Raw genomic sequence first — 144179 nt, forward strand, 5'->3', positions numbered from 1 at the left:
CCAGTCTGAATAAAATCAGGATTCACACCTTTAGTTCTAGCACTCAGATGTTTCCCCTCATTTATAGGTTCTAGATTTTATATCAATACATAAAACCGTGTGTGTGTGTGTGTGTCTGTGTGTGTGTGTAAAACATCTGTCTAAGGAAATACAGGAACTAAAGGGAGAGGGAAGGGAAATATGGGAAGGTGACAGGGTACAGGGAGGTAATATACTCAATGTACCTTATATACTTGCATTAAAATATCCTTATGAAACTCAGTATCATATAAAATGAACATAGATCAATTAAAATACAGTTTAAAAGCCATATATATTCTAAAATATGCAATCCACTTAAGAGTCATGGACATTTTCATTATGTAGTTTTTATTTTAGATGAACATTATTGTAAAAAAAAAAGTTCACCTGGAATAAAATCCATTTTTTTTTTTTAAAAAAACACAGCATCAGTATCAGTACAGTTAATGAACTGGCTTCAACAGACCAACCACATGACAGGTCCATATTATCCACAGGAGCTTGCCACAGTAAGCCACTGGAGCAAAATAAAATATGTGTAAGCACACAAGTAGAAGTCTATGAAAACACTCCCTAGTTCCCATAGGGGCATGATTTGAATCAGACAGTTCATGGCATTTTGCATTAAGGGAGCAGCAGCAGCAGCTGCACACAGTCAAGACAAACCCATCTGTAAGGCCATTGGAATGAACAATCATAAGTTCACTTTTAAAAAAAGGTACAAAGATGAAATATGAAGTTTTGTTAGTTCCTGGCATATGGCACACATTTCAAGATACAAAGTTAAAATCTGGAAAATCCTTAAAACAAATGCTTGCTGGTTTTCATATCTGTACTCAGTTGTTTAGTTTCTTTTTAATAAACATGACATTCATAAATTTTATGAATCTATCCTGACCTCCTTCTGATTCAAGGGACTTCAGACAGCCCTCTCTGCCACTGGGTGTGATGAGAAAGAAAAAGGAAGGTCTTTTTGTTTTACTTTATTTTTTAAGTCAAAAAAATTGAACTGAAGAAATTTTGAGATCAGTAAACCAACACAATGAAATGTGGTTTTAAAATTCTAGGCTTAGAATCTCATCTTTAAAGATTAAGATATATTTATAAAAGCATCTAAGTCATATGCCTGAAAAGAAAGTCTGCTTAGTTTGTTATTTTACTGCTCACAGGAAGACACTTCATAAACCCTAATAGAGATTCTCAGCATTTGGAGCCTGTAAAATGCAGTAGTAATTTCTTACTCATAAACCTCGGAACAATCCATGTATATTGCACAACTAAGTTCATTAATGGGCAGGGCAGTAACATTTTTTTTTTTTTTGTATGTTACTGGATAGTGACATGCATGCTTTATTTGAAACTAAGGTATCACATTTCTCCTTTCCAAGGATGCCTTCAGTTCAAAACAAGACAAAACAAAAACATGCTGTCTAAATTTTGTTGAATGCTTAGAGGCTGGCTCACTGTTTTTCTACCAGGTATTAGAATATTATTAGTTAGCTAAATGAGGTATAATTAAAAAAAAAATAGTCCTTCAGAGTAAAGAGTTAGTTCTCAGGAAATTTATAACAAAGACTGCATAAGCTGTCCACATGAACAATAATTCAGGAAATTTATAACAAAGACTGCATAAGATGTCCACATGAACATAAGAAGCCCTGCGGCACCTACTGACCGATGCGCTGGGAGATCGCTTCATTAGCATCTGAAGAAAAAGGCTAGAACAGGTTCCCAGTGAAACATTTGACAATCAACTGATTCACATGCTACTTAGTTACAGCACACTCCACTGTCTGGTACCCTCAGACTCTATTTGAAAATTCTGAGCTCAACTGTTGTCAAAAAATTAGTTCAATAATAATAAAGTGCAGCCACTGAATCACTAATACTGCTGCAAAAATCTCTATGTACCCTATCTGTAAGACCACAACAATGTTCACACACACACATTAAAAAAAATCTAGATTTCTTCAGTTTCAGCAGGGAACAGACAATTATCTGTCACTAAAGTCATCTACAAATAGAAAAAAATAATGCATCATATGTACACTATTAAGCAAAGTAGACTATTTGTTGGGTTTTTACCATGCAGAAAGTGAATTTCCTATGGTCTGAGCTCAAATTATATACAATTTAGCAAAGCTAAATGTAAGAAAATAGCAAGAACAATTTATTTCTATATAACAGAGAATATACTCCCAGTTTGCTGCTACTTCAAAGAGCACTTTTAGACTCACCTAACATTTACAGGCTCATTCAAAGAGAAGTTCATGGAGACTAGTTATTAACCACAAAAGACACAAGAAGAGTGAAGAAATCAAAAGCATTAAGAAAAAAAAGCTGACCACAGAACATGTCAGTTTTGGTTTGCAGACAGCCCCTGAGATAGAAACCAAAGTGTTAAGACACCGAACAGTCAGAGGTAAATACTAAGAGAATTACATTCGTATATGGTGTCACAGCTCCTGCTTTTTGGAAAGTACTTTGTTACCATTGTAACTGCTTGAACTTTTTTTCCCCTAGAAAAGTAGTGATAAGATATTTCTAAGAAAATACCGTTTCTTTTCAAAAATGTATTTAATTTGAAGATGTCAGACTTACAATCAATTCTCACTGAAAGAACTACTTACACCTGGACAGTAATGTGTGACTTTAAGTCGACAGGTAAGGGGGGAAAAAGAAGAAAAGGCTTTAGTTTGTCAACAGTAAAGTCAGAGAATCCACCAAAAATAACTCTGGTACACTTGCAGCCACTGGAATGCTTGAGTTTTCCAACAGACAGGGAGGCCTGACCGGTCCAAGCACTGAGGCAGAACTCTCTGCGTAACCAGCTATCCGTGTCCATTTCCACTTCCGGTTCTCTGCGGACAGCACAAGACCGGGGAGTGATCGCTACCAGTTCATTTCCCCGTCACCTGTTTTGGTGCCCTCGGTGTTAGGACACTGAAGACTAGAACAACAGCAGTGACATTATGATCTGGATTTGGCACATAAGTTAACACTGAATACCTCCTACCCCCTCTAGTGTGGTGGTTTATCCACAAAAGAAACATCAGAACCAGCATTTGGTGAGAAAGGCAGCAAAGCTTTGGGCCGCCTCTGGCCTGGACAGCCACCCCACTTCTCCAAGTACAAACCTAAACGAAAAGGGCTGGGTCCGACACATTCAGCAACGGCTGAAAAGCCCAAACCTGGATCCTATGTGCTCTAATGAAAAGACAAGATTTCTGGAGGATGTGCTAGGTCTAATTGCTTTTTTATATTTTTTAAACCCCAAATAGAACCAAAAGTCACTATTTTCAACATTACTAACAGCTATCTTACACCAACATGTTTAATTTCTCTCCATATAGGTATGTTTTCTACAAACTGAAATCTAAATCTAACCTTTGTTAACTTTCTCACTGGCAGGGATTATGGTTAAGAAGTGGGTAATACAAACTAATGGGTAAAATTGAGAAAGAATATATTACATATTCTGGTGTGACAAGACCATAGACGGATGTGAAAATAAAGCCCTAATGACCATTTCTCTCCCTCTGTGAAATCTCAGCTCATGAAGTTCACTGGCAGACACAGCAGTGCTTGCAGATATTAGTGGTTTAGATAAGGAAATAATGACAAGAAGTCAGGCAGGGGGAGGGGCAGCAAATACGACCCTCAGAAGCAGAGGAGTGCTTTCTTCTTGCTGTTTCCAGGGAGGAGGCAGTGGCAGCCAACCTAAAAAGGGATACAGCTACTCAGGGATGAGCCAAGCTGATAACCACCTGAAAAGATGAAGATGATGTGGTCTCTTTTACAAGTTTATCAGTAGAACACTGCAAGTCAAAGCCCTCTGATAAATGCATATGACCATATGACCCAGGCCAACCATCCTTGAATTTTAGTACATCAACCTCTGTTTAATGTTCTGCTGTCTTTAAACATCCCCAGATATGTAAGTCTAGAACTTCCTGCCACTAAAGTGCTCAGTTAGGAGTCTGAGATTATGCTGGACCAGAGAAAGGCTGACACTCGTGTGGAAAGAAAGAAAGCAGCTTCCGGGACAGGCAGTAAAACAAGGAAGAACCAGTTAGGTCCCGCATGTGTCTCCACGGCATGCTTCCATGTCTGAAGAAAGGAGCCTGCTCTTTTGCTAGGCCACGAGGCTGGGATCCACTTGGCGTTCTGTGTTGAGAGGTCTAGAGTTCCGTGGTGCTCTCCGCAGCAGCCGGGTGAGGTGACTCTGAGGCTGGGTAACCTGTGCTTTCAGAGAGGCAGGGAAGGGCCCTCTAGGTATGCTGCAGTCTCTCAGAAGTGAAGAGTTCATCAAAGCAACGAACAGCGGAAGAAACTGGTCTTCTTGGACCGGTTTTCGGTTATTTTCACTGGCCCGCCTGCTCCTGATGAATTGCTGTCATTCTGAAAAACAGGATATGAAATTGATTGCTAAGGAAACCAAGATTTCATGGCTTGACCCCAATTACCTACAGAGTAAAAGCACACCATGTGGGGAATACGCTCTGGTACACTCTCTCACCTGTGCTCACTGCCAAGTTCTATCAGAAGGAATTAGTTAGGTCTCAGCACTGTCTTCTTTGCCAGTGGTGGATTAAAGAGACAAAGTAGTCTTAGGCTGGCTTGACTAGCATTTTGTTTTAACCAGGTGTTAGGTAGGACACACCTATATCTAGTTTAAGGCAATATCAGCCAAGGCCTGTAGTGTCAAGGATAATGATGGGAACAGGGCTAAGGCAGTAGACAATCAAGTTAGAGGTAAGAAGAGTTGGTAACAGAAGGCAGATAGTTTCATGAGGATCCACATTAAACATTCGGGTGTCCTAAAGATTCATCACTGATGGTTCAAATGGAAGCCAACTTGAGCAACTCCAAGATCATCATTAGATAGATATAAATACATATTATATGAAAATTGAACTAGATAATTTTATGAAAAAAGCAATTTCTGCCATTATTATTTTCACTATTCTGATACAAAGTCAATTAACTACCACTTAAGAGCCAGAGGAAAGAGCTGAGACAGCTGTGATGCAGAAACAACCCTGAAGCAATAGAAATTATAAGCCTGGTGCAATCATCTGAAAGCATCAGGAACAAATAAGTTTAATGTGAGCACATTATAATGCTGTCCAGCCTGTTGAGTGCCAAACTAAAAGGTATCATAAAAATAAAAACTATAAGTGATACAAACCATTTTTCTGTTGAGTTTTGTCATTATATCCCGTGCAAGTGTAAAAAATGCCTAAAGATAAAATAAACAAAGTTATTGTTAAATGTTATATTTCAAAACAGAAATACAGAATTTTTATTATTTATTTGTGAATATAACACTTCAGAGTTTCTAACTGAAAAGAGTAGTATAATTAAAATCCTAGCATGTACATGTTAATGGCTTTTTCAGTTACATCATATTGTCCAATGTTGTCACATTGTCATTCATTCATCAAATATTTTATGTATGTAATATCTGCCACAAGTTCCTAACATGGCATACACAGTTCCTCAATACACTAAAAACTGGAGAGTTAGGCTTTGTTTAAACCACCCTATTCCCGAAAGGAAAGGTTTCAACCTCTGGCCCAGATGATGCTTGTCTTAGGGTTACTATTGCTGTGATGAAACACCATGACCAAAGCAACTCGGGGAGGAGAGGGTTATTCAGATCATTAAGCTTCCACATCACAGTTCATCATCAAAGGAAGTCAGGACAGGAATTTAAGCACAGCAGGAACCTGGAGGCAGGAGCTGATACATAGGCCATGGAAGGTGCTGCTTACTGGCTTGCTCCTCATGGCTTGCTCAGCCTGCTTTCTTATAGAACCCAGAACCACCAACCCAGGGATGGCACCACCCACAATAGGCTCAGCCCTCCTCCACCAATCACTAAGAATTAAGAAAATGCCCTACAGGTTTGCCTACATCTTCTGGAGACATTTTCTTAACTGAGGTCCCTTCCTCTCAGATGACTTTAACTTGACATAAAACTATCCAGTATACACTAATATCTGTGCAAGAAGTGATTTACGTACAATTATGGATTAAACTATAGTTCTAAAAGTCCATCTTCACAAAAATCAATACTTTTCTTTCTGACCTCTTTCTTCTGAGGGCATACCTAAGTACACAAAATCTTCCATGCCTTAAAACTTCAAAACTACCAGTTCCTGGAACTCAGTTAAACCACACACACACACACACACACACACACACACACACACACACACACACACACACGAAATAAATTTAAAAGGAAGCTGAGATAACCCACTTTGCTCACTGGCTCTTTAAAAAAAAAAGCCAGGAGGTGGTGGCACACACCTTTAATCCCAGCACTTGGGAGGCAGAGCCTGGCAGATCCCTGTGAGTTCGAGGTCAGCCTGGTCTACAAAGTGAGATCCAGGACAGGCACCAAAACTACACAGAAAAACCTTGTCTCAAAAAACAACAACAAAAAAACAAAACAAAACAAAATACAAACAACAACAACAAATCTGTCATCACTTTTACTCTGTTTCCACAGAGGTATGAAATCCATTCTGTGGCCAAGATTAAGGGGTGCCCCTCAGGAGCTGGCATATGAGCCACTACCCCACCCACCTCACTCCCTGTTGGTAGAAGGAATCTCTCATGGAAGAAGAGAGCTTGCTTTCCTTTTTTTGTTTCCTTTTTATCTATGCTTATGAAAATAAATCAGTGGCAATTTCCTGTTTTTCAACACTGAAAAATGAGTGCTGATTATTTTGAAGAAAGAAGTTCTGACAAGTATTCATTGACTACTAAGGCCATGTAAGTCTTGATATTTTAGCCACTGTGTAAGGAAGGAGTGAAGAAGCCAAGCTACTGAAGCTTAGTTGGAACTGTCAGGATCATTAAGCACAGGTACTAACTCTATTCACAGCAGGTAAAGAAACAGACTGAAATCTTTTTAGATTATGGATTAGCCTATAGAAAAACGTCTGCCGTAAATCAGTGAAGGAGAAGATGAATAGGATTCTCACTTACACAACTTAAGTAAAACATAGCTCTCTGAAGGGATAAAGATAGGGTTCTTCTGTATCCCAGAATCTAATCAATATTTATATGTATAATTCAGCTATTATTTGGCTTAAAAGGGCTTATTGGGAAATGTTATCATTTTTACTATTTTCTAAAGAGAAAATGTTTTCTAGTTTCAAATAACGCTGAACTTTTGAATTATAACCTGTTTTTATGTTTTTAAAAAAAAAGAGTTGCTCTGGTCATAGTGTCTCTTCACAACAATAAAACCCTAAGAACCACCCCCCCAAAAAAAAATTTAATAAAATGAAATAAAATGTTTTGTTAACTTAAGATTTTTCATGACAGTGAGATACATCTGCTCCTGGCAGTACCAATTTACATCAGAGAAGATGATGAGCAAAGAAGAAACTCCTTATGGAGCTTGCTTTCATTGTGGCAAGATTAGCCACTGGGCAAAGAAACGTTTCTTGCCTTTGACTGCTGACAATGTGCTGTGCAGACTGGACATTCAGGATACACTGGAAAAAGACTGTTAAACTTTGCCAAAACAAGAAAAGACAGTCCTTCAAATCTCCTGCTTCACTGAAATGTTTGCTAGATATTCTGGACCTGTAGGCTGAAGATGGATGCCCCAATGTGGCAGAAGAACTTTGGGTGACTATCCAGGCAGCCTAATGTCTCTGTTGTTAGATAGTAATGCATCCTTCTGGGTCTTTGATGGAGTTGAAGACTAGATAGTTATAACTGCAGTTTTCCTTAGTTATGATAGAAAGTAAATTATTTGTAAAGCTTTGGAGTCACTAAGATAGATGGATGGTGGAATGCTTTCTCAATTTGCTAAATGTAAATGGACTGAATATTGTAAATTAATTCTTAATTGATAACTGTTTTGTTGTGTATAGTTTTACTATGTTAAAGTTAAAACCTTTCTTTTTATTTAGACAAAAAGGGGAAAAATGTTGTAGAATATTATTTTAAGGTGTTTAGGTTGCATTTGTTTAACTCTGTGAAGCTGTTTTACTGTGCCTGTCTAAAACACCTGACAGTCTAATAAAGAACTGAACGGCCAAAAAAAAGAAACAGATCATCTAGAGTTTTCTAGAGCAGGTTTTCTTCACAAAGGGTACAAATACTGGTTATATGTGTTAATTTTTTTAAATTGATCATAAAATTATCATTTCCATCTGCTCTTTGAAGACCTTAGATGACCTTTTTAAAAAAAATTTTATTACATTTTATTTGCTTATTGTGTTTGTGTGTAGGGGTATGGCAGTCGGAGGATATGGATCCCAGAGCTCAAACTCGGGTTCCCTGGCAAGCTCCTTCACCCTTACCAGCCCCCAGATAATCTTGTTGTAACAGCTAACTTAATGGAAATGTATTAAGACTAATCTATGAAAAACACTTTCTTCTATCTACTAAATGCCATAGCATTATGTGTCATGCTTAATCTACTTCAAATGCATACACAAGGGAGCCCGTTCAAGAGACAGCACTTTAACTCAAGTGACTCAGCTTGTCTGCTGCAGGCTAGCAGAGGTTGATGACAAATGAGCAGCGGACACTGAGTCTGTGATTGCTAACATCCCAAACAAACGGCTGCAATGAACTTAGAATGAACTTGTATCTCCCCTCTTCCGAGAATCTTAATTGAGCAATCTTAACATAACCATGTGGAGGCTGCATGCTAGAAATCCAGGGAGCAGAGTCTATGTAAAAGTCCAAGACGTAAAAGCTTTTACCAGGTTGAGCTGCTACCCAGTGAGTCACCGTACAGTTCTTACCTCTTCTACATTTGTACTGGATTTTGCACTCGTCTCCAAAAATTTAATCCCATAGTCAATTGCTAACTGAAAGACAAACAGGAAATCAAATTTAGTAAAAGTGGCTGAGACATACAAAGCCCTTAGCAGATTGTACATTTTTCAAAGCCCCCAAGAATCTATGCCAGAACTCCTATGGTTTTCTATTTTGTTTTGTTTTCTTGTACTGTGCTTTAAATTTTATAATTTAACTTAGTCTAAAAATGACACAGCTCCTACTTAAAATGTCATGTTAGAAATTTGTTCTGCTGTACTTGGGGGTCTCTAATAAACACACAAGAAAAACTACTAGATGGAGCCTCAGCTTAGCACCTGCCTGGGATTCATTTACTCCTTTATCTTGTCTCCAGGAGCACAATTCTCCAGGTGTAACTAGCCTGACTTTCCTTTCGGAATGAACTATTCTATTCCACAACAGAATGGCAAACTTGAACTCTTTTCACATTTCCATCTATTTTCAGGGTCCTAACCCATGTAACACTACTCAAATTAAGTGAAGGTTTCCAAGGGCAAGTTGGTACTCAGACTGAAAAACCAAGTGTGTTTGCACCTATCACTGGAGAAAGTCTCTAAGAACTGAGCAAATACCGTAAGTAAATGTGCACAAAAAGTAACCGTTTGCTCTACAGATGCAAGACAGACAGGCACCTGTAAATGTCACCTCCGTAGCTGGTCAGTTACAAGGAGCTTACTGCTCATGAGCTGAAGCTAACTTGTACCAAATGCTTAAGGAAAACAGTGAACTGGAAAGTGATTATGGTTGAAATTTCACTTACCCTAGTATATTTTTTCAGAAACTGAGTTATTGTAACTTCAAAGCTGAGGTTTTCACACAAATCTAAAAGAGCCTGAACAAGAGCTGATGGATCTTAAGAAAGGCCAGTCTGTATCTCCCAGCATTCTCTAGGGCTGAGTCATGACCGAATGGTATAAACGGGGTTGGATTTGAATACTAATTCCTACTATCCAAGTACAGACTACATCTCATTGTTGTTTGATAGCAAGTTCTTAAAGGACCAAAACAGACATCTTAACAATGTAAATCAATACCAAGAGAACGAAGGCTGGCTGGGAGCAGATCCCCCCTGTTCCTCTGGGCTGGGAGCAGATCCCCCCTGTTCCTCTGGGTCAAGCTTACCTTCTCCCCTCTTTCCTTAGACACCTGTCTTCTGTCATTCATATCACACTTGTTCCCCAGGATCATCCTCTCGACATCGGAAGAGGCGTGCTGCAGGGGAAAGAGTGCATTGTAAACACGGCCTGCGACAGACACAGAGCTTCGGTGGGAAAACCCCAACCTGTCAGAAACATGGCGGCTTGTTCAGCAACAAAAACATCTTCCATGCATCACAAGCCCAAGTCAGAGAACCGTTTAAAGGGAGAAGGGAGAATTACTTCAGCTTAGAGCCCTCACAGGGCCTATGCAAACATTTCCCCCAAAAGGCTCACAGACTCATTCTCATAACTCATATACAACAGCTAAACCTTCAACTATTCCAGTCTGAAACAGAAAAAAAATTAAGTACTGAGTGACTGGAGAAAGTAACCTGGGTTCTGAACTATTTAAAAACATCAACTATGTGGGTTCATTTTAATGTGCTAAATTATTTCCTAGTCAGTTTCTTTCTGAAATGCCACAGAGATTTCAAAGAAAACTTAGTACCAACTATCCTGGAACTAACCCAAATTTCAAATATCTACAGAGGAAAAAATGTTAGAAAGGCAAAAAAAAAGTTACAGAAATATACAAGAGCATCTTAGCTGTGGCTCTGTCTTCAAGTCTCTATGGACACTGGCAGGTCACTCCTTCCTCTCCTGTTTCCTTAGGTAGACAACGGGGACCCAGATTAGGTTGTGTCTAAGCTCTGACCTGAGTTTAAACAGGAAAATGCTCCTCTGTCTACTATCTATACACAGCTGTTGTCCTGGCACCACTGGGGATCTAGCTTTTTTCCAGTGGGCAGGGTGGGCCTGTCCTGCCCATTCTGCTGCTCAGCAGCAGCCACCTCCAGGAGAAAGCAATAGCCTACCACATGTTCCTAGTAGGCTTCTGTCCAGCATTGGCACTCTCCTTCCATACATACCTCTTCAATGTTTCTTATCCAATTTTTAATATTGTCAAAGGACTTTTCATTGGTAATGTCATAGACCAGCATAATTCCCTATGGGAGGAAACAAAAAGCTTTATGTTATACTTCACACTTAGAGCTCACAATGCAGGACATGCCTACCTGCCTCTCTCTTGTCTCTGTTGGTCTTGAAAGAGGGATTCATAATAAATTTGAAAAATACAGAGGCAGGCAAAAGCTAATGAATTATGCTACTGTCTCACAGTCTAAATGAACTGTTAACATTGTCACTGTTAACTTTAATGAATTAGAGATTGTGGGAAATGTGAGCTGCTCTTTCTACCTGACCTCAGGTGATAATGATCGGCACCAACTGGAGCTTCAGGCTAAGTAAGACAGGGCCAGTGAATGCTCAGAGGAAGAGGGACGCTTCCAGGGCAGGCTTGCTTATTACAAACGGAGATGACTGTTCTTCTCACTCCTCTACTGAGACCAAGACCATACTGTTCTAAATTTGTTCTTTCAATACAGACTTACCTGTACTGAATACAGGCTTTCAGCATAGGCTCACAATGTTACCATTTGTCTTAACACTAATAACTCATATGAAAACATAATGCATTTATTACATGGGTTAGCTAAAGCACTGTCATCATATTTTTCAAGATTCCCCTGCTAGGTAAAATCTAAAAGATTTACCTTCCAAATCATTCAAATAACACCTCTATCCTAAGTGCCCAGACCATTCTTCAGTATTGTGAATACTGTGTGAGCTGGTCACATATGCCCTTACATTCAGTACTGTGAGTACTATGTAAGCTGGTCACCTGTGCCCTGTAGCTGGAGTTTTCTCTAGTCCTGCCCAGCCCACTGCCACTCAGACCCAAATAAACACACAGACGCTTATATTAATTAAAATTGTTTGGCCTAATGGCTCAGGCTTCTTGCTAGCTAGATCTTACATCTTAAATTAACCCATTTCTATAAATCTATACCTTGCCACGTGGCTTGTGGCTTACCGGTATCTTTACATCTTGCTTCCTCTGTGTCTGGCTGGTGACTCCTGACTCAGCTTTCCTGTTCCCAGCATTCTCCTCTCTCTTTGTCCTGCCTATGCTTCCTGCCTGGCTACTGGCCAATCAGCACTTTATTTATTAACCAATCAGAGCAACACATTCACAGCAAACCGAGTGATATCCACAGTGGTGCCCTTACAGAAAAGAGACTGGAATAGATTAAGCATGGAAGCAGGGAGACAGTAAAAGACCAGATAATAATACAGCTCCAGAAAAGGCTAACTGAGGAGAATCTAATAAGTTAATACATGAGAAGAGGAGGTCAGGCTCTGAAAATATGGAGTCAAGGGATATCCAGGACCATTCTTCAGTACTGTGAGTACTAGGTACCATATGCACCTAAATATCAATCCATTCAACAATATGAAATGGGCTGGTAGTTCAGTGGTAGAGTGCTTGCCTTGCATGGGTAAGCACTCCAGGCTTGATGTCCAGCACTTAAGAGAGTAGATAGAGAGACAGAGATACTGATTCTGTGGCTGACCCTGACATGTTTGAAATCCTAACACTCAGAAGGCAGAGAAAAACTTCAGACCTGCCTAGGCTACATAGTAAAACTTTATCTACAATATTCTCACACACACACACACACACACACACACACACACACACACACACACACACTAAAAAACCCTTCCAATTCTCCAGAATAATAAGTACCTACTATGTGCCAATACTCTACTTACACTAGGTACTCTGAGCAGTGGACAGGATAACCAAGGTCCCTTCTTCTCATGAATGGCTAACGAAGGAAACAGACCAATGCACAATGAACTAGAATTCTGACACTTGCTACAAAGAATCATGGGAAGCTTTGAACTAAAACAACAGGAACGTAATCTTATCTGGAGAAGTGGCTCAAGTGGCGAGGACAGTTTCTCTGAGAAAATGAGTAAAGTCAAGGCATGAAGCCTGAGTAGAGTTAAGTTGTTAACTTGACAAAAGGGCTAGGACTGATGAAGAAGCAAGCCCAAGGTACCTGCCACATAGCCAAAAAAAAAAAAAAAAAAGCAATAGCATTCTGTCATTGAAGGTCAAAGAAAGCTTAATAAGATGCACAGATCTATTGGGAGGAGGGACAGGATGTGTCCAAGAAGACAGACAAGGCAAGATGTCCTTTAGGGAACACTGTGTAAACACCAGCTGTTAGGTATCTCCTATAGTCACCATACATTCTTGTAAGCAAAATAGATTGTGAGTCCCTTCCAAGTCTTCTGCTCTCCCTGTACTATCACATGGTGAAGGGCAATAAAACCCCAGCAGCTGTGGAAACACCTGGTTCTTTCCCTCATAGCCAGTCCCTAGGTCCTGGAGATCCTATGATTCAGTATCTTCAGAGCCTGACTGCCTCCACTCATGTACTGATTCTTAGATTCTCCTCAGTCAGTCTTTCCTGGAACTTCAACCCAGTCTTCAGCTGTCTCCTGCTCTCACTCTGACCTCTTCTAGTCTTTTCTGAAAGGACACCCATGATCATCAACTCAATGCTCAGACATTTGCAGCACCCTCCAACTGTTCTCAGAATTAAGTTCCACAGCATGGCAGGCAAAGTCCTGCACAGGCTGGCTTCCAACTCTGTCAGTAAATATAAATGTAAGCAGAGACAAATCACATTAGACAAAAAAAGACAGAAAACAAAAAATATTAAGAGTTTTCTCTCATGGAGGTAGGATTTGGGATGATTTCTTGGAATTCTTAAAGCTTTTTATACCACTTAGGTAGATCCACTTTTAACAGCAAGAGAAGAAGTATTGTATGTGTTTGTTTGTTTGTTTGTTTGAGACAGAGTCTCACTATGTATTCCTGGCTGACCTGGAACTTGCTATATAAACCAGGCTAGCCTTGAACTCATAGAGATCTGCCTGCCTCTACCTCTTGAGTGCTGGGAGAAAAGGCATGCAATTATTTAAATGATAAGCAATATTCTCCTCTACCCCACCCCTCCTTGCAAATGCACATTTCACTTCAGCTATACACTTTGTAAACGAGTTTTTAAAAAAAGTGAAAAAGTGCACTTTTAAAATGAAAAATTACTGAAGTTTTATGCTACATATAGTTCACCACAGTAAGAAAAAACAAACAACAATAATTACTGATGCAGAATATTTAGCTATCTACAGTTAAAATTAACCAAGTAACTACTATAGTGCTATTATCCTTTGGGCTAAATGATGAAGCAATATCATTCATGTGCTCTGTCTACCTCAAATGCCCCTTCCTTTAGTGAGCACAGAAATTCAACAGCGTGGTGTGAGGGGTAGAGGCTTTCAAGCTAGATGCTTCTAGCTTAGGTGCCATCGTGTATTTAACAGGGAGACCCTGGGGGACAGTATTTTAGCTTTCTCAGTTGCCAACGTGAGATTCTTCTGAGGATCTCCTAGGATATTATTTGTAAACTACTTAACCCAGAATTCAGGACATAACTTGGCCTCAACAAACAGCAGATATTTATTACTAACTTACTTCTTTAATTTCAACAGCAGAAGTCATTACACTATTTCCTATGGTTGTATGGTAACTGATATTAATATTGACCTGCTAGAACTATAAATTAATAAGTATGCCAGGTAAACTTTATAGATCTAATATAGTCTACAATGAGCATTGTTGCCTAAGAATTCAGAAGTTGCTGGTCTATGAGAAGTAACAATGATGTAATGATATGGCCCTTCTTCCCCTTACAGCCTAATTGTCCAATCAAGGTTTACTGTAAAGCCTGTAAAGTTGCCGACATGTTTAAAACAAAACTAAGAAATCTACATAGTGGCAGACTCCAGAAGAATGTTGCGTGCCTGATCCAACCAACCAACGCTTGCCATGACTACCAACAGCCCTATAGCTCACAGGAACAAGAAGCCTGAGAGACCCAAGACTTCAACAGAAGAGCATTTTCTGGAGAGTCTTCCACTGATTCACATTGTCAGCAAGTATTTACTGAGCATCTACTGTGTCAGGAACCAGCACTGTACACAGCAAAACAAAAGAGAAAAGTAAAGCAAGATACCTACCTTCACAATGAAAAGCCAGAATTAATCAGAATAGCAATGGTCTGTGATTATGTGATTATGTGAAGTAAGGAAGAAAGATGAGGCAGTAGAAACATGAGAAATCCAGACACACCTTGAGTCTAAAATAACTAACACATCCCACTGGCCTCTTTCTTCACATCATGTACTAGAGCCAAATATCCAAGTGAGACATTCACTCCACAAGGTAGTGTTCCTGCCTACTCTCAAGGGAAAGGGAACATAGAAATGGTGGGACCACCTAGCCCCAGAATGTGAAACACTGGCCAACACAAACACCAGTGTGTCTAAGATGCTTCTAATCAAGTTACCTGTGACCTATACCAAACCTTCCCTGTTAAAATGTTCTCTTTTATCTTCTCCAGAGAAACAAATACCAGCAAATGTAGCCCACACACAGGAAGTCCCTTCCCTCTGATTCCAATGTAAGCAAAATAAAAAAGCAGCAATAACTCTCTTTATGATAATAAAACTCCTTACAATCTTAAAGTATCTGTTCTGGCTAGGGTTTTTTTTTATTTTTTATTTTTTGTCAATTTGACATATGCTAGAGTCATGTGAGATGAGGGAATCTCCATTGAGAAAATGCCTCCATAAGATCAGTCTATAGGGAAAGCATGAGGAGCATTTTCTTATTGATGACTGATGTGAGAAGGTTCAGCCCACTGAGGAGTACTGAGCTATGTAAGAAAGCAAATTGAGCATGCCATGAGGAACAAGCCAGGAACCAGCACTTCTTCATGGCCTTAGCATCAGTTCCTGCCTTTAGGTTCCTGCCTGGAGTTCCTGCCCCAGCTTTCCTGGATGATAGGACTATAAGTTATAAGATGAAATAAACCCTTTCTTCCCAGTTGACTTTGGTCACAGTGTTTTATCCTAACAATAGAAACCCTAACTAAGACAGTAGCACAGAACCAAGTGTGGAGAACACATTAAATGGCTAGTGGGATGCTACAGCGTGAAAAGGACCCTCAAACTTGTGGTAGAGATGAGTTACTAATACTCAAATAATGGTGGACAAGGGGAAGTAGAGGAAGAAGGGATGACAGTACTGTAGTGGAAGGACCTGTGGATCCAGGGCATATCCTCCTGGATGCAAAGGAGAGCCCTGTAGCTCTGTTACCTTCTGTCATTCCCAGGAGAATAGGAGTCTCAGTGGCTGTACCTACAACCTATCATGTGGGCTCCATGGGCTTAAAGGTTTAACTTTCAAAGACTGTCTGGGCATATCATCAAAATTCAAGGCTCAAACTTGGGCTTGGCTTACGCCTTCTTAATGTATTTGGTTTCTGGTGCTAGAGAGTTAACATCAGGCATGTTAAACTCATGTTCTACCACTGAGCCTCAGCCCCTAACTCGGCCTAAAGCAAGTGATGAAGCTCTACCCTGGGCCTGACATCCCAGGCACAGCCCACACACCTCTGATTCCAAGTAGCTTATCCACCATTGAATTTCCGGCACCACACAGGACCAGCTCAGAGACAAGAGACACTCTAAATGCATTAAATAGAGAGGCATGTGAGGGCAGAAAACAACCAGATGATGGAACTATGACAATAAGGACATGCCCGGGAGTAGCCAAGAAGGTCCTGGCAGCCAAGGTCCTCTAGAGCTATGAATCATTCAGCCACTTCCTAGCCAGGCAAGAAGCCATAAGCAAGGTCAGGTTGCAGGGGTTGAGAGAGACACAGGGTGATATGGCCATAGGGCTGAGGGACAAAAGAGTACAAGAAAGGAACACTTAGTCACAGGGGTTGTGTTTGCTAAGACTGCCATCAAGTACTAACAAAAAGAAAAAAGGTAACAAAAATGTATAACTACTTCCACAGAATGTAGAGGAGTTCTAGAATATCTAACTAATGGCTTGATTACTTATTATAAAGACTAACCACAAAATAAAGCTATTAAAAATCAAATACAATTTTTTAAAACCCTTAAAATCTTGTTTTCGAATTTAAAAATTTGTTTTCCTTCACTTTGCTGTGTAGGGAGGCGAGGAAACTCTTAGTGAATTTGTGAGGAGAACAGAGTCTGGACTGATAAGGACTCATGGGGATGAGCAAAGGTTACCCTGGGTCAGGCTCAGGAACCGGCAAAGCCTTCCTCTGCTCTATGTGTACATGCTGACAGTGTACAGGAAGCCTTCCTCTGCTCTATGTGTACATGCTGACAGTGTACAGGAAGCCTTCCTCTGCTCTATGTGTACATGCTGACAGTGTACAGGAAGCCTTCCTCTGCTCTATGTGTACATGCTGACAGTGTACAGGAAGCCTTCCTCTGCTCTATGTGTACGTGCTGACAGTGTACAGGAAGCCTTCCTCTGCTCTATGTGTACATGCTGACAGTGTACAGGAAACCTTCCTCTGCTCTATGTGTACATGCTGACAGCGTACAGGAAGCCTTCCTCTGCTCTATGTGTACATGCTGACAGCGTACAGGAAGCCTTCCTCTGCTCTATGTGTACGTGCTGACAGCGTACAGGAAGCCTTCCTCTGCTCTCTGTGTATGTGCTGACAGTGTACAGGAAGCATCCATGGAGACTGCAGTTCCTCCTTCAGATGTCTAATGCCTGAACTGCACCCCACTGAGACCTCCTATGGAGACAGACTGGCTCCTCTTCCTCTTCTGTACGTAATCAATGCTCTGAGATGTTGTGTGTACGTGCTGCTCCATCAGAGTGAGCGCAGGCCACCCGATCCCAGCTCACCTGTGTTTGTGTCTATGTGTCTGTTCTTTCCTCATTCCCTCGTTTGCTCCAGTCAGGACCAAGCTGGTCTTGCTGAATGAGGTGGTTCTAGACTCTAGCTTCGTAACTATACATAGGCATGAATACCCCTATTTATTTATTTTTTTTCCATCACAGGCAATTTATTTTGTTCTATTCATTCACAGTTAATACAGAAAATACTTGGAAACATTTCCATGTAATATTTGACACAGAAATCATCAAATAGAAGTATACAATGTTGACAGGAGGCAGTACATTTATTTTCACCTGAAGGGTTAGAAACCCCAAAACTCACTCACCATGGCTCCTCTATAGTATGCTGTTGTAATTGTTCGAAATCTTTCCTGGCCCGCTGTGTCCCTAAAATTGGAAACAAAGAAAGGAAAGAGTGACTTTAAGTTACCAGCAACACAGGCGAGGGCCCCAAGTTATAGATTCTGATCTGCTCTCGGTGCAGTGGAGGCAGCACACTGTGCCTTGAGAGGGGGACGCAGTGGTGTCCACGGGCACTGCTAGAACCCACAGTAACTTGGATGAAAAACCAGGACTTGCTGGTAAAAGCAGCAACAGGAAAATAAACAAACAGGTCCCACTGGAACTGGCATGAGGGAGGCGACAGAATAGTTCTGGATTCTTGGCTCCCAGAGGCAGCGACGGCCCTTTCTCTGAGCACTACATGACTAAGGCACCGTGCTTTCTTGACTGCATGTGTGATTTTGTACAAAGCAAACTACTGAACTGGACTTACTACTGTGTACATTCTGCTCAGCAGAGCAGAACAAAACACGTCTCCTCCAGAACACCTTCAGAGCACAGCCTGCAGTTAATTCCACAGGAACCTGGAGTCCAACATCATTCTCCAAGTTCCCAAAGACTAAACATTAACATCTCAAAATTACATAATCTTTCACCTATTCTTTCTTTTGAGTTGATCACATACCACTAAAATATATATTACAGGATGGGAATGTAGCCTACCAAGGTCTCAAGTTCCATCTCTAGCAGCAAACCAGGGCTGTGTGAGCAGGAGCACAGACCACACCACACACCACACCACACTACACACACACACACACACAAAAACAAACAAACAAACAAACAAACAAACAAACAAAAAAACTACGCTCTCACTCTCCAAGAAATGTGGACATTTCTAATTAAATTTATAACCTAAATCCTACAAAAGAAGCCAAATTTTCTTAATATTTAAGGGAAAATCACTGTTTTTAAATTTGCCATTTATAGTCAGAATTAATTCACTTCCTGTAGTACTAAAATAAACTACATTATACAATTTAATTGCAAAGAAAAGAGAGGTATTTGTAGAAATATATTGAAAATCTAATACATACTAAACCCTACCAAGGAATGAAGGTTCAAAAGAAATAGTCAATTAAAGCAGTAAATACCTTAATATTTATATCTACTTTACAAAATACTTCCACAGTGTTCACGTGATGCCCACCGCAACCCAGCATGAGGTGGGGTGATGTTATCATCTTAATTCTGCAAGATACAATAGGCTCAGGAGAGTTATGGTCCCGTGTCTGCCACTAAACAGCTCACAGCCTTGAATGAGACTCAAGTATTGCAAGTCTCAGTGGCTGAGCACCGGATGGGATGCACACCAAACATGTATCTTGGTATTCTCTTCCCCACCAGCACTAGGAAAGTGAGGAACTTATTCTGTGCTTGGCAAACAAGGAGAACACAGAAGCCAAGTGCCTTTGAGTGGATTAATCACATTTCCTTGACACAAATACACTACTAATTTGGAACTAGCATGCATGCTCACATGCGCACACACGCGCACACACACACACTAAGAAAAAAATTTTAAGGGTGAATGTGTTTCTTCGAGTTCTGTGATAGAACAAGGGGTGTATGTGTATGGAAGTAATAGGTGACAAACTTAACTGCTTACGAGTGGCATCGGCAGTACAGAGCCGACTGTGGGATTATGCCCTCAAACTATGGTATCTGATGCTGTCTCTAGGTGGACAGTGCCAGAATTAAAGTTAAAGAACACTCATGTGGTATCCTTCGGAGAACTGCTTGGGCAGGGGGTATAGAGGGGAACCCCATATACATTTGGTATCAAAAGTGTTTAAAATTTTTAATTTGTTTTTTTAAATTCACAGTGGCCTGAAGCAAGACAAGGCATTACTTATATTCTTCCTTATTTCTCAGTTAACTAGGCTCTATTTAATAAATTATAAAATATCAGGGCTATAGAGGACCTCTACTCATATCAAACCAACTTATTTACAGGTGAGAAGAAGCAGGGCCTGAGAAGGCCCAATGGTTTGGAGAAGTTTCCCCCAACAATGACATCTTAAAGGCTTGGGGTGGTGATACTAGGAGGTGGTGACATCTTTGGGGAACGGGGCTTAGGGAGAAGTCCTTAGATCACCACGAGCACTTTCCAGTGGACTGGAGGGCCCTGGACCTTCCTAGCCCACAAAGCAAGCAGTCTGCTCTGCCATGCATTCCCTGGCACTGCTATTCGACCTCATCAGAGACCCAAACCAATGTTCCCACAGTGGTTCCGCCTAACCTAGGACTAACTGGACCAGAGAACCAGTGGCTCAAGGGTTGTTTTTTTTTTTTTGTTTTGTTTTTTTGTTTTTTTGAGACTGGGTTTCTATGTGTAGTCCTGGCTGTCCTGAAACTCACTCTGTAGATCAGACTGGCCTCGAACTCAAGATCTCTGCCTGCCTCTGCCTCTTGAGTGTTGGGATTAAAGGTGTGTGCCACCACTGCCCTCCAAGTATTCTTAGGGATGGACAAAAAGCAAGAACTTTCCCTGAAGTCCTCAATTTAGAATACTGGGACTAGAAGTCCATGGTCTGGGACACTCGGCCATTTTGCTGCATCCTGAGTCACAGCTGCAACTGTACTGGAGAAGTAGTTTCTGCTTTTGAGAATTTGTTTCTTCTGTTATAGAGCTTTGGAAGATGGGCTCTGGACCTCTTCTGGATCAGTTTCTGCTTCTCACCTCCCCCCTCTGCCACAGGAGGATGTGCAGTGCTTATTTCCCTTGCTGTTTACAAAGGGCAGGTCTGAGGGATGGCACGATGTCTTTAACACCCCGATTCTCATTTCAACCCCACTTTCCATTTCCAATTCAAATAGAAACTCCATGTGCCTTCATTTTTTTACTTACCATATCTGAAGTTTAATTTTCTTTCCATCGAGTTCTATCGTTCTGATTTTAAAATCAATTCCTGCCAGAAAACAAAGAAGGATATGCTAAGTTCCTCAAATTCAATCCAAGTCTTATTAGGGAGGGAACAAAGATTTCTATTGAAAAAAAAAAAAAAAAAAAGCTCTCCAACGCACTGGAAAATGTGAGCGCACAGAGGGTGTGAATGGCATGTTTCCTCTGAATACAGGCTGGAGAAAGGAATGCTAATCACTCTGCAAAGCATTCCCACACATGTGAAATGCAGGATTACAGGCCTCATTATCTGGGCACAAATGGACCACATCCTGCAAAGTTATATAATTCAGAAGAACTGAGAACATAACATATTTTCTCCTTCCTGAAATACATATACACAGTGCTTTCAGTCTTCATGCCCAGACCTTTCCCTGTAGAAGGCCATGGAGCCTCTTTAAAACAATTGTCTTCCCCTCTCTTCATTTTAGTCAGAACCTGCAAGCTTAAGGAAAAAAAAAAACACGAGACTCCGCCCAGCTGCCTGCAAGGGAGGGAAGGCTTATTCTATTTATACAATTAGCAGGGACTTCATATGCTTCTTAATAAATGTCCCGATGGTTACTGTCTGCAACTGAATAGCAGCATGGTTTTTAGCCCTGGCCACACTTCAGAATTCCAGAGAGAAAACACAAGGACAACAAAGAACTCGCTTGACTAGGCCTGCCTCCTCCAACATCTGACATGCATTTAACCAGTCATAAGCTGTTCTCCAAACTACCAGTGTAATGTGAACCCGAGGCCAAAGCACACCAGGCCTAAAGGGTGACACAGGAAAGTCCTTTGGGACTCTGTCACTTCAGAAGTTCAACATCTCCTCCCCTATCCGCACCCCATGACAGCTCGAAACTTCACAACTTACTGAGGACTTATTCTACAAAGGAGCACAAAACCCTTGCCTTATCAGCATGCTTTAATATTTGTCAGGAATAAAGCTGCTTTTTTAAAAAATAGGGCCTCATTAGCTCAGGCTGGCCTCAAATCACTATGTAGCTGAGGATGACCCTGGATTGATCTTCCTGCATCTCTACTTTCCAGGTGGTGGAATTGCCCATATGCACACCACTCCACCCCATACCACCAGCTTAGGAAGTGCTGGGTAATCTAGGGCTTTCTACAGGCTGGGTAAGCACTCTCCCAACTGAGCTACAGCTCCAACCCCAGGAATAAGGGCTCTGTGGGGATCAGAGACTAATACAGCTGGACAGCAATCTGCTAATCCTCCTCATCTGGCCACTCAGCTGTATTTAGTTTTTCCCATTCTTTCACCTTTTAACACACTGAACTCAGTCTCCCACACTCTCCAAGAACACATATAAACTGTGTGTCCTATAAATAGTCTTCAACAGTAACCGCAGCATTTGGAGCGTGGAGGGGTATCCTGCAGCCATGTATAATACCTCTTCATAGGGAGGTGGAAAGCACCCAAAAAGCCTGCTTCCCAGCTCCAGCTTTCAGTAATGCATATGCATAAACCAACTGGATCTCACCCTCTCCTCCGGGTGGTACTTTTCCATGGCAGCCTTTGGAGCTTTCCACGTGTGGAAACAGACAAAAATGCCACCCAGGCTGATCTATCAAACTGGCCTCTTTATCGTTCTCTTCTCTCACTAAGGCCCTGGACTGTGAGCAAATACAATCTGATCCCAGTGTTCCCAGGTTACACGGCTCACATTTCTTCTACAGCGGTTGGCAGTGCAGGGGCAGCTGGTAATGTAAGCAAAACTCAGCACCGAAGCATGACTATCAGTGTCTGCCCTCCCTTGTTTCAGATGCAGACACTAGTTCTTATTGTGACCTGAGTTTTCAAAATACCTCCAAATCCGGTGTAACAACGACCCTGTAGAGATCCTCTTTTGAACAGGCAAGGTAGCTAATGGGTAAGAGAACTTGTCACACAGTGGATCTCACGGTGGAAGGAGAGAACTAATTCCTTCAAGTTGTCCTTTGACTTCCATCCATGGGAGTGGCAGGTTGTGTGGCCACCCTCCACAGCAGACACACACACACACACAACTCAAGTGCAAACAAATGACAACACAAACTTGCTTCTACCCTGTATCTCTTTTTGGCCTCCACATCAAGAACAAGCCTAACACCCAGTAGGCATTCAATAAACGTCTCTTGAAATTAACATTCAAAAATTTTAATTATTTCTAATTATGAGCATAGATTTGTGTGGGTATATGTGTGTGTAGAGGCCAAGGGTGTTGAATCCCCTGGAGCTGGAGTTACAGATGGTTTGAGTCACCTAATATGGATACAGGGACTTGAACCTGGTGTCGCACGCCTTTAATCCCAGCATTTGGGAAGGAGAGGCAGATGGAGCTCTGTGAGTTTGAGGCCAGCCTGGTCTACAGAGTGAGTTCCAAGAGAGCTAGGGCCATGTAGAGCCTGTCTCAAAAACAAAACAAACAAACAAAAACCCCAACAGCCTGGGTCCTCTGGAAGAGTATGTGCACTAAACTGATGAGCCACCTCTCCAACCCAGAAATTAACATTAAAAGACTCAAGCCTTTCCAGATCAGAGAAATAAAGCCAGAGAAGGGACAAAGGGGACTAGAGGGTAAGAAGTGGGGCTTCAGATCTGCAAGTTCTGAAGAGTGCCTCACAGTCAGGAAGACAGTACCCACCACGGAGCTGTACACTTCAAAACAAGAAGGCAGTGGATTTGTGCAGCGTGTTTTACCACATGAACCCAAACCAAAGTTGGCTTGAGAAAGCCTCCATTCTCAAGTGCTCTAATAGATGGAAAAACACAGCCTAACTCGGCACTAAGCTAAGTCGGTGGTTTGCTTTATAAGGAATAATGGTCTCAGGTAATCCCATCAGCCAAGCTTTCGTCAAACCAGGTTCAAAATAAGGCAAATGCCAAGTTCTAGTCAACGAGCTGTCTCTGCACCCACTTCCTTTTCTGCAGCTGTTACCCAGCCATGTGGCAGGCAGTCCTAGAGTATCACTGGACCTGCCCTGTTCTAGGGGCCAACTGATTTATGAATCCTTCTGGGCTCATGAAATGTAATTTGTTTAAACTTGCTTTTCTTTCTTTTCTCATTGTCATCATATGGGTGAGAAAGAACTCTAGTGTGCACCACAGCAGAGTGTGGAGGTCAGAGAACGACTTCCTTGTGAACGGTGGTATTTGGCATTGGTTCAGCTGCAGAGTACGAGGATTAGCCAATCAGGACCTTTCACTAGCCGTGGAGGGTATTAATATTACTGCTAGGAACTGAACTGGGAAGCGAAAGACCTAGACAGGAGGCCTAACGACTCTGGACTGCTGTATCCTCAACTACCAAAAAACCAAACCAAACAAAGCTGGGGAGCAGGATGCTGGGGAGCTGGCCCACAGCTGGAGAGCTTGTACTGCTCTTGCAGGACTCTCGTTCAGTCCCCAGCACTCACGCTGGGTGGTTCAAAGCTGTCTGAAACTCCAGCTCTAGGGAATCTGACACCTGCTTCAAGACTGTGGACACCTGTACTCATGTGTGTACACACACACACACACACACACACACACACACACACACACACACACACATCATTTTTGAAAAATAAAAATATGGTTTGGTTTTGGTTTTTTTGGGAGGGCTGGGAGGGAGGGAGGGAGGGCAGGTGACTCTGCTCAGTGGGTCAACTGCTTGTCTTGGGAGCATGAGGACTGACTTCCAGCCAGGCTGGGTGGCTTGGACTTGTGTCCCTAGTGCTGGGGGTGGAGACAGCCAGGCAGGTCCCTAGGCTCACTGCAGCCAGCCTAGCCTTACTTGATGAGTCCAGGCCAGTGAGACATCCTGTCTCCAAAAACTCTATGGATGACATCTGATGAACAACATCCACACTTGACCTCTGGTCTCCACATTCAAGTGCACACACATGTGTATGCCCCCCAAACACACACACACACACACACACACACATGAATGCATGTACTCATAATAGTTACAATATGAGAAATCTCTCTCCCTTAAGAATAAAGATATTTAGCCGGGCGGTGGTGGCGCACGCCTTTAACCCCAGCACTCGGGAGGCAGAGCCAGGCGGATCTCTGTGAGTTCGAGGCCAGCCTGGTCTCCAAAGCAAGTTCCAGGAAAGGCGCAAAGCTACACAGAGAAACCCTGTCTCGAAAAACAAAAAAAAAAAAAAACAACAAAAAAAAAACAAACAAACAAAAAAAATAAAGATATTTATAATTAATTTGACAATAATATCAATAGAAAAGTAGTGGATCAACATTCTCTTTAACATTTAAAGAAAAGATACATTTCTGAGACTACTCCAGGGGTTAAAAGAATAATACCCAATAAAATTGGATCAGTTAGGATATTTTCAATGGAAGGTAAAAGACTTCAAGTCAAGCTAGTTTAATGTAATCTGTTAACTCACACAGTAAGCCCAGAGGTGGCTGAGGTTCAGGGAAGGCTAGGTCTAGAGGTTCCAGCTCATTTCTCTGCACCTCCCTCCACTCAGTCCTTCTGAGGATCAGGTTTATCCTCGGACTGTTGTCAGCTCCTGACAACAAAGCGAGAAGAAAACAGACCACTTCCTGTCCTCTCTTCCAACACACGCGCCTTCACGACTCATTTTCCTCTTCTTCTCCTTACATCTTCTCTCACTCTTCGCTTTTTTTGAGCATGTGTATTCGTGTGTGTGTGTGTGTGTGTGTGTGTGTGTGTGTGTGTGCATGCACGCGTGTGCGCGTGAGCGCGCGCTCTCATATGTGAAAAGATCAGATCCCCTGGCACAGTCCATGTATCTATTTCCTGGAGGTAGGGTGTGTCCCAGGGGGTTCTGAAAACAACTTGTGGGAATCTAGTCTCTCTGTCCACCGAGTGAGTCCCGAGGCTGAACTCAGGGTGAGAGGCTTTGCAGTGTTCGACCCATCTCACCCCTCACCATCTTCTCCCCTGCCTCCTTCTCTCTCTCTCTCTCTCTCTCTCTCTCTCTCTCTCTCTCTCTCTCTCTCTCTCTCATCAGAAGCTCAAAACACAGGGTGGGTTTGTTTGTTTGTTTGTTTGTTTTAAACATACGATTGAACTCGGGTCCTTCAGGTCCTTTGTGTTATGCTTGGAAACTTCCCAACTAAGCTCCCTGTCCAGCCCCTCATGCCTCACTTCTCAAGGGCTTGTCATAGGGATGTCATGTTCTGGTGGGCTAAGGCCAAATTTCTGCAGTAATCACTGCCCTGGGACTTACCAAGACCGAACTAATCTAAATTCATCCCAAGATTCAGATCAAGGCCCATCCTTGAGTTTACTGACACTGAGTACTTCCCCAGTACACAGGGCTACTAAAGACAGCTCAGAGCAGAAAGCCTGCTTGGCATGAGTCATGTCTTCTTATAATATTCAAATGTATCTCATTAATGAAATGTCATGTTTGTGTCTAGTGAAATGGGCAACCCATAGCCTGTGTCACCACCCCGTCAAGACCATGCCTCCGTTACTGTCAGCTGCTGCAGGTCCTGAGGGTAACCTCACCTGGTGTTCAGTCACCGACCAGAAATCAAAAAGGCAAGATGGTGAGCAATCCTCCAAGAATCCGACACATCCTCTGCTAACTGTGATGGTCACAGCGAGGACCGTCCTGCAGCTCTCCTGGCTTGTTCCAATTCCCCAGTGACTAGAAGCTAAAAGGGGAGGAGCTGGCACAAAACCAGTGCCAACAGTCACAGTGCAGGCCTCTGGGGGTGCTTGAACATACAGCCAGGCAAAATGCCCTTACACACAGATAAAATAAAAATCTTGTAAATAATAAAATTGAAGAGAACAATACATCTCTAAAAACAGCTTCCTGAAGCACTATATTTAGGGTCGAAAGCCTCTTCCCGTTTCAATAGACTTTTAAAGAGCATCAGATTTTGGCAGCAAAAAAATACAATAATTTGTGTTCAAAATGACAGCTCTGTGTCACCCTGACTCATGAGCACTCCATGACCCACCCACAGGCTACGTGAATGTGCCTCACTCAGCTGGCATCCACCTCAGGAGACCAGATTCCAGAGTTGAGTCTACGGTGCACAAATACACCCAACAGGATTTTTTTTTTTTTTGATGGTTTTAAAAGACTTAGCTTCCCCATTGATATTTATCTATTCAAATAACACAGGAAACATTGTAAGAAAATATTCTCAAGGGATTCAAGGTCATTTTCATTTTGACAATTTTTTTCTGAATTGATTCTTTATGCTAAATGGCTGCTTACAACTGATCATGTTATTCACTATACGGAGGCAGAAGAGGGTTGAGAGGACCACAGAATCACAGGCCTGGAAAGAATCTTGGAAATTAACAGCACAGGTTTGCTTTTCTGGCTAAGAAAATGAACCCAGACAGATGCAGGAATTTAATCAGTCATAAAGACCAATACAAATGGTGGATTAAAAATTAAATTTTGTGTGCTCGCTTCTGCAGCACATACACTAAAATTGGAACGACACAAAGAAGATTAGCATGGCCGCTGAGCAAGAATGACATCCAAATTCGTGAAGCAGTCCATATTTTTAATCCATTTGGCACTTCATCTTGAAGTACTGCCTTCTAAAGGAATTATTAGAGATGCCAGGTAATGCAACAACAATGAGATTTATTTTTTAAAAAACATTTCTGGTGCGTGCGTGCGTGCGTGCGTGTTTTGTTTGTGTGTGTGTGTGTGTGTGTGTGTGTGTGTGTGTGTGTGTGTGTGTGTGTGTGTGATGTGACTGTGTGCTTTCAGGCCATGACAGACATGTGGAGACTGGAAGACACTTTGTGGGCTCTACTTGTGTCCATCTTTATATGGCGATCAAGGTCAGGCTGCCAGCCTTGCACACCACAGACACTTCCCCCGAGCCGTCTCACTGATGCTCACGTAAGATTAGCTGACACACTACACCAATAAACCACTGTTTTCTCCTCAGACTGCAGACATACTGTCATCTGACAGTGGAGGAAAACAAGAGAGTATGTTAGGAAAGCATTCTGTGTGGGTGGGGGAACTGGATTAGATAAAGGAGTCCTGATTCTCCATTCAATGAGAGAAGGAAGGAGACCCCACTCCTTCCCTCATGGGGTAAGACAACAGGCCTCTGCTAGCATCCCTAAGAAGAAAGCATTTTCTGGGGATACCCACAGGACACAGAGCTTCAAGGCACTAGGGAGGTTGACGTGGAGTGCACGCTCATTCACAGTACTGCTTATAATACAATTCTCAGAAACCAGGGAGGCAGCTGAAGCCAGCTGGAAAGATGAGTTTCACCAGAACTGGGGAGGAAACATGGAGCCCAGCCCAGCCCACAGTAGACAGACTTCACAGGGAAAGGAATCTGGGTGAACAAGAGTGGGCCACCTTTCAACCGGCAAGTTAGAAATCATTTAACACTGAGAAGGAAGAGACTATTCCAAACTATGTTACACTGAAGTCAGACTAGCTGACAGATGAGCATAAACTAACCACCTCCCCTAGAACAGAGAGGCTGCTCTGGATTAATGGCTGGAGAAAGGATGCCTGCCACTGGCTAAGTGTGGGAAGGACTGCTTTCAGGCTGGCCTTGGGAACTCTCCTGAGGAGTAGCAGGCCAGCCCTCCTGACCTTCGGCATGAGCTATGACTTGATGCATTCTGTGCTGTGGGTGCTACAGTTCAGAACTACACTCAGTCCTCTCCAGTCTGGAGACTCCTGGAACACTTGGGGGGTAGAGGGGAGGGAGACCTGCTGCCTGAAGCGTTAAAATGGGGTGTGCAGAAAGGTGAGAGGTCTTCAACCCGACTTTCCCTACCTGTTCCTACTGAAGTTTAGGGTTTTGTTTTGGTTTAGGATCTGAGCTTTTGGCTGCAGGCTCTAGAACCATGGTGGGAAAGTACATTATCTGGATCACTCAGCCTTTCCATAAATGATAGCAAAGCACAAATTCAAGGCTAGGTTTACTAAAAGCACTGAACATTTTTCTACATGGATTGTCCATTCCCTTTGATGTATTTAAAAGGCAGAAATTTAACATCATGTTTTTCAAATTAAAAAGGGAAAGATTTACTTTGGTTTAAAAGCACACTTGAAAACAGCTGGAACCCCAGGCTGTCTGCATACGGGTTATGTGGTTTGTCTATTTACATTTCTGAGCTATTTCAGAAATGAGGGGAGGCTTCCCAAATATTGAAATCTACTTTAGAGACATCTACATCGACTCTCTTAATTTAAAATGTTGGTTATTTTTTATTTTTATTTTACATAAATGGGTACCCTCAGAGGCAGGTCAGATCCCCTGAAATTGTAGGTACAGATGGCTGTGAGCCATCATGAGTGCTGGGAATCACACCCAGGTCCTCCGGAATAGCAGCAAGTGCTCTTTACTGATGAACCGTCTCTCCAACCCCCTTGTTTTCGGTTTATGAGTCAAGAGTCTTGCTATTTGGCCTAGGCTGGCCTCAAACTCAGAATCTTCCAACCCAGCCTCCCAAGTGGTGGGGTTACAAAGATTTTTATTATTAGCAATTTAGACAAAGTACAGGCAGTTCATGCCAGCCACATTTGGCCTGTGCTTATGTGTACTTCCAGACATGGAGAATAATGGAATTTTAGAACTGGCTTCTAGGTGATTATTTAAAATCTAATTAGTGAGCTAGGAAAAAGTGAGCCACAGACTGAAGCTTTAAGATACTTTTTACAAGGAAAAGGGGAAAACCTGGAGAAAACGTATAAAAGTATATAAATGTATAAAAGAATTACAATTAAGAATGCTACTTAGATTTTAAACATTCTGTGAGTTTTCAATCTATTGTCACCATATAGTCAGAGCTACTTACTTTTGTATCCTTATATTAAAATTTACTCTTTGTCTTCCAGCTTGAAAAATTTAAAGTCTAATATTTAAGAGGCAAACATTTAGATAAGACTTTAGATGACCACTGAAAACCATGCATCTTTACATTGGCTCAGTTAAATCCATCCAAAGAGTAGATTTTTAAAGGTGAACTAACAAGTAGTCAGAAAACACAACTTATCATTTACAAAGACACCTGACATCATAAAAAATGCAGTAGAACTTTTCATATTTCTTCAGTTCTTCTACTCTATGAATAGGAAGTGGCAAACTAAGTCTCATTTGTGGTAGAAACTAACCATGACACAAATCACCACTTCCTGCTTGAAAAAGCTGCACAGTTTTGCACTGTTTTAGAATGTTCTACTTATAACTAAATTAAATTAATTCAACGTGGCCTTCTTCATATGACAGTTGTACCCATTTGATCTGATCAGACTAACAAATGACAAATCAGGAGTTAGTTCTACAAACTGGGGAAGAACCCTCAGGTTTTCTTTAGGCCACAAATGAATATGACAGAATAAAAAAACGATGGTTAAGCACAGATGAATTTGTTTGGCCGTGCTGGGGAGAGAATCCCAAGCTTCGGAAATACTAAGCGAGTTCTGGCCCACTGAACCAAGTCCTGAACCCGCACATGTACTTTTATTTAAGAACTTACGTGTATGTGCTTGTGTCTTAATTTCTGTGACAGCCCTGACTGTCCCGGGTGTTTTGGAGGACTATGGAAGACTAGAAAAGCAATTGAACGCTGTGAGTGTGGTTAAGACACCACCCCAGTTGGAGCTTTCTGACAGCAGAGCTGAGAGCCACGTAGGACCCTGGCTCAAGGTTTTCCCAGGAGAACAGTGGTAGCAACAGGCCAGAGACAAATCTTGTGATAGATACTCTGGCTGCTTTCTGCCCCTGTCCTAAGAACCTGCCTGAGGCTAAAGTGAAGCGTTCTGTACTAACTTTGTTGGCAGAGGTGATTTCAAGACAGCCTAATACTGACTCCATCATGTGGTTATGAGTGGTCACTTATGCAGGTCTCCAACAAAAAAGAACAAGACAGGGCAAAAAGAAATAAAAATGTACACTTTGAGGAGAAAAAGGACATTAGGAAATGTCATGTTGGAGCCAAGTCTTATGCTTAAAGGCACAAGAAGTTTAAAGAAAGTTCTGATGTTAAATGAAATAGAGAGAGTGGTGCATTCAAGGCAAGACCCCACTCCTAGTACCAACTTCCTTCTTAGTTTTCTATTGCTATAAAGAACACCATGACCAAGGCAACTGAAGAGAAGAGTTAATTTGGGGCTCACAGTTTAGAATGTGTGTCATCATCATGGAGGCGAGCACGGCAGGAGGCAGGCATGACCCTAGAGCAGTAGCTCAGAGCTTAATCCTGATCCCCAAGCACAAGGCAGAGGAGAGCTAACTGGAAATGGCATGGGTTTTTGAAACCTTGTACCTGCACACACACATGCACCTCACACACATGCATACGCTCACAAGTACTTATACACACACAGGACATGTGTCTCAAGTGTTAGTCTAGAAGTGACAGTGAGTCTGACATTTATCAAGAGGGGAGTTCAAGATTCTCTGTGAGCAGATGTTTTGTCTTCAATCAAACCTCTGTTCACAAAGAGATTTGTGAACTACTCTTTCTAGCTCCGAGATTTCCATTTTCTTCCCATCATTAATTCATGATCACTTCAAGAACCAAACTGCTGGAAAACGAAAGCAGCTGTATCTCCTCTGTTCCAACCACGGTTGCCAAGAAAGCCATCTCTGCAGCAGGAAAAGCCCTGTAGTATGAGTCACCAGGCTCTCTAAGCCTGGAACTGCCTTGTCTGCACTTCAACAATCCAGTCAGGCCTTTCCACTTAGAGGGAAGGGAAAACTGCAGTCACTGAAGAAAAATGATCTCCAAACAAACAGCAAATCCCTCACTTTACACATTACTGCAATGGGGGAAAAACAGATGCCAATCACTGGAGTTAATTCTGGGAAAAATGACAACTGCATTCCAATGATGCTGGGAAAAAACATGCATCAAGACATGGGGTGGATCTCTTGGATCTGCACAAGTACTGAACATTATCATACTATCCATTCATTTACAAGTAAGAAGCTGAAAAGAAAGACTAGAGGCCAGGGGTGGTGGTGCACGCCTTTAATCCCAGTGCTCAGGAGGCAGAGGTGGATCTCTGTGAGTTCAAGGCCAGTCTGGTCTACACAGCAAGTTCCAGGACAGCCAGAACTACATAGTCAGACCCGGTCTTGAAAAAACAAGAGGGGGGGGAGGGAGGGAGGGAGGAAGGGAGGGAGGGAGGGAGGGAGAGAGAGAGAGAGAGAGAGAGAGAGAGAGAGAGAGAGAGAGAGAGAGACTGACTGACTAGAAATAACAGAATTAAATCACAATATGACAGTGCAAAAACTGAAAACAAAGGATAGCCTGGTTCCCTCCCAGACTTAGTTCTTTAAACAGGAACTATAAAGAAAGAATGTTATTCATGACATAGGGCTGAAATAACCTTAGAAATAATTTGATCATTTTCTAGGAAAATTCCGAGTCATTTTATTTAGAAGAATTTTAGGCTATATAGTGTAAAATGAAAAACTTAGAAATTCACCTCACCCAGTTAATACCAATCAACAAATCTGGAGTGGGGAGCAGGGGAGGAAGGCCTGTACCAAATAGAGGCAGGAGAGGAATCTAAAGGCACACTCCTCCTGCAAGCCCATGTGGCTTCCTCCCAGCTACCTTCTCTGCAGAAACACGCAGTACCTAGAGGCTATGAAATCAACCCAAGAGAAAACCCAGCGCTCTGAATCTAGTGGGCAAAGCCTTTTCTTCATCAAACCAATGCCAAAGCTGCAGAAGTATAATAAAATCAAGCAGCCCTGTCAATCACTGCATCTCGGACAACAGGTGGAAAATTAGAACAAGCCACGGATAACAAGTAATGTTAAAACAAAAAGGTGGGGTATATGACAGTAAATAAGACAAAATCACCAGAAATAACACTATGTTTCTAATAAAAATGGAAAACTACTAATTACATCATTCTGATTTGTAAGCACATTCCCCTGTGATACAATCATTTAAAGCTCAGAGCATTGAGTGAATGTCATGTTTGGAATCTGAACTGTCCCTCCCAAGTTCATGTTCTGAACACTCAGTCTTGGGCCTGTGGGTGGAAGGCTCAAGGCTGTGGCTCCTTTAGAAGGTGGGACCCAGCTAGTGGAAGCAGTTCACTAGGAAGGTCAAACTCACTTGGAATCCATGGTTGGCCACAACATGAGACATAGGAGGCTCAGGAAAGCAGCCACAACAGACTGAAATCCTCTGAAACTATGAGCCCAAGTCAATCTTTTAAGCTATCAAGGATCTGCTCACAACCACGCAAAAGTAATCAATACACTTTATAACCTCCACATCCCCAATGATGCCTGTCTATGTATGGAGTCAGTTCCCACCTTAAGATGGTTAACAGTTTTTACGACTTTATAGGTGCTAAAGGAGTCTATAAAATTTCTTCCCTGGTTTAGACTATAAAGCAAAAAAAAAAAAAGAAGAAGAAGAAGAAAGGAGGAGAAGGAAGAGGAGGAGAAGAAGGAGAAGGAGGAGAAGGAAGAGGAGGAGAAGGAAAAGGAGAAGGAGGAGGAGGAGGAAGAGGAGAAGGAGGAGGAGGAGGAGGAGGAGGAGGAGGAGGAGGAGGAGGAGGAGGAGGAGGAGGAGAAGAAGAAGAAGAAGAAGAAGAAGAAGAAGAAGAAGAAGAAGAAGAAGAAGAAGAAGAAGAAGGAAGGAAGGAAAAAAGTTTTTAATCAAGCAATTGGCTTGATAAATCTAAGATCTTTCATCTATGTTCCAGACCCAGAGATCCAATCTGGTCTGGCCAGTGATGGAAATGAACACACATGTTTTCTTTAGTCTCTTTTGTTCACCCAGCTAACTGCCTCCTTAAGCTTTAAGAACACAAAGAATGAGGAACAACTATATTTAAGGTATAAAATGTGGGAGGTGTCACCACATGCTATAGCAGATTTCGAGTTTAATCCGTATTTTCTTATTCCTCTGCTGCAAGATTCCAGTATTCAAACGAGAGAGAGCGGGAAAGGAGGAGAAACCCTGCAATACGCTCATGAGAGACGTTTTACAAACTCGGTCTGACACCATGATGTTCAGAGAATCGTTCAGTACCACACTTCATAAATGTTCCTAAGGGACCAAAGATATATTTCAAATTATTTTTCTGCTTTTAAAAAATAAAACCGAATTTCAAGTAGGAGATTGAGATCAAGGCCCTTCTACCCCTCCGGTAGCTAAGAAGGGGCCACCCACACTGCTGCCCAGGCATCAGTGCTTACTGTGATAGTATTCACAACAGCTAACTAACCTACATATCTATCTGTCAATGGGGCAAAGGGCAGAGGAAGTGTGGAACACTGACACAATGCAATTTTTCTTGCAGAAAGAAGGAAGTTACGCTGTTGGCAGGAAGATGGGGGCAGCTGGCAATAATCACAGTAGGTCAATGAAGGCAGTCTCAGAAAGATAGTCAGCCTACACGCTTTTGTGGCTCCTAGACTTTAGAGATCATAAAATCATATGTGTATATATGACATGAAAGCAGAAGTAAAGCTATTGAGTGGGCAGTGGGGGCTGATAGGAGAGAGGGGAAGACATGAGGACAAGAGAGGAAGCTCAACATACATTTTGTACGAAAACTTTAATATATATATGTGTGTGTGTGTGTGTATATATATATATATATATATATATATATATATAATAAAATTATTTAAATGCACAGGTATTTCCACTGACTCATCCCCAGTCTTGGGTAGGAAAATTATTCAACTTATGCTCATTCTTTCAAAACTGACAGTTCTTTCTAGATCTTGGAGATGTATGTTAACCCAGTGTCCATCGGCACCCGCTTTCCTCAGGCCCACATTTCAATTTACAAAATATATGCTTTTTAGACATGTGTCATCCCCAGGCAATTAGCTGCCCCAACTGACAGGCATGTGAAATACAAAAGACTCATTTGGAGATCTCTAACCTGAGATTTGGGCACAGAAAGAAAAGGCCTTAATTCTTACAATAGCTGGAGGTGAACAACTTTCTTGAAAATGGCTTTGTGTGTCTGTCCCACCCTACCCATACTCCTCCTTGTCACAGCAACCACTGAGGACTTTGTGCTTTATTCACCATGGAGCAAGGCTTTGAAGCTGTTAAAAGTGATCTTTGGCAAGGAGGTGGTGGCACATGACTTTAATCCCAGCACTCAGGAGGCAGAGCCAGGCAGATCTCTGTGAGTTCGAGGCCAGTCTGGTCTACAGATCGAGATCCAGGACCAGCACCAAAACCACACAGAGAAACCCTGTCTTGAAAAAACAAGAAAAAAAAAAACAGTGATCTTTGAACATCATCAAAATTACATAGAAACTTCTCTAAGTATTTGTTATAACATTACAAAAGTAGCAAAATTTAAAATGTATTATGTAGAAAATGTATGTTTTCTACAGCCATGTAGAAAACAGGAGCTATGCAAAGTAACGTGCACTGCAGTCGAGTAGTTGACATTAGGACAGTGTGTCTACATGGGAGGATTTTCAAAATCAGGAAGTTGAAATGGGTGCTTACTCTTACATTATTCTTGCATTAAGTAATCTTGAGGAAAATATACTGTAACTAAAACAGCACTCAGTATGGCTATTCTTCAAATTCTGGACAAGAGCAGCTCTAGGTGGTTGCCCCTGCAAAGATTTCAACATCAAATATGTTGTTTATATGGGGGAATCAAGAGGCATACCAAACAACTAGCTCACTCGCTCTGTGTGGTGAGAAGATTGCAATATGAGGAGTCGTTAGTTCTTTATTTGTTAGTACTTTTGTTGTTATCTAGATTCCTTGGGGAAGTGAGTTGGCCAGAAGCATAGCTAATAAAAGAGAACTGGGAAAGAAATAGAATGAATCATGCCAGTTTCGCTGTCAGCAGTTACTCTAACACTGAGAAGTAACAAGGTAGTAGCTATTTCCCGGGAAGTATGCCAGCTGGGGGAGCGACAATCTCTACCTACCAAATTGCCCAAATTTGTCCCCTGCTCCCTAATCCTGTACTTCCAGTTATCTGCTGCCACCTACAAGAGTGTGTGTGTGTGTGGACACAAAAGAAAAAGATAAACACCAACTCCGTTTACGTTCTGTGTTTTGTGACATCTGTGCAAACAGGCATCCTCTGTAGATGTCATTTGTCCATTGTGTCCCTATCTCCAGTTAGCTCAGATAATTCCAAGTTTGCCATACTATAATTTATCCAATTAATCTAATCAGCTATGAAACAGAAGAGGGCAACAGTGCAATATTTGATAAAGTGACTTCACTGGATTTTAAAAGCTGTTCAGTTGAGGATCATAGTTAACTTCCACACAAAGGGCAAAAGTAACTTTGGAGAATACTCTGCCTTATTTTGAGATGGGGACAAGGAGTTGAGGTTGGACGGTCTTAAACTCAAATTCATGATCCTCATACCTCAGTCTCCTGAGTGTTGGAATTACAGTCATTTGCAACCACGCCTGACTTACTTTGTATATTTTTAGCTCATCTTTCTATTCATAAGATCCCACATAAGAATGGGATGTTAAACCTAAAAACAAAACAAAACCAAAAATAGGCACATATATTATTTTAAAATAAATTCGCAGGTACAGAGGATGGAGAGTTCTAAGTTTTTACATGTCTGGGAAGAAACCCAGAATGACTTCATATATACAACAGTTAAGGCTTTTGTTTGTTTGTTTGTTTGTTTGTTTCAAAGCAAAAAAAGAAAACATCATTTGAAAATGTTTCCACTGTAATCTAAAAGTTGATTTCCAATGTTAAGCTCATTTTCCTAGTTTGTGACAGATCCAAACTGTTTTGGCGGTATTGTAACCCAAAGTTACTAACACAGAAAACAAAAAACGGAACTATGCACTCATGACCATTTCACAGACACACTGTCATTTCAAGATGTCCTCAGGCAAGCCTGGGGCAGAATCTCCATCTCTAGTGGCCACAGTTTCTTTCCGTGCTCCCGGTTTGGCCCAGTGCAGTCACTAGGTCGGGCACTGCACACGACAGTGATGCAAAGAGTTGAGAAACACAGCTCAATGACTGCGGTTTTAGCCCCAAACGGTCTGCAAGGACAATGAGAACATGAAGGAAAACGCTGCCAGCCACGGGGAAATGGGAGCGATCACTACCATAGGACAGAGTGCCTTGTAGGAATTTCTGATGTGACAGAAGGGGGGGGGCACGACAGCACGACACAGGACTACATTCTGAAAAGCTGATATTTAATCTACTTTGGATAAGTAGTATACATTTCCTGGCCTCCAGGCTAAAGGCTGAAATGGGTGTTCGGAAGCTGAGTAGTGGCAGGCTTGGCCCTTTTCAGAGTTTGCAGCCTTGGTGGGAAGGAGTCGCAGTCCAGTTTCAGCACACAGAACAGGAAATGCACCGAGGCTGCTTCATAGGATGGTTTTGCTGATGCAAATATAAAAGCCACACTTTTGTGACTAATGAAAAGACAAATGTCAGTATTTCATTTTACACAGCTGAGGCACCTCCAGAGCCCGATGCTGAGCCAGGCCCACTCAAAGAAGAGTGGTGGGTTCTGAGGACCTCCAGGGAGAGCACCAGAATGTCAGCATGTGCAGAGCCTGCTCCACACTCGAGCCTCTTCAGAAGCAGGAACTAACACAGATGAACCCAAGACATCTAACTGCCTGCTTTAATGTTGTTTCTACCAGTTAGTGCATGATTATTTCCCCAGAGGCGTCACCTGCCTATCGCAAATGGAAAATATAACAAGAGAAAGCTTTTCTTCTTCTTTATAAGCAAATTTGACTTAAAATTTAAGACAACATAGTATTCATTATACTATCCCCTTCATGTCACATCTCAGCAACTCAGCAAATCAACTACATTCTGGGTGAAGTTGAAATTCTCACTAAATCCTAAGGGTTTTGATGACTAGCTGAAATTGAAAATTATCAGACATAATTATATACAATGATAATATTAGCCAAGCATGATGGGACATGTTTGTAATCCCTAGCATCCAGAAGGCTGAAGCCAGAGAACAGTGAGTTCAAGGCCAGCCTGGTCTACAGAGCAAGATCCAGGACAGGCACCAAAACTATAGAGAAACCCTATCTCAGGAAAAAAAAATTCAAAAGAAGAAAAAGAAAGATGTAGTATTAAAAACAAAACAATAACAAAACCTATTGGTTTGATTTACAGTAGGATGGCCTATAGAGAATACTGAACTCCTGACTCCAAACTCCCTCATCTGATAAGCACAGTGACATAAAAGATGTTTCTACATTTATTGTATGCTCTCAAGGGCCATCCTTTCCCCCTGTTTCAGCAATAAAGAACCTGAGGCTCCAAGAGGTTAAGTAGCCTGACTAAGATGCCATAGTAGTATAGCCTTTACCCATGATGGATACATTCCAAGTCCAGTAGATGCCTGAAAACTCTGACAGTACCAAACCCTATCTACAGCCGGTCCCTGACCATCAATAGTGTTAGAGAAATGTGTACCCAGTAGAAGTGGTATTTTGAATTTTGATCTTTTCCTGTCTTGTATTCAGAATGATGCCCACCCCCCTTTTGATTCCTGGCAGCAGCAGCACTGGGTAACAAGATGCAGCTCCCTGTCAGTTAGGCTGCTGTGAAAATGAACAGCTAACACTCCCAGTACACTATGTTGCTGATGGTTTTAGATAGAGTCACGCAATAAACTATAGAAGACAGTCAGCTCTTACTATGATGTAGGTGTTCAGCTGGAACCTTCAGCTCACTCCTGCTAGATCCAGAAAGCCCCATTCCTGTCTCTCCAAGTCCCGCCCTCTCAGAGAGTCTCCAACAAAGAAAAGGCAGCAAAAAGCCCAGTGCCACATTCCTGGCGGCTACAGCAGCTCCTCCTCCCCTGAAGCTGCCAGTAGCCCAAGACCCCACCTAAAGCGGTCAGCCTTTGACCACACTTGGGCACAAACCCATCTTGTGAAGGACATGCTATCACCCCTCACCTACAGGTGTGTGTATAAGCTCCCTGCTTTAGTTCGGCCACCTGACTTCTCGGGCCTCGATCTCTGGGGCTGGAGGACTCACCCAGGAGTTGCTTTGCTCAAATATACTTGTTCTTTTACTTTTTCAATTTGGCTTCATCTGGCTTACAATGTTGGGGGGGGGAATCTATTATCGAGATACAGAAAACCTATAAACAGACATGCGTGTCATCTGACTATGCCCACATTTTAAACAGGCTAGGCCATGTGACTCTTGAGAACCTTGTACTTACTCTTGGGCATACACTGTCCTTTTCCTAAGCACCTCTGTCTCACCTGTCTGTTGCTTAAATCTCTACTAAAATGGTTTCTTAATAAACTTCAACTCTGCTTCATTAAACAAAACTACGGGCTGAGGTAAACCATGATGTTTGCTGGGTCAGCTGATATTAAAAACCACTTTTAACTTGTAACAAGCTTATCAGGATGGAATGCTACAAGTCCAGAAGTATCTCTTTTTTTCCAATACATAAACATGAAAAGTTTCACTTATGAATTGGGCATAGTAAAATATTAATTAATAAAAGAAAATAATTATACTGTAATAAAAGTAATTTAAGCCAGGCAATGGTGGTGCATGCCTTTAATTCCAGTACTCAGGAAGCAGAGGCAGGAGGATCTCTATGAGTTCAAGGCCAGCCTAGTCTGCAGAGCAAGTTCCAGGACAGCCAAGACTACATAAAGAAATCCTGTCTCAACTGTTTATTTCTATAATTTTTCACATACCATTTTTGAGCAATGGTTAATTGCCATGTTAAAACTGTGGGTAGGTGACATTGGGGTAAATAAAGGCACGGTAATGGGGACTGGGGACTTTAAAAAGTGGAGCTGAGGTTTCAACTCATACCTGCCAAGCTCCACACCTGAGCTCCCTTCCTTGCACAAAGGATGAGGATTCTGCCTCAAGCCACACTGCTGGAATTCCCTCTCAGACTCCATCCTGGATGTACTAATTCAAATCATAAAGAATTTGGAAAGAAACAGTTGACCCTAGCTCTAGGTCACTTCTAGGTCACAAAAGCAAAATGGGTCAACTCTTAGTTGGCCTGAATATTCTATATTACTAGAGTAGCTTAGTATGGCCAATTTAATTTTTAAAAATCTTATTTCTGCCGGGCGTGGTGGCGCACGCCTTTAATCCCAGCACTCGGGAGGCAGAGCCAGGCGGATCTCTGTGAGTTCGAGGCCAGCCTGGGCTACCAAGTGAGCTCCAGGAAAGGCGCAAAGCTACACAGAGAAACCCTGTCTCGAAAAACCAAAAAAAAAAAAAAAAAAAAAAATCTTATTTCTAGGGCTGGTGAGATGGCTCCATGGGTAAAGACACCTGATGCCAAGCCTAACAACCTGAGTTCAATTCTAGGACCTAATATTGGAAAGAGAACCAATTTCCCCAGTTGTCCTCTGATCTCTGTCTACCTGCTGTGCATGTATGTACACGTATATATGTACATACACATAGGCATACACAATTGATCGGCAGATGTATTTTGAGACATAGTTCTAGAAGAACCAAAAATGACCTGATCATCCTTTTTTTTTTTTTTTTTTTTTTTTTAGTGGTGATACTGAGGCTCTAACTGAGCTACATCCATGGCCTGACCATGGCATCCTTTGAACTAGAAAGGATTCTATCAATAAAGATCTACTTTCAGTTAAGAGTGAATCTCTCCCTTATAGCAAGATTCAAATGAAAGGTTGGGAAGTGGGCAGAGGCAATTTTCTGCTCATATGACTGAAGTACTTCATGCAAGCCTACTGGGATTATGGCATACTGTCTGCAGGGAAAAAGCCTGCTTCTGCAGTGAGGCTGGAAAGAACCAGAAACTGGGTATTAGCTGTGGTCAAATTGTTCTCGGCATTTAGAGCTATCTCTTAAATATATGTAAATATCTTCTAAAATGAGATGGATGCTTGGTATAATTTTGTATAACTGCTGTATTTTCCAATTCTGAGTTTATAATGAGAAAGTAACTACACTACAAATAACAAATGTCCACAAGAATTAAAAATAACAGCCTGCAACCTGGTTCTGTGACATCACTTTTGTGCCACCTGAATAAACTGATAGTTTACAATGCATTTCTTTGTTTTGATCATCACAGCTACCTGCAGATGGAGGAAGAGATAATGGAAATTTATTTCCACACAGAGACACTGAGGCCAAAACCACTGTGTAGAAAGTGACAGAGCTAGGATTCTAACCTGGGTCCAGGGACTCCAAACCAAGTACTGTCGCCATTCTATCACGCTGCTTCATTAGGAGACATCTGAGTGGGAGAATAAGAACAGCTGTTTTTATACTTGTTTCTGAGGCTGTGTACCTTAGGGGGAAAAAGATGGCAGGCAAAAGAAAATTTTCTTCTTTAAATTAATGTCTCTTGGTCAGGGTCTAACAAATCATTTCAAGAATTCATAATAGAAGGAATTTATTATATACTAACAAGGCATCAGCACGTAGACTTTATTTTAAAATAGGCCTGTTTATTTTAGGGTGCTAGCAATGGAACCCAGATCTTTGCAAATGCTAGACCAGTCCTCCCCACTGAGCTCCTCAGCCCACAGCAGAAAGAATTTGTGAGATGGAATTGGTTATACAAGCCATGACGTTGGTGAGAGCCAAACTGGTAGAAGGGTTAGCATTAACAGGGAGCACACAACCCCTAGGCCAGAGACAGAGGAAGAGGTGGTGTTACTGGAGCTGAAGGCCTGGGGTCTCTTAAAGGAACATGGAAGTAAGGTGGATCTGTCCAGTGGGAAGCAGGACCACAGAAACCATCTCTGCAGAAGAAGCCACCTCAGGGAAAAAGGAAGAAAAACTCTCCGGCTTCTCTTTCTTTTTACATAACCTCTCACCCAGTCTCTATGCAACTGAGCCCTGTCTGAGGCCAGCTGCCCAGGAGCCTGGAGAGCAGAGGAGGGACTGAGAGATCTAAGGAGGAACTATGGACTGCAGTCAAGTGCCCGCTATCACAATCAGATTTGCGTGGGCCTGTGGAAGCCACTGAGGTTTTGGGTTATTAAGCCCCAGCAGAAGTTAACAGAAACAGATCTCCACAATAATGAATAGGTAAAATAAATAAACAGGGAGAAAAATGAAATAGAGACTCAAAAGTAAAATAGTGGCAACAATTACCTCCCATAATTTCTTTGAGGAAAACATTTCCACTATTCCCCTGTGAGTCGAAGATGAAGAACTAGTACACAGACTGCCCCTCACCCGTGGCCTGGTGCCAAGGACAGACACAGGCGGCAACTGACTAAGAAGCGGTGGGATCCCAGCTAGAAGTGAAAGGCAGGCCAGGTCATGACTGTCGAAGCTTTACAATCTGCTGGGCAGTTCGGGACAGGCTGACCCAATGACCTGAGAGTGTCATATGCTGTCAAGTCAGGAACCAAGCCTTCTAAAAAGGAAGTCTGTCCCTGAGTCAGCACTGTGGGCAAGCAGTACTAATATAGCTCGTGGGCAGCCAATGACATGGCTGGTGACTCCAAGCTCTTTGGTTATACCACTTCTATCCAAACACAGTACAGTCCTGTTAGTAACTTACACTTCCTTCCCCCAACGTAGAAAGAAGCATGGCTGGATATGAGCAGCCTTTTTAGCTCATGTAATTACCCACCTTAAAATATAAAGCCTCAGGCTGGGCGGTGGTGGCGCAGCCTTTAATCCCAGCACTCGGGAGGCAGAGCCAGGTGGATCTCTGTGAGTTCGAGGCCAGCCTGGACTACAAAGTGAGTTTCAGGAAAAGGCGCAAAGCTACACAGAGAAACCCTGTCTCAAAAAACCAAAAAAAATAAAAAAAAAAAATAAAGCCACACCCAACGTACCCAATCCTATTTTTCACAATTCCTTAAGACATCCACCTCCGAAGTGCCTCCTTTACCCTCTTGTGTGGTATTCCCTGACTCTAAGGGGTAGGACTCCACTGTGTGAGGTAGTATTCATCCTGCCTGAATCCTGACAGTGTCTCAATCCTCAGCAACTCCGCCCTCTGGTCTGCAGGTATCCCACATGCCACTCTCTAATCTAGATCCCCACGGGATCTAGACCGGGTACGGTTAGACTGCACCCGGTCACTCTGTTGTTCTGCATGGTAAAGTTTTACCTTCCCAACTGGACTTGAGCAGCAGACCCAGCGCTGTGAGTAACCGGGTGAGATGGCTCCTGATAGCTGTTTGAATGAGCGAATGAGTGAAAGGAGAGCCTTTAAAAGCGAGAGCCTCATCTTTTACTTTCAGCTCTTCATTTGCAGTCTCAGTTCTGTTTGCCAAGTGAGTACCAGGCACTCAGTAAATACTTCCGGACACTGATTAATTACTTTGGAATACAGTCAGGCTCACACGGCTCTAAACTGATCCTACTGGGATGCATCTTAATGCTGCTCTGAACTCAAGTTAGGTATTTGGACAGCTTTAGTGTATAAACATACAAAAGTGAACAGGCCCAAAAGCCATTTGAGACATTTAAATTATTAGAAAAAGTACAAATGAGAGTACAATAATTAGCAGACATAAAATAGACGTCTTCGTTCAATGGAGAGGAGACAGCAGCGCGGTCCTGAACCAGACGAAGGGAGTGAAGAGTCCCTACCATCCCCGTTCTCACCTCTGAAATCATCGTCGTTGTTTAAATAGGCTTGGGGCTTTTGGTTTTTTAATTCCACATACAACAAAACAAATACCCACAGTGAGATAAACCCCAACTGTGCAATTATATTAGGTAGATTAATACACAAGCATTACCACCAGCAAAGTAACAAGAACTGACGATTTCCTGTTGGCTGGGAAAGTATCACTTTTCTCAGAAGCCACCTTTTCTGACAACTTGGAAAACAGTCACGGAACTGCAGGCTGCAGAAGTCTGTGTGCTGTGTGGGAATGCCTGCCACTGCTCCAGCCACCAGAAGGGCTTCCAGGGTCCGCGGAGAAAGACCAAAAAGCAGGAAGCCCAAACCAAGGGAGACAATAGGCTTATTACCCAAGAGACCTTAACAAAACCACAGCCAGTCAAGCCAGCAGCCAAAGCTCCGCCAATAGAGCCTTGACGGTGAAAGGGCCAGTTTCCTTCATAGAAAAGGGGGTCTGTCCAGTCAAATGCAGCCTCTGTAGGAAAGACTTGTTTCAAAGATGACCTGAATCTTTAGTGGCAAATCAAAGGACAGTAATGACCCACGGGGTAGAAATACTTATGCCAATCTCTCTCTCTCTCTCTCTCTCTCTCTCTCTCTCTCTCTCTCTCTCTCTCTCTCTCTCTCTCACACACACACACACACACACACACACACACACACAGAGAGAGAGAGAGAGAGAGAGAGAGAGAGAGAGAGAGAGAGAGAGAGAGAGAGAAGTTTGATAAGACTGTACCTGACTTATACTTTTTTCCCACACTGTCTTACTATGTAGCCTTGGTTGACTTCAAACTCCTTATGTAGACCAAGCTGGCTTCAGACCTGAAGCACCTTCCTATCTCTGTCTCCCGAGTGCTGGACTCAAAGCATGAGCCATCATGCCTGGCTGACCTTGTACATGACGTGGACTCTCTACATTCTATTCTTACATTCTGAACTATTTTTTCCCTTCTATTAAAAAACAAAAAGTTGTTATGGACACACTAAATTGACTTCATGACCTAATAATTATAATTCACACCAAAAAAAATTGGCTTATAGAACATTCTGGAAGTTAGCCAAAGGTCACATACTCTTTCTTTTGTTGTTTAAAATCTATTGCTGGTAAGGAAAGGCCTCTCTTGGATGGAGGGAGGGAGAGTGAAACAGTAACTTCAAGACCTTAAGTGTGGTTGAAACTGCAGTGTATTACACTAAGAGGACAATCATTTAGCGCTTTCTCTGTGTTTTGTAGGGAAAGGAGCACAAATAGGACTGGGAGATCAGACATAAGGAGAATTCCAACAGGAGAAATCCTGCTCCGGCAGGTGCCTGCCCAAGTTCTCCACCTCCACCTGAGATGCTCTCAACTGCCCGCTTTACTATCGAAGTAAGAACTATCACAAGCTGGGTGGTGGTGGCGGTGGTGGTGGCAGTGGCGGCGCACGCCTTTAATCCCAGCACTCAGGAGGCAGAGCCAGGTGGATTCTGTGAGTTCGAGGCCAGCCTGGGCTACGGAGTGAGTTCCAGGACAGGCTCCAAAGCTACACAGAAAAACCCTGTCTGGAAAAACCAAAAAAAAAAAAAAACTATCACAAAATGTGGAAGAGTTTGCCAGAACTTGGTAACTGACCTTGCTGTAAATGAACGGAATGGAAACACATTCTTTACATGAAGGAGCAATTGCCTGCAAAACCACAGGCTCCCGTTAAATCAGTTTAGAATGGTTAGAGCACATATTGTACAAAGAATAGAGTGAGTCTCAGGTTAGATGACCCTGCATAATGGAATCAAATAATATCCCTTGACTGTCTCCTGAGACTTCCCCATCTCATCAGATAAAGATGTTGACAGCCATAGCACAGGCTATCATTATTAACAATCACTAGGGCTTGCTGGGGGAAAAGTCTAAACAGTCTTATCCAGCTGTGAACACTAAGCTACAATAATAACTGTCCTGGCAAGATATGCCCATTGGTACAGTAGTGGTAAGGATGTTATGAGGTAACCAGCCTATTTCTGATTGAATTTAAGGCCTACTCCACAGGAGAGAACTTATGCCTGGTACTGTAAATCTGACCAAGAACCCATGGGTATCTATAGGTCCTAAAAGAGAAACTTCTATTATTTTGCTAATAATATAGTTTAGTATCCAACTGCCTTCTAAGTGCTTATCTTTATATATCCATATGTTTCAGTTAGAGTTTCTATTGCTGTGATGAACACCATGCCCAAAAAGTAGTTGGGGAGGAAAGAGTTTATTTGGCTTATACTCCCACATTGTAGTCCATCACTGAAAGAAGCCAAGACAGGAACTCAGAAAGGGCAGGAACCTGGAGGCAGGACCTGACACAGAGGCAATGGAGGGGAGCTGTTTACTGGTTTGCTCATCATGGCTTGTTCAACCTGCTTTCTTATAGAACCCAGGACTACCAGCCCAAGGATGGCACTACCCACAATGGGCAGGGCCCTCCCCGCACTGATCACTAATTAAGAAAATGCCCTACAGCGGGATCTTATGAGACATTTTCCCAATTGAGGCTCCCTCTTCGCCAGTGACTCTAGCTTGTGTCCACTGAAATAAAACTACACCATGCAACCTTCATCAGAGAAGCTTCTTTTTGCAGTGGACAGTGGTTAATACACAGATGCCTGATCAGTTCAGAGAGTAAGTGGCTCTGGAGTACTCAGCCCTAAACGAGACCTCTGTACCATACCCTCTTCCCCAAGGCGCAGCCAGAGGAGGCATACAGATTTTAGAGTCAGAGGTTGGGAACAACTGCTAAGAAAGTGTCCTGTGACGTGACAGGGCCATTGCACTCAAACTCACAGTAGTTATGGCTGCCTGCACAAACCAAGGCACTCAACAATTCAGCTTGGATAGGAAAGGGCCCACCCCTTAGCTGAGCAGCTCCTGGAAATTGATGGCTGCTGGGGAGAGGGAGAGACAGTTTTCCTCAGGGGTATATCCTCTGGCAGGTTGCCCATGCGCTAGTGAATCCATGTGCAAATGAGTAGCACTAATTGGACTCTGTGGTTTATAAAAAACAAATTAAATAAAAGGTCATGAAGTTGAGAAAAGAACAGGATGGGAAGGGAGGATGAGATGAGATGGAGGAGAGGAGGGGCAGAGATATGATCAAAATATACTATATTTGTATATGAAATTCTCAAAGAAAAATTGTAAATGTATAAAAATCACTAGTACTTCTTTGTAGCTCCAAGTGCCAAGCAGTCAATGTATTAAATGCTTAATCAACTTACCGCTTCTCAAAACAACCAACCAACCAACCAACCAACCAACCTGCACCAGGGATGTTATCTACATTTTAGACAGAGAAAAGGAGGATTCACACAAGTACCTTTCTTAAAATCATAAACTAAAAGTGAGAGGGCTGCCCGGCTCAACAAACTCAACTATGTCAATTTGAATTCTCATGTCTATTTTGACAGCAGTCATTACCATGTGAGCTCTCAACTGTCTATCTAGAGCAGTGGTTCTCAACCTCTGGGTCATGGCCCCTTTGGGGGTCAAAGGACCCTTTCACATGGGATCGAATATCAAATCTCCTGCATATCAGATATTTACATTATGATTCATAACAGTAGCAAAATTACAGTTATGAAGTAGCAACAAAAGTAATTTTATGGTTGGGGGTCACCACAACATGAGGAACTGTACTCAAGTGCTGAAGCATTAGGGAGGTTGGAAACCACTGATCTAGAGAAAAGAACGTTGGCATTAAGATGAATTTCAAAATGAGTTTGCTTTTGACATGAATGTTGGCTATTGATACAAAGATGCACAAATATAATAATATAACCCTCCCTCTTCTGAAGAAGAAAAAACTTGTCTATCAGATTTTACTTTACATTACTTTTCAATTAAAAAAAGCTGAAGTAAAGGAAATTACATTAGTGTAATCAATAACTTAATCATCCACTGGAGAAAACAGTTACTCACACAAGGAGCACCTTCATGATGAAAGCCTTCTCCAGCTTTTGAGGTTCACACAGATGTATCCAAAACCACTAGTCCTTTCTTCTCCCCCTTGCTTTTGAACAACCACACATGACTCTCCAAACCTGGCTAAGGATCTAAACTTGTTAGGCTCAGTGCTACCATACAACGTACTCAGATGCGGGCTCCTGGGTGATCTAAAAGCACCATACAATCCACAGGAAACTAAACGTTATCTTAAAACCCCCAAACAGCTTTAGAATAAATAGCAGGGAAGATTAGAAAGTTCCAGAGGAAACTGGATGTGGTGATGAGTACCCATAATCCCAGCACTAGCGAGTCACAAGAGGACTGGGAGTTTGGGGCTAGCCTGGGCTATGTACCAAAACTGTGGGAAGGAAGGGAAGGAGAAAAAGAGAGGGAAAGAAACAGAAAATTCTGACGGAAAACCCCTAGACCCTATTCAGCTGTTCTGAACATAAAGAACCTGTTTTGTTACAACTTTGGCATAGCAGGAAAAGAATCATCCAGAACTACCTCACTCTCATCGTGCTGAGCCCTCCCATCAGTGGCCCACTCCTACCATCTCTTCGCCAGTCTCCTGGCAGCACATCTGTGTTCCTCTACCCGACTAATTATATGTATCCTCCTTGATGAGGTGTCTGATTATTCCTTCTTTAAATGAAAGAAGCTACTGTGAGCATAGATAATAGAAAATCAGGCCCAGTGACACCAAGAGAAACACAGATGTAATCAACCCTCGTAGAACCAGTGAGAGCCCTACTTCCATGGGAAAACATGCTCCACTGAGGCAGCAGTCAGGCCAACTGCTCTGATGCCATCTTTTGGCTAAAGAAGGATGTGGATGCATAACTGAGAAGTCAAAACTTTCGGTCAGGAATCAGTATTTAGGAACCATACTGAAACATTTATATGTACATTCAAGAAGGGAAAAGCCAGAACAGATAACATACATGACAAATCACAGAGAAGAAAAACACATGGTGTTGCCTTTTGTATGGACTCTTGGGTAATACAAATCTCTAAGAGTAAGTATAATATGTTTCCTTTTTCCTCTGCATCTTCTCACCAGTTTTCAGTAAAAATGCAGGTTTATGAAAACAAGACCACTGTTAACTAGAGACAGTTTTTAATATATCCGAAACTCAAACAGTTCGGTGAGGAATTCCAAGACCACTTCTAGAACACCTTAATCAACAGAAACAAAGTACAAAAATCTATTTTAAAATAAAATTAGATTTCCCATTAAACGTATCTCACAATGAGGCTACATGTGAGCTTAACTCTGAGAGAGGAAGAGGGTGGGCATGAGCTTTAGGAGTCACCACAAGTGATGTCTTCAACAGCTAGATTCCCAGGGTCACAGCTGGTGAGCTGGGGTAAATAGGTAACTGGTCTCATAGCAACAGCAGGTATCTCTTTGTCTGGCATGGGGAAGGTCATCGGAATGATTATGTCCTCCTGGACCTAATGATAATGGGACAGGAGGCATGAGGACAGAAGAGCTCTATGTATGCTGTTCAACTCTGAAGACCTACTTAACAAACAAGAGAAATAAAAAGAAATACCATACTCATAATCCACAGAAAATACCTTTCCTTGTTTCTTTGGGATCAGAGTAGGATGACATGCAATTTTTAAGTTAGAAGGGGAAAGTAAGAAACACGAACTCTCAAAAGCAGAAACTCACATCTCAAAGTTACATAAGAGAAATAGAACACCTAAGACTGGAGGCAGAACCACCCTGGCCACGCCCTGGCCACGCCCACCACCAGAAGCAGAGACTTTGCAGGACCTGGCACTTCGAACACCCATCTTCAAGGAAGCTCTACTGCGAGATTCTTTTCCAGCTGAAATCAAGCTCTCATAACTGCATGATACTCTGCCTTCAGGAGCTGCTACAATTTACAAGTTGATCTCAAGAACAAGGCCATTTCTGTTTTGTTCTTGAGAACAGACAGGAGAAACAGAATAAAACAAAAATGTAGACAATTACTTGAGAAACAGAATTTACTCACTTTAAGTTCCAACACAATATAAATAAACAGCTGCAGAGACTTATGGATGAATTCTCCATGGCTAGAAAAAAGACTAGTTCTGTGTGCATGTGCATATGTATATCTATCTGTCTGTGTTCTCCATACTATAAGTTAAACTTACAACTTCCCTTTTATTATTTTTACAAACACACGCTAACCTGTCTATAGCTATAAACAGCCTACTAGATTTATAAAAGGCACACATTCCAGTTTATAAAGATATGGACTCGATTTGAACAAGAAATTCTTCAGGCAGCACAGTGGACTGTCTGAGCATTCAGCCCTATACAGAGAACTGTGGTGTATCGAGCACCAGCCAACTGACCTAAAGCATATTATGGCAGGACCTTCCTGAGTCATCACCCAGTGTCCCATGTGTCTGGGTAATGAAAAGGGGCCTAGGAGACATACACACTTCCAAGAACGTATTTGAAGGAAGAAGTAAGAATCATGTAGTACAATCTCAGGTACTACCTGAGAAGTACATAAATGAAAATGAATCTATGTACAGGCTAGAAATAGCCAGTTTGGAAGAAGGATAGGGCTTGGGAGGGAGCTCAGCAGACAAAGTGTGTGAGTGTGAAGACTGGAGTTGAGGACCCCGAACCCACAGAAAAGCCAGATGTACTTGGGAGTGTGCATCCCAGCGTGCCTCCACCCCAGCATGCCTCCACAAGATGGACAGGGAAGGCAGGAGTCCCCAGAAGCCCGTGGGCCAGCTAGCCTGACATACAGCATGAACAAGAGACCATGCCTCAACAACTAACCCCCATGCATGTGCCTATGTTCACATACGCAGACACTCGTGTACACATGAACATGCATATACACACATCATATAGACACACTTTCAAAAAAGGGAAACTGTCAGGACCTAGAGAACCCCTTTTCACTCCAAAGAGGAGGGAGGAAAGAAAAAAGGAGTAAAGGAAAAGATAAAAGAAAGGAGGGAATAAGGGACAGAGAAAGGTAGGGAGGGGTGGCCTAAGACACTAGCACACGCTTTAGGTTTCTGCCAAAGTCTTATACAAACCTCAGTGTTCCCTGATAATCGCATGTGCTTTTACTTATATTCTGGAACTGTGCGAGCAAGCCAGGCAAAACCACATCATGGCTCTCACTTGGACGTTATCATCCCCTCCCCAGGGAATGTATAAGCACAGGCATCGGTGGAGGATTGTACGTGGACTGCCTTCCACAACCAGGTTTAGATGTCGCAGTGTCTTTCTACTCAGACATCAATCATGAGTCAGTCCTCTGGGGCTGTTTAGTGAAAAGGGAAACATTTGGGGAAGTCCAGAAGCTACCCTCCCCCGACCATATATGGAAATTGTAGAATTCCCTTGTCCCGCCCACCATGTTTTTCTACAGTAAATCTCAGAGGTGGTGTTTCCTTTCCTTTGTCTCGTTATAAAAACCACTGAGTATCCTACAACACTCTATGAGGATTCTGTTATTTTTTTCCTTGAGTCAAAAGTGGCATTAGCTCATCACCACTATCTTTTCTGATTCTCAATCAGAATCCCCCTACTCTAGCTGAAAGATAACATTTTTCTAATACAAAAATAAAATAATTTATTTTAAATCCACTCAAAATTGGGTTGAACTAGTTGGGCCTGGTGATAAATGCCTTAATCCCAGCACTCAGGAGAGAGGCAGGTGGATCTCTGTGAGTTCGAGGCCAGCCAGGTCTACAAGGAGAGTTCCAGGACAGCCAGGGCTACACGGAGAAAAAAAAAAAAAAAAAAGCAGGGGAAGGGGGAGTCAAACTAGAAAAAAATACGAGTCACAGCTAAACATGAACTGACACAGAAAATGTACTGGCAAAGCCCTCCTTTGACGACTCAACCTTACAACCCAATCTTCAAACCTTAAACACCTAACCAAGGGCAGCCGGGGTGCCCACTGTTACTATTCGTTTTCTGCTGTGGATGGTTTAGCATGCATTGCTAGCTACACACCAAGGACACTGCTACACTAACCCATCGAAGTGACTGTCAACACACTGGGCAGGAAGGGCACTTCTGAAGGAGGCAGAATGATCAACCAGGAGCTTTTAGATGGCCAGTCGGTATTGCACTATCAAGGAAAATGTGATGCAAGGGGAAAAAAAGACCCACCAAAACTATCTATGGACTTCACGGGAGGTTCATTTTGAACTCTAGACATACACTCTTACTTTCAACATTTTTACATTTAGAAGGAGGTGTTTGGTAAATATAGTACCAAGAAGCTTTCTGAGGACAATTTCAAACAATTTCAAACTACGGCTCTCGCTCAAGTCCTGCTTCAGCATTCTTTCCTGTCCAAATGTCCAGGTCAAAGACACAGCAGGTTAAATAAGCCTGTCATTCAGAGGTCTGCTGAGTGTGCATCCTGGGGTGGGACACAGCTCTAACCTCGCTACCTCTCCCAGATACATCAAGAGAAGAATATACCCAATCTGCTGCGGCCACAGGGCATCTCTGTGATGTCTCCCTTTGTGATCTGCAGAAGACAGTCTACCATTTGTTCTCTTGTCACACGAAGAAACATTAGGTAGGCCAGAGAAGCCAAAGGAGAGCTTCCCACAAAGCACTCACTTAAGCTAACAGAAAGCAGGCTGGGCCTTCTGTTAGATTCAGGCTTTGGCAGCAAAGACACATATCTCAAACTAACCATGGAATCCTCTCCTTGCCTCTTTTTCTGCTCTTATCTTTCAATATCAAAAAGGCCGTGGTGGGACACATGTATGGTGGTGCCCGGTGGCAGAAGAGGTCGGTCACCTGTGGTCAAGTTGAGCACTGGCTCTTCAAAGCTATCAGGAGGTAGCTTTGAACTCGTACACAGGAGGGTGAGCATGCTGCTTGACAACACTGGGGATGGGAGGTAAGCTTTCATTCTCTTCAATCTCTCATCTTTTATTTGCCTGTCACTCAACACAAACCAGCCCACAGCTTAGTAAAGGAAGGCCAAACACTGGTCCACTGGTCACTGTCCACAGGTGCAGCCACCACCTGAGCCATCCACGCTTCCTGCCCACACCCGACCCTCGCAGGAGACTAGACAGAGGAGGCGGTGACATGATGATCTCCTGACTCCCTTCAGTGTCTTCCGTGACAGAAATCCTGACGTTGTTTTCCCCAAATCTAAAGTAGTCTCTCAGGGCTAGAGTCTTAGCTCAATGCTGTTTAGCATATACCTCCACCTACTCACTCCCAAAATCCACAGGCCTACAATCCCAGCATTTGGGAGGTAGAGACAGGAAAATCAGAAGTTCAAAGACAGCCTGGGCCACATGAGATCTTGTCTCAAAACACAAGGGCTGGGGATGTGGCTGAGTGGTAGAACACTTACCTATCAGGTGTGAGGCCCTGGATTTGATCCCCAGCACTGAGAAAAAACATAATCTCGGTCTCAAAAAAAAAAAAAAAAAAAAAAAAAGTCTCTGCAGAAGGCATTTGGACATCAAATGTTGCCTTGAGAATAGGCCTAACTGTATCACTGCCCACCTCATATCCAGGTTGGTTTTTACACAATTCAAATCAGTAACAAAGGATTTCCGCATGCCAAGCATGATGGTGCACACATATCACTTCAGCACTGGAGGCTGAGGCAGGAGGATCAAAAGTTCCAAGTTAGCCTATACACCATGGTAGAGCATGTTTTTTAAAAACGGAAAGGTCCAGGGATGGAGCTCAATAACAGAATGTTTGTCTAGCATGTGTAAGACCTGGGGTTCCCCAGTGGTGCAAACAAACATCTTGAGGAGGGAGGATCAAGCAGGAAGAAAAAAATGAATTCAAGAAGACAAGCAACAGGCCTGTGAATATTGCACACGTGTGCGCATGAGCGCATGCAGGGTAACAGGTCTGTGAAGAGTACATACAAAGTCTTTCTTACAAGCATAGAAACGCCCCGTCTAGATCAGGCCAAAGCTAAGAGTACTGACAGCGCTAGGAAAGGCTGGAGGCCGAGAAAGTGTAGACTTTCACTTGAGAAAGATTTCAGGGCCTCTTCTGTAAACTACACTCAAAAACAGCTTCAGCAAAAGTTTCACAGAAGTCTGCCAGATGAAATAAGTAATTTCTCAGTTAAACCACCCAAACCACAGTAACCCTGAACCTAGGACTATTCATCTTCGAAAGGTAAGTGGAGACTCACTCCTGACATGTCTCAGTAAGCAACTGTAATTCAGAATCATTAGAAAACTACTCCAAGGTAGCTAGAGATAGGCCTTTAGTGGTAGAGTGCTCACCTAGCATACATGGAACCCTGGGTTTCAATCCCAGCACTACAAACTTCCCCTTTCCACGAAGATGAGAAGTTCACTTCATCAAGTTATTTCCCCAGAGTTTCTCTGAAATCTCAGTTGAATGGTATTTTTTGAGCACCAATGACATAATCAAGTACAGTAGTTGGTAATACCAAGAACCTAAAGATAAACCAAATTTCTGTCCCAAAGACATTTCCTACAAGAATGGGGAGCTGGGGCGGAGAAAAGGAAGGCAGGTCTCCTTGTAACACAGAAAGAACATGGTGTGCACTACGTGCTACAGTGTTCAAATTCCACTGAGGAAGGAGAAAACATCCTCAGGATGGCGAGGGATGGGGAGGGTGGAGAGGGGAAGGAGACTCTGAAACTGTCATGATGAATATGACATAAAAGGAGCGTCAAGAAAGACAAGATCGCCGGGCGGTGGTGGCGCACGCCTTTAATCCCAGCACTCGGGAGGCAGAGCCAGGCGGATCGCTGTGAGTTCGAGGCCAGCCTGGGCTACCAAGTGAGCTCCAGGAAAGGCGCAAAGCTACGCAGAGAAACCCTGTCTCGAAAAACCAAACCAAAAAAAAAAAAAAAAAAAAAAAAAAAAAAAAAAAAAAAAAAAAAAAAAAAAAAAAAAAGAAAGACAAGATCTTAACTGGCAGAAATAGTGTATTCAGCATAGCCATCATTGAAAACTGCATGAAATTACGCAAACATTAAAAATAGGGAGTCCTCGCAAAGCTACGCAGAGGAAACCCTGTCTCGAAAAACCAAAAAAAAAAAAAAAAATAGGGAGTCCTTATCTAGCATGTTTGGCCTTGGATTCAATACCCAATACCATATATGTGCGTGTGTATATATACATATACACATATATACATATATATATACATATATATGTCATATGAGCTACCAACCTCAGTATGTCAACACTGCCATATTACTGCAGTATTTTAAAGTGAGATAAAAATATATTTATTTATCTTGTATAACGTATTTAGAAGTATATACACTGTACAATGACTAAATCTAGCTAAGTAACATTTGTTGCCTCATATAGTTTCTACTTTTGGGGTAAGATATGAAATTAACCTACACGTCCATGAAAAAATGAACGGATAAAGGAAATTTGATAAATATATGCCTGTGCATGTACATGTGTGTGAAAGACTTCTACCTTTGGCCCAACACAAGTGAACAGGGCATGGATGGGTGGGAACTAAACAAGGATGGGGCGGGATACTGACGGAAGGATACAAACTTTCAGTTAGACAGCAGGAGCAAGTCCAAGGGACCTTCTCTGCAACATGGTAACTACAGTTAATAATACCCTGGAGTCTGACAAATCCCCTAAGTTACAAAGTCTTCTTATCACAAAAGGTGTAACTGTGTGAGGCAACACCTACGAATTAGCTGGATTTAGTAACTGCACAACTTCAAAAGAGCATGTTGTACACAGCAAAGACATAGTTTTTCTCTCTCTCATTCTATCAGTTAAAAAATAAAAATGAGAAATTTTTCATGGAGCTACCTCCTTATGAGTATAACTTTTAAATTATTTAATTAACAAGACCCTCCTCCTCCCCCAAAAAAGTGGTTCTGGAAAGAATGAAGAAATTGAAAGCAGGTCAGCCTAGTCTACCTAGTGAGTTCAGGACAACAATGGCTATATAGAGACCCTGTCTCAAAAACAAAAACAAAAATGAGGAGGGCAGAAGAGAGAAAGAAAGGGAGAGACACAGAGACAGAGAGAGAGACAGAGAAAGCTAGCAACTTTTGCTTGGAAAAAAAATAAGTGATCTGTCTCTGTGAGTTCGAGGCCAGCTTAGTCTACAGAGCGAGATCCAGGACAGGCACCAAAACTACACAGAGAAATCCTGTCTTAAAAAAAAAGAAAGAAAGAAAAGAAAAGAAAGAATATTAAGTGTTCTGGAACTGGTCTCCTCTCTCAAATAAAACAGCAAGAATGCCATTGGAATATTTTTCTTGATTGTTTAGTTTTCAAATGACAAGCAGATAAATAATGACCATGTATTATCATCATCATTTTGTAAGTAAAGAAGCATTTTTAATTCTAAAAACTTGAAAATGGCATTCCTGTCTTAGTTACTTTTCTATTGCTGTGACAAAATATCATGACCATGGCAAATTATAAAATAAATCATTTGATTGGGCTTATGGTTTCAGAAGTGTTCATGATGGGGTATCAAAGGCATGGTGGCAGGAACAGTTGAGAGCTCACATCTTGATCAGCATGTAGAAGGCATGAGAATGGAGTGGGCTTTTAAAACCTAGCCCTCAAAGCCCACTCCTAGTGACATACCTCCTCTAACAAGGCCCCACCTCCTAATCCTTCCCAAACATTTCCACCAGTTGAGGACCAAATATTCAAACATATGAGCCCATGACAGCCAGTCTCATCCAAACCACTACAGAGCCATTAATAATCTTACACCTGCCAGGTGAAAGGGGGCTACAGTCCCACCCATCAAGGACCCTGGGATATAGGACTCCTCTTAAAAACAGGAGGTACAGCTAACACCATACTATGGGGAGTTCACAATGACAGACCAAGGATGATGTGTCTAATCAAGCAAAGTAGAAAATGTGATTTTTTAAAAATAAGGAATTGCCAGGAAGTGGTGGTACATGCCTTTAGTACCAGCACTCGGGAGACAGATCTCTGTGAGTTCGAGGCCAGCCTGGGCTACAGAGTAAGTTCCAGGAAAGGTGCCAAAGCTACACAAAGAAACCTTGTCTCGAAGGAAAAAAAAGGGGGGGTATAAATGGCCAATGAGAGCTATGTTCTAAAGTTAACAAGCTTAGTGTTGGACAGAACTAGGGACAGGCAGATGTTGCCCAAGTGAAACTGAAAGTGCTCAGGCCACTTAAAAGGACACTGTAGTGTCTAGATGAGTGCTGCTGAAGGCCTAAACCAGGGCAGGTAGCAGACTAGAGAGAGACAAAGATGATGTCCAGGTTCTGAGCCCGTTATAGAAAAGAACAAACGGCGGTGCTGTTAGATGGGTAACAGTCACTAACGGGCAGCGAGTTCCTTACATCAGAGGCTGAACAAGGAGGAACTTGGAAGAGGACAGGAATACAAGGTGGAAAGCTGGGGAATCACAAGTAATGAGGAAAAGGCGCCTCAACCACAAGGGACTTTTTAATTTGTTATATTTTATTTATTCATTTGCATGTGTATGCACACATGCACATAGGCCACAGCACATGAGAGTTGGTTCTTTCCTTCCACCATGGGTGTCCTAGAGATCAAACTCAGGTCATGAGGCTTGGCAGTAAGTGCTTTTACCTGCCGAACTATCTTGCCACCCCAATAAAGGGTTTCGGAACATTTACAACCTGCCAAGCCCTGGACCGACTGCTAGAGATCCAACAAAGAATCTGCTTCCTGCACTCATTCAGTTGGCAAGCTCGCAGGAGGGACAGGCATTAACGCAAGAATCATACACATGAGCGTGATTACAAATTGTATTAAAGTGTGTCTAATTTCCAAAAGAGAAAAATCACTTGGAAAACAGCTTTAATTACACGGCAAAATGAAACCACCAATGGCAACAGAAGGCGCAGTTAGGAGAGGGGAAGCCTGCTGGAGCTGACAATTCTGGAAGCTGATGGGATGGGCAATAAAGGGTGCCAAGCACTGATGAGATGCCTCAGGGCACAAGTACTGAGCAAGCCACTGGCTGTGACAGGCCATGATGGCCTGAGTTCTGAAGAAAATGGCACCGGACTTAATGAATGGAGTGAGGTGACAAGAAGTCTTTCAGAAGATAAACAATGAAGGAATGGAGATGATTTCAGTGGGGCTGAAAGCAGAGCCAAACGAACCAGATGAGACAGAAGAAGGAGAGTGGGGAGGTCTTGTACCAAGAACAAGAGTCAGCAAAGGCTCCTGAGAGAGAGAAGTGAAGGAGCCAGGGAAGGAGAAAGCAGCGGTAAGGATGCCGAAGCTGTGCTTGATGTCGCTGGACAGTCCCTCAACAAACATCTCCTGGAGACTTTCTATACCTGGGAATGGCATGTGTGCAGGGCACCAGTGCAGTCAGCAGACATTTCCTACTTCACTGCACATCAACACTCTGAGTACAAAACAAAAACAGGTTGACTGCATCTAGAGAATGGCTCTAAGCAATAATGTGATAATTACACAGCCTTTGAAGTGTATGTATTGCCACAAAGGAGAAGCACTACTACTAAACCCAAGAGCCATACCTGGGAAGGCAATTATACACAGTGCTGACGCATTTAGTCCAGTGCTGTGGGGCAGTCTTTCTGTACACTGTGAAGATGTGTGGCTACCACTGGTTAATAAAGAAGCTGCTATGGCCTATGGCAAGGCAGAATAGAACCAGGTGGGGAATCCAAGCAGAGAGACAAGGAGAAGAAGGCAGAGTCAGAGGAGACACTTGAGCGCTGCCAGGGGAGCAAGATGTAATGGAACACAGGTAATAGCACGAAGCCACGTGGCAACGCATAGAGTAATAGAAATGAGTTGAATTAAGTTGTAAGAGCTAGGTGATGACAAGTCTGAGCCATAGGCCAAACAGTTTGTAATTAATATAAGCCTCTGTGTGTTTACTTGGACCGAGTGGCTGCGGGACACAGGAAAACTTCCGGCTACAGTCCAGGAAGAGATCTGTGTGCCTGAGCACCAGATAAAAGGTTCTGAAGATGCAGGTCATGGTTCCTGTCCTCCTGAGAGCTGCTGTTCTCACCCTCTGAGGCACATTTATTTCACTGTTCAGTACTGAGCAATAGTCAAACCCTCCATCACAAACCTTCCCACTTTGTTCAAAAGCAAAACTCTGACCATCTGAACATTTTCCTGCACATGAATCTGAGTAGTGTGTGCATGTGCAGAGGCCAGAGGTAGACATCCAGTGTCTTTCTCAATTGCTCTCCATTTTACTTACAAAGGCAGAGTCTCTCATCAAACCCAGCCTATCCAGCTTGCTCTGAAGATCCCTGGCTCCGCCTCCAGAGCAGGGGTTATAGGCAGGTATCCTCAGCCCTTCAGCTTTTAAGTGGGTGCTGGGAACCTGAAATCTGGTCCCACAGCAAGCACTGAGTCATCTCTCTAGCCCAAACATCTTAACAAACACTTTTCTAGATGCATCACAATTTTGGGAAATGAACGGAAACAAATAGGTTCATGGCATGTTTTTGCTTTTAGTGCTTTTGAACCCCAAAAATGAACTCTTAAAACCAACGCAGTCTTTAAAATTGTAAGTCAAATGTAATACAAATTTGAGTATAACCCTTTCAACTATAGTCAAAATTAAATCTATCCTCTTAAATTGTCCCTAAGCTCCTCATGACCCCATCCCTACCACCTGTCTGTCTGTCTGTCCGTCCGTCTGTCCATCTACCCACCCACCCATCCATCCTCCCATCATCATCCAGCCCAGCTGGCCTGGAACTCACTATGTAATTCAGGCTGGCTGGCCTACAACTTAAGATCCTCCTGCCTCAGCCTCCTGAGTACCAAGATTATAGGTCACTGGGATTAAAGTCGAGTATACCATTTCAAGCTATCTTTTTTTTTTAATGTTCTTCTTAACTCTGAGAATTTCACATAATGTATTTTTAACATATCTGTGCTCTTCCCCAACTCCTCCCAGATCCTGCCCTACCAGCTATCTTTAATGCTTGAAAACATTTTTAAGTTCTCATCTCAGCTTCTTGGTCCAAAACAAGTTCTATATAAAAATGAAAACAATTATGACTTTATGCCTGCCCTGTACATATAATCATCATCTACTAAATGCCCTAAGAGAGAAAACATTCAGGGGGAATCATACTTTATGCTTATGCTGACACATTTATTTCCCTAATTTTCCTAATAAGACAGCTTAATGATTACAAAGAAATTAATAACATGTATTGATGCTGTAAAAGCATGATTAATGACTTTTCTAAAATTAAAGTATTATCATCTTGATTATTAGATAAAGAAAAACCTATTAACTAGCTTTCAAGTTGGATAATTTACTCCATTAAAATCAGCTACACTGTTTCCAGATTTAATGTATTGTTCAAATTCATGTATGCAAACAAATTCATTACAATTCGGGAGATTTCACTCTGAAACTCACTGCACTTAAAATCCAGAGCCCTAACAGAGGCCATGGAGCTAGAATATTTAAACTGAAATATTGGTCCCTTCTGGACAGAGTATTCCACACTGTTTTTTTGTTTGTGTTTTCAGCCCATTCACACTCCACTGGGAGCACACAGTAGCTGGAAGCCTGAGAAATTGTACCTTACACTGACATGTTGTACAGAGGCCAGGGCTACTCTTGGGTCTCCTTATGCCAGGTGAGGTGGGGACCAATCACCTTCAGTCTACAGATGAGTCTAGACAATACTTCTAATAATAGCTTTGTAAAAAATACACATAGTCCTACACTTTCTAGGCTAATTTTCTAGAACACTGATGTACACCCCATTAAAATAAGCAAAATCTTCCTGCCCATATTTTTATAGAATCCATCTTAATAGGTGCCTCTTAAGTTCCTTGATAAGTCAAAAAGACCTCAGCATTTACTGAACCTCCTACTGTGTGTCAGGCCATGAAAAGCACTTTCCTGGATTATGTCATGAGAGGGCCTCTGCTGGGAAGAGGAGATGGAGACCAAGCAGGCTGAAGAACCTGCAGTAGACACACAGTAGGGGAAAAAAGCAGAGTTATACAGTTTATCTTATGCCGCCCTGCCTCCTTTAAAGATAGCAACTTTAAAAACAATCTGCTGGGGCAGCTTTAAAGACATATCAAATATAAAAACTCCAGGGCCAGATGGCCTGAATTTAAATCCGCCTGGGTTCTACCAGTTCTCAGCCTACGTGACCTGAAAAGTTACTCAACTAATGTGCTTCAATTATGTCATTTGGAAAGTGGGGACAATAACAGAACACAAAGAAGATGCTGTAATAATTCAATAGGTCAACCCATAAAAAAATGTTCATGTCCAAAATAGCACTTGATATACAGTAAGCACTTTATAAATGTTACTTCCTGTGAAAATCAAATGCTATTCAATTAAGTCCCCAGGGATTTCCAAGGTTCTTTTGGCTGGCTGTCTAGACTTACACATGGTCAACTGGAACTGACTTGATTTACACAGTTCCCACATAAATCTCTCTCTCTCTCTCTCTCTCTCTCTCTCTCTCTCTCTCTCTCTCTCTCTCTCTCTCTCTCTCTCTCGTGTGTGTGTGTGTGTGTGTGTGTGTGTGTGTGTGTGTGTGTCTGTGTGTCTGTGTGTCTGTGTGTGTGTGTGAGAGAGAGAGAGAGAGAGAGACTAAGACTAGCTTTAAAGCTATGCTACACACAATAATCATCTTTTTCTCAAAACAAAAGTCCTAACAAGAAGTTAACTGCTTCCTTTATTAATTGAGAAAATGTTAAAATAATTTACCATAGGATCTCAAACAGGAAGTGTTAAAATCAGAAGCTGAACTTGGGGGTTTCCAGGTCAAAAGCCCAAGTTCTTTTACATAAACTTTGGGTTTTTCTGTCTACTCTCCCACTTTGTCATTGGTTATAACTTGGATCAGAGCTCTGAAAAAGACTCGAGACTCTTCTAGCACAAGATCCCCTTCTGCACAGGAAGAAACAAACACCCAGAAGGTTCGCTGGCTTGCCTGAAGCTTTGTAATGAATGTCTTTCCCACAGTACAATAAAGCCGCTGTACGCTCTCAGACATCACAGGAGCCAACCTGCACCAACACGCACCATATAAACTGAGAGTGCGGTGGCTGAGCGTGCCCAGATGCAAGTTCATGCGACAGTCAATGGGCTTGTCACATCAAGTACAGCTGCTCACACTCTTCTTTGTCCCGGCTAACAGTGGTGTGCTGGAGGCTCAAAGTTAGCAAACAAGCCAGATGTAGGTCTACTTTACAATACCACTAAGGAAAACTTTGCCAAACAGGGTTCTTGAAACAAAGCCAGAGTTAGACAGAATTTCGCCCTCAAAAAAGGACAGGCTAACAGGAAGATTAAACCTGACTTGAAGAAGGAAGGAAGCTCACAATTAAGGTAGCTGTTCCTAGCAAATTACAGCCTATATAAGGCCAAGCCCACATAAATAAAACAAGCCAACGGCACCACGTGGAGAGACAATGCAGAGATTTCTGATATAATTAGTTCCCTTTTCACCAGAGTAGGGTTCATAATTAAAGCCTGGCCCCTCCTCCCCCCATTCTGCTTTGCGCATATTTGATTGCCTCCTAAAGGATTAGGTTAGTGGCTAAGAGACATCTTGAAACCTCAAGTCCACTGATTTCCCAAGCCAACAGGCAACATACGCACATCAGCATTAGCTGCTGCTGGGACCTGTTAAAAGGGGATTGTTCATGTTCCTGCTCAGCACAGCTAAGGCTTTGTGGGTTCATTTACACAGTTTTTCCAGACCACTGAAAGGAGCTCTTCCTAGGCCTAAATGCTCATACATGGAAACTCATAGAAAATTCCAGCAGCCACTTTAAGAGATTCAGCTTGCCATGGACAAAGGGCCCAGAACTGGTGTGAGCCTCAGCTTTGGGTTCCATTACCTACTTACAGGACTGACAGTCATTCTCCTCCAAAGGCCGTGCATTCCTCACCTAGGACATGGCAATCATCATCGCTTCGCATCTTCTGGGACAACGCTGAGGGTTATATACAGGAACAGGAGTGGAAACACTCTGCCAATAGTAAAGTCCATGTGGGGGAAGAGGCACCTGGGATTGCTAACCCTAACTGGCTTCTCTGGGTGACACCCTTCTATGGCTCCCTGCTGCCTTCAGGCTCAGGCCCAAACTCTTGACTAACGAGGCTAAAAAGTTTCTCCCATTCTGCCCTAGCACCCTGTACCTTTATCTCTGGTCACATCCTCTCCCACCGGCTCCGGTGCTGGAGTTCCTCCAGGAAGCTTTGCTGGCCATGCAGGCAGTAGCCCCTTGCTCAGAGAGTCATCCCTCCTTCCTCTCTCCCATTCCACTAACTCACCCCTCCTTCGGATTCTGATGAGTCTGCGTGCAATTTTCTCCTGTAAGCTCTTCTCCACCTCTCTCTGGTGCGTTCATAACACCGTTTATATACCCTGCTGCAGCCTTTCCTATTGGTCTTTCCTATTAAAATGACCTGGATACTCTTCATATTTTCCATTCTCCAAGTTTTTCAGACCCAAACCAAAAGTGACTGTGGCTGGCAAGATGGCTCACAGTAAAGTGTTTGTCATGCAAGTACCTGAGTTTGACCCCCAGAGTCCACATAAAAACCTGGGCATCATGGCATGTGCTTATAATCCCAGAACTGGGCAGGCAGGGGCAGAGGCAGAGACAGGAAGATCCCTGGTCCTTGCTGGCTAGCCAGCTTAGCTAAATCAGCAAGTCTCAGGTTTAATGAGAGACTCTGTCTCAAAATCAAGGTTGAGGGGCTGGGGATTTAGCTCAGTGGTAGAGGCAAGTGCAAGGCCCTGGGTTTGGTCCTCAGCTCCGGGGGTGGGAAAAAAAAAATCAAAGTTGACAGCAACTGATGAACAACTGAGGCTGACCCCTGGCCTCTACATATGAGCGCACTCACATGCACACCCACAAATGTGGATGATGGAACAAATAGAAAATGCTGCACTTGACCCAAGTAGCTGACTAGCTACTAAATTCGCTATACAACTTCATAAGCAATGAGACCTAGTTCAACCCTAACCCAAGCTGCTCCTTTTTAAAACCCAAAAGTAAACAGAAAATCATATGTCCTGGAGTCCAGACCTCTGACTTCAACCCCTTCTTTTTTCTTCCACAAAATGGTTAACCACACCCAAACTGCATGCTAAACCATTAGTTTCTGTTTAAAGTAAAAGAACTGAAGGCAGATGAGGTGCGAGAGAAAGAGCCACGAAATCAGAAAGTCCATGCTCACGACAGGCTTAAAAAACGCCCCACAATCTCTTCAGAGCTAGAAACCTTTAGCCACCCTACAAGAGCAACACAAGGCTACTTCTTCATTCTGCCTTCTGACGTGTCCAACACTAGTGCCCACTGGTGAGAAGAAAGCACAATCGTTAGCTGGAGAATGCAAAGGGAAGTTTATTTTTTCTCTGATTTAATATACTGGCAAAACGCTGCTGCCAGGGGGACTCTGAAGACAGGGAAGCTAGCAATCTTTACTGCTAAGGAAGTGGCCAGCCTAAGGTCCTTGAGAGGAGCTTGTGCAATAACGGATGGAGGACTAAATTTATAAGCAATCAACAAATAACAATACAGCCAGTCATCACTCTTTCCTCGTGTGTGTGTGTGTGTGTGTGTGTGTGTGTGTGTGTGTGTGTGTGTGTTTGTTTAAGGAGATGAGTATTTTATGATATCTCTTCCAGACAAACATAAGAAATAAGCTAACAAGTTGATTTTGAAGCAGTTGAGGGGCGAGAGAGCTGACTCAGTGGTTAAAATCATTTCTGCTCTTGCAGAGGACCTAGTTTCAATTCCCAGCAAGTTCCCAGCTTCCAATTCCAGCTCCAGGGGATCTGACTCTCTCTGACCTCCTCAGGCATCTGAACACATGTGTGCATATAAAACTCACACAGGCACACATAAACAAAAAATAAATTAATCTTTAAGAATCTCACCCTGTACTTGATCATCATTTTGGGGGATTGCCCTTCCATTTTACACTTGGGAAAATGCCTATAACTGGAAGGAAGCATGTAGCCACTGTATTGCACAATATTACAGGCTGTATTTACAGTAACTAAGACCATTTAAACAAATAAACAAACAAACAAAAAAGTGCTAAAGCAAAGGATAGCAAAACCTAAATTTACAATATAATGGTATTTATCAAGGCTGAAAACTGAGACACCAAGATGGTATATTGATGGTAATATACATACAGGTATTATATTTTAATTTACAGTGGAATTTTATATATAGGAAATTAGTTCATTTGAAATTTTCCATAAAATTTTCATACTGTGGGACTAGAATATTTTAAAACTCCAGGTGGTGGTGGCGCACACCTTTAATCCCAGCACTCGGGAGGCAGAGCCAGGCAGATCTCTGTGAGTTCGAGGCCAGCCTGGTCTACAGAGCAAGATCCAGGACAGGAAGCAAAACTACACAGAGAAACTCTGTCTCAAAAAAAAAACATAAAACAAAACAACAACAAAAAACAATGTAAGTAAACAAAATAGGAAATGCACCAACTTAAATATTCTGGGTGACAGCCTCAGTCCCATGTCATTGCTCAGTGCTGCTGGAACTGAGACAAACGCTGTTTTTCTGCCATCCAGCTCTAAACAATATGGAAGGGTAATAGCAAGCAAAGGTCACTATTGATTCTCAGCTGCTAGGCCGGAGTTTCCAAGTCTTCACCCAGTGGTTAACTTCAGCTGCCAACATTAAGCAAGACACTGAAGAAGGAACCACAGAAACTAGTAGAAGGGCACAGAGAATGGTCTTCAGTCTTTTCCTCTTCCAAGCCAAGCCCTTCTCCCCAAGTACAGTAGGAGTGGGGTGCTAACAATGGTCAGTGAAATGAGAAAGTAACCCACATCACTTCAAAAATGGAACTTGATCAATCTCTAAGACTGTCCTTCGACTTTATACATCAGGAAAAATATCTGTGATTTATTAAAATAAGTACTGCCTAGTTCTTCAACAAAACAGCAAAATTAAATATGATGTGAGAAGCCCTGCCAGTCCAAACTCCAGCAGCCAGAAGCTTTGGAACTTTACATAGTACCTAATCTCTCTGTGGTTGGTTTTTATCAGGATGAGGTGGGAGTCCACACCTAACTCTGCTTCTGCAAAGTACCTGGAAATTGTGCCATGCTGCCACAAGCTGCCACTGTGGTCTATGTCAGTAACCACACACCTAAATTTGATGAACATGATACCATGAAGAGCGTTAGCATTTACTCTGGGAGCCAAGAAATAAAATTCTGGACTGAGGAGGAAAAGAGCTCCCTGGGAAACATCCAAAGGTTCAGCAACAGGTAAATACCAAAGTGCCTAATTAGCCGGGCTAGGCCCTACAGGTAAGGCAGCGAGAAGGCAGCTTGCGAGCTACTGAGAAAGCTTCCCAAAGGAGACTCTGAGCAACCAAGCATCAAAAAACACATAATCAGTTCTTTCTCAAAGAAGCCATTCCTTTCAGGTTCTTATTCATTCAATTGAAAATAAAAAAAAAAAAATTCCCCTAACTTCAAAATTGAGCATAGAAACCATTTGTAACTCCAATTCCAAAGATGTGACACCCTCTACAGGTACCTGTAATCACACGTGAATATATACTCAAACAACCACACAAATAAGAAAAATAAATCAATCTTTTAAAAGAAAAAGGGCACAACATTCCATACAAGAAATCTAATAGTGACTGTCTAATGTTTGTTAGTACCGACATTTAGTCATCACGTCGCACGGCCAACAGCTCCTTGGTCATGTGAGAAGATAGCACATGTGTAGGAAGGTGCCACCCTTACTTCCCCATGACAGACAGATGTTAGGACTCCATCATCATCCTCCGTCTTGGTCATGTGAGAAGATAGCACATGTGTAGGAAGGTGCCACCCGTACTTCCCCATGACAGACAGATGCTAGGACTCCATCATCATCCTCCGTCTTGCTGGGCTCAGCCAGGACCTCAGCTCTCCACAGAACACAGCATTCCAGCAAGCCAAAGCAATCCACCAACAGTGGCATTTCCCTCCCAGCGCTGTGTGCTCCTCACTCTGTTCTGCTGAAGCCTCCCAGCCCAGCTGCGTACCCCTCAACACACTATGCCAAAGGACTGCACTGAGTCTTTAAAGAAAGTTACCTCATGAAAACTTCACCTCAAGAAATGCCACAAAATGGCAATTTCACTGACACCATAAAATAGTAATTTCTTTCCTTTAAGAACGACAGAAAATATAACTGCACACATTAGTTTTCCTCTAGATAAAGGCTATCCCAGTGTATATAATCGGTCCTTTATAAGCACATACAAAAATCAATGTTTTAAAATAGAATTTGGTTGTACTCGGCCCAAGAGCCCAGCCCATTCCTAATCCACTCACTACCCTGTGACTCAAACAAGCGCTGTGCAGAACACAGACACAAACACAGCTCCATCTGCTAATTAAAAATGGGCACGAAACTGTTAACAGGCATCTGTTGCATTGTTTGAAGCTAATGGGCAGAGACAAAGCTGAAATGGCTCTTCTAATGCAAACCCAGTGATTTCACTCATTTTCTGTTTGGTATTTATGAGAGTGGGGGGTTGGAAGCAGAGTGTTAAAATGGCTTATTATGTACACCAAGAGATAAGTGAAATTGCTTTCATATTCTAAAACTGATTACAGGGAAGCAAACAGCATTTTACACTAGAGAAGATAGCATTTCTATATTAACAAGTCAAATTAAACATTTTTATCTTAATTCAGATATAATCTAGTCATGTCGAACACTATGAAAGAACAACAAATTCAGGCAATGCTGTCTTTACAGTCTGTAACCGCTTTCACAATTCATCCATCTACCCATTCATTCACTGCACAGTCCTACAGAATAGGCCTTCGAGATTTACTAAGTGATTCTGACTTGCTTCTTGCCTTGGAAAACTCAAAGACCCTGAAAAACACACACAGATGATCACACTCCATCACTGATGATTCAACTAAGGCCTAGAACAACCTACTTACGCTAGGCCATGAATCTAGGAAGAGGATGCAAACCTATCTGACTTGGGACCTGCTGCACCTCTGAATTCATCATACCATCTCCTTGCCACTACAGATGAACCATTCTGCTTCACCGACCTAGGAACTGAAAATGTTACTCACGAAAACACAGTCCTGATGAAGGATCCATTTTCAAATACTGTAACCACCAAACATCCCTGACCACCATGCCTGGTTTGTAAGGAGGTGGTTCACAAGCCTTATCTACCCAGATATGTCTATTTTACCTGAACCACAACACTGGTTAATTACCTTTGAACTACCCATAGGTTTGTGTTTTTCTAAGAAAAAGTTCAGCCTATCTTGAGGGCAAGATTTTCCACCATGGCAATGATAACAATGCAGCTGAGCCACACACATTCCCTTGGCCCAGCAGGCCAAGGTCCACACCACCCCCTACCACCTCCCCTTCAGGCCCTTATTTGAGGCTCCTACCTGGCCTGTTTGAGCTTGCACCCTGACCCAGGCAGGAGCAGTGGATAATCTCACTATGTACTTCTCGAGTCATCTTTCCATAGCTACATACACCTCATACTCCACAATCTGACTCACTACCTAGCATCTACTCCTCCATCTGGAACCCTCTTCTCATCCTGCTATGAGAACCCTTGCCTGAAAAATGTTCCAGGTGCCGGTTATGACACACAGGAGTGCTGATCTGCAGCACGGAGGAGCTGCAGGCAGGTGGGCAGCTCGTGACCCTGAGGCAGCCCCAGGCCAGGCCTGCCTGCAACTTCCGACTATCCTCATTCCAGCTCCATCCTTCCTTTCAGATTCACTTCAGCAATGAACCACTAAGTTTCTCCGGGTCTTCAAAGACTAAACTACTTTGCTCTAAACAATATCCAAGCTGGTCCCCTCTAGCTTTTTTCAGTAGATACAGACAATGTTGCTGTGGTTGCCAAGTGAACCCGCCCCCTACTCGCTGCCTGCAGAAGGGTAGCTAATGCTCTTTAGTAAAGAACACTTAGGACAGATCCACATTCATACCTAACACTCAGTTTCCCCGTGCCTGCATTTCTAGAAAGGTTTCCTCATCACAGAGAGGAGTGTAACCCTTTATCATCCACTACTAAGTTCTACTTCTGCCTAACATTGCTATCAACACTAGCACTGAGATGGGAAGCCTACCCAAGAGCTCTGGAAGAGCATAATGACATTAAAATAAGGCTTTATGCACAAAATGTTCAATCTGAACTTGCATGTTCTTTGGTATTTTGGCTTGAGAAGTTGAAACTAAGGAAAACAACTCTGAAAATTAAAATCAACTTCCTCTATGTATCTGGCTTATGCTCAGCCAGATGTTGATATCATCTTGGATAAGAATGTAAATATGACAGTTTGTTTTTCAGTCAGTAAGTCTTGATAAAAGTTTTGAAATGAGAACAATCAAAAGCAGGGGTCAACACACTTGCTCTACAAAGGACAGTCAGTAAATAACTTTGTGGGTCACATATCATCTTTGTTGTATATTCTTCGCTGTTTTCATCTTTAAAAACTTTTTTTAAAAGGTAAAAAAACAAAACAAAAACCCCATTTGGCCCATGGGCTACCCTGCATTAACTGACTCAAAGGCAAATGATCCCCAGACAAGAATACAATGTTACAGAACACAAGGCCTAAAAGGGTACTGCTGGCATTTATCCCAACCATCACCAGTGTGGGGCTACAAAAATGATTTCATGAGTTCTTTCACACATTGAAGGAATGTTGATGGCGGGGTGCACTATGATCTCTTGACCTGAAACTCCAGGCCTGGAAGAAAGGGCAAAGGCTGTGTGCCAAGTTATTATCCCCATATAGAGTCTCCCAGAACTGTTTCCCTTAACAGAATGCTAATGGAAGTGGAAACACCTTACCTCCCCCCACCACACACACATAATCTAATTACTCTCTGGAAAATGTGGCTTTACAGACAGGATCACACTCGTCTGCAATAATGAGAGGGATAAAGACTTGGGTTTGAAGCTTCACCAATGGTTCTGCTGAAGAGTTTGGCATTTGTAAGGCTGGGCCAGGGCGTAAAGTAGATAATTTCTACAACTCTCTGATGTCAAACAATGACTATACTAAATAATGAAACCACTCAGGAAATACCTAACAGGAAGAAGGGGGCGGGGAGGAGGAGAGACCTAGAAGGGAATTGGCTTAGAAGGCCCCATTACAGGGCAGAGTTGGGTTCTCTCTCTGCTCTACCAGCACCTTGCTCAATACCAGGCCATTTCAAGATGTCAGGGTAACTTCGTATCAATATTAAAATCACCCACATCCCACAGGAAACATAATATATAGTGAACAGTATCACCAGTTCTAACTGTCTTAATATTCTATTTAAAGGTATTTATCTGAGTGTTAATTATGATTATGTAAGGGATGGGGCTGAAGCTAATAAAAACCTTTTCAATTTTCCAACATATAAGCTAAAAAGCTAGTTAGTTGGTCTGGGGCATTACACCCATAATTTCAAGTGACTTAAAGCATCCTTACTCCACCATTAGCAGGTATTATCTGACTGATAGACTAAAAGATTCCGAGTAAGTCACGTGAAAGAAAATCTACCTTTTATCATGCCAAAGAACAGAAAGCATTCAAAGTGCCAAACCTTAGAGAAAGAAAAAGAAAGTAGAGGAGACAATTCTACCTAGAATCAAAATGACTGTCTCCTCTTCCATGCTGACCAAACCCCCATCCAAACAGTCTAAAGATGGAAGATTCCCGTTTTAACAAACACTTAAACACTGGCGAGACACAACTAAAATGAAAGCATTATCTTCATAGTAAAAAGCAGACACGGGACGTATCTGCCAAATACACACTCACACACCCCAGGCCTTCAGAAGGGATCCTTCCTGGGGCGTGGCGCTTATCAAGTCTGTCAGCAATGTTACAAGAAGACCTTGGCAAGGCCAGGAGTTTACACAAATGGACACTTAAATTATGATGGGGAAAGACGGGTTACCAACTGTCACCTCAACAGCTTCAGATCACCTGGAGATGCATCTGGGGCTTGGAGGGGAGTGACATGGTTGTTAGAGATGTGACTACTTCAAGTCTGGGTTTGTGGTCAATGAGGAGTCTGTGGAACTTCTCACAAGAGGGGGCCAACTTCACCCTACTGTTCAAGCGTAACTGCAACCGCCAAGCATCTCAGCTGCCGGTATGTAGGTTCTCTGGCTGTCTCCTACCACATCCTGTTGGAGCTCTGGGGCTAAGCAAGAGCCTGGGATTTCCCCCTCCTCCCTAGCAACTGAAGAAGAGCTCGAAGCTTCTTTTTCACCACATTCTCCACACAGAAAGTACAAAGATCAAGAGTTCCCATGAGATTCACCATGCAATATCTATCTCCTAATCTAAGCAGTTATTAATGTTTCCATAATTCCAACCCTCCAAATATGCTCATTTCAATCATTAAAAACAATCCACTCAAAAAAAAAGATTCTAATCCTTCACTGTGAAATGTAATATAACACACACACACACACACACACACACACACACACACACACACACACACACACCAGGAGGAGGGCTAGGGATTAAGTCCTGGGCCTCACCCATGTTAAGCATGTACTATACCACTGAGTTAAATCCTCCCAGAAAAGTGATTTTTTAAAAATACTATGGGGTTGGGGATTTATAGCTCAGTGGTAGAGCACTTGCCTAGCAAGTGCAAGGCCCTGGGTTCGGTCCTCAGCTCCGTGGGGGTGGGGGAGGTGGTAAAAAAAGAAAAAAATACTATGTTCAGAGGTAGTAAATAGCCTTACAGAAAATGTGGCACAGAGTGTGTGTGTGGGGCGGAGGCTGACTAGTAAATCTATTTGGGGGAATACAAAGAATTTAACAAACTGTATCAGTGAGATTTATTCACTTTCTTTTTATTTTTTCCTTTAAAAAGGTTTATGGGTATGTGTGTGCACCTGTGTTTGAGATGTATACACGTGAGTGCAGCTGTCCAGAGAGGCCAGAAGAGGCATCAGTTCCCCTGTAGTTGGAGTTCCAGGCCAGCAGGTATTTGTGACTGATGTGGGTGCTGGGAACTGAACCTGCGTCCTCTCAGAGAGCAGCCAGCACTTTGCCCTGCTGAGCCACCTCTCCTGCCCCAGTGTCACTCACTTTCAAGGCAGGAGCAAAGTTCTGAGAGTCACACACAGAGTAACCAAGGCCTCCCCACTCAACTCGTTAGAAACCGTCCTTTCCCATCTGCACTGCAGTACGCATTCAGCACTCAACAAGAGTTATTTGGAGTTTTGAAATTGATACCAAAAATGAATGTCCTTTAGTAGCTGTACCAGCTTCCACCAAGCCTCTTACAAATACACTTGCGAGATGCAAGATGACATTTAAAATCTGCTTCCTCAGAAAAGAAAAGTCCCACTCAAGACTAACTGCCAAGAACTTGCAACTCAAACTTCCTTAAGCCCAGACATTACAACACCCAGATTTCCATTCAGTCTGTATGAAAGAAACCAGAAGAAACCAAGACTATACCTACTTAAAAGAATATACAAATATTTAAACACAGATGTTGTTTTGTTTTTTTTAAATTCAAGTATATGAGTGTTTTTTTTTTCCCTGCACACATGTATGTGCACCATATAAATGTCTGGTCCCCATAGAGGCCAGAAGAGGGTGTTGGATCCCATGGAACTGGAGTTACTGGCAGTTGTGAGGTGCCAGATGGGTGCTGTGGACAAAACCTGGGTCCTCTGTAAGAGCAGCAAATCACTGAGGCAACTTTCCAGCCACTTAAACATACTTATTACCAACACACTAATTCTCCATTGCTTGTGGATCACTTTGAAAACCATTTGAAAAACACCTAAATAAGCTAGTATTAGAGGCTGGAAAAATCACCCACACAATCAAAAAGCTGATTCTTAGGGTACTTAATTGACTGCAGCAATTTAACAAGAAAAATGTTAAGGTTATTCTACAGAAAGTTTAAAACCAGTTTTGATTTGCTCTTCAGTTTATAAGTTAAAGACTCTGCTACCTGCACACAATGTCTTTTACTAAAAATATAAGAAGGATAGCTCCCAGAGAGAGTGGGAATCTTTTTTCTTGAATCAATTAGAAGTAATTGGGAAATATATAGTATGTTGTGATTCACCTAAAAAGTAATTAGAATCAAAGGAAACGATACAGGGGGGCAGGTGGAATTTGTACTTAATCACGTGTCTTAGCCATTACTAAATACTCAAGCTCAAGAATTTAAAAAGTTGAGACACACTGCTTCCCAAGGCACGGAGTGAAGGGGTGAACTTATTTTTCTGACCACATCATCCCCAAAAGTCGCCAGCCCCCTTAATACCTATTAATACACAGAAGAATTGAACACTCCATAGACATTACTCCATCATTAGTCACTTTTAAAATCCTGATTCAGAGAAGTCAAGAGAAAATGGAAACCAGCGTTCCTAGTAACTGGGGAAAGTCCTGCGCCCCATGTTTTCCATTTCCTCTCTCTTCTCTGCTCAACCCCTGCACTACATCCTCTGTTTCCGCTTCTCCTTTCTAGCTAACACCCAGCTCTCCTTCACTTTCTCCGCCAAGCAGCCTCATGCTGCCCTCTGGTCCCCCTGAGCCCTTCTCCCACCTACAATTTTCTTCTGCATTTTCTCTTGGCATCTCTGTGCACACCTTTATAGCCCATGTCGCTTCATCCCTCGCCTCCTGAACATTCATTCATTCCCCCTCAATTCCCTTCTGACCGCCTGGTCTCACTTCTCTTGTCCCTGGTGTCCACTGTCCCTTTACTTCATTTGAAGCCCCTCTTGAGTCCTCAACCCTTCATTTCCCCCTCCACATTTCCTTCCTCTTTCCTGTCTTTCTAATCCATGTTCGTATCCACTCTCCCCTCTTTCTCTCTTTCTGTACAATTTCCTGTGTTCCCCTGACTCTGTCCCTCTGGGACTCCTCCGCCGACGCCCCGGAGCCCCCTCGTGTCTCCAACACCCCTGGTTCCCGATGGCTCCGGTTCCCCTTCCTCGGCCCCGCAGCCCCGCGTCCCCGCCCGCCCCTCTCGCCCTGGCCCTGCCGGCTCGCACTGCCCTCTCGGCGGACCCCGGGGTCTCCCTCCCGGGGCGTCAAAGCCCTCGCGTGCCCTCTCCCAGGCCCCCGGGCACCCGCCCCCCGCGTCTCAGCTCCAGTCCCGGGCCGCGGCCGCTCCCTCACCGATGGTGGAGATGAAGGTGGTGTTGAAGGCGTCCTCTGAGAAGCGGAACAGGAGGCAGGTTTTGCCGACGCCGGAGTCGCCGATGAGCAGCAGCTTGAACAGATAATCGTACGTCTTCGCCATCTTCTCGCTCCGGCCCTCTCTGACCGCGGAGAGCAAGGAGGCGGTGGAAAGAGGCGCCGAGGGGGCCTCGGGCGAGGGGGCGTGTCCGCCGAGCCGCCCGCGCCCCGCCCCGCCCCTAGCCCCTCCCCTTGGGAGAGACCGGCGCGCCCTCCCCCGCCTTGGCCAATCCGCCGGCGCTTTGTCATCACCTTCCGCGCCGCGAGGTTTTATGGGATTTGTAGTACTCTGGGGAAGCCTCGGGCGTGCCTGGCCGGGGCTGTCCAAGCAACCCCGGTGGATAACAAATCTGAGTGATGTGGGGCGGTGCGCTAGGAGTTTCCACCCATACTGGGAAAAGACGCTTCGTTTCGAACTCCTCTTCTCTCGCCACGGGAACTTGACTTTGTTGTTTCTTTGTTTGTAGGCATCTTTCAAATCCAAGACTTCGGAATTTTAGTCCCGCAGTTCGCGCATCTAATTGCCTGGACCCGGAGCGGGGAAGCTTTTCTTAGAGATGCGGTGGTCCTCGAAGTCTCCGGATTATCTGTAGAGTATTATCCAGCTTCTCCAGTTCCTGTCCGGTTCCTAGGTCCCCTTCCACAATTCTTCAATCATAGGGCTCAAAGAGTGATGTTACCCGGCTAACTTCATCTCCACTCGTGTCCTCTGAACTATAGGCCACAGCCAAATATGATGATCATTTTAGAGGATCTGCTTCACAGACAGCGCCCTGCTATCCACTGGAGGATGGATTTCTTTTTTTCGTTTTTAAGAAGGAGAAAGAGAATGTGGGAGGGCTTGTGCTACAGCTCTGCATCTTGTAAAATAGCATCACCTGAGGCGGGAACTTTGGCCATGGAGATGGAGAGAATGAGATTTGGATTAAGTCGTGGCTAAGCCACTTCACCCCTGTGTGAAGTCTCGCAGGCTTGGCACATCTCAGTTTTCTCATCTGTAAAACTGATGTAAAACAAATTACTTCATAGGGTTGTAGTGAAAATTAAATACTGGATGTGAAAGCACTTTGAAACTCGTAAGGTGCTGTGAAGTGTAGGTGTTAGCTGTGTTTAAATTTATCACTCCTCGGGAGGCTTTCAATTAATGGGTGGCAAAAGGAAGGGAGGAAACGGCACTTTGATGTATTCAATTCAGTCCTTCATTATTTATTACCCTAGACTAATTCTTTATTGTTCAGTCCTCTTTTATCTGCAGGTGGCAGAAACCCAGCCAGATCAAGCTCCCGTGAGAGTAGGGTTTACCATCCCGGTCATATGGAAGGAATGAGTAAGAGAACCAGGAGCTTTATCTCTGTCCAATCTCTGCTTCATTTTCCGTTTTAATTTAAAAAGTCAAATACCAACAGCCAACACAGCCCCAACACACACACACACACACACACACACACACACACACACACACACACACACACACACTTACATTAGCAAAAGTCTTTGGATTCCTCAATAATTTTTAAGAGAATTAAGGAGGCCCTGCCGGACTCCAAACTATCTGGGAATAACTAGGACAGATACTTACCTTAGAGGCAAGGAAATACCTTCTAGCAGAGGTTGTTACAGGAAGCAGTGGACTTAATCATTAGTGCAGGAAAAAGGAAAAAAATAACTTGGATAGTTACTTGAACAAGTCAGCAAACTCCTCTAAGATGTATGTTGGATGCCTGTGACTCCATGTACAATATCAATGATGTTGTATGTCTGGTCCTATTGTAGCAGAAAATTTAGTTGGTCCTAATATTGACCTTCCCTTTCTATGTGGAGAGCAGATGAAAGGCATCATTCACACATATTTATTGACCACACAGTACCCAGAGGGCAGCAGCTGCTTCTGCTAACTTAGTATCTAATGTCTAGAGCATGCCTTAGGAAGAACTGAACTCCCTTTGGAGAAGGAACTCCTTCCCTCTGGCAAAGACAGAGCTCCTTTGCCCAAGCCAAGTTCTGAAGCATGCCTCTGAACTTGGCTTCACCCAGGGTCTGAGTAATTGTGGGTGGCTCAGTTCCATTCCATTGGTCCTCATTCGTGGAATAGAAGGAAGGAAGTCTTCAAAGACCACTGGAATCTTCTTAATTTATCTCTTTTAATTTAAATTTTTATGTTTATTTTCATTGTATGGGGGGGGGGGGGGGCTTGTGTCATGGCCTATGTGTAGAAATCAGAGGGGTGGGAAATGTGTAGTTGGAATCTCTCCTTCCATGTTTACTTAGGTTTGGGGGATCAAACTCAGGTCATCAGACTTGCATGCTGAGCCACCTCACTGGCCTGACCCTCTTCTTTCCTTTTAGGGGTTTGTGTCTATTGAAATACTTTGGAGGGAGGGGAGCTGGAAAGAAGGCTCAGTGGAGAAGAACACACTGGCTGCTCCCAGAGGATCCTGGCTGGGTTCCCAACACCCATGTGACACAACCATCCTTAACTCCAGTCCCAGGGAATCCAATACTCTCTTCTGGCCTCTGTGGGCACTGCACACATGTGGCACTGTGCACACACATACATGTAGCCAAAACACGCATACATATAAACAAAAATTTAAGGAAATAACTTTTGGTTCCAGTAACTTTCGACATAGTGGGATATGTCAGCTATTCTTTCTGTGGAAAGGTGCATACTTATACTTACATAGTAAAGAGCTAAGTTCAGAAGAGAAGTGAGAACTAAGAAATTCAAAGTCCCTAAATTTCCTTAGGGGAATTTTGTTAATTCTTGGGAATTTTTTTTTTTTTTTTTTTTTTTTTTTTTTTTTTTTTTTGGTTTTTTTCGAGACAGGGTTTCTCTGTGTAGTTTTGCGCCTTTCCTGGAGCTCACTTGGTAGCCCAGGCTGGCCTCGAACTCACAGCGATCCGCCTGGCTCTGCCTCCCGAGTGCTGGGATTAAAGGCGTGCGCCACCAACGCCCGGCTGAATTTTTTAAAAAATAATAATTCGGTCTTATTTTCAGTTATTTGGCTTTTTTCTACTACCAACTATGTATAATATTGGGACTTTCTAATCCTACATTTGTACACCAATGGTGAAGCATTCAGGCATTTTGATATATTGACATTATTTTAAAAATCAGATTTTCCTTTCATTATGCATTATTGATCCTCAGATTTTGTACACTGGCATATTAGAGACCAGATTCATGGTAATAGTAACTGGGTACCATTGATTCTAAGGAGCTTGCTCAAAGGTCTCATCCTAAGTATTTATAGCGTTAGGGAGTAGCAGACAACAGATTCTGTGTTGACATTATTTTTCAATTTGATGGTATTCTGCTCTAAAATGTCCCATTATAGTGATCCAAGGAAGACAGATATATCCATGCTTTTTGCCATTTGCTCATCACTGTAGAGAGCATGGACCAGCATGTTCAACTTAAGAAAATGCTGGCTAAAGCCTTTTGTGCTATAAGTATTGTAGATGAAAACTAAATACAGACATCTCAGGAATTTGCTTTGTGTGTATTTCATGACCTGAACAGACTCTCTTCCTAATTCTAGAAATCTCTTCTTCCCCAACTGGTGACTGAATCATGGTACTGACTCTTAGCCACAGAGAAGGCACCTGATCCAGACCGGGTCAAGTCTGAGTTCCTCTGTGTGGACTTTTTTTTTTTTTTTTTTTTTTTTTGGTTTTTTGAGACAGGGTTTTTCTGTGTAGCTTTGTGCCTTTCCTGGATCTCGCTCTTTAGACCGGGCTGGCCTCGAACTCACAAAGATCTACCTGGCTCTGCCTCCCGAGTGCTGGGATTAAAGGCGTGCACCACCACTGCCCGGCTCCGTGTGGACTTTCTAATAAAGCAGATAACAATACCGAAAGGGTTTGGTGTGAGTCTGCAGCTGATTTTGATGAGGGCTTGAGTTCATTTTTTGCATGCTCTTTTTCCTGGCCAGCTAGCTTTGCTCATGATAGTAAACACGATTGCCATGTTGTACACATTCAAGTATTACTATCTCCTTAGATGGCAAGGCCTCCCTACAAAAAACAACTATGACATTCTTGAGAAACACTGTATTCTCTGTGCAAAATTTTAGTATAAATTAAAAATTTGTTTTGAGCCTGGCAGTGGTGGCGCACACCTTTAATCTCCACACTTAGGAGGCAGAGGCAGGTGGAACTCTGAGTTCAAGGCCAGCCTGGTTGGTGTACAGAGTGAGTTCCGGGACAGCCAGGGTTACACAGAGAAACCTTGTCTCGAAAAACTAAAAGCAAAAAGAATTTGTTTCAAAATGTGTTTATGTACATTGTGTGTATGTGTGTGCACGTTTGTGTGTATGTTGGGGGGCAGTGCATGCTACAGTGTGTATGTGGAGGTCAGAGGACAACTTCGGGTGTCAGTCCTTGCCTTCCATCTTGTTGAGGCAGGGTCTCTAATTGTTCACTTCTGCATATACCAGGGACGTGAGCTTCTAGGGATTCTCATGTCTCCACTTGTCATAGGTACACATTGAGATTACAGCTGCCCACTACTGATGCTAATTCCAGCTTTATCTGGGGATCCAAACTCTAGTCTTCAGACTTGCATGGAATGTACGTTATCCACTCAGCCATCTCCCCAGCTCAAGAATGTTGATTTGTTGATCCATGACACTTGAATATGAGAAATGTTATCTTAAGGGAAACTAAATGTGGGTGAGACCTCTACTTGGCAAAGTAGAAATTGGCCACTATGAGGATTTTCTTCACCTTGGCTGTATTCTAGAAGAACCCAGGTGCTTATGTGAGCCTAGTGTATTAAGGGTGAGTAGCCTCTGGGCAATGAGATTGCACCTTCTATGCTGATGTTTCTACTCAGCTACTCTTGAGTGCTGGTCCTCTGCCACTGGTTGAACACAGCTGTCCCGGTGGGCTACAAAGATGCCCTTCTTGGTCACTATCCTCACTGATGACTCAGCTGTGGCATAAGTCCTCTCTGTGTAATGGAAGAATTTGTATACTTCTTTGTCTTCTTGCTTCAGTCTTGGAACTCTTCTAGGAAAGAGATCTCACTAACTTCTTGGATCCCCAAGATACCCTGCTGGACACTTTATACACAATAAGTACTTGGGTAAGTTATTGAATGAATGAATGAATGAATGAACGAACAGTCAGTCAGTCAGTCATGCCAACCAGTATGGCTAACTTTAAAAAAACAAAAGCCTTGGGAGAATTTGGGTTCTTATTGGCTAAAAGGCCTACATCCTTTGAGTCTCATCGGTATCTTTCTATTTATACTCTACTTTGTATTTGTTATTTGTTCTGTAATTACACTATTCATTGTTGTGTTTAAGAAATCAGTTTGATTATATGTTCTTCTTCTAGTTTGTCAAGATCTCACTGAAAGATAAGCCCTTAAAAATACCAATTCTCTTATCACCTGTGTGTCATCTAAAAACATTCCATTTGTTTAGTGATAGTCTGCTGGTATAATTCTATAATTATCCTCATCAGAGAGGGACAAGCTGTACTTCTCCACCCCCTGATATTTCCTGAGCAATCACCAGGTTAATAACGTCTACTCAAACAAATATTCATTACGCTCACATTATAAAGCCAGCTCAGCAAGGCCACCTGGAGGTCACAGAAAAACCTGTCCTGTGGTCCCTGGCCTCAGTTTGTTCTCAGCTAGTGGAGGAGTGAGCAAACAAGTGAAAAGCTGAGTGACAAATGTGAGCAGACATTTTGCTGGTACACGTTGGGTGGGTCAAGGGACCATTCTGGTTGATTGCTTGGTTTTTAATTTCCATCAAATGCACCCGTTCTCATTGGCTGGTGTCTGGTTTTAATATCTGAGCATCCATTCTGATTATTCAATCTTCTACCCTGATTAGCCAAATAGTAATGCCAAACCATGGCATGTTTTCAATATTGCCACTTGATGCAAATGTTACGTGAAATCAGATACTATTTTAAGAACTGATAAATGAAACTATTGTATCTGCTTGCCTAACGAGTCTCTCTACAAAGCTAGCCTCCTGTAACAAAGCCAGTATCTAAGGGATGGGAGGATATTCTGCATTCCTTAGAGCTGGACTGATAACCATACTGAGGGAGGTTCTCTATGGAAAAGGCCCCTAGAATATTGGCAAGGGCCAAGGCCAATGTTCAGTTAAAGGCAAAACTTTTCTTGGGGGCTAATGGCAGAACCTTAGTCATCTACAATAAAGAAGGCATCCAAGTTGCAATATTCTGGATGTCTCTTTCTGAGTAGAAAATAGGTCTCAGGAAGGGGAGGTATGACTTAGCATGCCTAAAGCATAGCGCTGCTCCAAGAGCATCGTGGAAGAAATCCATTCTAATTCCTGATAAATTATTTCTTCCTATAATAACAAAGTTTCTAACAATAAAACGTTAGGGAGTTCCATTCCTTTAATTAACCTAAGTATTGATTGCTACATTACAGGATTTTTGTGTCAGAGAAGGTGGAGGTCAGCAGCCAACTCTCTGGAGTCTGTTCTCCACTTCCACTGTATGTGTTACAGGAATTGAACTCAGTCCATCATGCTTACAGTATAAGCACTTTTACCTGCTGAGCCATCCCATTGGCCCCTTGTCATTTTTTTTTCTTGCAGGGGTAGGTCTTAAATCCAGGGCTTCATGCGTGCTGCACAAGTGTTCTACCGCTGAGCCTGTCCTGCCCCAGCCTAAGAAAGTCATTTGGGTCAAATTTAAATAGACTTTGATCCAATAGCAAAGCACAGCTGTGCACCCTAACAGGTACTGAGATGCTACAGTGGGTGACTAAAACATTTTTAGGTCTTGAATCAGATATAGACGTAGTGACAAGAGAGGTTTAATCCACCAGCTCAGAGGACATGCCTGGGTCCTAGCTCCTCCCTCTTGGTTTCATAATGCATATAATATGGTTACAACATGTTTTCATGAAACCTCTGGTCTCCTAACTTCTATATTGAAACAGAGAAGAATATAAACAACCTCTTCTCCAAGACTTTGAATTCATGCTCTGAAACTGAGTTCTACAGGTATTGATTGCCCTGCCCTAACATAATCAAAGAGAATAGCCTAAGTTGACTGGCTGAAGCTACTAGAATCAAGAGTGGGCTCAATCTCACCCTACACACAGAATTCTGTTAGATATAAAGAAGACCAGAGAAGCCACAGGTGAACATTAACACTTGGGTTTCAGTTGGACACAAAGGGACATTTGTGTCTGCTTCTGCCAAGTAGAGGAAGCACAGGGCTGAACTCAAGACCATTCCCACTCGTCATTCTCTTAAGCAGAATGACTGATGTTTAACTTGGAAGAAGGAAGCATGGCCTCCCTGAGGAGAGGGTGGATGGTCCAAAGCTGGGATTAACCAGTTGGACAGTTGGGCCCGTTCCTTCTCTATCTACTTCAGCAGGCAGCTAAGGTTAAGATTAGGTTAAATAAATACTTGACAGTCTCGAATCTATCTGTCTGGCTCTGACAAGGCTGTCCTGTGACTTTGTCATCCGGTGACCTGGTTTCTGATCACAGCTCTGTCACTACCTTGGTGACCTTCAGAAGCACAACATTCCATCTCCTTGTCTGTGAGAGGAGGTGGAGGGAGGAACTGCATTATCCCTTTCCATCTGCTCAATCCTTTCTGCTCTTAGATTAATGTTCTTTTAACAGGTGACCTTAGGGCTGAAGACTTGGACCTACAGACACTGGTCTCCTGGGCCACCCAAACACCCTGATGGAATCGAGTGGCCTCCGAGGTCTTCTGGGTCCATACAGTGTGTGGTGCCAGGAAAGTAGCTCATCACACCCAGTTCCTTGTTCTAAGTAATGTTCTATTTACTCTATGACTCAGTTATAAGTACTTCTCTCTTTACAAGGAGTTCAGAGTTCCAGAACTTTCTGAGGTGGCAATGGCTTATTAGGTTACCAACGATTGATTGGATTGTGAACTATGGTGTTAAAGAGAACAATTAAATTTGGTGCTGGAGATATGGCTCAGCCATTAAGAGCACTTGCTACTCTTTCAGAGGACCCAGATTCAATACCTGACCCATGCTGGGCAGCTCATAACTGCCTAAAACTTCAGCTTTAGGAGATCCACCATCCTCTTCTGGCCTCTGTGAGTACCTACACACATGTGGCAGACACAAAGCACCCCACCCCCATTCTATTTTATATTTTGAGTCAAATCTAATCAAAGTCCTTCCTCCAGTTTGACTTAGCATGGATAATGGTTTCCTGAAAAGAAAAATATAAGCTTTTATCCCCCTAATTAAATAACAGCAAGGACTTGTAATCAGAGAACATGGTGGATTATTCCAGAACCTATGATAAAATGTCCTCTCTTTTTCTGAAATTCCTTTTCTCCCTGTTCAGACAGAACTGAAGGGTTAATGTAAAAATCAAGCCAAATTCTTTTACAATCAGAAAAATGATATCGGCAACCGAGTAGACTGCAAAAGAAATAAAGGGGACTAGGTAATTCTTGGGAGCCATCAGGAACACTCGATGGAGAAAAAGTGCTAATGAAATCCCAATCACACCATGATTCCCACCTATTGTGTTCTGTGACCCAAGAAGCTGTACGGCCTAATGAGGCTTGTTGAGGGGATTATCACGTCTTATTTCTGCAGTGACTAGCTTAATATTCATTGAGGCTTTTATGAAACAGAGAGGTTTCCATATGTCTCTAGAGCAAAACATTTGTGTGTGCCATCTGCTCCTCAAGAGCGGTTTTGGAGAAAAAGAATGCAAATTGCTTAGTTCTTTAATTACTTTGGGGGTGAGCGACACTATAGTTGGGACTCTGGAGAGAATACTGTTATTTCCTTAGTCACCAACCCCAAGAATTTTTGTTACAAGAAAACAACATGGAAAGATATAGAAGCCTAAAATTATTTGTATTGTTGTGTGTGTGTGTGTGTGTGTGTGTGTGTGTGTGTGCACATGTTCATGTGTGGGCTATGTATGTGTGAACGTGGAGACCAGAGGTGGATGCCAGGTGTTTTCCTCGGTTATTTCCATTTTATTTTTTGAAACAGGGTCTCCCATGTGGCTCAGAACTCACCTGTTCCGGTAAGCTAGCCGGGCAGTAAGTCCCAGGGATCTGCCTTCTGCTGTGCCTGGTGTTTTCACATGGGTGCCGGGAATCAAACTCTTATCCTCACACTTGGGCAGCCAGCACTTTTTTTGACTGAGCCATCTCCCCAGGCCCTGTGTCCTTTTAAATCCTGGCAAAAAATCACGTGAAATGACGTGCAAAGCATCTTCAAGCTGGTGTGAAGATGTCTGGGGGTCGGAGAGATGCCACGGAGGGAAAGGACCTTAGTTTGGAACCCCAGCACGCATGTAAAAGCGGGCAGCATGTGTCTGCCATGCAGCATGTGTCTGCCACGCAGCATGGGGGAGGAGGGCCTGTTTGGGGTGGAGGCCTGGAGATGAGGGATCTGTATTTAAGCATGGATTAGTGGCCAGCACCCTTACCCACTGAGGCATCTCTCTGGACCATCTTCCCTTCCTCTCATTAGCTTCTTGGGTTGTGGATAATGGTTTAGTAATACAGCCATTAGTTAAAAGCTAGATACCATTAGAAAACACATTTCCGGGGCTAGGGATGTAGCTCAGTGGTAGAGTGCTTGCCTAGCTCGTGAAGTCCTGGGTTCAGTTCCTAGTACTGAGAAAAATTATATATTTACCATAAGTTTTCTATTCATCAGTCACTTCAACCACCAGAGTTTAGGGATGATGGTTAATTTTGATAGTCAACTTGACAGGCTCTAGAGTCACTTAAGGGGCAAACGTCTGAGCGTGTCTGTAAGAGAGTTTCCAGACTGGATAAACTGTGGAGAAGTGTGTCCTTACTTTGGGCAATACCACTTCATGGACCAGGGTTCCAGATTTATAAGAGGGGCAAAGTGGCAGAGTGAGCTGAGCAACAGCATTTCTCTCTGTCTCTGTCTCTGTCTCTGTCTCTCTGTCTCTCTGTCTCTCTGTCTGTCTGTCTGTCTCTCTCTCTCTCTCTCTCTCTCTCTCTCTCTCTCTCTCTCTCTCTGCTTCCTCACTATGGATACAATGTGACCAGCTGCCTCCTGCCCCCCTACCACACCTTCCAGGCTGTGATAGACTGTACCCTCAGCCTGTGAACCAAAGTAAACTCCTCTTCAGGTTGTAATTGTTAAGTCTCTTGTAGCTGCAACAAGAAAAATAAAGAATACTTTAACCAAAAGCAGAAATTCCTGAGCTTTGAGCTGGTCTTCAGGTTTCAATTCCTGTTGCCTTTCCTGTTTCCTGACAAGCGTTTCCCCTCATCAGTTGTCATAATACAGAATGTAAGAAATTGACAAGTAGAAGTGGTCAGGTGTGGCCGTTGACTGAGACTTCTGGGGGGCCACCTGTCCTCAGGGGACCACAGAGCTCTCAGCCAGTCTTCTGCTTCAGACATGATCGTTAGCAGTTTATTGCAGTGTTGCTCAAAGTGTGCACCTAAGCCACTGAGTGAATTAGCAGATGTTAGCCTGGGATAAGAAAAAGGGTTTCATGGCCAAAGCCTTTTGAGAAATGGTGCTATGGTAGTGTTCTGTCGGACCAGACCCTCGGAGCCTTTGCTACACGGAGGTTCACAGAGACGGTCCACAGCAGGGTGTGGCACGCTGCACCCTTTTGATCATCTGGGACCTGTGCTCTACAGAATATAGGTTGGGAAACTGGTTTCATCTAAACCCTTCATTTGAGATACCGCGATACCAGACTGTGAAATCCTAATGTCAAAGATAAGGATCATGATGTTTACAGGAAACTGTCAGGAAGATGGGCAGAAGTCCTGACCAAAGACTCAGAACGCCCGCCCCTGCCTCCTGGGTTCTGCTGAGTCCCAGGGTGGCGCTGCCTGCGGTAACCTCTACCACCAGCACACCCACACAGAGGTCAGCCGAGGGGCCGAGATCCCCAGCTACTAAAATAAAATTAAAATCACCATATATAGAAGCATATGTACCAAAATTCCAACAGTGAAAAAAAAAACTCGACTCTTCTTTGCATATGTTTGTGTGTTATGAATGTACATGTGTTTGCACACATGTCAAAGACAGAGGCTGACATCATCTATCTTCCTGAATCACTCTCCACCTTACATACTGAGGCAGGGTCTCCCACTTGACTGAAAAACTCACCTATGGGCTATACGAGCTATCAGCTAGCCATGAAGATCCCATTTCCACTTTCTGCTCACTGTGTTAGAGGCAGGCCACTAGACCCACCTGAGATTTCATGGGTGTTGAGGAGCCAAATTCCAGTCCTCACAATTACAGGGAGACATCCCTAACCCTGGCTGTTCAATGACCATTTGGTTTGCTATGCTTTTGAGAAAAAAGCTAATGCCAAGTAATTAAGATATTTCTGCTTTTTTTCTCTCTCTGTCTTTTGGATGAGTTATAAGGTATGTCAGCGGGTCCTATCATACCCAGGTTAATTTCCTATACTGGCATTTAAAATGCTGTAAAATGATATGCCTGATGAAATATTGTTAGAGATGAATTATTTAAATCTCTTGAGAAGGTGAATTAGATTCACATAGTATCTTTAATGATTAAGATGAGGTGTGGCATATATTAGGCATGCAAAGCTAAAAAATTATATTAATTAGAAATTATAATCTTTTGATTGGGTTTTATTAACAAATTTAAATTATGGTACTGATACACAACAATACTAATAGTATATGTACTACCTTATCAAAAATATCTTAAAGACAGAGTCCTTGATCTATTTGAGGTGGAGAAACATAAATTCTTGTTAATGCCTAAAACCTCAGGCATTTGGACACTCTTTATTTCAGACACTTGTCCCATAATGTAGAGTTTCTATATGTAATGATACACAAGTTCATTTCTAGATCTGACGTTTAGACACACAGGTTTAGAACAGAAGTGAGTTTGTAGATGCCAGGTCCTATCTTTCAGTTACTACCGGTTCCTCTTTCAACCATTCAGACTGCACTTAACCATCCCCCAAAGCCAGCATACATAATAATCCTGGAGAAATGTGTGATCCTGGAGGAACTTGTGGGTCATCAAAGAAAGATTAAGGCATGAGGTTAAACTATTGCTGTGGAATTTTAGTTTAAAATGTGTTACGTTCATTTATGCTGTGGAACATTTATTTAATGATGCAAAGATGTGTTGCATTCTTTTATGTTGCATTTGTTGAACTCTGTGAAGCTGTGTTACTGTGCCTGTCTAAAACACCTGATTGGTGTAATAAAGAGCTGAATGGCCAATAGCAAGGCAGGAGAGGGATAGGCAGGGCTTGAGGCAGACAGAATAAATAGAAGGAGAAAAAGCAGAAAGGGAGGAATGAAAAAAGGAGGAGAGGAGGACTCCAGGGGCCAGCCACCCAGCCAGTCACGGAATAAGAAGGAAAGAAAAGATATACAAAAATAGAGAAAGGGGAAAGCCCAGAGGCAAAAGGTAGATGGGATAATTTACGTTAAGAAAAGCTGGCTAGAAATAAGCCAGGCCAAGGTTGGACATTTATAAGTAATATAAATGTCTTATGTCTTTGTGTGTTTATTTGGGAACCGGGTAGTAGACCCCCAAAGAACAAAGAGTAAAGAATAAAAAACAAACAAACAAATAAAACCCTGCAAACTATAGTGTTTTTAGATTTTCTTTTTGACATATGAAAAGTTATATTTGCTGCTTGTGTATACATGTATGTGGGTGCACCTGTGTGTGCGTGTGCATATGGAGGTCCTCAGGGGCCCTCCACATTTTGTTTTGAGACAGGGGTTCTCTTTGGCCTGGAACTTTGCCAAGTAGGTTAGACTGGCTGGCCAGTGGGCTCCAGGGATCTGTCTGTCTCTCACTCCCACCTCTCCATCTCTAGGATCCCAAGCACGCACGACGGTGTCCACAGATCAAACCCGGGTTCTCACACTTGCAAGGCAAGTGCTTTGCCCGCTGAGCCGTCTCCCCAGCCTGCAGTTCTCTGTGTTCACACGTTTATTGAAACTTGTTTTCAGATATTTGATTTTGAGAATATAGTCATTTCCCTACGTAGGAGACAAGGTCCCACTTAGTCCAGGCTGGCCTTGAACTCTCTATGTAACTGAGCCTTGAGCTCCTACCTGTCCTGTCTCCACCTTCCAAGTGCTAGGATTACAAACACAATCCTGGCTTATGTGGTGCTGGGGACTGAATGAAGCCATGGCTTTGTGCATATTAAGCCAAGCACTCTAACAACTGAGCTGCGTTCCCAGCCCCTAAGTCTGAGCATCTTAGTATAGAGTCATCCCTCAGGGTCTGTGGGGAAATCAGTTCCTGGATCCCTTTCAGATGCCAAAAACTATGGATGCTCAAGTCTCTCATGGTCAATGGCACAGAATTTCCATGTCACTGTCTCTTGTATACATTCAGTCATCTCTATACGACTTACGAGGCCTACAGTCATGTAAGGGACAGGTCAATTTTGTTATATTCTATTGTTAAAGAGCAATGACAAGAAAGAAGTCTGTACATGTTCAGTATAGGCACAGTTTTCCCCAAGTATTTTATAGTTGAATCTGCAGCTGTGAACCCCATAGACACAGCAAGGCAACTAACTATAAAGGATCTAGTAATAGTATTAAGGTGTGGGTAGATGGCAGACCACTTGGTCATCGGGTCCTCACATCCTGCTCCTGTTCCAACAGGAGAAACTTGGGGGATTATGCATTTATAATTCACTGAGAACCACAGTAATAGCACACGGCTGTCTTCAAGCAGTTCAAAGTCCACACTGATGCTCTGGGCTGCGCCACTGATGCTCTGGGCTGCGCCGCTGCTGCAGCTACCCTGCCAAGCTCCTCTTCCCAGCTGACTTCCTTAAGCTGCTTGAGCGCTCTGAAGGCCTCTTCCAGGCAAATAAGAATGAATGAGAGAAGGAATGGTGCCAGGCTTCCTGGATTGAACCCCACTTCATTTCAGCAAATCCCTAAGCCTTTCTATCTGCTTTGTCAGCTGTGAAATGAGCAGACCAATTCAGCCCTGCTCCAGAGGGCAGTGAGTGGCAGGTTTAATTAATGATGATTGGGATGGGCTTTGTAATGTAAAGTTGTCCATAAATGAAAAGGGGCATTAGCACTATTTCGCCCCAAGTCGGCTACATTTGGAGTGCATCCTGCTTATGGCTGCCACAGCTAAGCCTTCAAAAATCCTGTTGGTAGGGGTGCGTTTCCCAGATAGAAAGCAGGGCTTGGTAATAGAGAGGCACAAACATGAAACCAGTGCACGTCTCGGATGTCTGGTTGGCAAGCAGCACTGAGATCCACTGGGTCCAGCCAGTGGCAAGTGATAGGCTGGGTTTTTTTGTTTTGTTTTGTTTTTTGAAACCCAAAAGAACAGTGTGCATCCATCTATACCCCAGACTATTCTAGAAAGATCCTGAAGATCTAAAGTATCACATTGGTGGAGAAAGTGATCTCCAAAGATCTCCCTTGCAGTAGTTCCTACCTTTCTGGCTGACAGCTCACGTTGACAGTAATTTTGTCTGTTTTTTTTTTGTTGTTGTTGTTGTTGTTGTTGTTTGTTTGTTTGTTTTTTGGTCAGGGACAATTGTGTACTGAGAACATGCGACAAGGATCAGGGCCTTCTGGGATCCACTCCTTTAAAGCCCGTGTCTTACTTTTAAGGATCTCATTCAGTGGACCGCATAAAGACAGAGCTATCTGGTTTACCAGAAGTCATGCTGTTCCAGTTGAGTCACACTGGGAATTGCTCATCCCTTGCAACACAATGGGAATGCTACCTCTCTCACATAAATTCATCCAACAAAATGCATTTGCAGTAAACTGTGACTTCCATATATTTATTGGATTTTCCGGTTGGGATATTAAATATCTTCAGAGGCTCATGTGCTGTGGGTTGGGCCCCAGTTGGAGATGCAACTGCAAGGTGAATGGATCATGTGAGCACTAACTTCATCAATGGATCCATCCATTGATAAGTTCATAGATAAATGGGCTCATAGGGGTTGGGGCCTTGTTGGAGTAAGTGGGTCACTGAGTGTGGCTGCCCACTCTATAGTTCCTTTAATGCTGTCTTATAAACCTGGAGCAGGAATCCATTTGGATCAGGACTACTTCCTACCCCCGATTTCAGACTTTATTATTTGGCTCCTGGAAGTATGATTGAACCAATTCTCATTTATACATAATAGCCCTGTGTTAAAATGCTCTTTGCAAATGAATTACTTGTATATTATATATAGTCATTTTCTCGGTTGTAAAACATACTGTTGGGCACATGTAGATCTTGTCAACTGAGTTCTTGGTGTATCTTTCATTTAAACAGTTTCTTCCCTCCATGCTTGATCTCCAGATTTGGTTATTCTACATGAATACAACTTTTTTTCTGTAGACATTTATCACCAGTTAACTGAAGTTATGGAGAAAATGTTTTCTATAAGAAACTATAACCACTAGGCATGATGGTGCAAGCCTTCGACCCCAGGCAGAAGCAGATGGATCTCTTATGAGTTCGAGGCCAGCCTAGTCTACATAGTGAGTTCTGAACCAGCCAAAGCTGCACAGTGAGACACTGTCTCTAAATAAATAAATAAATAAATAAATAAATAAATAAATAAATAAATAAATAAATAAACAAAATAGACTATATTCAATTAACATTCTGTGTTTCATGGAGAAGGCAGAGCATCGCTGAGATAGCTGAAGAGGACTTAGGCCACCAGCTTCTGACCCCAGGCGGCAGTGAGAATGGTTAGGAAGGAGTAGTGCCTTGTAGAGCTCTCTTTGGTCAATGCCTCCTTTCCCCAAGCCCGTCCACCGGGACTACCCCCACCTCCAATGCCCTGCTGCCCCGGCTACCGATGGTTGGGGCAGACACTCTAGACCCACACTGAGACAATGATCCTCTCTCCAGCACATTTGGAATTGGGGCAGAGAACTCTGGTCAGTCACAGTTGGCCTCAGAACTAGGACAGCATATAAAGGGAGCAGGTGAGGCCTTATTCAGCATGTATACAGGGACGCAGAGGAAAGTGGGCTATGGAGAGAAGAGACCAAAGACGTGTCGGGGAGAAGAGATGAGAAACTAGGTTGCCCTGAGAGGGAAGAGGAGGCGGCGAGAGTACAGCCGTCTCCATTCCCAGTGGCCCCTCAGGACTTTGTTCCTGCTCCCATGGGGCCTGGCCCTGGCACATGACCAATCGGCTCATTTCAGCTCAGACCGGCGTGAGAGGTCTCTTTGACTTGAAACTCAACAACCAAGGTTAAGCCAGTAGTCAGGCAAGGAGAGGGGCCAAGCCAGGGATCTGCTGGCTGATGCCTACCCTGGTATCTTCATCACGCAGGCCTCTTAGTGACAGTCACGTGGGTAAGTTCCACGGGTAAAATTAGAGGTGACAAATTCATGGTTATGCTGGAACAATGCTCTCTCTCCATCTAGCCATTTCCTATTACATCCGCTTGTGAAGTAGGGAAGTGAGTGGCCTTATGAAGCTATAGCCAGGGTTTTGTCTTGTCTGGAATTTTCCTACAAGGTGATCTGCACCTCCAGATGACTAGTCATGTATGTTCCAGAAACAAACAAACAAAAAATCAACCAACATCATAATTCAAATCCTCTCCAGCTTCCCCAAGAATGGATCAGGCCCAAGGTCAGGGGCTCTGACTTTGATTTGTAGGTATGGCCCTGCCCCAGATTCAAAGGCAAATCCTGTGTCTAGCTACAGACTCTGAAGAACCCTATTACAGGAGTTCAGGGGACATTGGCTACCACATAGATTGTTCTGTTCTAATAAAAAAAAATGTGGGTTTTGACTTCTGGGTTTCTGCTTTCACGATGACAGTGAGTCTCAATTCCAATTCCCTGTCACAGCGCCTGAGTCTTTGATGACTAGGCCTTCATCCCCTGCCTGTGTGCAACCCAACCAGGGTCCTGTACCCTTCCTAATCAGTATTCTAGGGCAGGAGGGATGGCCTTACCAATTAAGAGCACTTGATGCTCTTCCATTTAGGCCCCATTCTTCATGTAGAGAGATTTTTGTGCAAGAGGAATTTGGAATTTAAATACTTTTAATTCAGTTAACTAGTTACAGATGAATGGAATATCCAGGAGAAAATATTGGGGGCAAATTAGACTCATGATCAATTGTCTTCTACAACATATAACTTTCTTTAGGAAAACTCGTGGTAGCCATTGACTGTGCTTAAGAAAATCATTTACACAGCTATGTGTAGAATCATCATCACAGACCAGGAAGAACACCTGTGCCAGGAAGGCTCCTGAAACAGTGACCGACTTCTCTCTCCTGGCCCGCACATGTACGACAAGTAGCTCCTTGCGCCACCTACTGGAATTTGAAAAAACAATCGGTTTTCTTTTGATTAAAGGTAATGGACTGCTGTGAGTTCTTTGTACAAATGGAAAATATTCACAACATTCCTTAAGGTGGAGCTAATGTAAAGACGTTGCATTTTTCAGTCCTTATGAGGTAGCTCATCAACAGTATAAGATGTAGAAACCTAAACCATTTCTTCTTTTTTTGTTTTTGTACTGGACTGAACCTAGGGCTTCATGCACACTAGACAGGGACTATATCACAAAGTATATACCCAGTATCGAAAAAGAAAAATAAATGTAATATGATAGAATCTCTGGTCACTCAGGCTGGACTTGAATTCACTCTGTAGCCCAGGTTAAGCCTTAGTCTTCCAAGTAGCTGAGAGTATAGGCCTATACCACTGGGAGGTCCAATTGAAACTAGTTTTTTAAACTTATTTTTATTTATTATTATTAACAGTGTGTGCGTGTGCATGCTCAGGTGTGCACACACATACAGGCACGCATGCATACCATAGAGGCATGCAGGCGGAGGCCAGAGGACAACTTTGCGGAATTGCTTCTCTCCTCCCACCTTTACGTAGGTTCCAGACATTAAACTTGGGCTTTCGGCACAAGCGCTTTTACCTGTTGGGCCATCTTTCCAGTTCCCCAAATGATTTTTTAAAAACCGTCAACAAGCATGCTGTGTGTGGTGGCGCACGCCTTTAACCCCAGCACTCAGTAGGCAGAGACAACAGGATCTCTGTGAGTTTAGGGCCAGCTTAGTCTATATAGTGAGTTCTAGGACAGCCAGGGCTAGCTTAGTCTATATAGTGAGTTCTAGGACAGCCAGGGCTAGCTTAGTCTATATAGTGAGTTCTAGGACAGCCAGGGCTAGCTTAGTCTTTAGAGTGAGTTCTAGGACAGCCAGGGCCAGCTTAGTCTATAGAGTGAGTTCTAGGACAGCCAGGGCCAGCTTAGTCTATAGAGTGAGTTCTAGGACAGCCAGGGCTAGCTTAGTCTATATAGTGAGTTCTAGGACAGCCAGGGATATGCAGAGAGACCCTGCCCTACACCCTCCCCCCCCCAAAAAAAAAGGTCAACAAGTACAGTAGATTGTAGTTGGCATTTATTGAGTGTCTTAGTTAGGCTTTTTTTTTTTTTTTTTTTTTTGGTTTTTTGAGACAGGGTTTCTCTGTGTAGCTTTGCGCCTTTCCTGGGACTCACTTGATAGCCCAGGCTGGCCTCGAACTCACAGAGATCCGCCTGCCTCTGCCTCCCGAGTGCTGGGATTAAAGGCGTGTGCCACCACCGGCCGGCTTAGTTAGGCTTCTTTTGCTGTGAGGAGACGCCATAACCACGGCAACTTTTATAAAGGAAAACATTTAATTGAGGTGGCAGCTTACAGTTTCAGAGGTTCAGGCGTGCAGGCAGACATGGTGCTGGAGGAGGAGCTGAGAGTCCTACATCTTGCAGGCAACAGGAAGTCAACTGAGACACTGGGCAGTATCCTGAGCATATATGAGACCTCAAAGCCCACCCCTGCAATGACACACTTCCTCCAATAAGGCCACACCCACTCGAACAAAACCAGATCTCCTAATAGGGTCACTTCCTATGAGATTAGGGGGGGTCAATTATAGTCAAACTACCACATTGAGTACTTATACTTTACACTGTTTCATTTTATGAAACACTTCATGAAATTATTTTCATTTTAGGGGACTGAGGTGATAGTGGGTAAAGTTCTTGTCATGTAAGCACAAAGGACCTGGATTTGATCTCTAGCACCCACATAAAAAGCCAATCCAATAAAAAGACACTGTTTCAAAAAACTAGATGGACAGCTCCTGAAAAATTTATACAGAGTTGACCTCTGGCTTGTACACACATGCACACATATGTGCTTCCACACACATATGTATACCTGTATATACCCACACACATGCAAAGCCATTTTTATTTTAGAATCTAGAAAACAGCTTGACACACCTTTAATCTGTGTCACCCCTTCTGCTGGAAGCCTGTACAAGGACAATGGAAGAAGGAAGGGATTGTGTTCACTCTTCGCCTGCTTGTCCTCACCTTGCTACTTCTTCCGGATTCCAACATACACAGAAGAGCAGCTGGGATACCCAGCCTTGCGAGGCTGAGGCTGAGCAACTACCAGATTCTGGGACTTTCCCATTCACGGCTAGCCATTGTTGGACTGCAGCCTGTAAGACAGTCATTGATTCATTCTATAAGTTCTGTGAATCTAGAGAACCCTGACTAATACATGAGGGAAGGGCATTTTGTCAGAGGACATTAAAAAAGAATGCATATATATGAATAAACGAAGGGTAAACAGTGGAAAAAAAAAAAACAGCCTGAGAGGCAAGTGGCTTTCAGTTAGGTTTCTGTGCTCCTGGGAGAGAGGTTTGTATCGTCTGCTGCTCTGTCTATTGCAGACATTCCATCAATAGTTGAGTATTATAATAGGGGGGAGAGGAGGGAGGGGGAAGTGCAGTCAGGATGTAAAATAAAGGAATTAATTTAACTAATCAAAAAGCTGAGTAAATTTTCCATCGTCAATAACGAAAGCACCGTCCTTCTTACTGCTTTGGGCCCTTCAACTACAGTCTTGAGTCAGCTTCTAGCTAAGGGGGACATGAAAGAATTCCACTGATTTTGCTTGTGTGCTCTTCCCAAAACTAGCACAGAGTAGTGTTGCACGAATCCTAGTTGGTCTTACAATAAAAACCTGGAGCCAGATATTGGGGTAAATGCTGAAAGATCCGAGAGACAAAGGAATAAATAAGCCACTAGAGAAACTTCCCACCACTACTCTCTACTAAATCCTCAGGCCCAAAGGGAGGCAAGATCCTGTCTCCACGAATCCTCAGACTGAATGCTCCTGAGTCTTCAGCCAAAAGGGCTGAGTTCCTGTCTCCACCTGCCTTATATGACTTTCTCCATCCAGACATATCACGTCCTGTCTCAACCTTCCTAGTACTGGGATTAAAGGCCTGTGACTCCCAAGTACTGGGATTAAAGGTGTGTGCCATCACTGCCTGGCTCTGTTTCTCTTTTAGACTAGATTAATCTAGTGTAATCCAGGGTGACCTTGAACTCACAGAGATCCAGATCTCTGAGTAGTCCTGGCTGTCCTGGAACTCACTCTGTAGACCAGGCTGGTCTCGAACTCAGAGAGCCTCCCACCTCTGCCTCTCGAGTGCTGAAATTAAAAGTTTGCGACACCACCACTGGCTGCAAGTGGACTTTTAAGAGAGAAAATACAGACATGAGGAACATTAAGCTTAAGAGTGCAGACGCACAGAGAAGAAAGCTTGCACGGGACATCAGTGGTTATTGAGAAGTGATTAATGTAGCCAATAAGAGCTTGCAAAAGGAAGAGGTTCTATTTGCATTCATTTATGCTGACCTCAAGATCTACATAAAACATATTTTCTTGGGTTGCAGGATCACTCATAAGCTTTGAGAGAGTACCTTGGTACAGTTCAAAATAAGTAACTCGATTTCTTCCCTGGTGACTTGGGCAGACAGTAAGAAGGTTTTTATATAAACTTACAAAAAAGGACCACTCACTGTTCTTGAGGTTGGCAGGTCCAACATCAAGGTACTAGTCTCCTAAGAGGGCCTGCTTGCTGTGCCTGCCCGCCCCCAGCCTCGTGTGCGTGCGCGTGCGGTAGTCTGTAGTTCTTTCTGGATTTTACTTTATGGAAAACCTGAGCTTTCCTGAAAACTCACAGCAGTGGCTCTCAACCCTAGCTGCACACATAAAGGCTCAGGGAGGTGTTTAAAAACAGTCATGTGGGTCTCTCTCTAAATCCCTCTAACTTAATTGACCTGTGCTGCTGCTTTGACACTTAATGTTCAGTTACTGCGAGTATCCTATGCTAGGGGAGGGCTTGACTCACTGACATGAGAAGCAGATGCCCCTTGCAGGGGAAGATGGATGATTCCTTACTCCAGTCAAGAGAAATATTCTTGACCCTGGAGTAGCAAGAATCTGACATTTGCACAGAAAGGTAAAAAGTCTCCAGAAAGTGTTGGTGTGGGGCCGGTGGTGCAGTTCTTAGAGCATGTGCTTAGCATGTACAGCATCCTGAGTTACACCCCCAGCGCCACACACAGAGCAAAGAACGCAGTTAGTCTAGGCCAGGGCTTCTTAGAAGGGGATGTTTACACACGTCACTGGAAAATGATAAAATTCAGATTCTGGCTCTGAAGATCTCGGAAATTGCTGTAGACTATTTCCAAAAGGTTACTGAGTGATGGGATGCTGCTGGTCTACAGAGTGGCAAAGACCTACATGGCTAGGTCCTACCACTGTGTAACATCCTCATGGACATTTCAAGCACAGAACAGGAGGAGCCTCAAGCCTGTCAAACTCTGGGGCTCCAGGGGCAGGGATGACATTGTTAGCTGACTAGATGAAGATGGGCAAGGCCTGAGGACATGCATCTTTGTGTCTGTGGGAGCATTTCCACAGAGGACTGCCATGTGGATACTGACTGGACATAGGGTGCTTGTTCTGCCCTTAATAGTACCTTCCAATGGGGCCTAGCTGGTATAAAAAGGGAAGCCAGAGGCAGGCTGTAGCTCTAAACCACTTTCCTTCTGAGTGAGCATGTCCATGCTGCCGTCATTGTCTGACAGACTCGAGATTCTTCAGCCTTGAAAGTGAGACTTAATACCTGGGACTCTGAAGGGAACTTCCAAGACTTTCGGTTTCCAGATTGGGAGTGTTGAGGCATCCAGCTTCCTGAAGTGGGAACTCACTGGGTTCTCTGCTTCTCTAGCATGCAGTCGGCCATTGCTGGACTACCCAACCACTAAATCGTCTCCCTCCCCTTCTTCCCCTCCCTTCTCTTTTCCTCTTCACTCTCCTCTTTTCTCCTCCTCCTCTTCTCCTTCTTCCCCCACCTCTCTCTCAGTTCTATCCTCTTACAGAACTCTATTTTTTGGGGGGTGGGATGGGATGGGTTCAAGACAGAGTTTCTCTGTATAGTCCTGGCTGTCTGAGAGCTCTCTCTGTAGACCAGGCTGGCCTTGAACTCACAGAGAGATCCACCTGCCTCTGCCTCCTGATTGCTGGGATTAAAGGTGTGTGCTGCCACCACCTAGCAGACCCCAATCCTTTCTCTCACCTCACAATCTAAAATTGAAAACATTTTTACTTTATTTATTTAATTACTTATCATGTGTGCCAATACTGCATGCATGTTTATTGAGGTCAGAGGACAGCTTGTGGAATGCAGGGCTCTCGATCCACTACTGTGATCAAACTCAGCTTGGTGACAAGCACCTTTACTCACTGAGCCATTCACACATCCCACGGTTTAAGTCCTGATATAACCAAAACATTTCTTTCTTGCCTGCCAGTTTCCAAATAACCAACATGGAGACTTAATATGAATTACAAATGCTCGATTGATCGATAGCTCAGGCTTGTTACTAGCTAACTCTTACATTTAAATTAGCCCATGTTTCTTATCTACCTTCTGCCATGTAGCTCATGGCTTGTTACCTCATTTTCTACACATCCTGCTTCCTCTGTGTCTGCTGGCATCTCCTCTGACTCCACCCTTCTTCATCCCAGCACCCTTAGTTTGGTTGTCCCACATATCCTCCCTGCCTGGCTACTGGCCTCTCAGCTTTTTATTAAACCAATGCGAGTAACAAATCTTTACAGTATACAAAAGGATTATTTCACAGCAAACTATCTATGAGATGCTGTTTAGCTGTGAAAACTATGAGTGGGGAAGGGAAATAGTGAAAGCTAAGATTGGTTCCTAGGTCTTCATTGCTGTATTATTTCTGTAAGACATCACCATAAATACAGTGGTTTAAAACAATACAAAAGGTGGCGGTGGCGCACGCCTTTAATCCCAGCACTCGGGAGGCAGAGCCAGGCGGATCTCTGTGAGTTCGAGGCCAGCTTGGGCTACAGAGTGAGGTCCACGACAGGCACCAACACTACACAGAGAAACCTTGTCTCAAACAAACAAACAAAAACAACAACAACAAAAAAAACCCAAATGTATTATCATACAATTCTGTATTTTAAAAGTTTGACCCAGAGGAATTAGGAATGCTGTTTCTTTCTGGAGGTTCACTGCCTTGGTTTGCTGTATGTGAAGTCCTCCTGTAGGTGGACTTTTCTTGCCCACCTACCATTTCCCAAATACCAACATGGATACTTAATATTAATTATAAATGCTCAACCAATAGCTCAGGTATATTACTAACTGGCTCTCACAACTTAAATTAACCCATTTCTATTCATCTATGTGCTGCCATGTGACTCATGGCTTTGCCTGTCCTCCAGCATGTCTTGCTCCCTCTGCATCTCCTGGTGACTCTTCTGACTCTGCCCTTCTTCTCCCAGAATTATTCTAGTCTGGCTCTCAAACCCAATCTCTCCTGCCCAGCTCTGTATTACCCATATTTACAGGGTACAAAGATTGTTTTACAACAGTTTGCCATATTCCTTGACTCAGAGTGCCCTTCCTCCATCTTCAAAGTCAGTAGCAATATCTGGTGTGGTGTTGGCACACACCTATCATCCCAGCATTCTGGAGGCTAAGGCAATAGGATCAGGAGTTTGAGCCTATCTGGGGCTATGGAGCAAGACCTTATCTCCAAAAATCAAAATCAAAACAACCACTGCCAATCACCACCACCACAAAGCCACTGCATTAATTACTTTTCTATTGTGGTGAAGCATCATGGCAAAGGCAACTTATAGAAGTGTGGTGGTTTGAGTGTAATTAGCCCCCATAAGCTCATAGGGAGTGGCATTATTAAGAGGTGTGGCTTTGTTGGAGTAGGTATGGCCTTGTTGGAGGAAGGGTGTCACCGTGAGGGTGGGCTTTGAGGTCTCATATTGCTCAAGCCACACCCAGTGTTTCAGACCACTTCCTGTTGCCTGTTGGTCAAGATTTAGGATTCTTAGCTCCTTCTCTAGCAGCATGTCTACCTGCACACCATCATGTCAAACCATGATGATAATGGAGTAAACCTCTGAAAATGTAAGCCACCTCAATTAAGTGTTTTTCCTTTATAAGAGTTGTTGTGGTCATGGTGTCTCTTCACAGCAATAGAAACCCTAATTAAGACAGAGAGGAAAGGTTTATTTGGGTTTGTGGTTCCAGAACAATAAGAACCCAACACCATCATGGTATGGATGTTGACATACTTCCTACAACGAGGCCACGCCTCCTAAACCTACCCAAACAGCAGCACCAGCTGGGGATGAAGGGCCCAAATGCCAGAGACTATGGAGAGGACATCTCATTCAAACCACAGCCACCAACCTTAACTACACTTGTCTGGTAATCACAGGCCATGGGGATTAGGACATTAAAACCTTTAGGGCCATTATTTTGCCTACACACCTATAATAATGTACATAATTATCTGTATGACAATATTTAGTGTTGATTCATATTTTATTTGTTCTAGAGAGGGTCTCATGTAGCCGAGGATGATCTCGAACTTCTGATTCTCCTGCCTGCATCCCACTAAATGCTGGATTAGAAGTGTGCCCCATCACTCCTTAGTTTGATCCAGTGCTGGAAGTTGAACCCAAGGATTCTTGTCCACTACGAAAGCTCTCTACTAAGGTAGCCAGCCTCTCCTGTGCTTATTTCAATTTTCTTCTGTTTTATGCAAATTGAATATTATACATGTATCTTCTTTTCCAAAAGAAGTAAAGAGATGAAACATATGAGATGTTAATAGGACATTCTTAGAGTGAAGCTTATAATTGGTGCGCGCACGTGTGTGTGTGTGTGTGTGTGTGTGTAAGCCAGAGGTCACCTCAGGTTTCTTTCTCAGGTGCCATCTATCGTGTTTTTTTGAGACAGGGACTCTTACTGGATTGGAACTCTTAAGGCTAGACTAGCTGGCCATTGAGCCCCAGGGACCTGCCTCCTCTGTGCAGCAGGGAGTGCCTCCTCTTCCTCTGAGGCAAGCCTTTTACAGAGCAAACCATCTCCTCAGCTCTCTGGCAGGTTTCCCAGTTTTGGATCACACAGGTTCACAGTATCAGTCAAACTTGTCTTCCTCACCGTGGGCCCTGGGAAATCAGCGTAACCTTCAGAGGGCAGGGGCCTCCTGGTGCCACCAAACACAGCAGCAAATGGGTTTTGTTTAAAAACTATTTCAGAGCAAAGCAAACCTGAGGTAAAGCCTATCCCGTGCGGAACCTCAAGGCCCACTCCTTAGAAGGAGCGTGCACAACACTATGAGCCTGTTCCACAGTCTTTCAGTGGGATCTTAGCAGTTAAGAACCATTTATTTATTTAGTGGTGTTGGGGATCGTGCATGCAAGGCAAGCACTCTATTAACTGAGCTATATCCCCAACACCAATATCATATTTTAACATTTAATTATGTGTGAATCTCTTTCTTCTTTTCTTCTTCCTCCTCCTCCTCCTTCTTCTTCTGTGTGTGCACATATGCATGCAGCGCCATCAGAGACTAAAAAAGACCTGCATATTCCCCTGGAGCTGGAGTTTGAGGCCGTTGTGAGTTGCCTGGCGTGTATACAAAACACCAAACCTAGGTCCTCTGCCGGAGCAGTAAACACTCTTAAGCGCTGAGCCCCGCCCCGCCCCCCCCCCCCATCATATTTCTAACACAGTGAAGAACAGATATTATTGTTCCGTGTGTCCCCTCACCCCCACCCCCTGCCCCGCATAATGAACAGGGAGAGGCCAGGCTGGCAGCAGCCTCAGGTCTGGCTTCCCTCTAATGCCTAATGTCCGAGGCCCAATAGCCCAGTGGCCCCGAGGCTTCCCAGGCCTGCCCGCGTGCAGGGCGGAGTCGGAGCTCAGCGCAGGAGCCTTTTCGATCTTCAGTAGACTCCCACCGGCTTGCAGGGCCGGAGCCGCACTACCGAGACGGAAGCCTAGAGCGGCCGCCCCGCCCGCGTCTCCCCTCCACTCCGCCCGGCCGCCTCTATCCCGGAAGTTGTAGCTGAGCGCTCGCTAGCGAGCACCTCTCCCCTGCGATCTGGAGCGCCGGTGCTGGCGGAGCCGTCACCATGCCCGTGAGTGTTTGCCTTGGGGCTCAGGCTCGCTTTCTTTCGGACTTTCTGCCCATCCGGCGCCTCGGCCGGCGGCTGAGCCCGCGGCGCCTCCTGCCCATCGCCGCGGCTCGTGGTGCGGGCTGGGGCGCGGCGGGCTTGTCCGGGCTTGCCCGGGCGGCGTGGCGTGGCGTGGCGTGGCCCTGCCTGGGCCGAGTGGGCGGCGGGTGGGGAGCAGCTCCCAGCCTGCGGTGGGCTTCGGCTTTCTGCTTGCTAACGTAACAGTCCTCGGAGCTGCTGGCACGTTCATTGCACCCCGGGCGGGCGGGCGGGCCGGACGGCACGCGATAGCCTGTGCCGGCCACCCGATATGGAGCCCCGGGGCTGAGATCATCCCGGCCTCGCGCTAATCGGCTGCGGCGCTTCCTCCGCGAGGCCTGGGCCAGAGGCTCGTTCTTACTTAGCTTTGCTGGCTTTCCAGCCGATCGTAGAAGAAAGGGGGTTGTCTACCATATGCGCCTCGACCGCCGTGAAGTCCCAGGACAAGGACTCGGCGAACGCAAAGTTTGGGTGGAAGTGGTCCCATTTTTAAAAGTCACATCCAAGTGCTCCCCCTGCCGAGTGTGCCTGTTGCTCCTGCTTTGCGGTGGTCGTGCGGTTAAATCCGCCAGCAATGTGCTTTGACTCCAGCAGTAACAATATGCTTCCTTACTCAGCTGGCTAGAGATCTATTACACCCTTCCTTGGAAGAGGAAAAGAAAAAACATAAGAAGAAACGGCTGGTTCAGAGCCCAAATTCTTACTTCATGGATGTGAAATGTCCAGGTAAATTTTCAAATTTTCTGGTCCTAAAGGAAATTTCTGAAAAGATCGAAGCTTTAGTAAGACAGGATCCACAGTTGAATAGAAATGAGATTACAGAATGGTCACAAGGGACATTTTAAATAAACGTACTAGTCGAAACATATGGGAGATACGTTTGACTTAAGTCTTTAAGCTGTTCATTAAGGTGATGCATTTTCCATTTTTAACGGTGCAATGAAAGTATGTTGAGTCTCAAATTGTGCTGTCTGATATGTTGGCCATTATCCATATGTGGCTGTTTAGTGCTTAAAATGTGACCGGTGAAACTAGGGACAGTCTTTAAGTGTAACACACTAAACTCTGAAGACATAACATGAAAAAGATGACAGACATGTCTATTACATGCTGAAGTGTTAATGTTTCATAAATACTAAGTTTAATAAAATGTCACCTTTAAAAAAAAAAACCGTAAGTGGCTTCTAGAATACTTTGTTAGGTGTGTGGCTTGCTGTTGTAGCAGGGACCAAGGTTTACAGCAAGTGTGTAAAAAACATCACTTATTATGTAAGCAACATGTATTTACATCGTGACAGGAAATGGGATGAGCCAGTGCTGTTTTCATCTACTTTGCAAACTTTGTGTTGTCCCCCTCCTCCTTTTAGGTTGCTACAAGATTACTACAGTTTTCAGCCACGCTCAGACAGTGGTTCTCTGCGTAGGTTGTTCAACAGTGTTGTGCCAGCCCACAGGAGGAAAAGCCAGGCTCACAGAAGGTATAGATAGCATTTGGTGTTTTCTATCCCAGTAATAAGACTTCAAATGTTTTCTTGTGGGCTCTTTAAAGAGTCCCCTGCTCAAGTAGCCGAGTTTAAGCTTGTGACACTGCAGCTGTTTTTCTAACTTTGGAATACTTGTGCTTAACTTGGAGTAAGTTAAAAACAAGTCAGAGTGGAAGCAGGTGTAACTGCCTACACTGTTGGACAGGGGTGTTTTTTTTTTTATCATGAGATTTTAAAATAGTTTGTTTATTATATATTTGGTACATAAAAGGGATTTTAAGTCATTGCTTAGTAAGGAACAAATACCTCAAATGGACAACTATTTAATGCCTAATTTAAAAATCTAATCTTTTTTCTTCACTTTAATGCAGTAAGTTAAAAATAATTGTGTGCAAAGCTTTTCATAATAATATATTCAAATTTACAACTCCACAATACTTGAAATTTGCTTGTGATATTCTGGGGAACTGAATTCCACATTTTCACTGGAAGAGTTACAGATGGAGATCTATTTGGTGTGACTGGATGAGATCAGAGTCCAAAGTCAACATAAGGTGTGTAAGAGTAGGGCGGCTGGGCGGTGGTGGCACACGCCTTTAATCCTAGTGTGCAAAGGCGGAAGCAGGCAGATCTCTGAGTTGAGGCCAGCCTTGGCTACAGAGTGAGTTCCAGGAAAGGCACCAAAGCTACACAGAGAAACCCTGTCTCAAAAAACAACAACAAAAAGGTGGAGTATGGTGATACACACCTTTAATCCCAGTATGGGGGGTGGGAGCAGAGGTAGGTAGATCTCTATGAGTTCATCCTGGTCTACAGAGTGAGTTCCAGGACAGCCAGAGCTATAATAACCTGTCTCAAAAAATCAAAAAGACACATAAGACTAATAGTGTTGTTAATATGCATTTGCAGGGTTGCTGAAACTTATCTCATGCCTTGATCTTGGAAGTTGTATGGATATGTTAACAGATGACGTCAAAGTGCATCTGTGGCAGAGTTCTGGCATGTGAGAGGAACTCTAGTCAAAGTTAACTTTGTAGGAGGGAGACTGTTGAATAGGGGAGTAAGAGGATCTTCAAAACAGTGTGAACTGATAGAGTCAGGTTTATGGTCTTAAATAGATTTCATGGTATTTGAAAACAAGGCACCATTGTGATCATGTCAGAATAAACTCACATGCAACATTTATTATAGCAAATTTCTGTTAATCATAATATTCAGAAACTTAAGTTTTCTACCTGAAATCTAGCATTCCTATGTCTAATTAATCAGATTTCTAAAACTTTTTTTTTAAAGTACTCTTTGCCACTAAAATCACACCACAGATAGAGTAAGGTGTTTAATGCACTCTCTTGATTCCTTTACAGGCTGTTCATTTAGAAGAAAGCAACACTAATCACCTGTACAAGTTCCTGAGTTTGTGTTTTTCACAGAAAGCCTTATCAAGTTCAGTGACTCTACCAAGACAATGTAACTGTGTTTGATTTTATAAAGTATACAACAGTGATCTCCTATTTTGGTGTCAGTTTTTCAATAAAGTTTTAATTATGGACAAATTCTCCCCTCTCCTTTTTTCTTTTGTAAAGTACATGTGGGTATGCTAAACCATTAGTTGTACTGGATATGTTGATCTTGGTTTAAACATTTTTAAAGTATATTTTGACTAGTTTGTGTCCCATTTCGAGTGTACACACCCTAAATATTTGACATTCTAAATTGCATTGAGGGTAAATATCTCTTTAGGATATTGCAGCTCCATTTTCACACGTGTAAGCAGAGTTCTGTCAAGCCATGGTGTTGCTGTTCCATGCTTAAATGTTCTTTGACATTTGTTTCAAAGGTATTGTCAGAATAGCTGTACTTCTTGTGTGCCAAAACCTCACCTTAGAAAAGGATTAGGGCCGGGGCTAAAGCTCAGAGCTAGAGCACTTGGGCCCAGCACACAGGAGCCCCAGTTCAATCCCCAGTACTTCGGAAAGGGAAAAAGAAGCCCTGTAGATTTAGTTTAAAACCTAGTCTGGCGGTGGTGGCACACGCCTTTAATCCCAGCACTTGGGAGGCAGAGGTAGGTGGATCTCTGTGGGTTCAAGGCCAGCCTGGGCTACAGAGTGAGTTCCAGGAAAGGCTCCAAAGCTACACAGAAACCCTGTCTCGAAAAGAAAAAAAAAAGCCTAACCATTTCTTAGGGATGTAGTTCTTATGCACTGATAGTCTGTAGCAACAAACGGAGCTGCTGCTGCTGTCCAGACCAGGGCTGGGAAGACCCTCCGCCTCAGCCCTGTCCATGTTCTGTTTTCACTCATGTCATGGTCTGTGTTTAGGACAATGAATATATATAGAGAGGGTGGCTTTATAGTGCCATCTTTGGTTTTCATTTTGAGTTTTGAGTAGTACATTATTCTTGGTTTGCAGTCAAACTTTCTAATGCAAATCTGGAAATATTTTTGTAGCTATATTAGCCCAGGCCCTTGCACATGTTAGGCATGTTAACTCTATCCCTGAGCTGTATTTCCGGGCCTAATTTATATTTTGATGTGACGTGATATACTAAGTTGAACTGTTAAAATTGTATCCCGCAAAATATGACTTGACTGGCCAATTCTTAGAATTTCTTTTAATGTGAGGAGACAGGATAAAGGACCAAAATATCCTCCAGAGTCAGATAGGTTTGAATCAAGTTCTGGTGGTCATTGGTTTGTGACATAAGAAAGGTAAGGACAGTTGTACTTGAGAGTTTTGAAGACTAAATGACATGACATACACCAAGTGCTTAGTTAGCATAATGCCTTTCACAAAATATGTGCTCTGCTAATAGTTGTGGATTTTTTAACTAAAAGAGATAGTGTCTATTCAAAATAAAAGTATAAAGTTGTGTTTTCCTCCAAATGTCCCTATTTCTTGGCAGACAAAAGCACAGTTGTGTTGACTGTTGTAAAAGAAGCCACCCCAAGTTTAATGGCTTAAGTGATGGTTTATTTTATGTAAGTTGGCTGGTTACTTTGCTGTCTCATCTAGTTTGACTTACACAGCGTCAGCTGGGAGTGAAGCTGAGCTGGATTCAGCATGGTTTCAGTCATGCCTCACGACTGGTGCGAGCTGGTGTGTGGGACAGACATCTTGGTTCGTCAGTAAGCCTGAGTGTCCTCAGTGAGTAAGTGGGGCAGTGGGCCTCAGGCAGTAAAGGTAAGCTTGACAGTCCCTTAAAGCTTAAGAGCAGGACTTCATACAGTGTTCTCAGCACATTCGGCAGGCCAGGAGCAGGAGGGTGGAGAAACAACTACCTATGATGGAGACTGGCAACATCACACCAGAAGAGAATGGGAGGAAATGGTGACTATTAATTCAATACCACAGAAGAATTTTAGATTCCATCAGTTACTTATTCCCTATCCTGTGAACATGTCCATAATCTGCTTTTTGTCTGTTTGAGACAGTCTATGTAGTCCTGGCCGTCCTGGAACTCACTAAGTAGACCAGGCAGACGTCAGATTCAAAAAGATCTGCCTGCCTCTGCCTCCCCAACCAAGTGCTAGCATTTAAGGCATGTGCTTTCACGCCTGTTCAGTTCTTAAATACTTTTATTTTTCCTGGTCTAAGTAAGCAGACTGTATGTGGGAAATTGGAGAAAATTCAAAAGATCAAAGGACATGTGAAAATAATCTCTAACTTCCTAAATATTAGGTAAAAGCAAATAAAAACAATTGTACCATCAGATGCTGAAAAAATAAAGGCATATAAACAAGGCTTATGTAAAACTATATTCAAGTGGTTTCTTTTTTGATATAAGTACAGAATGTCATATGGTTCAACCCACAATGTTACCTCTAATGGTAAAAAGCATCTATTAAGATATTAGATGGGGCAGCCGGGCGGTGGTGGTCTACAGAGCAAGTCCCAGAAACCCTGTCTCAAAATACTGCCCCCCATAAAAAAGATAGTGGATAGTGTAATTTGTAATTTAATGTCACAATTTGATAGTTGATAGCAGTTTCAACAAAATGGATTTATATAAACTTGACCAGGTTAAATAACAGTCTTGAATTTTGAAGAAGGTAGAAAATGTGTAGTATATTTGTATAAATGTGATAGAAAGCAATAGTACTTGAGTTTTGTGCATGGTGACAGATATGGATCTATTTGTAATCTTTACATATTGACATCCAGTTATGCCAGCACCATTTGTTGAAGATACTTTCTTTTTTCCATTGTATAGTTTGGGCTTCTTTGTCAAAAATCAGGTGTTCATATGTGTGTGGATTAATGTCTGGGTCTTCAATTTGATTCCATTGGTCTGTATGTTGGTTTTTATGCCAGCACCAAGCTGTTTTTATTACTATAGCTCTATAGTAGTGCTTGAGATCAGGGATGGTGATGCCTCCAGAGGTTGCTTTATTATACAGGATTGATTTACTGTTATAAAGAAGAAAGTGAAGAAACAGATGTAGGGCTGAGAAATACAGAAAAATTCTTTCATAAAATACATAAAAACTCGGACATCTTTCTTGTGTCTTCCTGTCTCTGTTGGCACACGGGTAATCTCCAACATATACCATCTGGGACTATTACAACAAAATATTCCAAAGTCAACACTCTAGTAAGCTATCTGGGGAGCCTACCTTCAGATGGCTCCTCATGATTCTCAGTATTCCTCCCTGTGTGCAGTCCACTCCTACAATGGATCAGGGTCCACCTGTGATTCTTGGACCAATAGAATTTGCCACAAGTGATGGTAGAGGGCTGTCTCTTCTGTACAACCTATTCTGTCACCATGCCTTCCTTGACATGATAGACAGCAACTCTGAAAATACATCTTCATTTCCCCCGTTGTTTCTGACAGGTATCTGCTCACGGTGGTGTAAACTTACCGATACAGTGAATTCTGACTGTCTTGTAACGTACAATGCATTGTTCCTGCTGTGTTATATTTCCACCCACTCTCTCATCCTCTCTTCCTCTCTCCTTAACTTGCTCTTAAGCCCACAACCATGACATAAGTAGCCAGGCAGCCCCATTGGGAGGTCCATGTTGACAAACAGGCCTCTTGCCACATCAGCCACAGAATCGACTGCAGGCCATCTTGGAAACTTTCCTCCAGTCCCAGGGACAACTACCACACCTTATTGGCAACCTCTTTAGACTCTGTCCCGGACCAGCCCAACTGCATTACTCAATTCCAGGGCCTCAGGAATGATGGGAGGAATATATATATATATATATATGAATGTGTTTTCACTGTTACATTAAAAGGTCTTCTATTACATGAGGCTTTCTCTATTACACATTCAAATAATATATATTTTAGACAAGTGTAGTGGCTCATGCCTATAAGCCAGGGACTGGGGAGGTAAAGCAGAAAGATTAAAGTTCAAAGCCAGTATATGCTACACAGCAAGATAGTAAAGAAAGTAAAAATAAAAACCCTAAAAACTAAAAAGTACTGTCTTTTATCAGAATATTTTATTTCAAGAGTTAACACTTTTTTTTCAAAAAGTAGAAATAACTGTTATTTCCCTGAGTGTAAAGAACTAATTGTACAATAAAAAGGCAGTTACAAAATTAAGCAATTAGAGGTACATAATTCTCCACATTTAACTGTACTCTATTACAAATGTATTCTTAAAATTGTATGTATTTTGGAACGTCAACATTTCAAAGAACGGAAAGCTCACTGTGGACCTGTGCCACTTAGGATTAGTCGGCCCTGTCTTTATCAAATTCTAGGGCAATCTTCAAAGCAGTGCTATTGAGGCCAACGGACTGCATGTTGCATATGATAGAGACGATTATTCCTCGTGGGGGAACCTTGTTATTTATGGCCTCTGGGTCCAGTTCTTCAGGCAGGACCAGCAGGACACTACTGGCGCCCACTGCGCCTCCAGTATGGGAAGCGTAGTGCCTCTGCTTCCTGCAGGAACCATATGTCTGCTTCTTCTCTACAATGCCCCACGCCATGGCATATTTGCCCTCTTTATCCCAGGACATCTCCGTGTTAGGGACTGGGGTCCACATCATCACCATCGTTTCTGGCTTGAGATATCCAGGTAAGAGATTTTCATTTGAATTCTTAAACAGCCCGACTTGGTAACCATACAGCATTGCGTTCCCAAACTTCAGAAGGTCACCCACTGTGGACAGAAATCCACCACCAGCCCATTTATAGGAGTTATCCACATAAGGTGTGTTGACAAGACGTTTCTTTTTATTGTAAACATAAAATCTAAAATAAAGTAAGAATGGTCATTAAAAATTTAGTAGTCTATTATTATTGACTTTACATATGACAATGAATAGGAATGTGTACAAATGAGGCAGGTTGTACTTCAATGTAGTAATCATACATACAACTATAAACTAACCATAAATTCTCAATATGAGTAAATGACAATGATAACTGGGTAGGTAATCTACTTAATGAACTAAAGCATAAAAAGAATATTTTTTCTATTGGTATGTTTTTCCCATACTGAACATATCTAACTTTTAATACTTATAACAATGCACTGGTTAATACTATGTGTTTTCCCTGCACTGAGAGGCAGAGCCAGGTGGATCTCTGTGAGTTCGAGGCCAGCCTGGTCTACACAGAGAGATCTGGGACAGGCACCAAAACTACACAGAGAAACCCTGTCACATAAAACCAAAAAAAAAATAGCATACCAATGCCATGTATGATGATGTAACATGATCACTTTGATTAAACACATACTTATATTGTTATTACTGTATGTCAGGTCATTTTAATAAGCATTAGATACAAACTCATTTGTCCTGACAACTCATCAGAGGTGTTATTATAAATGTTATTACTTAGCTTGGGAGTGACAGAGCTGGATTTAAAGCCAGGCAGTCTGCCATGCGATGCTGTCTCTCCACTCCAGAATCGTACTTTGTGATCTGGGGGTTAATTCTTTCCATGCAGAATCCAGAGAGTGTGTAGGGAGCACTTTGCATATTTCTCATGGGTGCTTAAGAAATAAATGCTAGCTGTAGTTTGCTTACATATCTAACAATATTGATGGATCTCTTAGGGCCAGGTGCTATTCTGATGCTGGGAGAGTGTCAAGGAAGGACAAAGCACTTGACCTCTAGGGGTCTGTGTTCTCTATGAGGAGGCTCCAGAGGGAAGTGCAATGAAACCACAAATAATAAACAAAAGACGAAACTTTCCTCATGGGGATCTGTTCTTTCATGATCCGTACAGTGGTGCTCTCAGGTTCTGAGTCTGCTAACTGCCTCCCTCCAGGGATCCGTCTGGACGCTCATTACAGCTCCACTATTTATAAGCAGGAGTCAGCCTGAATTGCACCCTAACATCTGAAACTCGGAAAAGGCTTCCTGTCACCACCGCTTGCTGCCCACCTCTGCAGCATGGAACATCTCTGTCCTCCTTCTGTCCTCCACCGCCTCCCTGGCCCTCTCCTGTGCTCTCGGTCCTTGGATTCTTCCTGATTTCACCTGCTTTTTCTGCTCTATGGCATCCATCATCAGCCGCTGTGGCCATGGTCTCACCAGAACATTGTCTCATTCTCTGACCACACCAATATGCCAATCTTGACAACCCTCCTTTCTTTTGGTTTTCCTTTTCTTTCTTTTTGACCAGGTAAAGCATAAGTCCATACAGCAAAGCTGACTGACACCACGATATACATACATCAGTGCTGGGGACAGAGCCCGGGGCTTTGCGCATACTAGGTGGTGCTCTACCACTGAGCCACACCCCCCCCCCCCCCCCCCCCCCGCCCTTGGTGTTGTTATTAAACGTTCCTTCCTCTCTTGCCTATTCCTTGGTTATGTTTGTAACAGTTACCCGGAGTCTCTTCCGCTCTCAACATTCTACCCAAATTGGCTCCAAGAAGAACAACACCACACGATTTGCTTTACTGAGAAGATCAGGGCCATCTAAAGTGAGCCAGAATGTACCTAAAAGTTATATTTCCACCACCACCACCACCACCACCACACATGCTTCTGTATTTACTTAGAACATTTCTTCCAGTTTTTAAAAAAGATTAATTCTACCGTGTACACCTTTTTTTATTTGGGGATTTTTGTTGCTATTTGTTTGATTTTTTGAGGCAGAGTTCCATTCTGTAACCCAGGTTGGTCTCCAACTCATAATCTTCCTGCCTTGGCCTGTCAAGTGGAAGTACAGATATGTGCCTCGACACCTGGCTCCACATCTGCATCTGTGATTGTCTTGTTTTGCCCCCAAAAACTTAACTCCACTGGATACACTTTTCACATTGTTTTCTCTCCTGGAAATCCACGGTCTAGTCAGAAGCCATGGATTATGTTTTCCCTGTCTTTCATCCATCCAAAACCCTCTAGTGTTTATAACTGCAATGGGAATAAAATCCACACTTCCTTCCACGACCTGTAACACAACCAGTGGTCCTCCACAGAGGAAGTACCAAAGGTCCTAAATGTACTTTGAAGTAAAGTCCCACCTATGATGAATTCTTCCATATCCTGCCAGACCATCAACTATCTCATTAGATAATTACTAAACAGTGTGTTTACAATTAGCAGAGGCTACAACTCTTGGAGATTTTTACTAAAATGGGGCTTTTGCCTCAACAGGTCTGGGGAGGGGCCTCAAATCCCACACTTCTAACAAGGCTCCAGATGATGCCAATTCTGCTGGTCCTGGATCACCCTTTTAGAAACGGGTTATGGACTGACCAGCACGGTCAGTGTGAGAAACCCAAACAGGACGATACACGCATGACTGAGGCCATAGCAAGGAGCAAGGAGGTTCAGCCTGGCTAAGGAGCATCTTGAGGGGTGAGCAACAAGACAAAACGCTGGAGGAGTAGACATGGGACAGGAGACAGACCACGAAGGATTTTCTATATTGTGCTAAGAACTGTTTCCCACATCTCAGCTCACAAAAATGCTCACATTTCTTCCAAAGGGAAGAAAAAAAGTATCCTAGCTACAATCTTCAGTCTCTTGTATCTATTTATTTACTCCTGAACTACATCAAAAAGTTCACATCTGCTCTTCTCCTTACTCACCTTTCCATTTAGTCTATATTACAGAGTATAACTTCCATTATTCTATAGCCCTTAAAATCAGGTGCCTGTTCCCATGATCCTCTAGTTCCTGCTTAGGTCCTCCTCTGCTTCGTCCCTGTGTCACTGTTGACCAACTTCCTGGTACTCCTGTTGGGTCCTTCTCTCTGAGCTCTCCAGCCCCAACAACTGGATTTTCTACTAACACTAATAATTCTCTAATGTGCTTTTGAAGAAGGGCTGAAATAGGTTTACTGCAATCACCTGGGCCTTCTCCCTCCCAAAATTATATCCTCCTTTCAAGATTCATAACTTTGGAGGGACTAGAAGAATACATAGTTTGAAAAATGACTCAATTTTTTTCTTTCAAGATTCCACTGTATCCTCTAACAGCCCAACTCATAGGATGAAATAGGATAGAGGATAGGATAGAGACAGGCATGTGTCTAAAGTAACAACAACAACAACAAAAAGAAGTGTGTGTGTGGAGGAGGACAGGACTGGAGAGACGGCCCAGTGGTTGAGAGCACTTGCTGCTCTTGCAGAGAACCTGGGTTTGATCCTCAGCACACTCATGGTAGCTCACAATTATAGCTGTACAATTTACAATTGTCTGTAACTCCAGTTTCAGGAGGTTACTTCTGACCTCCATGGGCACCAGGCATGCATGTAGTACACATACATAGATGCAGGCAAAGCACATACACATGTAAAATAAAAATAACTAATCTTTTTTTAAAGTAACTTCCTTTTCACAGTAAATCATTTGAAAACACTTACAAAGGTTGGACATTAGGAACCCTCATTCATTCTTCCTTTAAATATAAAATTACAGAGAATTACAGTCTTTAGTTTAGAAATCTAAACTTTATATAGGCAGATTCTAAACTTGAATCTCTCAATTTCTTTGGACAGAAAACAAGTTAGCTTTTTGTGAAAACAATTTTGTTCAGTAGAATGGTAAACGAAACTATTTTAAACTCCTAGGGACTTTCTTCTTTAAAAATGGAACACAGATTCTTGAAAGTTTCTGGTAGTTTGTTGTAACTGAATAACTGAAGTGAAGCCAGATGACAAACAGCCTCCACTTACTTGGAATTCTCCACATTTACAAAAGAGAAGCATTATATAACCGCAAGAACGCACAGCTACAAACTTAGAAATTCAAAATATTTTCATTTTAAAAACACTGCTTAATGTTTCCAAAGCATTTACGTATTACTTCTATTTTAACTGGTATGAGAGGCTTAGAAAACAGCTAAATTTATAAAATACATATTATAAGGATCTGGAGGTGAAGCTCTGTGGCAAAGCTCTTGCCTAGCATGGGTGAGGTCCTGGGTTCCAGCCCCAGCACAGCAAACCACAGCATTGTGTTGTGCGGCACAGAATGCAGCCATCAACAGCAATCTCACTTAGCATTAACGTTTCAAGTGAAGCATCCTGTCCAACATCACCATCTTTGCTAAGGCTGCACTGAGCTCTTCCTGGGCAGCTTTAGGAGTTAGCACTGTGACTGAGGTGGCGCATGCCTTTGCTCCTAGTACTTGGGAAGCAGAAGCAGGCGGATCTCTGTGAGTTTGAGGCCAGCCAGGTCTACAGAGTGAGTTCCAGGACAGCCAGAGCTACACAGAGAAAGCCTGTCCAAAAACGAAAGAGGGAGCAGAGAAGTAAGAACCACAAGGCTGCCCCTCTTGACAGCCCCTTCCCAAGTCGGAACCAGACCAGGAACTGCTGGCAGAACCGCCTGGACTTGGCCTGCTGTTAGGAAGCCAACAACCACAAAAGGGGCAGCTGCACGTGGACATGCCACATCCTGGGTCTCGGCCTGGGAGGACTTCCAAGCAGGAGATGCACTTCCTGGGAAGAGCTGACCTGGCTCTACCCTGCTCCTCCTCTGTCCCCTGTCACTATATCTGAGTAGTGAAGGGGGCCCTGAACCATGGTGAAACTACTAATAAAACTCACTGAAAAATTGAAAAGGAAGAAGAAAACCAAAAACCCTACAATGAGACTGAGCCTGCTCGTCTGTCAGCTAAGGGCATGGAAGAACTTAGAACAAGAGCAATGCTTAGTTCTGAAAGACACCAGGAAGCAAACAGAAGGCGAAGGCGTCCCATAATATTAAGTGCCACAGTCCAGAAGACTCCTTTTTCTTGTTTTAGTCCATCCACTTAGGAACCAGAGGGCTCTCCTTTGTTCATATGGTACTGTACTCTAACGCTGAGCCTGCCCAGCTCCCAAACCAAAGGTTTTTATTGCACATACTGCGCCAACAGAAAACACTTAACAAGATCTAATAAAGCAATGGATTGACTAGGGATTTCCTCACCAACAAACCAAGCTCCTTTAAAGGCAAAATCATCTACTATGCTCTTGTGGATGCTAGCTTAGACTTATTTCATTTACTATCTAGACAGTGTATTTTGCTCTACAGAATCAACATTGTATATTACCTATATAAAATCTGTTCCTATTCTTTTTTTTTAATTGTTATGTAGTGTTCTGCCTGCATGTATGCCCGCATGCCAGAAGAGGGCGCCAGATCTCACTATGGATGGCTGTGAGCCACCATGTAGCTAGCTGCTAGGAATTGAACTCAAGATCTCTGGAAGAACAGCCAATGCTCTTAACCGGTGAGCCATCTCTCCAGCCCTTCTGTTCCTATTCTTGCTTCTAAGAAAGCCTCAGATTTATTCAGGACAACAATGGAGTCAGCTAGGCATGAACTGCAATGCTCCTTTCCTTACAGCAAACTTCGGCATTGGGCTACAGTTCTGACCAAAGACAAATTCAGATTTTGAGGTATAAGATGCTGGGGGAAATACTTTAAACAGGTGATGGACCTCAGGTTTCACTATTTTGTTTTTCTGTTTGACAGGATCTCGCTATTGTCCAGGCTGGCTTACAACATGTTCTGTAGCCCAGGCTGGCCTCTCTCTCTTCTTCCTCTTGTTTCAGCTTTACCAAATACAGTCGTGTATCATCATGTTCTGTCTCAATGGTGATACATTGAACACGTGCACACATACATGATGAAGCGACAAAGGAGACAAAGATTCTTTCAGTAACTCTAAGAAGCATTGGTCAGGGTATTACATCAGACATGATTATAACAAGTGTGATTATGTCAACAGGCCAGTAGACTAACAAAGCTGTGAACATCTCATTTTCTATGAAATAGTATAGAAAACTAAAAGAAAGAAATGTGGTTACTAAATTTTACTTAAAGTTTTTCTGGGTACATATTTTTGTGGGTGTTGTTGTTGTTGTTTGTTTTGGAGACAGGGTCTTACTATGTAGCCCTGGCTGTCCTGGAACTCACTTTGTAGACCAGGCTGGCCTTGTTCTCCCAGAGATCTACCTGCCTCTACCTTCTGAGTGCTTTGATTAAAGGTGTGTGCCTGCTACTCCTGGCCTGGGTACATATTTTTAAAAAGATGAGCTTTACTCCATGAACAGCCCCCCCCCAAAAAAAAAACCAAACTAGTGTCTTTAATATTAAAAAAAAACTACAAAGAATGCCAGGTGTGATGACGCACCCCTTTAGTCCCAGCATCAGGAGGTAGAGGCAGAGGATCTCTGTGAGTAGAAGGCTAACCTGGTCTACACAGCCAGTTCTGGGACAGCGAGGGCTACATAGACTCTGTCTCAAAACAAACAAACAAATAACAACAACAATAACAAAAAAAAAACCCAAAATACAGAAAAGAATCAGAGTTGAGTTTAAAGGCCTAAAGAAATACTGTATCAAATCCAATCAAAATAAGGTAGAGGCAATGTTGTTTTTAGTGTCCTGTTTTATGTTTGTGTTTTGTTTGTTTGAGACAAAGTCTCTACTGGCCCAGGCTGTTCTTAAACCCAAGGTATGTTGGGTTTAAAGGCTGTGCTGCCATGTCTGGTTTTAGGAGTGCTGCGGCATATATACCCAGGACTTTGGGCCTGCTAGGCAGGCACTCTAGTCACTGAGCTCCATCCTCAGCCCTGGAGCCTTACTTTATATCAGCAGTACTTTTCACTAAAACGAGTCAACTACCACTTTCAGATGGGATCATTAAGGTCCTATCAAAATCCAAGCAAATCAGGGCTAGAAAGACGGCTCAGCAGTTAAGAGCGCACACTGCCCTTACAGAGGACTGGAGTTCAGTTCCAGCACCCATATCTAGAAGCTCACAGTCTCCTGTGTCTCCAGAGATCTGCAGTCTCCTGTGGACCCCACTGGCACTGACTCATGAACAGACCTACACCCAATCACACACATACATAATTTTTATAAATTAAATAAATCTTTTTTAAAAATCCAAACAAATAAAATTTACCTTTGAACTGATAGGACCCTCCCTTCCACTAAAGAATATCCATTGTCGCTTTTCAAAGAATGAGAGCTAAAATGAGGCTGACTTTCCATCACGTGCTGCGTTTGATTTTTTTCAAGTTACAAAACAGCAGATGATAGCTGATCTACAGTCTGCACAGTTCCAAAGCCTTGCTTTTCAGATTAGAAACAGGCTTGGCTAGGGAGAGGGCCCAGTGGGCAAGAGCACTGTGTGTAAGCACAAGGACCTGAGTTAGAGTCCTTACCCTCCGTGTAAGAGCTGAGTATGGCACACATGCCTGGGACTCCAGTGCTGGAGCCCGAGACAGGTGGACCCCAGGAGCTTGCTGGCAGGCTAGCCAAGGTTCAGTAAGAGAACCTATCTCAAGGGAGTAGGGTAAAGAAAGACGGAGCAAGATACCTGACTCCCTGGCTTCTGAATGCACACTCATGGACTTACACACACACACACACACACACACACACACACACACACACACACAGAGAGAGAGAGAGAGAGAGAGAGAGAGAGAGAGAGAGAGAGAGAGAAATGAACTTTAAAAGCAAAGCTCAGCCCTCACATACAGACTTAGATACTCATTTTCAAATATTAGATCTAAATCACATAAGCTCGTATAAGTGTGCTGTTGGCCCTGGAGAGTCTTTCTTTCAGTTCCGCTGTCAACCTTGGAATTTGCATTGTCCTCTTCTTACATCTGAAGTAGAGTGTGATACTAGACCTACAGCTAACACTGGGGGGGGGGGGGGGGCGATGTGATCCCACACTGAGCGTCTCAGGCGCTCAAGAGCCGAGGGCTTTTAAAAAAGGTACAGTGCACTGCTTGTTGCTAACCTAATTTCTTCTCTGTCTTTTGGGCCACAGATGGATTTGCAACACATAGTTAATCCTTTAAAATAAGGTGGCAACTTAAAATGATAATTGAGTCCAAACAATGTAAGAGTAAACAAAACTAATGTAGAGATGGGAAAATAAAGCTTAAAAACTCCCAAAGTACGGCCATTTCACCTGTTTCTTTTGAAAGTGCCAATAAGGCCCTTTGAAGCTTATTACTGGAAATATGCAAGGAAAAATTACAAGTTTCTAACAAAAATTATGATTAAAAATTTTCATTGGTTATACTTCATTAAGTATCTTTCAATTTTTAAAAACCGAATCCATAGTAATGAGAGCATTCCTCATTCTAACCCAATGAACACACAAACATGAACATCTGAATGTTCACCATTAGTATACAGAATATCAACTATAAAACACTAATTAAAATATGCGCCAGGCGGTGGTGGCGCATGCCTTTAATCCCAGCACTTGGGAGGCAGAGCCAGGAGAATCTCTGTGAGTTCAAGGCCAGCCTGGGCTACCAAGTGAGTTCCAGGAAAGGCGCAAAGCTATACAGAGAAACCTTGTCTCGAAAAACCAAAAAAAAAAAAAAAAAAAAAAAAAAAGAAAAGAAAAATGCACTGGGCACAGTATTATATACTTCTTCTGATCCCAGCTCTCAGAAGGTTGAGGTAGAGGGATTTTGAGTTCATGGCCAGTCTGGGCTACATAATAAAAGTCTCAAAATTCCAAAAATAAAAATATACACATATACGAGGCTGGAGAGATGGCTTAGCAGTTAAGAGCACTTACTGCTCTTGCAGAAGACATGTGTTCAGTTCCCAGCAACCAAACTAGGAGGCTCACAATGGCTTGAAATTCCACTTTCAGGGGATCTGACACCCTCTTCTAGCCTCCATGAGCACCTGCACATAAATTATATAAGCACACACACATACACATAACTAATAATTATAAATATATATAAATATGCATGCTTGGCAGTGGAGGTGAATGCCTTTAATACTAGCACTCAGGAGGCAGAGGCAGGTGGGGCTCTATGAGTTTGAGGCCAGCCTGATCTACAGAACATGTTCTAAGACAGCCAAGGCTACACAGAAAAACTGTCTCAAAAAAACAAACAAACATCGGGTGGTCGTGCACGCCTTTAATCCCAGCACTCGGGAGGCAGAGGCAGGCGGACCTCTGTGGGTTCGAGGCCAGCCTGGTCTACAGAGTGAGTTCCAGGAAAGGCGCAAAGCTACACAGAGAAACCCTGTCTCGAAAAACCAAAACCAACCAAACAAACAACATATGCAAACGGATAACCATTTACCCATATAATGGCAATGACAGATTATGACTTATTGATCACAGTAACCTACAAATGCATAGTAGTATAAATAAACATCTAGGTAATAAGGGAGGAAAATAGTTTTCTTCTAATATAATTTCAACCAACAAATGTAGAAAGCAGAGAGGGGCTGGAGAGATGGTTCAGTGGTTAAGAGCACTGGCTGTTCTTCCAGAGGTCCTGAGTTCAATTCCCAGCACCCACATGGTGGCTCACAACCATCTGTAGGCAGAACATGCAGGCAGAACACTATACATAATAAATAAATAAATCTTTTAAAAAAATAGAAGAGAAATCTGCTACCACTTCAATAAAGCCACTAAAACACTGTTACCAATAATGGGACAAGTTTACGAAATGCAACTTCAGAAACCCAGAACAAGTAAATGAAATGCAAGATACTGGATCAGTCCTTGGACAAAACACTATGTGCATGTGTGAGTGTATGTTACAAAGGACATTACTGGAACAATTGGCAAAATTGGAATAAAGTTTGCAGATTTGATTAAACCATTGCACTGCACGAATGGTCTCATTTTTAGAAGATGTACATGTAAGCATTTATGAGTAATGAATACCATGTCTGCATAGTATTTCCAAGTAGTTTAGGAAACACAAACATACAATCAGATAATATAAATATGGCATAACTATATAACATGTGGGCAATCTGGATGACAGGTCTATGTGAATTTCTTATACTATTGCAACTTTTACTAAGTATGAATTACTTCAAAATAAACTTTCAGTAATGAAAAATAAGAGGTAAACACAACATTAAAAATAAGCAAAGATGTTTAAAGACCAAATTGTCTAGGTACATGATAGGTAGACTTTTGGCTTAACTACTCAGATGCTTAAATCATGATTGTTTTTTTCTTTATTGTTCTCATGCCTGCCTTCCCATCCTAGCTTGGCACTCACTATGCAGTCTAGGGGGGTCTTGAACTCCCAGTAATCCCTGTGCCTCATCCTCCTGGTGCTGGGATCACAGATGTGAGACATCATGTGCTTACTAAGCATCTTGGGGCACCACAGACATATTTATTTCTTTACTTTACTCATAAAAAACAGGCACATACAGAAGCTCCAAGCATGCGGCCTTGGAGCTGGATGTTGGAATGGAAGTGAGGATGGCCTGTTTTGTAAATTGACAGCACAATGTTAAGATGTGACACAGCTGGACACAGCAGGTGTCAGTTTACCTTGCTCTGTTGTAAATCACTGGCTCGTTTTCTTCCTGTACAGTCGTCAGCATGTCCAAGTCATGGAAAATTTTCTGCATATAGTCCAAATATTTATATCCTGAGGCTCTTTCCACTATGGCTGCCAGCAGGGTATAGCCAAATGTTGAATACAAAAACTGACTACCTTGAGACATCATTGCGTGGAGAGAAGGGAAGAAGACGCTTGATTATTATTCAAACATGCAAAACATATCTCTACTGAAAACAGTTATGCTTTTAAAGCTGTAATATTTTACTTCAACATCTAAAAATGTTATGGATGACGTGCTAACACACCCAGTTAACTTTGTAACGTCCATGTTTAATCAGGCCTGCTCCAGGACACAAGAATAAATAATAATCAACACAGGGACTGCAAAGTTGTATGAATCTGCTCTTTTATCTGAAAATAAAATAAGCAAATATATTCCACCTCAAAACAAAACAAATTCTTCAAACTGGCAATCAAATAGAAAGGTGGAAGAAAAGCAAATTTGATTTCTCCATCAATTGTCTTTTGGGGGGCAAATTGAAAGTGCTAGGATTGATCCCCAGACAAGTGGCCAGCATGGCAAAAGCTAAAACTTGGAGTTCCTGGAGAGAAGAGGAATGACATGTGCAGAGAGACACACAGACTCTCTGGCTTTCTTTTTACAGATAAAAGGCAGAACAATGCTGTTGTACAGATTGGGATATTTAAAGGGCAGAGCAGAGCTGCTGGGTCTCTGGGGATATCAGCCCTTAACTAGAGTTTTAGAGGTCATTAGGGCTCAGAGCTACTTCTCCAAAATGTGTACCTAAAGGCATTTTCCTTCTAGCTATCAGATTGCCCAGAAGTTTTGAATGCTAAGGGGGGGGGGGATGAACTGAGTCACAGGTTGCCCTTGAATTTAGGTTTGCCCTTGAAAAAGCTTTACAGGCCATCTCCATAGCAACACAGACTTCACTGCACATGGTAGGCCAGTGCTCAACCATTGAACCATACAGCAAGCTAGTCCTAATCAAATAAATGCCGTGTTCCCTCAATACATCCCAGTGTTTAAGGTACAACTAGGCATATGAGTTTTATTTATTTATTTATTTATTTATTTATTTATTTATTTATTTATTTATTTATTTATATCTGCCTGCCTCTGCCTCTTGAGTGCTGGGATTAAAAGTGTGCACCATCCCAGCACTCAAGAGCCAGAGGCAGGCAGATATAAATAAATAAATAAATAAATAAATAAATAAATAAATAAATAAATAAATAAATAAATAAATTTAAAAAAACAGAGCCAGGCAGATCTCTGTGAGTTCGAGGCCAGCCTGGGCTACCAAGTGAGTTCCAGGAAAGGCGCAAAGCTACACAGAGAAACCCTGTCTTGAAAAAACAAAACAAAACAAAACAAAAAAGTGTGCACTATCACCACCCAACTATTTTAATAAAATGTATGTAAACATAAAAATCTCATTTCAAATACATGCTTAAATATTAATATATACACATATGGTTCACTTTGGGTTTTGATTTCTTAAGATTTTTGATCCATACTAAAAATGGATAGAAACTTTATTTTTAAATACAAAATACATAATTTTGTTTTCATTGGCCTTCTTAATTATATTTATATAAAAATGTTGATTCATAGTAAAATCTTTTATTTATATATTTTAAAAAATTATGTGCACGGGGGAATTGAGTGCCCATTGAGGGAAGGCCTGAAGAGGGCATGAGAGTCCCAGGAAGGAGCTGGAGTTAGGGGTGGCTATGAACCACCAGATGTGGGTGCTGGGAACTGAGCTCAGGTTCTCTGTGACAGCAATAAATACATGCTTGCTCTTGACCACTGAGCATTCTCTCCAGTCCCATAAAATGACTTTCAAAATGAAAATAGTGCATCAATCCGCAGTAAATTCAAGGAAAGTAAAGATAAAGATAAAGCCAAGCATGGTGCTGCACACCTGTAATCTCAGCAGTGGGGAGACTGAGGCAGGGGAACCACATTTGAGGCCAGCCTGAGCTACACAGTAAGCCACGGTCTCAAAGAAAAAAACAATTCTTTTTATAGTTTAGCTTTTAGGGGAAGTAAAGTTGATGAACCCTAGCTTCTTAAGGAACAAAAGTATAAAACAGGCTGCTGAGCCCTTCACACACTAGCCAAATACAAGTGTAGCAGCAACACCCTTGCCTCCCCACCTTTGAGGTTTTGTTTGGTGAATGATTATTTCAACACTCTCCACAGTTCCCGTGAATATCTTGGTACCGAGCATCTTCTATGCCTGGGCAACCTTCCATGACACTGAAGCTGAGCAGCTACCTGCCTGGCTGTTAAGGGAGATAGCTCAGTTGGGAAAGAGCTTGTAAGGCAAGCAGGAGCACCTCAGTTCAACCCCCAGAACCCACATGAAATAGTCAGGGTGATGCACTTGCAATCCTAGGGAGGCAGAGACAGGCTGGGACCAGCCGGGTAGCCCAGACTGATTGGTGTGCTCCAGTCAATGAGACTCTGTCTCAAAAATAAGGTGGGGCTGGCAAGATGGCTAGACAGATAAAGGTATCTGCTGCCAAGACTGATGCCCTGAGTTCAATCCCTGGGACCACATGGTGGAAGAAGAACCGACTCCTGGAAGTTGTCCTCTGAACTCCACACACATCACAATAAACAAACAAACAAATAAAATGTAAAAAACAAAAACCAAGGCCAACTCTTCCTGAGGAATGACATACAAGGTTGTCCTCTGGCCTCCACAGGCATGGGCACCACACACACACACACACACACACACACACACACACACACACACACACACACACACACACGGCAGACACTATACTGGCCCGTTACAATCATTAACCTTACTGACAGCAGTCAGGATGGCCATCTTGGGTTTCCTGAAGAAAGAATACTTCAATAACAACTTAGGGGAGGGAGTTAGCACTCACCAGGTTTAAAGAATAAAGGATCATTTTTAAATAATCGTAGGGATTCGATTGAATTTTCAAATTTCTCTTTCAAATACAATTCGCCTTGTTCAAAATCATTCTTTTTCTTGCCCGGCTTTGAGTGCCGACACCTGCCTTCATTCTCCTGGTCGGCTTTTGCCTTGGGGGAGTCGCTCTTTTCGTGATTCTTGCCTCCCTTTTCTTTCGGTTCTTTCTCTTGGTCCGATGGCATTAACCCTTTCATCATCTTCAGGGCTTTATAAGCTTTCTCCTCTTTCACTTTTTTCATGTCCTTTTCATAATGGCGAATTCCACTTAAGTGGGAAATCAATAATCTTGTTGTGACAGAAACCTAAAACAAAACCATAAAAATTCAATTACAGCATGGTGGTACACACCTTTAATCCCAGCATCCAAGAGGCAGAGGCTAGCGGATCTCTGTGAGTTTGAGGCTAGCCCATTGTACAAAGTGAGTTCCAGGACAGCCAGGGCTGTTACACGGAGAAACCCTGTCTCGAAAAATCAAAATTAAAAAAAAAAATGAATTCAATTACAGTGTTAACCTGCAAATAACAAGCCCACAGCCTTGGAAGACTAATAGTCTCCACTCAGGACCGCTGCGGAAAAAGGCCATGTACAGACAGACCCTTGCTCTAAATTACAGAAATGTAGCCAACAGATAGAGTATCATCTAGATTGAGAATGAAATCGATGAAACAAAAGCAGAACCCAAAGAATTCTATTAGCTATTAAAACTATAATTCCAGTGTAGACCATGTGACATACCAGTGGGTGAAGGAACTGGGGGTGCCACTACCTTTTCACCCTCGTATTCTTTTTCTGGGAACTCGGGGACGTAATGCTGCACCGGGAGGTCCAGATCCAGCTTCCCTGCTTCCCACAGTTTGGCCAGAGCCACCATGGTGAGGCTTTTGCTGATGCTTGCGATTCTCATGACCGTCTCCGGTTTGCAGGGGACCCGGTTCTCCACATCTGCGTAGCCTAAACCTTCAAGGGAAATAAAGCAAAAAGTCTGACACTGAAATTGGATCAATTAAAACACACTACTTTTATGAGATATTTAAACTGGACTCAGGAGGGATGAGAGTCTTGCCTATACTGATGATAGGAAGCCTAATGATTTAAGTTTATAGCTGAACTGGAATTTTACCTGGCACTCAACAATTTCCCATCTGATATTTTCAGATATTATTAATTTTTCTTATCTTAACATATGATGATTACACCTCTTTTTGTGTTTTTCAGACAGGGTCTTGCCACATACCTTGAACTCAAGATACTCCTGCTTCCATCTGGGATTACAGGTTTTGTGATGGCTATTCTTGGTTGTCAACTTGACTACATCTGGAATTAATCAAAACACTAAGATGGAGGCACTTGCTAGGGGATTCTGCTTAATTTGAAATGGAAAGATCTACTTTCTAATCCAGATCTTTGAGGCAAGAAGACACACCCTTAATCTGGATCTAATCTGGGCCAAGCCTCTTGCTAGAAGTCTATAGAAGGACATGGAAGAAGGAAGCTTTCTCTCTCTGTCCACTTACCCTCACCTTGCTAGCAAGTCCATTCCTTCACTGGCATTAGAGCCTACTTCTCTGGGATTCCAGCATGGACTGAAGACCAGCTGAGACATCCAGCCTTGTGGACTAAGCAATTCTTGGACTTTCCATTCATACCCAGCCATTGTTGGAGTAGCTGGACTATAGCCTGTAAGTCATTCTAATAAATACCCTTTATATATACATACACACAATATATATGTATACACATGTATATGTATATATGTATACATATATATCCCTTTCTCTCTCTGTGTATATATATATATATATCATCTAGATTGAAAAAGAAATATATGAAACAAAAGCAGAAACCAAATAATTCTATTAAATATTTAAAATGTAATTCCAGTATAAACTGTATAACATACCAGTGAGAATACATACATACATGCACACACATATATACATACATACATATATATACATATATATTATAGCTTCTATTACTCTAGAGAAACCTGACTAATATAGATTTTGGTACCAGAAGTGGGGTGATAGATGTTACAGCCAGATCTATATCATCATGCTTGCTATTCCACATTTTAAATAATTTACCGTTTTTAAAGTAAATGTCACCATTCTTCATATTCTTTATATTGTAGTCTTCTCCATTTTTGAGTATCATCACTGAGTTCTTTAAAATAGCTAGCCATAAAATGAATGTAAAAACATGTCAAATTCCCTAGCCACCCATTAAATCCAGCTGCAACCAGCAGAAAAACAATATAATGCTAATTTTTAAAAGCTTCTTCTAGAAAAACAAAGTTTGGTTTTCATCTTCTGTACAGGGTAAAAGTGTGCAATTAGATGTTAGAAATATAAAGAACCGAGTCTGAAAAAATAAAGTGGTAAATGAAAATATTTCTATAAAACTCCCACTTACAAAGCTGGCACTTATTACATTCTTTTTATTACTTTTATTCTCTCTCTCCATAATCCTCCCTGGTTGTGTGTGTGAGTGTGTGTGTATGTACATACATACATACATAAATGTATGTGCACATATAGAAGCCAGAGGACAATTTGCAAGAGGTGGTTCTCTCCTTCCATCATATGGGCCTCTGGGATTGACCTCAGATTGTCAAGTTTGGACTCTCTGGGCACCAAGCATGCACATGGTGCCCAGACATACATGCAGGAAAAACGCTCCTACATATCAGATGTATGCCCACAGCGGCTAGACCTAAGTATCGGATCCTCTGGAACTGAAGTTACAGCTATGAGCCGCCACGTGGGAACCTAATCTGGACGCTCTGCAGGAACAGCAAGTGTTTTTAACCTCCGAGTCATCCCTCAGCCCTGCCCCTGTTGTGCTTTCTGAGTCAAAATCTTGCTGTATACACCCCAGGTGGCCTCAAACTCAAGGGGATCCTCCTGCCCCAGCTCTTCAGTGCTAGGGTTATAGGCATGGGTAACCATGCCTGGCTAGTTAGATTTTTTACCACAAGATTTTTCACCAATTAGTTATATTGATTAGAATAGACATATACTCAGGGGAAGTGTAATTGTTCAGAGCCTCACTGCCGCCAGCAATGTCTTCTAAAACTACTGCTTTCCTTAAATAATGTCTGAAATATCATTTACTAAAAACCGAGGTGACGACCTGAAGCAATTTGTCTGCAACAGTGAAGTTATATTCTGAAACAGTGCCTTGATAAACTTATCACAAAACGAATAGAACTGCGTCTCTCAAAGCTTCTAACTGTGGGATAGGAGTGGGGACCAGGGTCTCACCTGACTCAGGCTGGCAACTGTGTGACCTTGAACTTCTGATCCCCAAGCTTCCACCTCCAGAGCAATGGGACCATAGGTCCATACCATTATGTGGTACAGGAGATCATACTGAGGGCTTGTGCCCAAGATCAAACACTCTACCAACTGAGCTGCATCCCAAACCACTTCAAGCTTTTTCTTGATCAAAACAAAAAACAGTTAACACTTCTGCCTAATAAAAATAATAACAGATTGCAAAAATAATAATTATAGGTTGTAACTCATTAAGGACAAGGGCTATTGTGTGTCCCTAGTATTTACTATAGTGCCTTTTATAAAAATGGGGAATAAAAAACTTACTGAATTAAAGAATAAAATATAGAGGAGCTGACATTTTATTTACTCATCAGGGCTATCTACAAGGGCTACAATGTGATAGTAGATATTTAATGGATTGTTCTACATTCCATTTTCAAATCAATAAATCCACTCTTAAGAGTAAACTGGAAGAAGAAACAAGCCATTTTGAACATTTCCATTTTACTTAAGTAACATTTTAATTATTTACTTACTTTTGGATTTGAAGCCAGGCTTTACACATTAAGGTTACACAAGTGATTCCACTGAGCTGCACTCCTAGCTCGGTTAGTTACATTTTAACTTTGCAGGGATGGATAAAAACCGCCTGATTATTCGACAGATACATTGTCTCTACAGTATGTGCCACTTTTTGTAACTCCAGTAAAATATCAGTATTTTATTTCACTAAGTAACAAAATGAGTCCACTAAATAATACTTGCTCAACCCACCTTCGGACCAGACTTCTTTTCCATCTACAGAAACTCCAACCACTATGCCGGGTGCACCAACCTCATCCTAAGAGAAAAGAAGAAAAGATCTAGTTGGTTCAAAAGTGCAGTCTCTGCACACAAGAGGCGCTCTCAGGCTGGGCCTCCTGGCCCCGCCCACTCAGACCCCGCCCACTCTCCGGCCCCGCCCACAGGGGGCAAGGGCTCTGCTCAGTTTGCGGTGGCCTGCGAGGGGTTCACAGGGCTCGCTCTCTAAAGGGGAAGGGGCGGTCCCCTCTGCGGCCGGTGACCTCAGCTGCGACTTGAGCAACCCCGAGAGCGTCAACCCGCGGCCGGGCGGGTCGGGAAACGGGAAATCTGTCTCGGAAGCCGCCGCCCTGGCGTCCGCTAGGCCCGCACCTTGATCCGATGCAGCAGATCGCGGCTGCTCTCGATGGCTCTGGAGAAGCCCCTGGCTGCGGGCGGTGCAGGCGTGTGCGGGCTCCCGGGGCTCGAGGCCTGCTCGTGCGGCAGCTCGGCGCCCGCAGCCTCGGGGTCCACGGGGGACTGAATGGGGCCGGCGCCCCGCAACCCCACCGCCAGCTTCGCCCCGAGCGCCAGCCCGAGCCCGAGCCCCAGGCCCCCGGCCCAGCCAAGGCCCAGCACGGGCAGGGCGGGTCGCCCGTGCGCCCCGCGCCGTCCTCCGCTCCAGGCCGGGCCCGTGGCGGCCGAAGCCCGAGCTGTCACACTTGACAGGAGCCGGTACATGTCGCCGCTGTCGAGCCCGCTGCCTCCCCGCTCGCGCAGGCCCGGCCCGCGGCGGGCAGGACGAGGGGCGGGGCGGGGGCGGAGCCTTACAGTCCCGCGCAGTTGAGTCCCTAAGTGTGAGCGACGAGCGCATCGAGCGTCTGTCTGTTCCTGGCCTCCTTTCTGCCTTCTGGCTCCTAGTCCTCACTGGTTCCTCCCCTCCCTTTATCGCTTTCTTCTTTCTTCCTCTCTTTCATGCCTCTTTCCTCCCTATCTCTTTACTTCCACTCCCCTCCGCCTCTTCTCTTTCTTGCCTGCTTTTGCTCTGGCTTCCCTCATTCCTCGCTCTATCCTTTCTTTATCGCCTTCACTTACTTTAGTTCTATTTCTTTCCCTCTCTTTCTCTTCCCACTTGATTTTCTCTCTCTCCCTCTAGCCTCTCTTTCCTTATTTTCTCCTCCTCCCCACTCTCCCTTCTTTCTTGCTTCTCCCCTCCCCAAACACAGGTGACATCCTTAGACAAGTTTCCTGTCCAGTGTCCCATCAGCAAACACCCTCTTGCCACCGTATGCACACCTTAATAATACTAAGCCCTGGGCATCACTGAGATGCCCAGTGATTAAAGCGCTTGCCATGCACACATGAGGACTGGAATTCAAATCCCCAGAATTTCACTGGATGAAAATGCCCAATGGGCATGATGCCTGCCTGCAACTGGCAAGGTCTAGGTTTGACTAAGAAACCCAGCCTCAGTCAATAAGTTAGAAGAGCAATTAAAGATAATTCCCAACATAATATGGGGCTTTCACATGTTCCTCCCACATAAATGCAAATATGTATATACACAGGCACACACCACACACATGAAAATGGAAAAAAACTGTAATGGGTTTTGTCAGTTTCATTTTTTTTTTTAGATTTACTTATTATGTGTACAGTGTTCTGCTTGCATGTATGCCTGCAAGCCAGAAGAGGGCACTAGATCACCATGTGGGTGCTTGGAATTGAACTCGGGACCTCCATAGGAGCAGCCAGTGTTCTTAACCTCTAAGCAATCTCTCCAGCTCTGTGACTTTTGGGGGAGAATTGTATATCTTTCATGCCTCTTTCCTCCCTATCTCTTTACTTCTCGCTCAGAGACAATCATGCTAGTAAACACACAGTGCTTATTCTGTACCAGACACAACTCTGAGCCCTTGACATGCGCTCCCGTTAGGCATCATAACCACTCTGGAGTTGGTTGTGTTCTCATTGCCATCAGACACATGAGGACACTGGAGTAAAAGGTGATTGAGGGATTTGTCCAAATCTACAAAGAGGGTAGGTGGTGGGTGGCCCGAAATTTACATTCTCAGCCTTCCTGTCCACAGAAAGTTTGAAGTAGGCTTCTCCTAGCAGAGGCATGGGCTTTGGGAAGCTGGGGGGGGGTGTGTGTGTATTGGCTAAGACCTTCGGCTTCCCAGTGGTGCCAGTGGAGGCAGCTGCAGCAAGTATAACATGGCCAGGGCCCACTGGGATGGCACAGCTGCCCTTTCGTGCTCAGGCCTGTTCCCTGCTGCACTTGCTGGCTTCTGGGGGTGCCTAGATAGTAAAAGTCCTCGTGCATGCCTCCTTTGCAGCTATATAGTTAAAAATGCCCTCCTTCCCCTCTCGCGTGGGGGGAATAAAATAAGCAGCTCCCACTGGATAAGTGTTAATAATTCATTTTCTATTCTAAGATGGTCTTTGAATTTGCAGCTCAGGATGTGCCTGGTGTGACGGGCTCAGGCCCCTCTCTTCCCACTTTGCACCCACCTCCTGTCTGCAATTCTACCTCAGTTCTCTGAAAATAGAAGACAGATGCTTGCCATCCTGAGTGCAGAGTTCTTCTTCTTTCTAGAATGTTCCTTTTTTTTTTTCCTCAATGTTGCTTTCTTCTGAATATTATACCCTATTGCAGCCCTCAGCCCCGGGTTATAGTTTCCCTTAACTTTTTGGCTTTGACTTTGAAATCTACCTGTCAATGATTTGTGAGTTCCTGCCCAGCTGAGGCTTAGTTTCAATGACTGACACATGGTAAACTTCAACAATATTATTGAAGTCTGTGTGAGGGTTATGGGAGATGGCTTGGCACAGCTGAAAGACCCAAGTTCAATTCCTAGCACTCACATGAACTGGGCTAGATAGTGTGTGCTAGTGTGAGAAACGAGTTTTTTGTTTTGTTTGTCAAAGGTAATCCAGGGCAGCTTTGAACTCACAGAGATCCAGACAGATCTCTGTCTTCCGAGTGCTAGGATTAAAGGTGTGTGCCACCACTATCTGGCCTCTATGTTTATTCTAGTGGCTTGTTCTATGATCTTCAGGCAAATTTTATTAGGGTACACAATATATCACCACACCTGCCACCAAGCCTACCAAATCTGGCAACCGGGACCTCGGGACCAACATGGTCAAAGGAGAGAATGACTTACTCCTGCAAGGGGTCCTTTGACCTCTACCTGCTACAGGAAACATTCTGAAAGTCCTGCCATCTGTGAGTCACTGTGTCAACAAAGGTTCTCTCACTGACCAAACGCTAGCCAGGTTCCTCTCAGTCTTCTGCATTACCAGGCCTCAGTCTTGGCCCTCAAACACTTGAACAAACACACCTTTTCTCACAGCTCAAGGCTGAATTGCTTGCAATGACCATGTTTTTCTTCAAAATAACTGGCTGAGAAAACTCAGAGCTTCCAAAAAAGGTTATTGTTTGTTCTAGGCACCACCGAAATAAGAGTCCCTGTCTCCCTGTCTCCCTGTCTCCCAGTGGGGGGTAGGGGGACCTTTCTTGATAAGGCGTAAGTGCCAGTTAGCAAACTGGATAGAATTCCCATGGAGCAAAGTCCTTCTGCTTTTAGTGACTTTCCACTCTCCCGACTCAGCTCAAGCCGTCACCACCCACTCTCTCTTCTCCCACCCCATCACCTCTGCCCACATCCTGTGGAGCTCAGCTCTTTCTCTGCCCTTGGCAGCAATAGACTACAGTCTATCTTGCTGCCTTAACTGGTGTCCAGCTGTGTCTGCCTTGCTCACACATCCATCCAATCGGTCCTGTTGAAAACGTGGCCCTTTCAAAACAAGATCTTCTTGTGTGCATTCACTCTGCAGTTCATGGAGCTGTGCATTTAAGGTTTGTGTGATTTTCCTGTCTGCATTGTAATCTTTAATGTAAAAGCTGATAACAAAATACAATCCTGTAAAATCCTGATGAAGGATAATTTAGGAGCTATAAGCAGAAAAGGCTGCATACCCTGACATGTGGCGGCAAACTCACAAACAGGCGTGAAAACTGCGAACACAGAGGAACAGAAATTTGGTGCGATTACAGGTGCTAATGCTACAGACTTTTCTTTTTAAAAAGACTCTATCTGTGGGCTGGGGTGATCAGTGGGTAGAGCGCTTGCCTAGTGTGCTGGGTTCCATCCCAAGCACCACATAAACTAGGTGTGGTGGCACATGCCTAGAATTCCAGCACTTGGAAGGTGGAGGCTGGCGGATCAGAAGTTTGCATTTTTTAGATCTCCACCTATGAAGTCCTGGATCACATCCTTTTTAAAGTGTCCTTTCTTTCACCCAGTGAATGGAGTCAGTGCGTGCCAACACATGGACCACAGCTAACTCTTCTTTATTATTAACTATGTTTCTATTCAAAAAGATAAAACTTGAAATTATTCTAGATATGCCTTCCTATTCTGTTGCTGGGATGTGACTGTTCCTTCACATGGGGAAAAACTGCATTCACATCAGTTTGTTCGAGGACCCGGTGCAAGATTCAAGCAGCAAAACCCCAACTTAGCAGATCCAATTCCAAGCTTAAGGAAAAAGGAGCAAAGATTCACTGCAAATTAATGGACTATGATATAATCAATGCTCTTTCAAAAATGTTTGCATTCTGCAACTGTAGTTACATGGCCATTTTAGGTGTCTCTCTCTGTGTATGTGTATAATATATATCAGCATACTTTTCAAAAACAAATATGGAGCACTTCATGAATTTGAGTGTCATCCTTGCACAGAGGCCATGCTAATCTTCTCTGTATCGTTCCAGTTTTAGTATGCATGCTGCCAAAGTGAGCATGGCTTGCTGCTTTTCAACAAGCAGTAGTATTGCATGTATGGCTGTAACACAGTTCACTTATGCACTTACTAGTGGACTGGGTTATTCTAGTTTTAACCATTGCACACAAAGCTGCTACAAACACAATTATTGTCGAAATGCAGGTTTTCATTTCTCTTAGAAATTACACTGGAAGTGGGATTGCAGAGTCATTCCCTAACTCTGTATTGAATTGCGCTCCAAAGGGCGGCATTTCTCCTGCCCACCAGCATGGCGTCTCAGTTGCAGTTCCTCTGCATAGCTGCCAACATTGGCTTTCTGTGGACAGCCACCCCAGCAGGTAGGAACTGAATCTCACTGAGGTTCTGCTTTGCATTTCCTCTGAGAGCTGCTGCTGCTGCTGAGTTCAGTGGCTGTTTACACATCTTTTCCTTAGTTATAAGTGCTCTTTTTTTTTATAAATTAAGATATACTTTATGTACAGCAATGTAGTTTACACATTAAATAAAACTGTAGTAAAATGATTTGATATAGTTTCAACAGAAGAAAAGGGGGGCGGAGACTGAGATTAGAAAAACCCCTCCCCCAAAACAAAAAATTACTTTTTCTAAGTGGGTCAATGCAAAAGTATATTCAGTAGTTAGTCTTGTCTAACTCTTATTGCATTGAGGGTCAATAGAATTATAAAAGAATTGGTGCACACCTTCAATCCTAGCACTCAGGAGGCAGGGGCAGGTGGATCTTAGTAAGTTCAAGGCCAGCCTGATCTACAGAGTGAGTTCCAGGACAGTCAGGATCGCACAGAGAAACCCTGTCTCAAAAAAAAAAAAAAAAAAAAAAAAAAAAAAAAGAAAAAGAAAAAAAAAGAAAAGAACCATTGTGGATTCAACTTTCTGGATATTGAAGTAGCACATACATCTTTTTTTTTTTTTTTTTTTTTTTTTTTTTTTTTTTTCTTTTTTGGTTTTTTTCGAGACAGGGTTTCTCTTGTGTAGCTTTGCGCCTTTCCTGGAACTCACTTGGTAGCCCAGGCTGGCCTCGAACTCACAGAGATCCGCCTGGCTCTGCCTCCCGAGTGCTGGGATTAAAGGCGTGCGCCACCACCGCCCGGCTTCACACATACATCTTTTGTGGAGTAATATCCATTCAAGTCTCCCCCTCTCATTTTGTAGATTATTTTATTTTATGTGTACATGTGTACCTAAGTGTATGGGGGCCAGTAGAGGGCATCAAATGCCCTAGAACCGGAGTTACAGGTAATTGTGCTCTCCTTGTTGGGGGAACCAAGCCCTGGGTCCTCTGCAAGAACAGCCATCTCTCCAGCCCCCTTGACTTTGTTTTGTTCGTTTGTTTGTTGCTTTATTTATTTACATTTATTGAAATAGGCTCATGTTTTACAGCTCAGGTGGGCCTGGAATTCACTAAGTACCCCAGCTTGTCCTCAAATTCCTGACCCTCTTGCCTTAGCACCACAAGTAATTTGACTACAGGTGTGCACCATCACGGCTGGAACCTCTACCTATCTCTTTTAAAATTTAAATATTAATTTCATTTTACTTCATATGTGTTTTACCTGTATGTATGTATATGTACCATGTGTGTGCCTAGTTAGAAGAGGGGGGTTGCATTCCTTGGAACTGGAGTTACAGACAGTTGTGAGCCACCCTGTGGATCCTGGGAATTGAACCCAGGTCCTCTGCAAGAGCAGCCAGTGCTGTGAACCACTGGGCCATCACTCCACCCCCATCTGCCCATTTCTGTAACAGTCTTGAATGATAAAATGAACAAGCGACTAGTGGGTTGCGATTAGGTTAAGGACTGGGGTGGGAGAAGGGGAGAAGGGTGAAGCATTTATCTAATTATTCTTTTTCAATAAAAACTCGGAGTCAGATGTTGAAGTGAGAACCTGATTGACGAGAGAAACGGTGGAGAAGCAACCAGTCTTCCTTGCTCTCTCCTTCCTCTATCCAACAGGACCAAGAATCTCTCTAAGCCCCTCCCTACTACTTCCTGTGTCTCTCTATATGTTCTTGGTCCTCTAAAACCTCTGTAGCTAATTTTGGTCAGCCAATAGCTAGCTCCACCCCTCTTATTTAAAGTAAACTTTATTGGCAGTCTCCTGAGTGTCAGAGTGCGATCAAAATATCCCACATTTCCCCCTTTCTTGTCTAAATAAAAAGGGAAGGTTTTAACTCTAACACAGTAAAACTATATACAAAATAGTAGGTCTTTCTAAGGATTGTATCTTATCAGTCAATATTTCTTATATGGCACAGATATCAAACCACTTTTTAAAAGATAAAACATGAATTACCAAGCTGATAATGATTATAATCGACATTATGTCAACCCCAGCTAAGTTGATTTTTCATTTAATTTTTCTATTTTCAAACTATCCATTGTGGAATCATACAGAGACCTAACTCCCTACATCCTAATACTGCTCCCCATTCTAAACGTGGGTTAAAAAACTCTTTTTTTTTTGTGATATATATTTTTTATTTTACAATACCATTCAGTTCTACATATCAGCCATGGGTTCCCCTATTCTCCCCCCTCCCACGCCCTCCCCTTACCCCTAGCCCACCCTCCATTCCCATCTCCTCCAGGACAAGTCCTCCCCCGAGGACTGTGATCGACTTGGTAGACTCAGTCCAGGGAGGTCCAGTCCCTTCCTCCCAGACTGAGCCAAGTGTCCCTGCATAAGTTCCTGGTTTCAAACAGCCAACTCATGGAATGAGCACAGGACTTGGTCCCACTGTCTAAATGCCTCCCAAACTGATCAAGCCAATCAACTGTCTCACCTATTCAGAGGGCCTGATCCAGCTGGGAGCCCCTCAGTCTTTGGTTCATAGTTCATGTGTTTCCATTCATTTGGCTATTTTTTTTTCAATAATTGAGTAAAACTGAAATTTATTATATGCCACAGTCGTCCTACGGACCTCCATGCTATATATATATATATATAGCCTCTATGGTTCTATGGGTTGTGGTCTGATTGTTCATTTTATATCTAGAATCCACCAATGAGTGAGTACATACCATAACTGTCTTTCTGGGTTTGGGTTACCTCACTCAGGATGATATTTTCTAGTTCCATCCATTTGCCTGCAAATTTCATGCTTTCATTGTTTTTCTCTGCTGAGTAGTACTCCATTGTGTATATGTACCACATTTTTTTTCATCCATTCTTCCGTTGATGGGCATCTAGGTTGTTTCCAGGTTCTGGCTATTACAAATAGTGCTGCTATGAACATAGCTGAGCATGTATCTTTATGGTATGTATCAGCATTCTTTGGGTATATGCCCAAGAGTGGGATGGCTGAGTCTTGAGGTAGTTTGATTCCTAATTTTCTGAGAAACCGCCATACTGATTTCCATAGTGGTTGTACAAGTTTACATTCCCACCAACAGTGGAGGAGTGTTCCCTTTGCTCCACATCCTCTCCAACATTGGTTGTCATTGGTGAAAAAACTCTTTTTTTTTAAACTAATCCCTTCTTCAAGCATTCCCAGGTGTCTCACCAGATCTGCTGAAGACAACAGTGAAGTGTGAGGCTGGCTGTCGCTGGGCCGCACAGCTGGGCAGGGAACATGGGCAGTGCATGGCCTGGCCGAGAGGAGCTGCAGGTGCTCACATGTAGACGGGGCCTGAGAGTGTGTGGTGGTGGCAGCAGCAGTAAAAGCCTGAGCAGTGCTGAGGCAACTGACCCAGTGTGGCAGCAGCCTGAGGAAGGGATCCAGGGGAAGCCAGCAACCCACAGTACAAAGTGGAAACATGCGGACATGCCTAAGAAGCCCACGTGGCAGGAATCAAGGGCACAGGGCTGCATGAAGGCAGAGCCAACCAGTGGTAGGCGGCTAACTCTGGCAGCATTTGGGGCCCGGCCACCTGTGGTGTTTGGGGCTGGAGATGGGCAGCAGCTGGAGGCTGCTATTGAGAGGCTGCAATGGGGAAAACCCCCAGAATCCCATGGAAGGCCTGGAGGGAGGAGGAAAAGCCAGCCGTGGTGGTGACTCCAGCAGCTGCAAAGCCAGAGGCAAGCAGCTACCTCACCTCATGATCTCCTGCCCCACGTTGGCTGCCAGATGAAGTACTTATCTAATTATTCTTTTTCAATAAAAACTCAAGAGTCAGATATCGGGGTAAGAACCTGGTTGATCAGAGAAACAGCAGAGAAGTGACCAGTGACCTCACTCTCTTTTTCTTCAATCCAAAAGGGCCGAGAATCTTTCTAAACCCCTCCCTACTACTTCCTGTGTCTCTCTATATGTCCTCAGTCCTACAAAATCTCTGTGGCTAATTTTGGTCAGCTAGTAGTTAGCTCTACCCTCTACTTTAAAGTAAACTTTGTTGTCAGTTTTGGGAGTATCAGAGTGCAATCAAATATCCCACAACAGAAGAATGCTGAGTATAGTTAAAAGATTGATCTGAATTATTCTGGTGGTGATAGGCCTGTTCAGCTTGGCTGTGGAGTAGGATACATGTTTTATATTTCATTAATTGTCATAGAAACACACATACACAAAGATTAGGAGAAAAACCAGGGTATGTTGTTTGTTTTTGCTCTTTTGGGGGGCCTGCTACCCAGTTCCCAAATAAATCATTCACAGAGGCTTATTCTTATTTATAAATGCCGGGTCTTAGCTTGGCTTGTTTCTTGCCTGCTTTCCTTAATCTTAAATTATCCCCTCTACGTTTTGCCTCTGGGCCTTTTCCTTTTCTTACTGTTGTGTATCTTACTTTCACTCTTACTCCATGGCTGGCTGTGTAGCTGAGTGGCTGATCTTAGGTGTTCTCCTCCTTCTCTTCCTCTTCCTAGATCTCTCTTCTCTCAGATTTTTCTTTCTATTAATTCTTTCTGCCTGCCAGCCCAATCATCCTTTCTCCTGCCTTGCTATTGGCCGTTCAGTTCTTTTTTTTTTTTTTGGTTTTCCGAGACAGGGTTTCTCTGTGTAGCTTTGCGCCTTTCCTGGAACTCACTTGGTAGCCCAGGCTGGCCTCGAACTCACAGAGATCCGCCTGGCTCTGCCTCCCGAGTGCTGGGATTAAAGGCGTGCGCCACCACCGCCCGGCTGGCCGTTCAGTTCTTTATTAGACAATCAGGTGTTTTAGACAAGCACAGCAATACAGCTTCACAGAGTTAAATGCAACATAAACAAAAGTAACACACCTTAAAATAATATTCCCCAACCAGGGCAACCTGAATTACATTGATAGATTGTGTTTATGTTACTGTCTTATCCATGGTATTTTACAGTAGTTTTATAAAATGTTACCAATGCAGGAATTTGTCCTTTAGAAATATTATGGGATCTATAAGCAATAAGTTATATTACCTACGAGGGCATGTGGATATACAATTATTTCCAAATTAGGTTAAGTTTTAAAATGCAATTAAGAAACAAACCCTTATCAGCCTCATAATGTGTGTCTTCATGTATTATTAGGCTATGACACAACTTTCAAAGTTCAGCTCAGGTCCTGTCTCCCTCACCTCCACTTCACCGATTGGTATCAGCCCTACCATTTGCTCTACTACCTTGATCTTATGTGTCCTGGTTTGTTTGTGCCGGCTGTTCTGATTTGGAAGGCAATCCACTGAAGGCACAGCTTTGCCTCTGCCCCTCCCCCCACATAAAGCCAGGATTGCTTTGTTTGGTGGGTCTGAATCTGGATGGTAAGCTTGGTCCTCACTTTGTTCATCTGTAAACTAATTATAACTGCATTGCAGGGTTGCTGTGAAGGTGAAATGTGCTTCAACAGGAAGAAACCAAAACAAAAAACAAGTGACAGACTAAACAGCAGGAATGATCAGAACTGTTTATTCCCCTCAAACATTGTTGTTGTTGTTGTTTTATTTTACTGAAAATAAAAACAATGAGCTGAAGAGATGAACCAGCAATTAAGACTGCATAACTGCGCTGAGCAGTCGTGGCACACGCCTTTAAATCCAGCATTCAGGAGGCAGAGGCAGGGGGATCTCTGTGAGTTTGAGGCCAGCCTGGTCTATGGAGCTAGTTCCAGGACAGGTAAGGCTACACAGACAAACCCTGATTAAAAAAAAAAAAAAAAAAAAAAAAGATTGTATAACTGTTCTTGAAGAGGCTCCAAGTTCAGTTCCCAGCACTCATACCAGGCAGCGGACAACCTCCCGTAGCTCTACTTGCAGGGATCTATGGCCTCATTTGGTCTCCATGGCCATTGCACTCACATGCATAAACCCACACTCAACACACACACACACACACACACACACACGTATATAAACAATAAAAAAAAGATCAGAACAATAACAAGATGCTAAGCGTACTTATATAATCACAGCACTTGGAAGGCTAAGGCAGGGGTATTTCAAATTCAAGTCCAGCCTGGGTTACTGTCCTAATTCTGTTTCTGTTGCTGTGTGATTAAAAACACTGACTGAAAACAACTTGGGGAAGAAAGGGTTTATTTGGCTTACAGGTCCAAGGCCATCACTGAGGGAAGCCAAGGCAGGAACTCAAGGCAGGAACTCGAGGCAGGACCTGAAGCACAGATCATAGAGGAACGCTACTTACTGGCTTTCTCCCCGTGGCTTGCTTATCCTGCTTTCTTATACCACCCAGGACCACCTGCCCAGGGGTGACACCATCCACGGTGGGCTGAATCCTCCCACATCAACCATCAATCAAGAAAACGCCCCCCAGACTTGCCACAGTACTATCCAATGAAGGTCATTTATTCTTCAACTGAGGTTCCCTCTTCACAGGTCTAGGCTTGTGCTAGCAGGAAAAAAATAATACCAGCACAGCTACATAGCAAGATTCTGTCTCAAGACAAAATGAAACAAGAGAAAAGAAAAGGTTTGCCAGGCACCGACCTTCTTTGGTTCCTTTGCTACCGCACAGGAAGCAGCCCTTCAGTTAAACAAGCTCATACAGGTTGTTTTCCTCCCCAATTTCTCTCTAGCAACTTCTCAGTCGATCAGTTGGTCGCTGCGCAGGGATTAAAGACCAACTAGGAATTCAGTTTCAATCACCTGAGGGAGCCAGCCTGTTCTGCTCTTGGATGGAAACAGGTGGACAGTGAGTAAGTAGTCTTTTCTTGAAGTGTCATAAGGACCTTTAAAAAGAAATAAATCAAGTACCGTGAATGCAGCCCCTCTGCCGTCATGGGAATCTTGAAACTCTTTTTTTTTTTAAGATTTATTTATTTATTATGTATACAGCATGTATGACTGCAGGCCAGAAGAAGGCACCAGATGTCATTACAGATGGTTGTGAGCCACCATGTGGTTGCTGGGAATTGAACTCAGAACCTCTGGAAGAGCAGTCAATGCTCTTAACCACTGAGCCATCTTCCAGCCCCCTTGAAACTCTTTAAACTGAGTGAACCCTGAGGACCTCTCTAGCCTCTAGGTCCTCCCCTAGATTCTGCAATGTCTCTACAGCTGCCTGTGTCCTCTGCCTGATGCATGAGCAGGGTAATGGGTGGTTTTTCAGTCAGGCCATTTCTCCTATAGTCTCAGACATATTTAACTCCTGGGAAAATGGAAAGGATTTTTGTTTGGGGACAAAAACAGAGAACGGAGCTGGGGAGATGGCTCAGTCTGCAAAGTGTTTGCTAGACAAGCATGGGGACCTGCGTTCGGATCCCCACCACTCACATAAAAAGCTGGGCATGGCGGGATGCACCTGCAGCCCCAGGGCTGGGGAGGTGAAGACGGGGGCGTCTTTGGAGCTCAATGGCCAGCCAACTTAGCCAAAACTGTGAGCTCTGGGTCCACTAAAGAGACCCTGTCTCAAAATAGTGTTTATTCTGCTTCAAGGGACTTTTTTATAGCAGCATTTGATAGGCCGCTCCTGGGAGGGGTCACTCAGACTACCATTCATTCACAAGGCCAGCAGGTCACCAAGAGGCTCAGTCTGCAGAGCAGAGGGAGGGAGAGGCCCTGAGCCTGGCTGAGCAGGCTGGCACCTTGCACAAGTGTCAGCAATCCTGCCACGGCTTCTATTTGCCAAGCCATAGGCTGGCTCCAGGGGAAGGACACCTTTTCCTAGCATACCCTGAGCAATGTGCACTCCCAGGAGGCCAGCACAAACGTCCAGACTTAGGACTTACTTGATATGCTCAGCACTATAATGGAGGTTATTATCGATGAGCTGTGTGGAGGAGCCAGCAGGTGAGTCTGTTTTGAGGAAGGACTTAAAGAGTGAGAGAAGGGACATTTCAGAAGGGTGTTGGAAGGGGTACAGATACCCACCAATGAAACTAGTCCCAGAAAGACAGACAAGGTGAGAGAGTGGAGGCCTGAAAACGCAGAGCCTTTGTCAACATGAGTTTTCTGTGACAGGGAGTGGCTCAGGCTGCTGGAGGTGAGGCAGGAAGGTGGCGGCATCAGATGCTGCAGGCCATACAAGGCCCGTTGAGGACTCTGCTCTACATGTAGCTGCTGACTCTCCAACTCTGTTGGGAGCTGAAAGAATATGCAGAGGGCTTGCTCTTAATGCAGTTTCCTTAGCTCAAGCCCCGGGCCTGGGTTCTGAGTCAGTAGGTCTGGGAACAGACCAGGAATAAGCGTCTTCAAGAATTTTCCCACAGGAGAGTGTCTGGGGGCTCATGGAGCAGGGGTCATCAGCTGCAAAGGAGAGGGTGAGAGGCAGCTGGGAGAATTCAATTTACAAGCACCCAATGCCTGGTAAGTAACCTTAGAACACAGCCCCTCATTAATCCACTCTTAAGTATTTCTAACAACCGTGTAAAGTGTAAAGAGAGCAGATGGTAGAGCCAGAGGCAAGGATTCCAGGCTCAGCTCTCCCACCAAGATGGTGGGTCACTCTAGGCTCATCATTTCCCTTCTGAATTGCAGTCTATGCTGGAAGCCAGCACACACTGAGGCCACTTTCGGTCATACAATGTCAACGATGTCAACGTTCTATACGTCCCAGCAAGGGGTTCAAGGTTCATTATGGTGGAGATCTAGCAGAATCATTGTGTCTAGGATAAACGATAGAATGAGACAGTTGTTTCGCACTGTATCTAGACTAAACTTAGAATGAAATAGTTGTTTGTTGGAGGTACTTAGACCTTGAAGAGGTCATTGTGGGCAACAGTGATTGTTTTCTGTTATCTCTAGAGCTATTTTTCTGAAGGAGCTTTATAGCCTTTGCATGGCTTTAGTCACAAACCCGTCCCGGCACACCTGGACTGTCTTGCATTACTGGGTACAGCAAACAGGGCACAATAAGTTGCCAGGGTGTGATGTTTTCCTTCACAAAGCATATAGATTAGATCACAGACTTGGCGTGAAGAACCTGTTTTACCCAAAACCCAACTTTTGTGTAACAATCAATAAATACACCTTTGTATGGCTGTTTGGGGTTCAGTCCATTGAGGCCGGGCCTCCCTGCTGCCTGCAAGGCCACATTTCATCCTGGAGTGGCCCTCTTTCTTTGATTGTCCCAAGTAATTCAGAAAACCGACACTAGAGAATGGTTCCCATTCCTCCACCCCCTGTTCCCTACAATAAAACAAACAAACAAATAAACAAACAAAACCACTAATTTTAGAAGTTGGGATAGTCTCCTGATGTGGTGGTGCACACCTTTAACCCCAGCACTCAGAAGACAGAGGCAGGCGGATCTCTGTGAGTCCGAGACTAGCCTGGTCTACAAAGTAAGTTTCAGGACAGCTAGAATGGTTACAAAGAAACCCTGTCTCAAAAAAAAAAAAAAAAAAAAATTGGGGTTTGGGAAAAGGGAAGTTCTTTCTAGAAGTTTCTTAGGCCTCTCCCTCTGCGCCTCATAGCACTTAGCACAGAGCTCTTCACTCAGCGGGCACTCAACACCTTCCTTCCCATTCCTCCCCTCCTTTTTGTTCCCTTTCTATCCCCCCCATCCCTCTCCTTCCTTTCTTCTTTCCTTTCATCTTGTTTATTTCGCTCTGTAGTCTTGAACTGCCCAGGCTTGTCCCAAACTCAGCCTGTAGCCAAAGATGACCTTGGACTACTGGTATGTCTACCTTCCTGGTGCTGGGATCACAGGAGGGCACCACCATGGCTGGTTTCACGCAGTGCTGGAGCTTTGTGCATGCTAGGCAAGCATGCCACCAGCTGGGGTGGGAGCCACATTTCTAGCACTCCTTGCTAAGGAACAGCATCTAGTGGGCTGAGCTGCGTCTTCAGGGCTGGAAACATCTCTCAGCCTCCTCTGTTGGTTCGTTACCCAGCCTGTAATCCAGCAGTGATGACAGATACCATCTTGTTTCCTAGACTTTTGTAATTAGCGCTCTCAGTGATCTGAGTTTTCCAGAATGCTCAGGCAGTGACAACCAGGCCTTAGTGATGACTCTGAGGAGGTCGGGAACCCATGACTAGGGAAAGGATTAGTGATCTTGAAGCCGATGAGGTTTTCTTGGTCCCAAATAGTCTTTGGAATACACAGGTTATGGTCTTTATTACACTTACTGATTGATTGACTGAATATGTGAGCAGGGGGCATGCACGCCATGACATTCGTGGCAGTAAGGACAACTCTCAGGAGTCGGTTCTCTCCTTCCACCATTTGGGTCCCAGGGACCAAACTCAGGCTGTCAGGAGGGTGGGCAAATGCCTTTATTGGTGGCCGTCTCCCCAGCCCACTTTATTGCCTCTAAAACATGTCAGAGGAAGGCGTGATGAGGGATGTAGGACAGTCGACTAGAAACCGCAGGTCAGGGAAGCAGCCTTTGATTGGTCGGGGAAATTGTCTTCTCAAACCTAATCATATACGTACTAAAACTTCATGTTTATCTTAGATACGTACAATAACGTTGAAAGCAATTTTATTCATCAGTTTGCATCAGTTTCATTTATCAGCCAGAGCCTTGTGATTTCGACGTGAAATGTCCCTCCAAAAGGTTCACGTGTTACAGGCTTGGGTCCCTGGCTGGTGGCGCAGTTGAGAGGTGGTTGGATCATGAGAATACTAAACCTCATCAACAGACTGAATGGGCTATTATTAGGAGGTGGGGTATGGCTGGAAGCCCCTGGGCTGTGTCTTTGACAGCATGCCTTGCTTCTGGCCCCTTCTCGCCTACTGTTGTTTCTTGTTGTCTGAGGTGAGCAGTTTTCTTCCACCATGCCCTTCCACCTTGACGTCCTGCCTCGTCACAGGTGGTGCAAGATGATGGGCTGCCATGATGGGGTAGACTAGCGTCTCTTCATGCTGCTGTGGAGAAATGCCCTGACAAAAGCGGCTTATGGAAGAAGGGCTTATCCTGGCCCACAGTTTGCGTGCACAGCCCGTCCCCGTGAAGTCACGCGGCAGGAGCATGAGGCGGCTGATCACATCACCCCTGTCAGGAAGCAGAGAGACACTTGCTGGCACTCAGCTGGCCTTCTTCTGTTATTCAGTGGGGGACCCCAGCTCATGGAATGGTATTGCTCACAGAGTGGCTCTTCCCACCTCCACTAACTCAGTCCAGACACTCCCTCACAGACCTCTCACAGGGGTTTGTCTCCTAGGTGATTTCAGACCCTGTTGACGTAGACAGTTAGTAACCACCACAGGAGGTAAGGAAGAGGGCAGCTTCTGGAATCCAGAAATGACAAGGGTGTGCATTCTTCCACAGCAGGAGGAACACAGTCCTGATTTTGGACTGCACATCTTGATTTTGGATCAGAAAGACTAGTTTCTAACTTCTTCTTATTTCTATTTTTATTTTTTTGTTTTTTGAAACCCAGAGAATTTGTTTATTCCCTCCCAAAAAACCAACTGCAATCGTAAGAGGTGAGTACAAGCTCATGATTTTATTGTCTTTATAACAAGATCAGCTTAGAACTGGATCACCTGGCCCTTTCTCTTCTTATCGCCTCCCAGTTCAAAGTGCTTGCATCTCTTAATAGCCAGCATCCTCTTCCATCTACAGTTGGGCTCAACACACTCAAGTCTCAGCACAATCTTCTTTGTAGTTTTAGCCTTTATGTGGAAAATAGGCTTAGTCTGCCCACCATAGCCGCTCTGTTTCCTGTCATAGCGCCGCTTTCCCTGGGCATACAAAGAATCCTTGCCATTCTTGTACTGGGTCACTTTGTGGGGTTGGTGCTTGCCACATTTCTTGCAGAATGTCCGGCAGGTCTTAGGAACGTTCACCATGTTGGCAGGAGCGATATCGGCACAGAAAGAAAGATTATTTTTATTTTTTGGTTTTTTTCAAGACAGGATTTCTCTGTGTAGTTTTGGTGCCTGTCCTGGAACTCGCTCTGTAGACCAGGCTGTCCTCGAACTCACAGAGATTGTCTGGCTCTGCCTCCCGAGTGCTGGGATTAAAGGCGCATGTACCACCACCACCACCCAGCCTAGTTTCAGACTTTTGACTTCTCAGGCTCTATGAGAATGGCTGTTATTTTGGGAGGTATAGGTTTATGGTAATCAGTCACAATGATGATAAGAAACTAATAGATCAATCAACATGAGTATAGATTAGTGCCAGTCTCTGGAGCAGTTGTTCTCAACTTTCCTAATGCTGCGCGACCCTGTAACACAGTTAGTTCCTCATATTGTGGTCACCCCCAACCATAAAATTATTTTCATTGCTGCTGTAATTTTGCTACTGTCATGGATCATAATATAAACATCTGACATGTAACTTTGAATGGGTCGTGACCCACAGGTTGAGAACTACTCCTCTAGAGCGTTCAGTGAGTAACATTCAGTATTCCTGGGCCTGTTCACTACCACAGGGAATGAGAAATCAAGTTTCCTGGTTTGCTAGAAAGACCAAGCTGGCTGGTCTCAACTACTCTGTAGTCCCCTGGTTCGGGAAGCCTGGCCTGATCCGGCCCTATCAGTCACACTTCCGGCCAGACACACTTCCACCTCGTGTCTTGGTTGGGGCTGAAAGAATTCCAGCAGAGGTAGTTTATCTGGAAGTCGATTCCAGGAAACTCCGGTAGGAATTTGAGTTGGGAGGAGGAAGGAGACCTTAAAGAACAGTAGCCATCCAGGTTCATTCACTTCCTCAGGGAACTCTGGGGACAGGGCTGTCCGCCTAAAGAGCAAGGCTACTGAGATCTTTTATACCTGTCAGTTTCCCGAGGGGGAAAGAACTATCTGTCAGCTTACACCAGTAGGTTTTTGTTGCTACTGTTGTATTTTTGAAAGAGGGTCACTGTGTTGCCCAGGCTATACTCAAACTCCTGAGCTAAAGCAATCCTCCGGCCTCAGAATCCTGAGTAGTTAGGACTAGCCTGTTTTATAATGCTCACCCTGTGCCTTCCTTTAAGCTCTCCAACCCTCCAATATCAGGTCCGTGACCTCAGAGCCTTGGGTGCCCTCCCTCCTTATAGCTTTTATAGCTTTTTCTCTATATACAGTCACACTGGGGATTGGGCCTCACGGGAACATGGGGATACTCTGAGTCCATAGAGTATTTCTAGAGAATCCTTTAATGTTTATAGAATCACTCACACTCCCCGCCACCCCCCCATGCTACATTGAGTTATCTGGATAATCTATTATAATCTTTTCAAGATTCTTACTTTGGTCCCACCTGCAAAATTTGTTTTGTCCCCCAAAGTAACATATCCACATGTCCCAGGCGGACTAAGAGGAGGGCACTTGGAGGCCACAATTCAACCGATTATGGTAAACTGTATTTGGCTCCCCTCCCCCCACTGCATGAAAAACTACAGCTAAACCCTCTTATGATGAGAGCTGTCTGGGGAAACGAAACCAGGGCATAGGAATGTAGAAGATCTCTGTGATCATGTGGACATGGTAATACACCAACCATCGGAGACTGGGTGCTCACCTGCCTCCCAACATGGGGGCTAGAAACTTCCAGCACTCAGGCTTTCTGCTCTTCTTCGGAGTACCACACACTTGTATCAGACAGACTCTGGTCAGTCTGCTTACACCCGCCCTCCCTCAGGTCCGTTACAATCGGCCCATAGAAACAGTCCCATCCTGGGTCCCCTTTAATTATGCACATTTGCCCCTCTGACAGGCCATTCTACAAAGCTGTCCTTGGGGCAGCA

At 43.3% G+C, this 144179-nt stretch overlaps 4 protein-coding genes and 2 non-coding genes across 7 annotated transcripts; 2 read left to right on the top strand and 4 right to left on the bottom strand.

Annotated features, from left to right (window-relative positions):
- Positions 1-348: 348 nt before the first annotated feature.
- Rab8b (RAB8B, member RAS oncogene family) lies at positions 349-73876 on the bottom strand. The gene is made up of 8 exons (XM_076576567.1): positions 73641-73876; positions 20909-20969; positions 18042-18102; positions 10928-11005; positions 9982-10071; positions 8805-8870; positions 5213-5263; positions 349-4422 (listed from the first exon to the last, which is right to left on the bottom strand). The coding sequence occupies exons 1-8, from the start codon at positions 73762-73764 to the stop codon at positions 4330-4332; spliced, it is 624 nt and encodes a 207-aa protein (XP_076432682.1). The 5' UTR covers positions 73765-73876; the 3' UTR covers positions 349-4329.
- On the top strand, positions 27357-27463 carry LOC121831184 (U6 spliceosomal RNA). Its single transcript, XR_006074571.1, has one exon. It is a non-coding gene; the product is annotated as a U6 spliceosomal RNA (small nuclear RNA).
- A 26022-nt stretch (positions 73877-99898) lies between the features above and the next one.
- On the top strand, positions 99899-103159 carry Rps27l (ribosomal protein S27 like). The gene is made up of 4 exons (XM_006979305.4): positions 99899-100047; positions 100740-100848; positions 101490-101600; positions 102971-103159. The coding sequence occupies exons 1-4, from the start codon at positions 100042-100044 to the stop codon at positions 102997-102999; spliced, it is 255 nt and encodes an 84-aa protein (XP_006979367.1). The 5' UTR covers positions 99899-100041; the 3' UTR covers positions 103000-103159.
- A 3879-nt stretch (positions 103160-107038) lies between these two features.
- Lactb (lactamase beta) lies at positions 107039-126182 on the bottom strand. 2 transcript variants are annotated; one of them, XM_006979303.4, is made up of 6 exons: positions 125782-126179; positions 125383-125449; positions 122094-122284; positions 121277-121628; positions 118330-118495; positions 107039-107820 (listed from the first exon to the last, which is right to left on the bottom strand). In XM_006979303.4, exons 1-6 carry the CDS (start codon positions 126127-126129, stop codon positions 107295-107297), a joined length of 1650 nt encoding a protein of 549 aa, XP_006979365.3. In that variant the 5' UTR covers positions 126130-126179; the 3' UTR covers positions 107039-107294. The 2 variants fall into 2 exon arrangements, with proteins under 2 accessions (XP_006979365.3, XP_076432683.1); XM_076576568.1 differs by lacking the exon at positions 118330-118495 and having other exon boundaries at positions 107575-107820; positions 125782-126182.
- Positions 126183-130094: 3912 nt separating this feature from the next.
- LOC121831291 (U6 spliceosomal RNA) lies at positions 130095-130201 on the bottom strand. The gene has a single exon (XR_006074658.1). It is a non-coding gene; the product is annotated as a U6 spliceosomal RNA (small nuclear RNA).
- Positions 130202-141930: 11729 nt separating this feature from the next.
- Positions 141931-142324, bottom strand: LOC102921539 (large ribosomal subunit protein eL42-like). The gene has a single exon (XM_015997935.3). The coding sequence runs from the start codon at positions 142294-142296 to the stop codon at positions 141976-141978; it is 321 nt and encodes a 106-aa protein (XP_015853421.1). The 5' UTR covers positions 142297-142324; the 3' UTR covers positions 141931-141975.
- Positions 142325-144179: the final 1855 nt, after the last annotated feature.

Source organism: Peromyscus maniculatus, chromosome 7, assembly GCF_049852395.1.
Source record: "Peromyscus maniculatus bairdii isolate BWxNUB_F1_BW_parent chromosome 7, HU_Pman_BW_mat_3.1, whole genome shotgun sequence".
NCBI lineage: Eukaryota > Metazoa > Chordata > Mammalia > Rodentia > Cricetidae > Peromyscus > Peromyscus maniculatus.

Excerpts from the sequence above, each read along its gene's own strand:
- Rab8b (XM_076576567.1), bottom strand. The coding sequence starts at position 73,764 with ATGGCGAAGACGTACGATTATCTGTTCAAGCTGCTGCTCATCGGCGAC. Across the intron at positions 10,072-10,927 it reads GGATAAGAAACATTGAAGAG|CACGCCTCTTCCGATGTCGA; the intron begins GTATGTATGGAA and ends TTTCCCCTGCAG. Across the intron at positions 4,423-5,212 it reads CAAAACTCAACAGAAAAATG|AATGACAGCAATTCATCAGG; the intron begins GTTTGTATCACT and ends CCTGTTTTTCAG.
- LOC102921539 (XM_015997935.3), bottom strand. The coding sequence starts at position 142,296 with ATGGTGAACGTTCCTAAGACCTGCCGGACATTCTGCAAGAAATGTGGC.
- Lactb (XM_006979303.4), bottom strand. The coding sequence starts at position 126,129 with ATGTACCGGCTCCTGTCAAGTGTGACAGCTCGGGCTTCGGCCGCCACG. Across the intron at positions 125,450-125,781 it reads ATCTGCTGCATCGGATCAAG|GATGAGGTTGGTGCACCCGG; the intron begins GTGCGGGCCTAG and ends CTTTTCTCTTAG. Across the intron at positions 121,629-122,093 it reads AAGAATACGAGGGTGAAAAG|GTTTCTGTCACAACAAGATT; the intron begins GTAGTGGCACCC and ends GTTTTGTTTTAG.
- Rps27l (XM_006979305.4), top strand. Across the intron at positions 100,849-101,489 it reads CATGGATGTGAAATGTCCAG|GTTGCTACAAGATTACTACA; the intron begins GTAAATTTTCAA and ends TCCTCCTTTTAG. Across the intron at positions 101,601-102,970 it reads AAAAGCCAGGCTCACAGAAG|GCTGTTCATTTAGAAGAAAG; the intron begins GTATAGATAGCA and ends ATTCCTTTACAG.